Source organism: Dermacentor albipictus, chromosome 3 (genome assembly GCF_038994185.2).
Source record: "Dermacentor albipictus isolate Rhodes 1998 colony chromosome 3, USDA_Dalb.pri_finalv2, whole genome shotgun sequence".
NCBI classification, from domain to species: domain Eukaryota; kingdom Metazoa; phylum Arthropoda; class Arachnida; order Ixodida; family Ixodidae; genus Dermacentor; species Dermacentor albipictus.
The window spans coordinates 88,599,039-88,742,558 of NC_091823.1; the positions used below are offsets into that span (position 1 = coordinate 88,599,039).

The 143,520-nt window shown below is 47.4% G+C and overlaps 2 protein-coding genes, 1 non-coding gene and 1 pseudogene across 3 annotated transcripts in view; 2 read left to right on the forward strand and 2 right to left on the reverse strand.

The window, feature by feature from the left end:
* Positions 1-8,683: 8,683 nt before the first annotated feature.
* LOC139058318 (U2 spliceosomal RNA) lies at positions 8,684-8,863 on the reverse strand (annotated as a pseudogene).
* Positions 8,864-21,239: 12,376 nt separating this feature from the next.
* On the forward strand, positions 21,240-118,842 carry LOC139057456 (uncharacterized). Its single transcript, XM_070535772.1, has 3 exons — positions 21,240-21,387; positions 94,242-94,404; positions 118,151-118,842. The coding sequence occupies exons 2-3, from the start codon at positions 94,244-94,246 to the stop codon at positions 118,350-118,352; spliced, it is 363 nt and encodes a 120-aa protein (XP_070391873.1). The 5' UTR covers positions 21,240-21,387; positions 94,242-94,243; the 3' UTR covers positions 118,353-118,842.
* LOC139058336 (U2 spliceosomal RNA) lies at positions 116,786-116,968 on the reverse strand. Its single transcript, XR_011513322.1, has one exon. It is a non-coding gene; the product is annotated as a U2 spliceosomal RNA (small nuclear RNA).
* Positions 118,843-130,293: 11,451 nt separating the features above from the next.
* Positions 130,294-143,520, forward strand: part of LOC139057867 (uncharacterized) — a 30,901-nt gene continuing 17,674 nt past the window's right edge. The window contains exon 1 of the mRNA XM_070536632.1: positions 130,294-130,435. The gene's annotated coding sequence lies outside the window, so the exon portion shown is untranslated. The remainder of the gene's footprint in view (positions 130,436-143,520) is intronic.

The window sequence follows — 143,520 nt, forward strand, 5'->3', positions numbered from 1 at the left end:
GTCTGCAATTTCCTCCACATAACCTCATCTTTCTTACTGAGCGTTCTGTCCGCTCCCGGGTAGATTTGGCGATTTAGTCTGTAGTATGCTATGATTTCATGGTATGCGCGCATACCCTCTCTTCTGATTATAGTTTCGGTGGTTTGGGGGCTTCCGGGGGTCGACCGGTAAGTGAGACCTCGGGCGACCGAATGAGCCTCCTCGTTCCCTCTAAGTCCCTGGTGAGCTGGTGCCCAAACGAGCAGAACAAGCTGCCTGGGTCCTCCTTCCCTGTTTAATATACGGATGGCAGTCTCCGTCACCCTCCCCGATTCGTAATTTCTCACAGCGTCTTTGGAGTCGCTGATGACCACATTTACCCCCCTTTGGCTGAGGGCCAAGGCTATGGCTACTTCCTCAGCTTCAACCGTCTCGACGCCACTGACTGTGCAGCACGCCACCGGTGTTCCATCTTCTCTAACCGCCACGGCCGCGTGTGCCGCTTTGCTTGCATATTCCGCAGCGTCCGTATATAGGACGTCCTGTCGACAAGTGTATCTAGCTTGTAATGCCTCTGCCCTGTCTTTACGTCTGCCGTCGTGAAAGGCAGGGTTCATGTTTCTGGGTAGCGGAGGTATTTTTATCTTGTCCCTGATCTGTCTGGGTATGTCGCCTGAGCGCACTTGCTCATGTTTTGGCTCGTAGCCTAATTTTTCTAAAATTTTCCTACCTGTTTTAGATCCGAGTAGCCTTTGGTGCTGCGCGGTAACGGCAGCTTCAATCAGTTCCTCGAGAGTGTTCGACACACCCAGCTTCATAAGTTTGCCGGTGGGCGTGTTCGGGGGGAGTCCGAGCGCGACCTTGACACTTTTCCTAATAATGATTTCGAGCTTGTTCCGTTCTACAGAACTGAGCTTGAGGTAGGGTGCCACGTACACTATCCTACTGATTACAAAGGCTTGTGCTAGCCTCAGGAGATTCGCCTCCTTCATCCCAGCGTGCCTGTTCGCTATTCGCCTGATAAGACGACACGTTTGATTTGAACTGGCTTCTAACCTAGCAAGCGTTTCATAATTTTTCCGGTTTGCCTGAATCCTCAGCCCGAGGACGCGGATACTGTCGACCGCGGGGATCTCGGCGCCGTTAACGTACAGGTGGATGCCCACTTCGCGCCTTTGGTGAAGCCGCTGTTTTCCGGGGGGCATCAGGAACAGTACTTCCGACTTTTCGGCCGAACATTTAAGTCCTTTGGGTTTCAGGTACTCCTCGATAATGTCAATTGCATTTTGCAGGGAGCTTTCAATTTGCCCATCACTGCCCTTGTTTATCCATAGTGTTAAGTCATCCGCGTATATGGTAAAGTTTAGATTCTCAATTTCCCCCAACCGTTCGGGGAGTTTCAACATGGCAATGTTGAAGAGGGTAGGTGATAAGACCGAGCCCTGCGGCGTCCCCACGTTACCCAGGTCAATGCTCTTTATAGATTCTTCCCCTATCTTGAGAGTGGCTTTCCTGTTGGTAAGAAAGTCCTTGATGTAATCGTACACTCTCTTCCCGACATTGAGCGAGTTCAAATTCTCCAAGATGGACACGTGCCTCACGTTGTCGAATGCCTTTGCCACATCTAACCCCACGATCACTTTCGTGTCTCGCGTTTGCTTGTCTATAATTTGGTCTTTGAGCTGCAGCATCACGTCGCATGCCGATAACTTTGGTCGAAAACCGATCATGGTGTCCGGATACAGACCATTGTCCTCCATGTACCTATTGAGCCGCGTCAGAACGACGTGCTCCATAAGCTTACCCACGCAGGAGGTGAGCGATATAGGCCTGAGGTTCTCGAAGCCCAGTTTTTTGCCCGGCTTGGGAATGAAAATGAGGTTGGCGAGTTTCCACTCCTGCGGTATCGTCCCCGTCTCCCAGCACTCCTGCATGTACGTTGCGAGGTTGGCGATTGAGCTGTCGTCTAAATTACGGAGCATTTTGTTGCTCACTCTGTCCGGCCCTGCCGCTGACTTAGTCCGTAGCCGATTAATCTCCGCCCTGACCTCAGCCAGTGTGATGGGGGCGTCTAATTCCGAATTCTCTCCCCCTCCGTAGTCCGGGAGTGGTTCAGGTCCGGCGGGATTGATGTACCTATTCCTAACTTCTTCTAAGAGTTCCTCCTTAGTGCCATCAAACTGATGTGCCATTCTTTCCAGCTGTTGTTTTGACGCTGACTTTGTGCTATCCGGATCTAAGAGGTGGCGAAGAAGTCGCCACGTCCCCGCGGTACTCATATTCCTCTCCATCTGATCGCATACGTTTCCCCAATTTTGCTTCGTGAGCGTGATGGCGTGCTCTTCAATGTCCTTATTTAAAGCCGCTATCTGTTTCCTGATATTTCGATCCCATCTCCTCTGTCGAAGTCGCTCCTCCAGCCTTTTCTTTTTCCTCCAGAGATTAACTAATCTCCTGTCTACCGCTTCGTTGTCCCCCTCCGTTTCCACCACTTCGGTGGCCTCTTTAACAGTGCGCACTACGCCATCGCTCCACTCTGCAATATTAGAGATGGGAGCCGGGTCTCCCCTGAGTGCCCTGAAAGAGTCCCAATTTACAGCTTCCACCCTCCTTTTTCGGGAGGTTGTCGGGCCTCCTTCTACCACCACTTCTATGATTTTGTGATCGCTGCCTAAGTCTTCGTTTGTATTGCACCACGTGGCTTTAGTGCCGCTCCCCGTCAAGGTGAGATCCAGTGTCGTATCACACGCGACACTATTTCCCTTCCTCGTAGGCTGCATCGGGTCGGTTATTAAATCCAGATTATGAGTTTGTATGTCGTCCCACAATTTCCTACCTTTAATCGAAGTCTGCTTATATCCCCATGCCGTGTGGTGAGCGTTAAAGTCCCCCACGATCAACAGCGGGTTGTTCTTAATTTTACGTAGCGTCGTCGCGAAGAGATCCCCGAAGTCGCATTTTCTTTGTCTGGGAGAGCTGTACACATTTAATACAAACAAGCTACAATCTTTCTTTCTTCGTGGTACCAGTTCTACGAGGACGTGGTCGATTTGTGCATTCCCGGTGTCATGCTGCACCGCTGTGACGTTTCGCCTGATTAGGGCGGCCACCTGCGTGCTTTCACCTTCGCCTAGGTAGGATTTGTACCCCGACAATTTTGCCTTTCTACCGCATTCCTGTAGTGCTATTAGCTCCGGTCGATCCCCGTTCCTCAGGAATTCCTGTAGGACCGCACGCTTGCGCGTGAAGCCTCTACAGTTCCATTGCCAAACGGTGTTTTTATGCGAAGCATATTACGAGGGCTCAACCCAGCTCCTCAGGCGCGGCGGTGACCATGAAATCACGTGACACCGTGACGTCACGACAGAGGAGAAGTGGCTTTGGCTCAACTCTTGCAAGACGGGCTGGGTGGGAATCGAACCAGGGTCTCCGGAGTGTGGGACGGAGACGCTACCACTGAGCCACGAGTACAACGCTTCAAAGCGGTACAAAAGCGCCTCTAGTGAATGCGGTGTTGCCTTAGAAACGCGCTGTTTCTAAGGCGTGCGTCTCTTGCTCAGGCGCACATTTCGTTGCCGCGCCGAACGCTGCTTTGCTCGACGCTCACCGCGTCCAATGCGGGGCGCGTAGTCGCTGCCCTGTAGCCCATTGTCTTACACCCCTTGGCGGGTCGACGGGAACGCTGTCGCGTTCCACTCTTGAAGGCGAAGAAGTAATGCATGAGTTGTTTCTTCGTCTAGCCGAACCAAATATAGCCAAGCAACAGCAGTTCACCAGGCTAAACAGTGGTTCAACAACTAAAATAAAGGCTAGTATGCTTCGCATCCTGGGCTTAACCTTACCTAAGCCACAGCCATTTTTTTACTGGATCTGTGAGCCATGGCTGCCAACTAGCTGATTTCCTAATACTTGCTGGGTGAGCTGTTCATATGCCCGGTCCCTCTTCGCAAATTCTGCCTTAAGTTCTTCAGTGAGTTTATTATCCCTCTGATGCAGTCGCTCTGTGAGATTGTTATCTCGCTGATGCAACTGCTGTGTCAAATTTTGGAACATCCCCAACATGCGTTCCTCGAAGGCCTTGCGCCATTCATCGTCCTGACCAGACTTGGTCTCAAATTTTTCCTCCAGTTTCGCTATTTTCATGTCTATCACTGTCTCTATGTCCCTATCTATCATGGGCTTCTCCATTGCCTTCGCCCTCTTTTTAGCAGGAGGCGGAGACGCTATCTGCTCCTCTGATCCTTCGATATTTGGCTTTCGCGACACTTGCGGTTGTTTAACATGTGCTGTATTAGGCTTAAGGGCTAGTTTAAGCTCCTCCAATTGCCTATTCATCGCGGCTAGCTGTTCTTTAAGCATGCGATTCTCTTCCTTAATCTGAAACATTTCCTCATCGCGTTTATCCTGGGAGGCCCTGCTTGCCCAACCCACCTTTCTGTTCGGAGACGTGGATCTCGCTGGAATGTTGACGACAACGCTGCCGGAGGTCCCCGGATTCCCGCGCCCAGCCTTCGGTTGCGTCTCCCCTTCCTGCCGCTGCGGCAGTCGCGGAAAGGAATTCGACCTCCCTCTCGACATGCTCCGCTGTCTTAGATCTGCCTTGATTCTTTTCCCATCTGCTCCTTCCTACGTCGGTCTCCTTCGCCTTCCGCTCTTCCTCCTCCAAGCGCAGCTTGGCTTCCCATTGCCTCTTCTTTATCGTATAAGGGGTCCTGAAAGCTTCCTTGCATTTCCGGTCTGCCGTTAAATGACCTTTGCCGCACAACTTACACTTGGGCTTACATGCGTGATCCTCAGGTGGAGACGTCATTCCGCATCCCCGACATTGAACGTGTTCGCTGACACATACGTCCGATCTGTGTCCTAGCTCACCACACTGGTAGCACACCTCGTAGCGTTTCTTGTAGAGCACACACTTCAGAGGTACGCCATAACAGTACATCCACCTCGGCACTGTCTCGTTCTTGAAGGTGACGATTGCCGAGCTGGAGTTGCCCATCTTCCTAACTCCAAGTATCGGCGGGTTCCTCGCGTTACCGAAGGCCTCAGTCAGTTCCTCTATTGTCAATGTCGGGTCGATGCCGTGCACCACACCCCGCCCGTTGTCTTCGTGCGGCGCGAGGTACGCCGTGACTTCGTAGTCCTTGTTTTCGATCTTGATAGACTTAATCTTGGTCACCTTCCAGACAGTGTCCATATCTGGGGTGCTGAAAATCAGGGTGCCTTGCTTGTCGTTAACAATAAGCACGCCCTTTTCTTGTCCCTTAACCCATGGGATTTGCGCTGCCATGCGCACCGCCGCACTCAGCCTGGTAGTCGGAACTTTTGCGAGCGCCAGCCCGTTCTTCGGCCGAATGATGATCTTGTAGTCGTTCGGCGGTAATCGCGGGAGGTGCGACGCAATTGAACGCTCCGCGATCTTGTGCCCCAGCTGCTTATACGCGGCGTTCGCCGCTGCCGCCTTCTTGCCTTCCCCGAACGCGGTTCCGCGTTCCGTCCGCTCGCCGTTGTGTTGGCTTTCTCGCCGTTCGCCTCTCGCAAGGTCCTGCAGCTCCTTGACATGTTTTCCCACTTTCGTGATCCAATCCGCTGTTCTCAGTTCTTCGGGGGTAATTTCTCTACCTTCTACGGTCACCTCCATGGTCCTCGTGCCTCCACAGCGGGGTTCCGAAGCGGATGCCGGGGGCTTCGGCTGCCGCCGAGCCGCCGCGTTTGTTCAACGCTAGCTTTACCTTTAGCTAGGTGGGAGACGCGGTCGTCATAAAAGTGGCCGTAAAACATCCAAAAGTCCACTTACAGTCATAAAATTGTAATCCAGGTGATCCTTGGGTCTTCCGATAGGCGATCACATCACTTATTTCTATGAATCGGCACTGTTTCCACCAGACGAGGCAACTTTTCACGGAGCCGACTTGAACCACGTCCGCACTCCCTGGCCCCCTGGCGGCTCTCCATATAAGGAGAGAAAATAAAAATAATAGCCCGTCATTCACAGCCAGTCGTAGAGGTATCTCCACTGTCACAAGCGTTCATACAGTCCAGTGTCCTTCAAGAAACGCAGAAGGGCTTTTGTGGCCTTTTGCATGCAAGAAAGCATATATAGCGTATAGTCCAAGGATATTTTCTTCTGAGAGCGCTCTATTGTGTAGCAGGTTGAGGTCGGTTTGTAAAGTGCGTCGTTGAGTGTCAAAGAATGGGCAGTAGTGACCACAGTTGGCGCTCTAGAATTTCATTGCACCCGCGCAAATTGTATGCCGCACTGTTGGCCATTCTTACAGGAATGAGTAGGAATTTGTAAATGTGAGGCCCAACCACCTGCGACGCAGTAAAGTTGTTTCACGACGCGACAGTCCAGGTGGCAGGCGAAGTCGCAAGTTAGGGTCGAGAAAGTGCAAGCGTGAGATGGTGAAACGCGGTAAATTCCATCATAGGAGTGTGATGTGGCGAGCAAGTGATTGAAGTTGTCGCACAGCATCAGTTCTTGAAAGTGGTATAGGAACCCGCATAAGTTTTTTGTGAGGAGAGCGCGCAGCTTCATCTGCGCTGTCATTGACGACAATTCCGCAATGGCTTGGCACCCATTGAAATACAATGTCGTGGCCTTTCTCGAGTTTGTTTTCCACCTACAGTAAAGCGCTAGAAGCACGGAGTCGTTGTGATAACTCATGAACGACGCTCAAGGAGCAGTGAATCACGCTGCAGACACACCGAGGTTGTATGGGTGCTGAGACGGAGCAAAAGTTATGTGGGGAGCTGAATAGCATAACTCATCGCATTTAAGTATAAGATGACGGGCGAGGAGACAGAAATATATCGTACTTATGCAGAAAAAAAAACAACAACGAAGAAAACATTTTAGTGGCTGATTCTCGCAGCGAAGCTGCACGCCTTCGATCTCTCTCTCCATCTCTGCCTTCGTTTTCAACTCTGGCTTCACTGTTGGGTGAGGTACGTAATTGCAGTGTTTCAGTATATTGTACCAGGTCGTGTATTTTTCAACCCAAAAAGGCTCATGTGCGAAGAGCGGCGTATTATTTATTATAATGGGTGTGCGAATATTCAGTATTCGGATCATTTTTACCCGAAGTGGTGGTACACTGACTAGGACGCTGTGCTGCTGAACCCGAGGTGGCGGGTCCGATTACCGACCACGGCGTCGCTTACACTGACAATCGTCCTTAATGGTACCTGCACATTTTTTTTTTCATTGCTGTTGTTGCCGTGGGGCACCCCATAACTGAATGAAATATTTTATATCATTTACAAGCTCCTCCTTCGACCAGAAGTCTAGTTGGGAACGACATTACAGGGATGCATAAAATAACGTAAGCAAGTACTTTTTTACCGGGGGATTCCCCGCGAAATTTGTAATTACCTTTCATTAAAAAATGAGAAAATATTCCGTATCAGGTTCTACATCCGAAGGTTGTTTTTCTCGAATATTTGTATTTCATTTGATTCCCAATTTGCACTATTCGAACAGTCATAATTGTTAAAGGGTGCAAAGTGCGAACACACTGGCTAAAGACAATTCTTTTTTTTTTTATTTAGGTGGCATTTTTCGTTCTCGCTTAGCCATAACGCAGTTGATCCCATTTGTGGCTGAATTTCGTATGCGGCTGTTCGCTTCTATATTTAGTGACGTTTGGCAGTCGTAACGTACAGCAATAAAGGCCTGTCCTTCAAAGCTTTTGAAGGTCGCGAAGAGAGTATCGCACCACCGGTTTCGAATCAACGTTCAAAAAAGAAAAAAAGAAGATAGAAAAGAAAAAGAACAATTCCAGCCATTCCCGTGGTTCCTGTAGAATTAGGTACTGAGTGCAACAGCCGTGATTTAAAAAGCAAGCGACGCAGCCTAACTTACTTTACGGAAGCTGTTTTATACTTACAGTTCTGTTCTGTTGCGGCAGCAATTACACGGGCGCCCGAGACAAGTACACACAACGTCGCCGTCGGGCTGTTCAAGTATGGACGGCGCATGCGTCCATACTTGTGTTGTGTTGTGTTATACTACTACTACTATACTACTTGTGTTGTGTTGTTGTGTTGTGTTATCCATACTCGCATTGCGTTGTCGTCTCCCTTCCGTCCTTGTTTGCTGGCGCTAAATATGCTTTCAATTTACCAACACGCCCAACAAATGGCAAGGCGCATGCGTGCCCCGAGCATTTATGGTTTGAAAGACTCCAGAGAATGAGGCGCATTTAACAATGCCACTACGGCGCCCACTCCCCATATAGACAACTTGTCCGGAGGTGTTGTCTATATCACCTTTCTCTAGAATCAGCTTTCTGTAGAATTACTTCCCAGAGGTAGGTCAAGCAGGTTTATGTTGCTTATAGCCCCAGTTTGAACTGACGAGTACCCGGATGACCGGCGTCTATGCTGACGAGGGCAAGCGCAATTGGCGACGTGCCCAAAATGACATAATATGTACCTAATAGACCCTTTACTCCGTTCTGTGGCAGCAGTGTGTCCAGGACCCCAGCCAACTTCCTGTCTTGCATTTTTTGACAGTCAAGTTTGCCAAGAAAAAAGATGTATTTTGTTGCATAGTTTACTGTGGTCACATATTCTTGACGCCTTCAGATAAAAAGGAAAAGACGCCAAGCGCCATGCGTTTTACAGCGAAGCTGTATATGGCTTCGTTCTGGGGAAAAAAATGCGTGCATCTATAGAGCCGTGTGGATCGAGAATTTCTCCCCATACGTGGGCCGATCCAGAAGTTACAGCAATACCGGCTCGACCCGCGGCGGAGGTGAAGCAGTCTTTAAGCACTCTGCCAACTTCCAAAAATAAGTTTAATATGTTAGATCCAAATACAACCTGTATCAGATATTAAGCTGATAAGAACAGATACTACGCTTGGGCCCGCGTCGGCCATGTCTACGTTCGCACCGCCCTCTGTCGGCGTTCCAGGCGCTTGCGTATCTCCTTTCCTTCCGCTCTGCCATGGTGGCGGTCCCGCAATCGTGCTGCCCGCCAGGACCGCAATGCGGTAATAAATGCGAACTGTCCATGTAGCCCCGATCCCGCAAACTTGGAATCTTTCACTTGAGCAACGGTCAGGTCTCAGAGGGAGTTTGTGGGGAACCACTTTAGTGTGGCCTGTGCTGTGCGTGAGCACTTGTGGTTTTCGAGTGATTTCACAACCGTTACTGCAGTGCGGGAAGTCGACCAACGCACGATCGCCTTGGCTACGGTGAAGCAGTGTGTGCCCTCGGAGTGCGGTGAGGTGCGTGTCTGTTCTACGTGACGGGATTGGGTAAGAGGTGTTGTGCGGCGTTTTGCAACAATGCACGGGTATGTATACCCTCTTCCGAGGCCCAACATTGTGGAGGAGCGACTAGTCGCACCTCGCCTTTCATTTATGTGAATACGGCGTTTGACGCACGGCAATGGACAGTTCTACATTAAGGGGCCCACATACATAGTTTCGCTGGTGATCCACCTTCACAGAGTGGAATGGCACTGCACTGAATTTTTCGTAGCACTTCACAATAAAATTTACTTGTCGAACACTCCAACTCTACAGCAGAACTTGTGCCAGCTAGAGAGTTCTATAAACGTAAAGGTTTTGAACTCTGTTTGTAATTTATTTTTTTTAATTTTTCACAAATACTGCTATATTCATGCGAGACATAACAGGGGGTGGTTCAATACAAAGCTTTGAACATACAAGAACACATTTGCAGGATATAACAGGTGAAATGATAACACAAAAGAGGCAAACCAGGGGCGCTATAACGTAAAACTATTCCAAACTTTTCTATTCCATTTCTGCTATCAGCCCTCCACGATTGGTCAAAAACTTTTTTCGACCACGCCCACTTCACGTGTCTGTCACGCGACGTCACGAAAACCGCGATACCTCCCCATCTGATATGATGTGTACTCATTGATTATGTATGATTTGACAGAAAAAAGAAAAACAGTTATTTCTGATTCGACCCCTTTCGCCATTAGCCCTCGACTATTGGTAAAAAGCTTTCGGGCTGCACCCACTTCACCTGCCCGTCTCCCGACGTCACAAAACCGCACAAACTCAACGCGTCAAAGTGACGTGTACGCGGTAAAGTTGCATTAATATGATGAACAAAACTGCATTTTCTTCGGAATAGCCGCAGGCTGCCCCGTTCCGAAAGGAATAAAAGATGGCTGCAGCCGATCGCTGAGACGCTGGCTACTCGCACCTGCCGGAGAGCATGGGTGCACTTGCGTATAATAAAACTTCTTGCGTGGCCGTGTAACGTTTTCGAGCCTTTTCGGCACGTTTACCACCTCATTCTGCCAACTCTTCTTTGCTGAGGGCCAGTTTTAGCGTTATTCTTAAGCTTCCGTTGCATGCCGGCGTGATTTTCGACCAGCGACCACAAGCTAAGTAAGGGAAAGCCGACCAATCGCAGACGCCGGCACCACCCTCTTCATCCGGTTATCGATTTTCAGTGCACTGGCTCTGCCCCAGTGAATCCCTCTCCACTTGAGCGTTCTCCTCGCTTCTTGTCAGCCAATTAGATAACACAAGCCGCTCAGTGCAGGCAATGTTATTGGCTTTTCAAGCAAACAAAATGACCTCCTATTAACAGGCAGAGCGTTTGATTGGTCTGTTCAGACAACGCTGCGGGTGACCGCCCGGTGCTTGCGTCGGTGGTTACGCAAATTTGGCGTCAGGAGATTGGAATAGAAACATATTGGAATAGTTTTACGTTATAGGGCCCCAGGTCTACAGAATGCAGAACAAAGTTAAGAGTGCTAACAAATACTAACAGGATATATATTTTATCACTCCTGCAGAAAATTGTTCCGTGGGTGGTCGTCTAACGGATCCATCAAGCTCGTTCCACAATTTAATTGTTGTCGGAAGGAAAGAAAATTTAAAGAAGTTCAGTTGCGACCTAAGCGGGACAATGTTCATCGAATCAGTTCGTCTGGGGCTGCACACAGAGCTGGTGACGAAAGATATAGGCAAAGAGACATGAACAGAAGAACTGACAATTTTGGGAAGCATGATAAGACGATCACATGCGCATGTCTGATCCAGCGACTGTAGGGATAATAGCTGAGCATGCGAGTAGAGTGAGAATTGGCAATCGTACCTACAGTATAAAAATCGTATCGCTTTCTTTTGGTACATATTCAAGTTTATCTATGTGACACTCATGGCGAGGGGACCAAATTCTAGAGGCGTATTCAAGGATAGGTTGAACTAGCGTGTTGTAGGCCGTGAATTTCCACTCCTTAGTGAAACTTTTCAGCGTGCGTTTGACTTAACCAAGCCTCTGAAGCGCTTTTGAACAGATGAGGTCAACGTGCTTGTGCCATATTAAGTTAGTCGTGAAAGTGATTCCAGGATATTTAAATTCATTGACGCACTGGAGGTATCTGTTTCCGTAAACGTAAGAGAAATACAAATGCTCTTTTTTTACTAGAAAAATTCATCGGCACTGCTTTCTTAAATATAATCGACATTTGCCAGTAACGGCTCCAGTGGCAAAATGAAGCAATAACACAATTTAACTCGTTGGTCTTCAGTGCTAGTAACGTTTGTATAAAGCACACAATCGTCAGCATGCATACGAAGTTTGATCCGTGTGTTACTAATGACTTCGGCCGCATCGTTAATATATACAATGAATAGTAGTGGCCCGAAGACCGAGCATTGGAGAACACCTGAAGTAACGGTAGCTAACGACGAATGAGCGTTGTTAAAAGAAACAATCTGGGACCTCGAATCCTAATAGGTAGTTAGCCATTCAAGTACTTTGTCGTTTTTAAGAAGCGAGCGTAGTTCAACGAGGAGTTTTTTGTGACAGACTGTATCAAACGCTTTCGCATAATATATAAAAATGGCATCTGCCTGTACACGAAAGTTCAGTGCCAACGCGATGTCATGAGTGAATTCGATGAGCTGCGTGACCGTTGAGTGGCCAGTACGGAACCCATGTTGCCACTGAGAGATGATGCTATTATCATCTAAAAACCTTCTAATATGTTTATGAATAATATGCCCTAATAAATTACAGCATGTGTTAAATGAAGAAAGTGGTCTGTAGTTAGATTTAAATACTGGGATGACATTGGCAATATTTCAGAGACGAGGAACAGTGCATGAGTCAACCGATTTTGGGAAAATAATGGTAAGGTAACGTGAAACCCATTCCAAGTACCTTTTAAAAATTCATTTGGAACACCATCAGTTCCATTGATTTTAGTTGGGTCAATATTAAGCAGTAGGTTAAGAACGCCCGCTATGGATATTTGCATATCAGAAATGGGCTGCACCATCCCGTGTGCTCTGGAGCTTGGGTTAGTACCATCGTCAGAGACAGATGTAAAGTAGTTGCTAAATGCTTGAGATATAGAAGGATCAGAACATGGTTGGTCGTCAATAATAAATATATATGGAACTGGTGATACAGGGTTAATAGTTTTCAAAAATTTCGCCGGTCTATCTTTTATGAGCGTAACCAGTATATTGTCATAATAGAAGTCTTTTGCATCGCGTATTTTAGTTTTTAATGTTGATTTCAGTGAGCTTAGTAACAAAATGATGCGGAGTTCCGACGCTTGCGAAGCCGTTTAACTCGTCGCGTAAGTTGGATGATACATCTGTTGTACCAGGGACATTTCAAGTTGCGTTTTATACATTTCCTTGGAACGAATTTCAATCAATCGTAATAATGAAAAGGGTCCATAGATGTGCGGAAAGCAGGGTGCGTTGCAGGTATAGTCGTATTAAATGCTCTTTCGTAAGCAAGAGCATCCGGTACGGGCGGAAATGTTTCAGAGTACGACCACATATGGCGTCTGTTCTGCGTCATCAAAAGAAACATGCGGTGTAAAAAAAAAAGGAACAAGACGGAGGGCTAGGCGAGCGCCGTGAGAATTGCGCATCCTACGCTACAGTGAGTTTCAGGATACGACGTTTGCACGGGGAAAGCAATTTCCAAGAACGTTTCTAACGGCGAAGATAATTGCGGGCATAAACATGGGGTTACAGAGAGAGGAAACGCCGCTCCTTGCGCTCGTCGTGGTCTGGGTTATGCCCACGCGGGCTCACGTTACATGCAAACGCGCCGTTGTAGGACGCACGATTTGTGTGCATAGAAAAAAACGACGCGCAGCCGAGCCAATTTCAAAGCAGCACTGCCTAGCAATTGGCAATGCACTTTCGAGTTTCATAAACCGCGATTATTATCTCGTTCCTTATTGATCACGCGGCACACGAGGCTGCACGAGGCTGTGTTTGTAAAGCGCAGACTCAAAAGGAAACCGCCGACCTGATTTACCACGACGTAAATAGGCTATGCTGCACCGTCTGTGGCTAGGCGCATCATTTACAGACTCTTATTCCTTCCTTACTGGAATGACCAACAGCCCCACATGCGACACATGCAGCTGCGATGAAGGCGCTCTCACGCTTTGTCTGTGTCTGCCCACGCTTACAGTGTCGAGAGGCAAGTGATGTGCATAGTGCTGGACCAATTGGACAATCTTCCACTCTAAAAACTAAAAGCTCTAGGCCAGTGCTTCCGAAGAGCATACGCGCGGAAGGCCTTATAAGTGCTACTAAGATTCCTGCGGTCTAGGGGCCTTCATGATCGATTTTAAGAACTCCGCCCTTTACCGCTATGTAGCGTACGCGGTTTGTTTGTGCTCGTCTCCCTTTCTCTCTCTGTCTGCCTTTTAGCTCTATTTCTTTGTTTTAACCCCTGCTCCTTCCCCTCGTGCAGGGTGGCCAAGAAGCATTGCCTCTCGTTAACCTCTCTGCCTTTCTATGCTTCCTTTCTCTCTCCATCTCGTTTGTCTAACGTTCAAGGTAGACGCTGCGGGACGCCCCCACCACTGCCCGTAAACATTCTCATAACCTTGTATACAATTTCACTGCAACTTATTTTTGTTAGGCTCTCGTCACCCCTCTCTTTTCATTTCATTTTTCATTTCACGCATATGTCGCCACAGACAAAAGCCAATCAACACCAAGCTGCGTAGGAGTTGAAGCGCAGTTTCTATTGTATCGACCAAGCTGTTTGTCGATGATGCATTCGCGTAATTATTTTGCAATGCAGGAGGCCGTACTGTAGATCTCCAGTCACGCGCGTCGATTACATCAATCACTCGACGTCTCTTGATTATCAATTTATGGTAATACTGCCACTTTTTTTCTTCATTTCTTTTATTGCCGTTCTATCACGCCGCGGAACGTAACTCGCACCCACACCCACAGACCTGCTACCGTTTGGAATTCTTTCTTTCTACTTCCGTGAGTCACGCATAGAAACAAAATGGACGCGATCCTCTCCACTTCTTACAGTTTGAAACGAACAAATAGGAATGGCCTTTCTGTCCAGTTAGCTACCTATTAAAAGGTGTTCCGGACTCGGATGATTATGCAGAATCAGAAAACAAATTCTACCGAAGCTGAATTTGAGACCGTACGAGGCCGCGCTGCCCGGCTCATCGAGCGTTTTACCGGCGATTAGTTTTTTTTTCACGGTTCCCCGCAATCGTTTCTCCCCAGTCCTCGTGAACCGTCCTCATCCCCTTGGCGCCGCGTCGAGCGATAGTTGTTGCGCCGATGGCTTTGCACGCAGGTCCGCTTCAAATGAACACTTTCAAATGAACACTTCAGTGCTGAAAAATATCCTTCATACAACTGAGTACAAATGTAGAGGTTCTCGAGCATGCACGTGCAAAGCTGCATCGTTTACAGCAACAATTAAAAAAAATTTCGTAACTGCTCGTTGATTAGCGGTTTAAAGGCTCAGACGAGTCTATGGAAATTTGCTTCGGCATCGGCGACCGACCTAAACCTGCGAAATTTCTTGCAATTGCGCGTTTTACTTTTGCGAAATTGCTCCACCATACGCTCTAACTTTTTCAAAGGGAATAAGTTTTTGCCTCTATATAGTTGAACTCCGAGAAGAAATCTATTACGCGTATAACTGATAATTTATTACAGCGCCCACAAAGCACCTGCAACTTTGAAATTGCTCAGCATGTTTTCGGTGACGAACATTATATTCATTAGAAGCTGCAGTTTGATGTGGACGAATGTTTTGAATTGACGCTCTGTGGAAAACCCCATACAACTCTAACAGCGCAAGATATATAATTTGGTAATCTTCTTCCACACACCTATGTATACCACTCACTTATATATTTGCTAGCATAACATCTGACTTGCCTAACACGTCCTCTAAATTTCATTGCGCTAGCTATAATTGGTTTTAATAAATATTTGTCGAAATTTGGAACAAGCGTTGTTGTGCGAACGCTCTATAACGAATATAGTCGCTATATCGCATGCAGTCGAAATAACGGCCTCGCTGTATAGGATAGATCAGCGTAGAAATCGCGATGTGTGTTGTCAGCCGCTCTTTCCATGATGCCCAAGTATATGCTTACGCTGGAGCCATGCTAGCGTTAGACTGACACTGTTTAGTAATAAAAAATACAATAAATTATTACCGAGCCCGCCAAAGAAAGAGAGGAAGGCTGGGAAGTGCGTGGTTCGTGCACGAACCATCGATCTTGGGCAAATAACGTAACAGAACTGCAAAAACCAGAATCCTTCGTTCCGTAATCGACACGGGGGACTGATCGCTAAGTATTTTTTTTTTTCTACTCAGGAAAAGCGCTCACGTCACTCAAGCATTTTAGCAGGTTAGATGGTTGAACATACGTAGATATTGCACAGTGATTGAGCTGTTTCATTGCGTACGTCGACTGCACTCTAAAAACAGCTGCGCCCTTTGGAGTGTATATTTGCCACACAACGATAATCGTCATCTGTCTTGCCGGCATTTCCTTTAACGCTGCGAGCCCGGTACTTCCTAGTCAATAATGGCATGCGCGTTATCAGCATGACAGAGCACTCTCGACTGGAAAGTAACGAGCGCAGCGTTTTCAAGAAACGAAACGCAAGCAAGACAGATGACGATTATTGTTGTGTGGCAAATATAGACCCCAAAGGGTGCAACTGTTTTTACAGTGTGATGGCCACAGTAAGAAGATATAGATACAACACCCCGCACCTTAGAGGCCAAGTGCATAACGTTATTGGGAGAAGGCCGTGTTTTCAACCTGCAGCAACTGGTATAAACAATCCTAAACGTGCCATCTTAAGAACGCGTCTGCAGTTCTGGGGTTCTAATAGCATGTTTATTATTATTATTATTATTATTATTATTATTATTATTATTATTATTATTATTATTATTATTATTATTATTATTATTATTATTATTTGGTTTGAAGACGTTCATGCACTTATAGGTGAGAGAAAGGAAAGTAAGAAGCAGACTGCATGGCTACTCTAGTCGGACGGGGCACAGCTCCTGCCGTTCGTTCAGGAAGAAGAAATACAAACACGGAAATGGCAGATAGGAACAAGGAATGGAAATACGAATAACATAACAACATAACCAGATCACAATGACTCAATTAAAATAATAACAAAGAATGTACTACCAAAATAGGCGCAGAAAAAAATCATTGTAGGTGGCAATATTAAAAAGAATAATCATTGAGTAGGAGAACAGTAAAACTAGGGAGCAAAAAACGAGGGAAAAAATATGCTACAAACGGGAAGCCAAATCTGTATCTCTTCGGAAAATAAGGTGGGCTCGATGAGCCTGTTCGCGTCGAGATGCACACGCCCTCGGATGTCGGCATTCGTGGAGGCTCGTACACCGCAGGCAAAGAAGACGATAGTCCCTCAGTAGCGACACGTGCTGCAGAAGGAGGTCAGGACACTCCAATATGAGGCACTTGAGCACGTAGCCCGTACCTAATTGTACACTTTATTAGCTGCAGCGCAACTTATATGATGCCTTACAATCGTTGTGGAACACACCTAGTTTCCAGCACACACGTCTACATCAACTCGAGCCCTGCCTACAACTTCAGCCTCCACCTGACCTATCCCGACCCGAGACAACGATATTTTATCGATTGTGGCGTGGCGTCGCATTTACGAAGTCGTTTGCTTTTCCTATCGAACGGGCGGATAGTGTTGCGTGTGACCCTTGCGGCGACGAGGAAACTATCGAACAAGTTCTTTGTCACTGTCCCCTATACAGCGCACACAGGTATCATTCTTTTGTCATGAACTGCAATTAAATGTCACTCCGGGTGCATTGGTAACAAATGAGTGGTATATGTTTCTCAAGCATTCTTGGCGAAGTTGGAAGGTTGATAATTGTCTAATTTTCATATTAGCAGCCGTTCGACAGCCCTCTAAGCAGGCTACGCGTGTGACTGGTGGTTAGCGGATATGACTTCAGTGCCAGCATGTCGCCCCTGAAATTTTTCAGCGTCCCGCTGGCAGCCACGGGCTGCACCTAATTTCGGATGCCGTACCAGGAAGCCGCTCGTTCTGAGTCATGCGTCACTTCCACCGAGCGGTAATGGCGGCGTTTTAACGCGATAGCATTGAGGGCCCCGTGTCCCAAGAAATCCGGCGTCGGCGTCCCGCATCAGGCCTCGACGATCGTCTCGGCGAAAATGTGTCCTATCCATGTAAACCAAACCACGCAGACCCTCCGTCTAGAGCAAAGAAGTTACTGAACTAATTGAATTTTTTTCGAAGATACGTGAGAAAAATCGTAAAGTACGAACTACACACAACGTACCGACATGATAGCGTCGGATTCTAATTTGAATATGCAAGCAAACATAGTTCTGGTACGCGTAAAGTCAAACACAAAACTCTTTTCAAGCTTTTCTACCGTTCATACCACGGGCCACCAAAGGAAGTGTAACGTTAGAGGCTTCTGGTTTCGAGATTACTTACAAAAAATGCAAAATATCTGTAATTAATTGCCAAGGTAAAGTGCCGGGACTGTTAAAATTGCATTTCTACTTCTGTACCGGGGCATAAATTCTATTTCTTTGGCTAATAACGTAAAAATAGTTCAAGAATGATGCATATGGCAGTAAAGAAAACTCAGTCTAGCAACTGTGGCAGCATCTGAGTTTGGTTGGTCAGGCGTCGCTTTCTTTTTTGTATGCTTTTTGTTTAGTGTGTGCGTATTTGCCGAGAATACCCCATTCCTGTTTCGGAAGGCTTCTACGTCGTCTCAGCCGGGACTTTTCATGGGTATATGAGTACAATCGATGTACCCAGTAACCCCAGGGAATCCTACGATTGAATAGAACCTGGCCATGACCACCCTTGCTTCACTGGCGTTTGGCAGCCAAACGTACTTGGGATACAGACGTAGGCATATCAGCTGTGTCACCTCCCAAATACATCGGCACACAGAGGGCTGGGATACACACACAAGGTCACCTACAACAGTTTGCATGGCACTCGTTCCGTAAAAACGCAGTGCGATGAGGACCTTCAAGAGAGCAGGCAGCGGCTCTCCTCTGTTGTCAGTGCTACAATGCAGTTGCAGCCCTGCCAGTATGACTGTAACAGGTCGCTTGGAAAAACGTTACCGAGCTAGAAAGTCCACTTAGTTGTAGTATTTCAATGGATTCTGCCTGTCATTCAGATGCCGGGCTGGAGTCAAAGGCGGAGGCTTGTACAAAGTCCCGTAAAGAAGTTCATTTGCTCGTCGAAGAAACCGTGCATAGCTTTCGAAGCTATCGTCTTCGGATAAATAACGCAAGGCCGTCATTCTCGCCGCTCGCTTTTCACAAAGTCAAAGTAAAAAGATATGGCATAAAACGCGGTCCGCGGAACCAAACTGAACGTCAGTACACGGCGGCTGGCTACCGCGGCCTTGGCTGCGCACGGCACCTATTCTAGCCGAGCGTAACGCGTACAAAGTCGTGCGGAAAAGCATGTGTTCGGTTAGAGGAGCACGATTAGGAAGCATGAAGGCCCTAACCTAGGAAGCATGAAGGTCCTAACCTAACCAATGAGGCCCGAACTTAGTGCCCCTTAGTAAGGTACGTTCCATAATTGACGGCAGGTCGCCTTAAGGCCAGAATACATGGAGCGAATATGCGACGAATAGTCGGCGTTCGACGCCCGGCGGCGTACGCGCGACGCGCGGCGGCGGAGAAATCGTCGTTCGCCGCCGATCCAGCTGGCGCAGAAAAGTTCGTCGGGCGTCGGCGATACCGGAAGCGGCAAACGAGCGGCGCCCCAAAGCGAGCCAATCAGGTCTCACTATCCGCCCCGACTTCCGACCTGGCTTCCCCGCTTGTCCGTGTATGCCGATCCCGCTCTATCGTTCACGCTGGTCTCCCGCTTTTCGTGTTCGTGGTATTCAAAGAGGCGCGGCTGGAATTTAACGACAAATTAATTTCGGCTGTTCAGAAGCGTGCCATCCTGTGGGACATTTCTAAACAAAATTTTACGCGTTTTTAGAGTGTTCCGCAATTCAAAAGCAAGAATAGTTGTCGTTAAAGTTTTTTTTTTTTTGTCATGTGTTTCACTACAGCGCTTTTGCCTCATCTAGCCACACTGATAACAACGCAGCGGCTCGCCGGCGGCGGCCGCCGTGTCTTCGCTCCATGTAGCGCAGCCCGACGAACATTCGGTGTCGCGCCGCGGCTGATTTTCCGCCGCCCGAACATCGTCGTGAAAGTTCGCTCCATGTATTCTGGCCTTTATAGCGTGTGAGACATCCTTACTAAAGAAAGGAGTGTTTCAGAATCCGGGCCTAAACCTTTATCTACATACCGTTCATTTCGCAGCTATGTTCTAGGACATAAAAGAAGCTCTTAGGAACATTCGTGCGCCGCTCACGAAGACGAGATTTTTCGTTTTCTTTGCTATAACCGCATCGTCATCCGGGAAGAAAACCGTCCATGGCGTCGATAATCCACAAACGAACGAACAATCTGAAACCATCACATGCTCGACGAAATTCACTTTTGAGTTCAACAAAACGCAGGAAAACCAACGTGCGCAAGTTGAAGACTAAAACCACCACTGAAATGATACATCATAGCGCAACAATCGCATAGCGTCGTAACCGCTAAAAACGTTCGGTGTCAAATGGAAGCGATCGGTTTAAGTTTGCAACGCTTATCAATCAGGGCAATGCACTGCGCAGTTTTGTAATTGAAATGATACATCATAGCGCAACAATGGCATAGCGTCGTAACCGCTAAAAACAGTTCGGTGTCAAATGGAAGCGATCGGTTTAATTTTGCAACGCTTATCAATCAGGGCAATGCACTGCGCAGTTTTATAATTGAAATGAAACATCATAGCGCAACAATGGCACAGCGTCGTAACCGCTAAAAACAGTTCGGTGTCAAACGGAAGCGATCGGTTTAATTTTGCAGCGCTTATCAATCAGGGCAATGCCCTGCGCAGTTTTGTAATCAGACTGCCACGCAGCTTCCTTCTTGCCGTCTGTTATGCGGCTCGCTTCCACCACAAAGGAGCCGCTTCTTAAGCTCGCTGTTAACATTCAATTTCGACGTATTTGTGGTAGGAGTCCGGAAAAGAGTCGGAGGGACGAATCAGAAGCCAATGGCCGTTGTGGAGAGGGTGAGCAGCGTAAACAGAGATCACGGTGGCATGCTGCTCGCTCTGAGGGCGAGCGGGTTCGTAGCATCGTTGAGGGAACCGACCTCATGCATTGGCGAGTGACTTAAGTCGGCTCTACCGTGCGTCCCACTCCGAGCCCGACATTGAGTCCTGTACGAGCACATTTCTGACGCGGCTGCTCTGCCATCTGAGGTAACCAACAGGCTGCCAGATGGTAGTGCGATTGCAGTTTTTTTTCGTAGTCTTTGAGTTAATGAAATGAAAACGTCTCTGGAGACCAGCACCCCGACCCTCTCTATCACCTCCCCCCCCCTTTCCCTACCTTTTCTTTTGTTTGTTTTTTCTGATGTTGGAGCCTTTGCCTCCAATATTCTGAGCGCGAAAAACGATATGAGACGATTAAAGGTAAATGATGGTATTGGCTATATTGGCTGAGCATGCTCGGACACGTACTCAAAAACTGACTTATTGCTGGAATAACCTGAGTCACACTCACTTCAGTAAACTTATAAATCGACAGTTGCACGCACGTTCTTTTTAAAGATAAACTGCGGTGTTCAGAAACAGCTAAAGTACGACAATGTTTATTTTCTGATAGTACCGCACGATTTATTATCGACTGTAATTGAGCATTTTCGATATCACGCTTTGAATAGTTCTCTAGTTGTGATACCAAACTGAGGTCTCATATGTGTCGTCTAAAATACTCGACGGAAGCCACCTCATTCAAAGGTGCGCAGTCGCCTGCTCAATTTTCCAACTCACCGCGCAGAAAACACAACTGGTCACTTGGGGCATGTTCTGCGTGACCTCGCACTTTACACTGGAACGTGTGACCAGTAACGAGTGCTTTTCTATTCCGCTCTGTCGGAATGCGGCCGCCGCGAGCGGAATCGAACCTGCGACCTCAGCAGCCCAACTCCATAGTCATTGGACCACCCCGTCAGGTCAGTGCGTAAAGAAAAGATAGTACCTCTTTCACCTTTCCAGTGTGAAAGGGCCTGTGTATTTTCCTTTAGGTGCACGTTGAAGAATGTAAAGACGTCAAAACCAATTCAGATCCCGCAGCTACCACGTTTCTCGTACACGAACTGTAGCACCGCGATGAGAACATCTAACAATTATTCGGATACTGCAGACGTTGCTTCTTAGAGCGTAAGACCGATTGCCCCGCTAGCGTAACAGATATCTGCGCACTGTTGCTGTGCGGTTAGAAGCATCACTGGTGCTTTAAGTTTAGCTCATGGAAAACGCGATTCGTAACGTCGATAGCCCTGGTTTAATACGACGCCTCGGGACGTCGTGGAACAGCCACAACTGTAGAAAGGGCGATTCATTAATAATTCAGCGCGGAGCGGCTGCTGAGAGCGTGTCCACGTCCTTCTACGCGTTCCTAATGACCCTATCGGTTCATTTCCCAAAGTTTACCAGGGCACCCATGAGAAGCCTGCTCGCTCACGTGGAAGTCGTGGAACAAATGTGGAAATCGATAAACACTTTTATAACGTCGTTCAAGTTAGATTTTTTTTTGTGCCAACGGTGGGGGAGGCGTCAGTCAGGAGGCATATAGAAAACGAAAAGTGCAATAACTTTGCACTATTATTATCATAAACAAACATTGTGTAATTGAAAGAATTAAAGAACGTAGGAGCAACACAAGAAGGTTATGTTCTTTGGTTTAAAAACCTTCAAAAAATTTATTTTTTCATCGACTGTGTTATAGAATAACAATGGTATCGTGATGATGCGGCCGATGTGTGGATGAAAGTCGGGGCAGAGCCCGCTACGCCAGTGTAATCGATAGCAGGCTGCCACAGACAAATACAAATATCGAAGTGTGTCTGTAATTTCATATGGAAACTTGATATGTGCATTGAAGAGTTTGATATCAAGGATTTTGTCACGTGTTTAACGCCGCCAAATGTTGCCGCGACCTGGCGCGGCGCCTCTTGGAGGACACTTAGTCATCGAAAAGGGGAAGTTAATTTGCACTCGCATTCTAAAGAGTTGTGCCAGTTTTCCTACAATAGTTTTACAGGAGGCAGCACGAGAAGCGGCGAGTTCAACTAAATGCCACTAATATTTGCTGCTAATGACTGACAAGAATGTATTGCAGTGATAGGTGTCATCGGCTCAGTTACCTGAAGTCGTTTCGAAGTTCGCCGGTGTATGGTGTCCGAGATTGCGTTGCGAGAACTTTCTAAAGAAAGAGAAATCGCCACCAATCCACTCCTGTGAACGTCGTTGGTCAGCGATGCTGTAGATATATTGCGCCTAATGCTAAGGTAACTTCTCAAACACTGATCCCATGTTGTAATACCATTACGCACATTGTTCTTCAAAGTGACATACGACGCAAACACACGTTTCAATTCACTCTGCAATACCTTTGTTTTATTTATTACTTTGAAATTACGGCTATAACTATTATGTGGTCGCCATGATACATACGGATCTCTTCCGTTCTTGCTTGAGAAATGTTTTTGGCCAACTTTAAATCTATGCATGAGCCATGTACGGTCGCTGATTAAATCGGATCGTTGAATTAACCGAGACCAAACTGTTTTACGATATTAGGTGATTCACTGCTTTGTTTCCGGTTTTGAGATGTCTACCCTAAGGTCTCCTACAACGACCACCGGTGAACGTTTGGCGGCAACATACATTGATCGACGCGAAAGTGCGCGCGCCTCGTATACGATCATGTGGTTTTATGACTTTTCTTTTTCTTTATTTGTGCGTTTCGTATTGAAACTAAAGCTGCGCTGTATGGTCGCTTCACGCACCTGCCTTACAGGGGGTATGAGCTGTTGCTCTTGACCCTGCAATGCCGCCGGGATCGGCCCACTAGGTTTTCTGTCGACGTGACAGAGGCGAAACAATCCCGGGATCCTAGCCATAGACAGATTCGCTGTAAAACATTATGCAGATCAACTTTAGAGATCATGTGAAGCGGAGCCTCTGGGAGGTGGTTAACGAAACGCTCTAAATAGGCTCATTTCATTCCTGCGTATTTGGCGTATAAAGAAAACTTGTACAAGCGTATTCTCTCGTGCAGCTGTGCTTTGCAGTGTGACAAGCATTTTATTGGTCTGTATTTCTTCATAATCCGACTTACTTTAAATGTGCCGGCCGCTTCTTGGCTGATCCCCCGGTTTGGTTGGTATACGCTGTAATCTAGAAACCAGTGGTGGTTGGCGGTGGCACGATGTGTACCGCCCGCTTCTAGGGCCAAATTCTCCATTTGTGGGTATGTGCCATCGCATAGAAGTCATAACCATCATCAAAACGCGACCCTCCTCTCGGTAGAGCTACGTATATAGTTAGTGTAGGCACCAGCGGTCATGGCCGCGAGCAAGTCGCTAATCTACCTTTACCACAGGACAGCATATGCGGATCAATCTAAAAGCTGCAGCAAAAAAAGGCTGTCACCTCTGCACGTGCGGTGCCCAGCTGACCGTTTCGTCACGACAGTGACTGGTCTGCTGCGTCTGCCCTCTACCAGCCAAGTTCCAACGTATAAACAAGCATCGTTGGCGCAGTCGCTCACTTTTGGCAGCAGCGGTTGCGGTCGCGAGCAATTCGCTAGTCTACTTTTACCACAGGTTGGTATTTTTTTTTTCATTTGCTTTCCAACCATATTTTTCTCTGTGTATACCGCAGCCGCTGCTGCCAAATTGCGCGCTGTTTACACAATGCCGACCAGTGCTGAGTTGGCAAAAGAAATGGACGCTTTACGTGCTGAGGTTGCTGTGATGCGTGACAGCCTTACCGTGTTCAATGAACTTTTCGAGACGGTTAAGAAGCAGAATACCGATCTTGACGTTGAAAACAGGGTTCTGAAAGATGAAAATTGCCACTTGGCACGCAGGGTTTCTGAACTGCAACAGTACTCCCGACTAAATAACGTAGAAATAAAAGGCGTCCCTGCAACCAAAGGTGAAAGCTGTCTTGCGGTTGGGTGATGCTATAAGATGCAAAATCGCTCCTGAGGATGTCGATACTGCACATCGTGTACCAGCCAAAAAAGAAAGATATTTTTGCACGCTTTTGCTCCCGAGAAAAAGAAACTGAGTTCGTGAAAAAGGCACGCAAGGCTCGCTTGACCGCTGCGACCCTTGGGTTTCCACGAAAGGATCAGAACATCTCACGCAAGAAATAAAGCGGTTGTTCGCACAAGCTCTCGAACTGAAAAAAGCAAGAGGCTGGAAGCACCTCTGCACAGACCACTGCGTATCAAGGCGCGAAAAATAGATGACAGCCGTGTCTACCGTATCTCTAGTGCGGGTGATCTTGCTGTTTCCCCTCGCTCACTAGTGTTTGCGGCTGCGTATCTTAAACCTGAGCAAGAATGTGTTCTTGTCAGGATCCTGAAAAAATATTTCAGTGATGAAACTCCCAAGTTATCGCTGATACATCTTAATATTTGTAGTCTACGAAAAAAAAAACTATGACGGCCTCGTAGAATTTCTTTATATTATTAATAACAACTTATTTTTTATCTGCCTATCTGAGACATGGTTGTCACTGGACGATAGAAATTTATATGCGCTACCAGAGTGCAATGCAGAGTACTGCTATCGTGCTACGCCACGTGGCGGCGGATCTGCCATATTTATCAAATCGTAATTGCCATACAAACGCCGCAATGATCTTGCCTTTTCTAATTTGCTCTGCGTGTCTATATGGTTAGAATTTGATCAGAGTGTTTTTTCAATTGATGGCCGGAACACAGTGTTAGCGTGCATTTACCGTTCACCATCGTCGTCATAGTCTGAGTTTTATCTACAGTTTGAAAAATTGTTGCACACTGTTGCGAACGAAAACAAAAATGTCATTATCTGCGGAGACACAAACATTATCGACCCTAATATTCCATCATGTTCTGATTACCTCGAGTGTTTTCATAGCTATGGCCTTGCTTGTTTAATTACTTCTCCAACTAGATGTGACTTGGCAGAATCTAATACGTTAATTGATCACTTTACTACAGAAAATATAGGAGGAGTCATCGAGCACAGTGTAACCGACCACTAACCTATATTTTTTACTTTAGGTACAGAAAATTCTAAATCGACTGAAAAGAAAGAGAAAGTACATTTTGACCCTAAAAAATTTATCTCTATGATACAGTCAAATAACTGGACCGCAGTACTCTGTGAATCTTCCGCTGAAAAGGCTTATCAGTTGTTCTTGGCTGAAGTTAGACGCTGAATTCATTAATCCACTACTACATCTATCATTACTCGTTTTTTAAGTTCCCCTCGAACACCTTGGGTCACGAGAGCGCTACTTCGATGTATCTTGAAGGAAAATCGGCTCCACAAGAGGGTATTTTGTGAGCAATTTAACAGCGAGCTTAAATCTCGTTTCAAAAAATATTCTGATTCATTTGCAGCAGCACCTAAATGTGCCAAACGAGATTACTTTCAGAACAAGATTTTGAGTAATGGCAATATTACGAGGCGCAACTGAAGCTCATCAACGAATTCTTAGGTAATAAATGTCGTGAGCATCGAACAAAAATAAAAACTGAGACACGAACATACCGCCACCCAGCTGATATCGCGAATACCTTCAGTGAGTATTTTAGTAGTACTTGCGGTTCTCAAACAGATCCCCCATTACCGACATTGCCTCGTCACCTTCATTCTTTCTACTTGCGACCTAAAAATGCAAAGGAAGTTATTCCCGTTATATCTTCGCTTAGGTCTACTGGACCTGGCCTAGACTCTGTTCACCCATCTCGTATCAAGTTAGTTTCTAGTGAACTGTCTCCTATCATAGCAGATATTTTCAACAAAATGCTTAAAGCAGGCATGTTTTCCAGTTCTCTGAAAGTTGGTAAAATAGCACCTGTTTACAAAAAAGGCAGTCGTAAACTTCGGAATAACTACAGGCCTGTTTGTATTCTTTCATTTTTCAGCAATATATTTGAACGACTAGTTTATGCACGTTTATCATCCTACCTAGCAAAATTTAATCCACTATGACCTAAACAGTATGGCTTTTGGCAGGGTTGCTCAACTGAGCTTGCGCTTCTAACTTTCACCGATAAAGTCAAGAAGGCAATCGACCAAAGCTTGTTGGTTAGAAGTGTATTTATAGATTTAACAGAAGCTTTTGGCACCATTATTCACAAAATTCTAATACATTAACTTGAATCTTACGGCATAACTGGCCCGCCACTTCAGTTTATTTCTAGCTACCTAACCAATCGTACTCAAGTTGTTCAGATTGAAAGCATACTCTCATCTGCTAAGAACATATATCAAGGCGTTCCTCAGGGCTTGATCCTTAGCCCGCTGCTGTTTCTACTATTTATTAACGACCTACCTAATGTTCTGACCACTACCGACTGTATATTATATGCAGACGACACGACTATTTTTACTTGCGCTAATAATGTCGACGAGCTACAGCGAAATGTTAACGTTGATCTGCATAATGTAACTTCCTGGTGTCGAAATAACGTGTTGCGCGTCAATCCGTTAAAAACGTTTTTTATGGTTTTTCATTCCTTCCCGACACTAATTTCGAAATCTATATCTGTGTGTCTTGGCAACAACTTAATACCAATATCAGATAGCACAAAGTTTCTTGGCGTAGTTTTAGGCAGGCATCTGAAATTCAATCTCCATGCGCAGTCACTTGTCCGTAGGATTTCTTTTGGAATACGTGCCATAATCAAAACCCGCTCATATTTTCAGCCGCACATTATCCATTCCCTTTATCATGCACACAATCACAGCCATTTATCTTACTGAGTATCAGCCTGGGGTAACACATACCTCTCTCACTACAGCCAACTTCAACGCCTGCAGAATCAGGCGCTTCGTCTCATGACTTTCAGCCATTTCCTATCCAATGCAACGGCACTTTATTGCAGTTTAAACATTCGTCCTCTTCATCAGCTCTTTCAGTTCAAGTTACCAGTCGTGATCTGTAAGTTATTTCGTAATAGTGCTGATATAGATGGCTTTGTTATCAAAACTTTTGTAAATACTAACACTATATACTAGGTTCTCTGAACTCGATAATCGTCTTTCATTGAAAGTGCGCACCAACTACGGTAAGCTCACTATCACATTTGCGGGAATAAAACTCGGGAATTCTATTCCACATACCATTAAATCACCCCCCACAGAGCATATATTCAAGAATCAAGTTAAGAAATGCTTTATGCACCAACTCTCTTCATCCTAACCACTGACTTTTGTGATTGTAATCATAATTGACTTAGCTATTACACTACATGTTCTATTACTCGTATTTGTATTGTATTGTAAATTTGCATTGGTAGTTCAATACAGAAGCTATCTTCGCAATTTTTTGTCTTACTAAGCAGTTTTATATTCTTGTTTTTTCACACTGTTTCTTATTCTATCAAATTGTCTGTAAAGCCACCGTAACCAGTGCTTGATCTCTATCTCGTTTCTTTTTCATCTTGTTCATGTATGAAAATCCTTCTGACAGTTTCTAACTTTGGGGCTCCCTGTGTAGTGCTAATTCTGTATATAATTTTTTTGTTAAACTGACATCGTTGATGAATAAAACTTGAAGAAAAAAAGCTTGGCACGAGGGCAGTACATGCGCGACTCCAGCCTTTGCAATTCTCGGCTGCTGCACTAGCCGCGAAGAATGCAGGACGATACAGCCTAGCTCCCTGTCAAGGAGCCATCAACATATCAGAAGAGGCGCAGCTTGTAACGTGGCACCGACATAGCGAAATGGCGAGTGCTCTTCCCTTTCAGTTTGGTACCCTGCATGTCCGTGGCTTACGCAGTAAGCGACGAAAGAGTGAGCCGCTACATTTATAACGTGGCAGTGACGTAGATGAAGTAAAATTTATGAAGATACAGAAGCAGCCTTGATAGCTTTTTTTTGGAGGGGTATAAAGTATGCGTAAGCCATGTGATTGGCTCATTCGGCGGGCGTAAGCTGTTTATGAGGAAGCAACTATAGCGCGACGCGTCACACCTGTGTATTAACATCACTTAAAACGGGTAGCACGTTAAGTCAATTTGGCGACTTTATTTCTGTGTATGCTTGAAGTGACCGATCGTCGCTGTTGGAGCGGCATGATGTTAGTGCCGATGTGTCACGAAGTCTTGCGCGTGATATTCAAATAGCGCATATTGGTGAGGACGAGAAGTGTTCTTATCGCTATCCGCATTTCCAAGGAGCCTCAAACGCGAGGCTTGATCGTATTTATTGTGTGTCAGCAAATGCTCTGCCGTACGTCTATGGGTACACTATGGACGTCCTGTATTTTCCAGTGAGCACTTCCTGGTTTCTGCTCGTGTTGGTAAACGTCGGTCTAAATGTTTACATATGCGTTGGAAATTGTAGGAGCTTAATAATTTGTTGCTTTCACACAAAACTTTCTTCAAGCACGTTCCCATACTATTAGCCGATATGTCAAAACGCACCACTAGCGTGGCGCTCTTTGGCCATACCTGGCCCTTGCGCCATTAAACATCAAACATCAATCAATCAAAACGCAAGTACTTGCTGATATATTCGCAGTGGGAAATGTTTAAGCAAGAGCTTAAAATGATAGCAATTGAAGAGACGCCTGTGAAATCGTTTCAAGAGAAGAAAAATACAAAGTATTGTGTAAATTGTTACATGAGCTACACGAGCTTGAATGTGTATCCAGGCCAGTATATGGAGGATATTCATGTCGTAACGGCACTATTTCAGGCACTGGGCTCTGAAAAGTACAGAGGTACTCAGATAAGAGGATGCGTCGGTTTTTGAAGGATCAGCCGTGCAGTCGCCCGCTTGGACATAAAATACGGTATGCCTCGTCGAAGCGAATCCTGGGCATAGAATATAAAGGTGCTATTGTAAGCGATCCAGCTTTGATAACCAAAGGATTTGCTGTGCACTACACAAACCTATTTCAAGGGCATAAGCCAAATGTTAGTGATGCTTATTATTAAGCAGCTTATTTCTATCATGTCTTAGCTAAGCCAAGAAGACGTTAATTGCAGAGACAAGAACAATGACGTTATTCATTTCGTCGCTAATCATTTCGATTTTAAGCATAATTTCGTCGCTAGCGAAAGGAAAGAACTCCAGGGCCTCGTGGCCTTACCGCTGAGTATTACCACTAATTCAGTTCGATATTAGCATCGTATCTTGTAAAGATATTTTGACAAGCATACAAAATAGGTTATCTACCTCAGACACTCTATGAAGGACACACTGTTCTCATACCAAAGAATAATGATAAGGTTAAACTCCAAAAAAGTGGAAGGATATTGATCCAATTTCACTTTGCAATGTGGATTACAATATTTTCAAGACAATGTTCGCTAACCGTCTGCAAGTAATTGGATTAATGCTAGGTCACCCTCAGACGTCTCACTATTCAGACTAATGAACACGACATGGTCTATGCTAGAGGGAGCGAGAGAGAGAGAAAGGCAAAGGAAAGACAGGTAGGTTAACCAGAGATTATCTCCGTTCGGCTACCTTGTACTAGAGGAGGGGCCATTGTATGCGATAGGTGATAGAGAGAAAATGATAAAAACAACTTTTTGGGCAAGTAGCAATGTTTCAGGTTGACTTGCCAAAAGCGTTTGACATAGCTAGTCACCCATTCTTGTTTTATGTTCTGATTCAAGCAAATTTTGAATCGCATCTCCCGAATGATGTCGGAATTTGCTATGCAAATGGCTCGACGAAGTTACTAGTCGACGGTTCTTTCTGAGAGTCGTTTCGTCTTCGGTCATCAATGAGACAAGGGTGGCCATTATCCCCACTTTTGTTTTGTTTGTAATTGAAACTGCTTTGGCGGCCGTACCCTTCAGGAGCGCAGTGCGTGTTCTTGCCTATACAGATGATCTGAAATATTTTTACACTGATAAAAAAAAAAACGTGGAGACTGCTTTTGTAATTACGCAGCAGTTTTGTACCGTGCATGGCGCTAGCATTAATTTTGAGTGAAGGTCATGGTCTTGAATTGGACAATGGCGTACGACGCCATCTAAGCAGGCTGGGATTCAATAAAACGATGACATGCTGTGTTTGGGAGTACCGCTCTCATAGTGCTTACGCAGCAGCCCCCATTGGTCGACAGAAGTTACAGAAGTACAACGGAAAGCAAATGCCCGACATGGGGGGAAGATGTCGATATTTAAACGCACCGATCTCTGTGACCTGTTCCTTGTTGCCCGTTCGATGTATAGTCTGCAAGTACTACACTATTCTCGGGTTCGCTTGAAAGCATTTCACCGTGTTTTTGCTACACATATTTGGAGTTCACAACCTCTTTGTTTCCCTCGAGAGGGGAGGCCTTGGTGTAGCTCACCTTTTCGTCAAACAGCTTGCTTCCCGATTATCTTTACTCCGGAAGGCTACTCATCCGCTCATTTTTGAAATACTGCCGCTACGACTTGTAAATTAAGTTCCAAACATATTTGCATCATCCACCTTCAATGTAGTATCGGAAATGCCGTCGGGTTTCTTCAAGGAACTCGTACAAACTCTCATTTTCCTAGCCATACGTTTCAGCATGGCGTATATATACAGGGCTTCCAGTAAGGCACTTTCTGCTGCACTGATAGACTGCCTGTTTCCAGTTCCTTTATATCGGGCCGCTTATATTGTATGTAATAACCAATATGTGCTAAGACGTATACACCGAATGTCCGTTCCTCCTGGTGTAAAAACATTCCACTTAAAATTGCACTCCGCAACCTTTCCTGTTATAGCGTAGTTGGAGCATAGAGGCCATTTGGTACTATGGCCAACCAACTGTCGTCTATGTCCTAAATCTAAAGCCATCGACCTGCAAGGTCGATAGGTCGACTGCAAGGTCGCGGTGTTCTTTTGAGGCATTCTACAAAGGACGCCGAAAAGGAGATATAGTCACTACGCCATACTCAATATGTTTTCTACCATTTGAAGATGCTAGTGGCCCTTTGATTCTGTTGGGACTACATAGTCTTTGGCGAAGTAGGATGTGTGATAGGCTCACCGAAACTCCTAAGTCCACGAGGTCTTTTCTTGTGAAACTGCATCGCATTCGCGTAGTATGCGGTGCATGGCAGCTATACGCGTCTTGCCTCTGTCTCTCGTCCCTTCTCGTGCGCTAAAAACCTCAGTTAATAACTTTCCTTGGCTCTCTCGCCCATTTTTGTGGCCGGTGGTGGTCAGAATTTCGCCGCCGATACAAAGGCGTCGATGGAAAGAGCGCATGCTCCCGCGCAACCACGTTGCAGAACGCGATCGCCACGCGCCACCTAAGCTTGAGACGTACTTGCCGCTACAACATACTTTTGGAGAATGTAAAGACTTACAGGTCGTAAAGACTTACAGGCCGACAACAACAAAAAAGACGTTTGGTACAACGTCCTACCTAAGAAAACCCGAGGACTCCCGGGTATTTCTTAGGAGTTGTGAATGCGAAAGCATTAATGTCCAATTGAACGCCGTTGAGTGGTCCTTTGAGCTTTTCGCTGTGAAGGATGTTTTCGAGGTTTGCTGCGGGGTATGTTATGGAGCTTAGCGATTAAATTGGTGCGAATTTCTACATTACCGTGTTGCCTATGGACCGGAATCGTTCGGACTATATTGCTGAGAAATCAAGCACGCGGCATGCCACCGACGTCTTATGCGACGAGAGACCGAAGAAGAAGCAGCAGCGGCTACCAAGGCCGGTGATGCCCTCTTCCCTCACGCAACACCTGGCGCGCCATCGCCGCAGCAGGCGCTCCTGTTCGCCCGCTTGGCTCCGTCGAGGCGCGTTCGTGACGTAGCGTCGCAGCCAATGGGAATTTAGGAGCCGTTTTGCTGCTACAGACGCCGGCTTTTTCGATCAATGGGCCATTTGATGCTTTCGCCTCAATAACACCTCCGTCTAGCCTGTCGCACAGACATTGTTCGGTGTGTTTCGGGGCTGCTGGACGCTCATATCGTCATCAATATGCAGTGCGTAACGCTCACTAATGACCGCGCAGCGAGCGTAAGAGAGAAAAAGTGAACGTTGAGAGGCGGGCAGAAAGCGATGGGGATTTCATAGAACTGGTGTAGCTGATATGTGTTCGAAGTTGAGAGGAAGAAGTTTAGTTAAGGAAGTCATGAATGAGGCGGTATATCAGAATGACAGAGTAGGTGCCGTAGGAAAGGAAAGTTGGGAGAGGACCGCAGAGGATTGGGTGGTTTGGTGAGGTAAAAATATCTGCAGGCGCAGGATGGGGCGCCTTTATTTGGTTATTGACCCCGCGATCACCATCCACCAGGGCAAGGACTCCAATACGACTCATAGTGAATCCCTTAGCGTAAACTATCACTTGCGAAGACAAAAAAAAAAAACGTTCATACACAAAGTTCGATTCTCAATGCAACAATTTGAGAGGTTATAAATCGAGCCTGCTACCCGAATCTTTTAGAAAGAATGAGAGATATGGACAGAAGCGGTAAATCAAGTAACAAACAAGGGTATGCCCCTGAGGAAACAGCCTATGCTATAACTTCTGAGAAAGAAAACAAAAGAAAAAAAGGAAGAACAAGAAAAAATAAGAAAAAATAAACATGAGGGCGGTTTCGCTGGCAGGGTGAGCCAACGAATGGGTCCGAAGCGACAGAACCTAAATTTTGCACCATGACTTTCCACGTTGGTTGACCTTTCACGGTGGGCTCTGTTTGACTTATCTGCAAGAACGGGAGTATTCTTGTCCCTGATGCAAAGGAATGGGCTTCAACAATGGATGCCACCGCGTCCCTGTTCACGGAGCGAGAAAAAAAAGCGAAGGAACTCGAGGAGGAAATTATTTGAGTTTATGGTTCCGCAAGACTCGTTAATGCTCTTCAGGACAGTATATTTTCTCTTCCTTTGCATCTGAGCGTATACATTTTGTACGGTGTCAATCTTATAGAGAGCAAACACACCGGTACCGAGAGATATCCACGGATGAGAAAGAGTAGCCACTCTCGTAACTTGCAATACGCGCGCGAGAGTACTTGTGGGCGGAGACGAGAATATACGAAACGGGATGCTACCTTCGGTTAGAATTAGTCTCTTGAAAAAATGAACAAAAAAAAACAAGTAGCAGCCGACTGGAAGAACTAATCTGCATAACTCGTAACAACTTGCTTCTTCGATGCCACTTTCTTCCTGTGAACATCGTGATTGATTGATAATTTTTTTTAACCTTCACGTTGGGTTTAAGATTAGATAGTCCCTCTTATAAGCTAGATGACCCCGCTGAGAGGTTTAGAATATGGTCAAGAAAATGAATCAAAAAGTTTTTTGTCGAAGAAAAATCGGACGCCGACCAAAAACATTCAAAGAAAAGGAAAAAAGACGTTTCGGCTCCCAAACGGGGCTCTTGTTCGCAGGGAAAGCAAACGAAAGCGGCAGATGATTATGTGCGTGTGTATAGAAGACGCAAACATCGGGCATAAAAGGAAGGAAGGCTGCCGTCACTGCGGTTTAGCGTGGTATACGTAGTCCAGTTTAGTAATAACTCGAGATGCAAACGCGAGGTTAGATTACATTCCGTGGCTAAGATTTGCGCCCTACCCCAGTCAATATCATGACCTCTTGTCACAGAATGCTCGGCAAGAGCTTTAGAAGAGGCTTCTGGTTCCTTGACGTCATCACAACGTTCCTTGATGCACTCTTAAATGTTACCCGTCTCGCCGATGTAGACGTAACTACAGCCTGCATAAGAAATATTGTACACAACACCTGGGTACCTTTCTTTCAGGAGCTTGACTTTGACATTTGCAAGCACGTTTTTTTTAGTTTTTTTTTTCCGCTGGCACATGTGCAACGTGCACGTCAAAAGAACGAAGTACACGGGCTAAGACCTCGCTAGTACCGGGAGCATAAGGCATCGCAGTACGTTTACGAGGGACAAACGTGGCGGAGGAAGCACTAGGCGGGCGGGATAAGTGGCCCTGCACTGAAGCCGCAAATGAAGTAGGATAGTTGTTACGTTAAAGGTCATGATGAACGGCTTCCAAGCATTTAGGAGGACTGCAGGTTTGTTGTGAACGTTGTATGAGCGATGTGGCAACGGAACGTTTTTGGCAAGCAGGATGAATTGACATGAAGTTCAAGTAGCGTACCGTGTGCATTGATTCTCTGAACACATTGAAACAAAGTCCTGTTTCATCACGTTTCACCGTAACATCAAGAAAACGCAAGCGACCATCCTCCTCCAATTCAACCGTAAAATGTATGGCGTGCTCTATTGAGTTTAAATGCGACGAAAAAGCATCCAGGGCATTCTTCTTTATCCCGCTGGAAATTAAATTAAATTGGAAATAAAGTGGATGAAAAAACCCACCTGCGGCAAGTTGTTTTTCATTCCACTTTACTTTCCAATAGTTTATCGTTTCTTTATTTCATTTATTAAGCACAAGTAATTCCCCCTATGTTGTCCTTGGTGTCATTGTTTGTTGGCTTCTTATGATATGACTAATAAAAATCGGGCCCCTCGGTTAACCCCCTTTCTTCTCGTTATATATATATATATATATATATATATATATATATATATATATATATATATATATATATATATATATATATATATATATATATATATATTCGATGGCTTGTTCTCTTTCAATATTGCTTTTCTTGTGGTCTTGCTGTAGTGGTCATGAAGGCGCGCTTGGATCGACGAAGTTTTATTTCGGTGGGAGACATCTGTAAAGCTAAATTTCCGATAACAGAGAGAGAGAGAGATAGAAAAATGATACGAAGAAGGCAAACAGGTTAATCAGACCAAGCCCGGTTTGCTACACAGGCAGGAGGAAATAGGGAAAAAAAAGGTGAGAATAAAGGAGCGCAGAAAAGTTCATTGCAAGCGCGCACACACGTGAACAAGCGTTCCTTGTCACAGAGGCTCGTATAAAGGGTTGCGTTTCAAGAAGCACAGCTGCACTTTTGTGGCCCCGCACATCGTGGACGCGTGCAGTCACGGCCACTGGTTTTTCTGTTCTTTAATGAGCGTGTCAGTCACTTAGTTTTTTATAAAGCAACCGGAGGGGCATGCCTCTGATCTTCATACGACGGGAAGTCATACAAAGATGCTTTTGAGTTTCTTCTGTACCACATGCGCAACAAGTGATGCTGTTCGCTATTCCACTTAGGAATGAAAATGCGTCCTTAAGTTTCATCGCCAGAGATCATTCGATCAGTGCGTGTATTGCCACTCACATGAGGAGAATACTTCTTCGACAACTCTCACGGCTGCAGGCTGAACGCCTCGCTTGACTTTCGGAAACAGACAAGATGCGACATTTTTTAGAATGATCGCTTCCTACCGTTCATATCTTCAATCTGGTTTTGCGCCTACAGCAAGGCCACTATCTGCTTTGCGGTGTCTCCGGCAGCCACAAGCGCGTTTCGATATTCCAAAAGTTAAAAATACATTTTACGCGCCCACATTTGCCCCGAAGCCAGCCACTCTGCATATGTTGCATGATGAGTACTCCGACTCAATTCGCATTTACACAGATGGCTCATCCACTTAGATCTAACTCCGCTGATGCGGTCCTTACTCCATCGACATCTGTAGTACTACACTTGCAAGAAGTTCAAGATCCCTCACGTTAAAGCATTGACAGGTTCCTAAGTAGTCGCCCTCCGTAGCGCAGTCTCTCATATTAATCAACAATCACCAGATAGCACAGAAAGATTTTCATGGTTAGAGCTCGTACTAAAATGAGTCTTATGATCGAACGTAAGTACAAAAGTGTTCGTGTTATCGTGCCTATATTGTTTTGCTTTTTGACGGTGACATTTATTCACCGAATTTGTCGTGTTATTTACTTGTCGCTCGACGCAAAATGCGCCTGTTGCATCCGAAATTTCTTGAATGTTGTCGCGGAATCTATAGCGAAAGGGTCTTGTCTAATCAGGTTACGCGCGCGGCGCGAACGCTCTGGTATATATATTCTAGAATGTAAGTGAGCGCGATCTACTATTTGGGAATATAGTGTGACGCACGTTACTTAACTGATGGATTTGACCCGTCAGATAAGTTTTCGACGACCGACGACAGTGCTATTCGCTGTCGTTGTGCTTTGAGTGCTCTTCCTTGTTTTTGTGGCCACACGTTTACTCAATAAAAAGATAGATTTTTAACACTCGATTTTGGCACTGTCTGGTTTTTCACCGTCACTACAACGCAACATCTGGCGGAGTTGCTTCTTTGTTTATGTTAATGTGTCATCGCACAGTCTTACCAGCCGCTGCCCTCTCGCTGGTTATTATTAATGCTCTTTCCCCAGCTCCCCAGCCCTGTTACGCGAAAAGTATCTGCACAAAAATACGCAATTTGCAAATACATTTAATTGTTTTGACAGTGTACATGTAGATGATTGCTAGCCCTTAAGCGTAAGGAACAATTTAAAGGATAAAAAATAAAGTAAAAAGAAAATACCCCTAGATATCCGTAGGGCTCCTGAGAAAATGCATGGGCAAGCTTATAGTAGGGGCGGGCCAACTTGAAATTTGGACATGGGCCAAGTTGAAATTTGGACGTGGGCCAACTTACCTTTGGGGTGGGTCAACTTGAAATTAGGGGGGGGGGGGGGGGCAACTTAAGTTTGGGGGTTGGCCAATTTAAAATTTGGGTGTGGGCCAACATAAACTTGGGCGTTGGCCAAGTTGACATTTGGGGGTGGCCCAACGTCCAAATGAGCGTTACTGAGTGTTCTTCGTGTTATGAACACCTCGCGGGCAAGCAAGCGCGTTGAGACGCATAGCGCGTTTTCATTGGGCCTTAGCGGGGCGCAGTCAAAACGCAGGCGGGAGCTTGCGTGGACAAGTGAGTGAGTGAAGAAACATTTATTGTAGGTCCGGCGAGGACGCGAACTCGTCGCGCACCCGGCTAGTCCCACGTCGGGACCGGCAGGTCTAGCCCACCGGCCCGGTCGCGGGCACGCCGGACAGCCAGGATTTGCTGTTCCAGAGCGGGGCTACGCAGAAGCGAGTCCCACTCCTCCTTGATGAACTTAGGGTATGTCGAACCGCACTCCCACAGCATGTGCGCTAGAGTAGAGGTCTGCCCGCAAGAGGGGCAGGCGTCGTCGCGATACACGTCCGGGTAAGCCTCGTGGAGAACGGACAGACACGGATACGTACTAGTCTGCAGAAGCCTAAGAGAAACGGCTTGCGCCCTATTCAACCTGGGGTGAGGAGGTGGAAAGACCCTTCTAGACATGTAGAAGAATTTAATAATTTAATAATAATAAGATTGCGTGGACAAGGAACGAGCGCATCCCAAAGGCTTGCTAGAACGGCAGCGAGGGTGACGCGGCATCGCAGCGATGCAATGGTCGATGTCCATACGTCTATTGTTATGACTTTGCACCGCTGCACCACTATTACGACTTTGTGGTCCCGTAGCGCTCGTCACCCGTTTCGTGACAGAGCGTTGGTAGCGAAGACTCCTAGCCAGGCGTCGATGAGAATAACAAAAGGGACTTTATACACTATATACAGGTCATTAAACAGGACATGAACGGGCCGGCACGGGGGCCGAGGTCTCACAGCAAACGCGACTGTTCCCGCACGGCGACGTCCGGCGAAAACGCGTGACACATCTCACCCCAGTCGAGAGCGGCACACTGCTCCCGGTGGGTCGGCGGATCCGGTTTTTCAGGCGGCGCGTCACGGCTTTTATAATCCCCGAGGAACCATTGTCACTCAAACGGCCCAATACAAAGTCGGCACTCGGCGGTCGTCCGAGAGGTCCAACCAGCGACCGCGCTGGCCACCCGGTTCAAAGTTCGCGCGCGCGGTGACCCCCAGGAAAAGGGAGGTTTGGCGCCGGGCTGTCTGGCACTTGCTGACACGTCTGAACACGTTGCCCGCCGATGCTTCTCCGCAGGACACCGCTGCCTGACAGCTCAGCATCCTGACTTGTCACGGGAGAATTTGGGCGCTCGCAGGATAAATTCTGCATCTTGCAGATTCGGAATCCGGGCTGGTGGTAATGGCACAACACTATGCGTCGCGTCCACACGAAAAAATTTTCGACTCCAGTTTCTCGGAAACGCTCTGTGGCTCTCAATCAAATGCAGGTATCCTGAAAAAAAAATACATAAGTCGGCGGCTAAGACACCTGTATGATTTCATCGGATTTCATTTACTTCTCATAATTAGTTAGTTCAAAGTTATTCCTCTTTCTCTCTCACACAGAGAAGCTGTGAACATTACAGAATTCCCGTCTGCTGTCAATACATGGCCGTCTACGGAGGGAGTATGGTTGCAGAAAACGGCTATAACTCTTGTTTTATCAACTATCCCGAAACAAATTATGTGACAATTAGCCGCTAAAATGGCTCTAGCATTACGCCGAGTCCCATTTACTTTTCATAGTTAGTTAGTTCACAGTGAAGTTGTAAATATTGTGCAATTCCCGTCTGCCATGCGGCGGTACTTGTAAACGTCACTACTTCATAAAAGAATAAGAATAAATCACTCAACAGACAAAAGATGCATTCGTTGTCTGTGTCCTTCAATAATAAGGAATAATTTCATTTAAAGGGGTTGGGATGAAAGATTATGAACTCGATGGGTGGGGCGCCAAGTCCAGGGCTCCACTGGCTGCCGCCGCCTGCCTGACGTGATCCAAAAGGGCAAGCTGCACCTCCGAGTCAGAGCTGGTGAGTTGTGCCTCCTATTGCTCCAAAGTGTTCTTCAATAATAATTATATAGATGCGTCGATCGAGGTAACACATACCACAGCTTCGCTACTCATCCTTCTTCACAGAGTGGAAAGGTTGGTGATTTTTTTTCCCCATTCAGCTTCGTCACTGACGTAATCTCGTTTGAATCACGCTTCTCTGAAATAGCCACCATCAAACCATACCCGCAATTTTCAGAACTCTGTGAACAGCGCCAATCTCCCTCGCCCCACTCTGTCTCCTCTGCCAAAGACAATGACGACCGAAGCGCAACATTTTCGTTCCGCTCTCCAGAAGCAACAGGAGACGACCCCGCGAGCGTGGGACGACTGGGTCCACGAAAAAGGGCGTGGCCTCCGGGAAAGATAAATGAAAGAAAGAGATCAATTTTGCGAAGTCGCCAAAGACAAGCCGTGCCGTGTACGGAGACACGCGCGTGCATATAGCTCCATAGATTATACGGCTTCTTCCCCCCCAAAAAAAAGCACGGTCGCTGCCAGGTAATGGTCAACGGCTCGTCGTTGTAGCCTGCGTGATGGTGCTAGACAGCAGCTGCCGGCCTCTGCTGGACAATGACTCGCCTGACGGCTCCGCTGAATTATGAAACGCCGACGCGACGCCATGCTCTCGATGGGGGCGTGCGGAGCCCCTTATTAATTGCGAATTATTCACGTGACTTTTGGTCCGAGTTTCACGTCTCTTGTTGTGCTTGCAGTGGTGGTTGCTTCGTCGGTCAGTAGAGGGGGCTGCGCTCTGACCTGCGCAACATCGCGGCGAGCCGGGGCCGGGCCGTCAAGCCGCCAAGTCCGCCTGTTGCGCCCCTTCGTGTAAACAGCTTGCCGAAAGTTCTTGCCTCTTGTATGCTGTGGCTCATATCTCTCTGCGACATCTGTCTAGGACACGAACGCATGAACAAGCAGGATTTTTTTTTTCGCGGACAGCGTTGTCCTGATCGCGACGTCAGCTTTCGTAGTTATATGTGAGTTCGGACTTCGGTAGCAATTCCAACTGTTAAAGAGAAACAGAAAGAGAGAAAGGGAGAGCGAGAAAGATAGAAAACAGGCGTGCGCACACATATATGCCCACACACACTAACACATGCACGCTCGATGCAGTTTACGAAATATGTTTAAGTCCTGTCTTCCCCATTAATATCCGTAACACCTTTGTAACGCCTGATGCACGACGGTACTCCCTGTTTCAAGAGCGCAGCATGGCAGACTATAGCTGTCATAATCTATGTTTAAAGTGCATGACGAAAGCGATCGTGTGACAACTCTCCCTGGTGGAGCTGTGGCTTTGATTTCTTTTTTTCTTTTCATTTGCCTAACCGCTAGTGGAATATACCAGAACCTGGTGATACAAGCGCAGAACGCGCGATACTCTACGCAGTTATGTGGCGTCTCTATAACGCATGAAAGCTTTCTTTCTTTCCTTGGTCGCTTTCTAACTTCTTTGGAAAATCCTTGGAAAAGAAGTTAAGTCAACCATCGCCGCGCACATTTTAATCTTCATGCTGCTTCGCGTTGGCTCAATGGGGCTACCAAGACATATGCTGATTTACGAAGACATATTCTGGTACAGCTTATCAACGGTGTTGTTTGTGCGTTCACCTGATTTAGTTCCGAAGTAATAATTTTTATGGCATTTTTTGGCGGTGCGGCTAGGAAAGTACCCGTTTTCTTCCTGCATGGCCCTGCCCGCGGCAAGGTCTTCCTTTGGTGACAAAACTCTCGGCGTAACGGCCCAGATGTCTCCCCAAAACACTGTGGAGTACAGCATATAACACGATGTAGGGCGAGTATAACATAGAAGAAAAGGGATGGTCGACGACCTGCAAAAGAATGGTATTTCGCACAGGACATTTGAGGACGTCGTTCTCGCCGGAGGACCCGCGGCAAGAAAAAATAAGAGTGAAACGACTGCTCATTGCCTTCGTGCGAGACACGGGGCTCTTCGACACCTGGCGACACCCACAGTGACACTCATATGAGGCTCAGACGGAACAGTTGCCGGCTATGTATGCCAGGCTAACTCCGCCTGCTGCAGCACCACCACTACATAGGGGCGCTTAGCGCTCTTTTCTTTTTTTTTTCAGCGATCGACGTCATTCATATCGTCATCAGACACGCCGGCGTCTTGTCTCATAGTAGTATGAATGACAACAAATTATCCATCATGAGAGCCATGAAAAATTGGCGTAATTTTAACGCATCCAAGCGCGGACCCCTGAAAAGCTCAATTGGCTTGCAGTAGCGGATACTGGAGGCGATCGCCGGGCGAAATGCGCCCGTCAGTGCGGAACTTGTGAGGCTCACTTAATGGTCAGTAGATGAGACCCTGCTCGACATAGCAGTGTTTGGTGGAAATGCTTGTGTGGTGCATTGCAATGGTCATTGTAGTCGGTAGAGCGCTGGCCTTAAATTCTAGAGATACGATGTTTGATTTCCTGCTCACGCAGTAACCAAGCCTTTGTTTCGTCCTACTTTCCCTTGCTACATTATAGTATGTAGGAGCAACTGACTAGAACTCAGATGAACATGTTCGAGGCGGCGTGCACTGGGCTACTAATCTTATGGTGTGACTCAACGCTGTGAAAATCGGAATACACGCACAGTCGTGAATATTTACAAAAAAATGCTAATTAACAATAAGTGCAATGTAACTTCTGCATTTCTACTGTGTAAAAGAAAAAGTGACGGAAAATATACGTTGCGCAGATATATAAAAACAAATATAGTTTTCGATAGGCTTTCGTATCAAATTTAAGGTGCTGTGAGCGCTTTAATACCCTTCGGCTGCTTCCTCCAAAGTGAAAGGCTCTTTGTAAAAAAAATTTCAAGGAAGACGCACCAGCACGCGAAAACACCAAGAGAAATATTTGAAGAAAAAAAAAGCGTAATAATTATAGAGCTGAAATGACAGCACGGAATCACTCTACATACACGCGTCATGAGTACTTCAAACACGGGTTCATATTCTCTTCCGCAGAAAGGAAAGTCACCTTTGAAAGCCGGCAACAGGCCGTAGGCAAAGTGAAGCCTCTAACGACAATGGCTCATTTACCAGTGCTGTAAATTTGCAGCGTATACCGCCTGCTCATCTATCGCGCCGCAAGCGCACAATGCAAACTCCGTATGGTAATTATTTTGTATAAAACGTGTTTAAGATATATTTCACATTACTCATGGGAAGATATGTAGAAATATCACAATGAGCAATAAAAGCGCGCTAGCAATTGTCTCACAACGAAGACACCACGCCCCCCCCCCCCCCCTCGCTTGCGCAGGAGTGAAATAGAAAGAGGAGTTGAAGGGACCAAAACAGCAGATGAAGAAAGAACGTATCGTACATCCACATGCTGAGTACCGGAGGTACAGACGAAGGTCTAGTCCCGTGGTAGACATGCGGGAGAGAGAGAGAGGGAGAAAGAGAGATGTAAGTCATAATGAAAAGGTAGAGAGGTTAACCAGGCTGAGCCCGGTAGGCTACCCTGCTCTGGGGAAGCGGGGATTGAAAGAGAAGGAAGAAAGAAGTTCAGAGTATCCACTGCGATACTTTGCCTATTGCACATGTGTAGGCACGCTTCTGTTATCAGTCTGCTTTCCTTTTCTTTGTCTCTTTTTTGCGATACTTTCTCAATCTTCATGGGCCCAATTCTCAGCCCCCGTCTATTTCACACGGCTTGGCACCTATTGTGTACCTGCCCTCGCTACGATGTCCAACGCCTCTCTCTGCGGGCAACTTTACGCCGACTGGACTCGAGACCGTTCACCGAGTCGAAGATACTCGGATCGTGGCTACACCCGTCACTGGCTGGAAAAGCGATTCGTGCACTAGTGCAGTACTTGAAGTGCACGGGCTAAAGAGACCTTTTATAGTGTCCTTGTGAATGGTGTCCCTCCCACACGTACTGAGTGCTTACTCTCTCCCTTTCTTCTCTTTATATTCCCCTTTCTCCCACCCCTAGTGTAGGGTAGCAAAGCGGATGCTGTTCTGGTTGACCTCACCGCCTTTCCTACCCTTGTTTTCTCTCTCTCTCTCTCTTGGCACGACAAGGACCGGCGGCGGCGGCCGGCGCACGTGCATAAGGCCCTCGTTAACGGCGAGTATAAACGCGCCGGTTCTCCATCAACGCAGAGCGCATATAATCGTGCACCAGCCAGCAGAGCCATTGAGAGAACGGCAAAATGACGGCCAGTCACAAATCCGCGTGTACGCCTTCGCTGCCCACGCTCCAGAGCCGTCACACACACGGAGGCGAACACCCACAATTTACTTGTAACACAAAGCTCTTGCGAGTGAACGGCTTCTTTATTAGTGCGATTAGCATTCATGGCCTACTTCAGGCCCGTTTAGAGCCTATCTGTCTCTCCTACCTATCTATCTAGCCTCTTACGCCGACGCATTGAACCAAGTTGTCTAACAGCTTGGACCACTAGGTATGTGCTCATGGTCGTGATGCCATTTCGGTCGTTCCATCACCGTCATTCCAGCTTTGTCATCTGATTCCCGTCATTCCGTCGTCGTCATGCCTTCTGTGCCGACGCTTCGACCACTAGCTATGTGCTCTTGATGCCGTCATGGCCGTTCTGTCGTTGCCATTTCAGTGTTGTCACCGGTGTATCGCGATGCCATCGTCGTCACTTCTTCTTCGCTGACCCAATCGGCCAAGTTGTCCAAAAGCTTGGACTACTAGGTGTGTGTTCGTGGTGGTGACGCCGTCGCGGACATTGCAACATCGCCATTGCAGCTTCGTCAATCGCCTCTCGTCATGCCGTCGTCGTCGGGCCATAGCCAGAATGCAGGTCTTGCGATACAGTCATCGTTATGCCATTGTTGTCACGCACTCGTCCTCATACGATGGTCCTCATACCGTCGTCATACCGTGGTCATCATTGTGTCGTCATCATACCATGGTCGTGATGCCATCGCAGTCGTTCTGTTGTCGTGATTCTAAATTGGTCAGTAAACTCTCGTCGTGCCGTCGTCGTCACAGAGTCGTCGTCGTTATTTGTTATTTTACTATTGTCATCACTTTAGTAACGTGATCCCATTGTCAATCTGCCGTCGTTATCATATTGACGTTGTCATTCCATCGACGTCAATCCTTCATCATAGTATCGCAATTATGCTGTCATTCAATCGTGATTACGCCGTCGTCGTCATGACGTAGTCTTCAGACAGTCGCTATCATGCATCCGTTGTCATGCAGTTGTCATGACAACGGATGCATGATATGAATGAACGGCTGGAATGACGAAGCTGGAATGACAACGGATGCATGATGCATCGTTGTCATTCCAGCTTCGTCATCCGGTTGTCGTCATACTGTCGTCGTCACGCCATCGTCGTCGTACACTCGTCGTCATCCGGTTGTCCTCGTGTCGGTGACGTCACGCTGTCGTCGTTATATGAACATCATAATTTAATAATGGTCAACTCATTGTAAACATGCCGTTGTTGTCGTATCGCCTTTGTACTTTTACCAACGTCATTGCATCTTAGTCCTTTCATAGTCGTTAGTGCGTCGGCGTCATACAGTCGTCGTCACGCCGCCATGCTAAAGCGTTACTGCGACTAGCGAATGCCACAGCAACATGGGAGGATACCGAATCATGCTCCATATAACCATAGCAGCGGAAGTGTTAGAATGACAACTACAGATGCGCGACAAACTTGACTTCTGAAATGCGGTGTCGCTTCATTGCTCCAATGCTAATCGCATTACCATCGACAGCCATCGTCAGATGAGTTCTGCTATGAGTTTTTACGCTACAACCAGGCAAAAGCACAATAGCTTAGAAATGTACATCATGCCGTTGCCTACGGACTACGGGTATATCCAGGCTTTCCACCATCCCAGCTGGTGAGGCTGAAATGTAAACCAGTGGAACTGAATGGCCTCACCATGTAGCTTCAGCTACGCTTGAATATCCGTTCGTGCACAACCGCCACATAACATGACACTCACGGCGCCGCCGCATGAAAGCGCAACCGTCCCCAACTTCTCCGCGCTCGGTGCCTATAGTCGCACGCAAGAAGGCAAAGACAGTCACAAACAGATGCCTTGGACAAGTGCGTGGGCATTTCACGTATTTGTTTCTTTAATTTAACGTTTTATGGCCTGCCAGGAAACTGCCACGAGCTACCTTACGTGTTGGTAAAACATCATAGGCCGATCAATGGCGTATTGCACTGTTACGTCACACCGATGCGGAGGAGTGGCGTTCTTCGTTTCGCAGTCGGATGGGTAGAATGGGAAACTCACCAATGAATCCGGTAAGTGCTACTGGCGCAAACGAAAGAATAAATTATTCTGCTGAGTAATCATAGCTTTAACATTAGAGTATCCACTATCGCAAAGCGAACATTTTTACGTCTACGCTGACTGTGCAAACATTTGCAAAAAAAAAAAACAAAAATGAATCCTAGAGTATATGACAGGCAGTGATCAGAGCTTCGTTGAAGTCGATGAAAAACGTTACACGAGTTGCGAAACGTTTCTAAACATTTATCTGTTATAACACCTGCGCCCACGCCAGATAGCCTTCTTCAATCCGCCGAGATACACAAATGTATATATAATAAGTGAAATATTATACATTTCGATAATATATATAGATATAGAAGGATCTCTTCCTTAGAAACAGCAGAAAGCTGACAGAGACATACGAGTTTCGTACCTCCGACGTTACAAAACCCGGCACCGCGGTCCAATCACCGAATGCAACTAACAGCTAATTCTCTTTCTTTTTGTTCTGTAAAATTGTGGTATTGCCTCCTCGCGGTTCTAGTTTGTGCTTTGTATCACAGCGTCGAAAACGTAGACGTCAGGCGTTGATGGGCTAGGAGACACGAGCGTGCAAATCCAATCTGTGGGAACGTTTGGTGCCGTTTATGCTCAGCTCCCGTTCTCGACCCGTAGCACAGGGAGACTGCGGTTAGCGACTCAGCCTTTTTACTTGCGGTTATTTCGAGAAATGCTGCGACAGCCTTATCTTCACTGATAAGCGTTTTGCTATTCCTCGTCGACGGCGTGGTAACCTAGTAATCTGATATCAGCGGCTGGTGAAACCAAAATGGCTAGATTAAAATGCTAACGTTGTAGGATGTCGCTGTGGGGTCACAGAAGACCGAGGATGTTTTCAGGAATCCGGCGACTGTGCTTTAAAAAGCCTGCGCGAGACGTTACAATTGCTTTCGTACACTTCCTTGCGCTTGTGCTCCATTCTTCGTCTCCTTCTTTCTTCTTTTCCTTCTCAAAACTTCCCCTCTTCTTCGCCCACCAGCCTGTCTCGACCGCTCACTGTCCCAACGCATCGGCGATGAACGCTTCTTTCGACAATTCGTTCTATGTCTTCTATATAAAGTTTGCGTACAATCTCCGCTTTCATGCGACCCAACGGTTGCTTTCCTCGGCATAAAGCGTAATGTCCGGCTGTGTTCACGGTCACCACCGGCTACGATCTTCACACTCGCGATGGTGGCGAGCACACCGGTCGTCAATTGCATTTGTCCGGCTTCGCGGTCGTATGCATAAGCGCGTTCCGCACGAAGCTTTAGTGCCGAATGCCCGTAGGGAGGCCAACACTATACCTGAACCTGCACCGCGAACGCTGCGGATGAGAAAACAATTCCGACCCGGACCTTTTCTGTTTTCTTCCGCAACATGCTCCCCGACTCACTCCATTGGAACCTCACCGTTCGCGGCATGCTTGCCCCGCTTGGCAAAACTTTGGCGATCCCATTTAATGAAGGCGCGAGCAAACGGTGGTTTACCTGGTGCTGCGCATCCCGCAAACAAAAGAAAGAAGACACGAAAAAAAAAAAACTGTCCCAGCTGCCCACCCCGTGGCTAGGTAAACATATTGCCTGCCGCGAGACGATCGGAAATAATATGCATCAGACAGGCGCAGGCCAGAAATGCCGGGTCTCGAAACCCCTGGCACATAGGTGTCCCGGAAAATGAAGGCCATCGTCCTACGTAGAATACGCCAACCCGAACGCTAATAAACTATGCTTTTTTTTATTTCTTTAGTTTTGTGTTTTCCCTTGCAGGCAGTTCCTTGGAGAGTTTAGACTGAAAGCTACCGAACGACAGCTGGACGACTCGTCCTTGCAGCGAAGAAAAGGAACGAAATGCGCCCGTTCCCAGCTTGTAACCAATCGACATCAGGGATGCGCGTAGGGTTCGTAATTAACATTACTAGTACCGGCTAAGGGCGCCACATCATCGCCGTCTGTGATGACATTCTCAACACTTACAGCGACTTGACCCATGTAGAAGTAAACAGAGTAACAGCTAGCAATTCCATCTGATCAGCCATCTAAATGTAATCTGCCCAAAAAACTACAAGGCGGGTCGTCAACCAAACAGTAAGCGCGAAATGTCAGGTACGTTGTTTCGTTTCACAAGTGGACTTTGCATCACAAAAGGCAGCTTACAAGAACGTTGTTCTTGTACTGCATGTGAGCCGCACAAATATCTGTGCATTTATTTTATTTTATTTTCTCTCTCTGTCTCTTTTTCTATGCGACCAGTTGTCCAGAGGAAGTTTTAGCACGAGAACTCGTATCTAAGGACATGGAAACTGAGAAATCGTTTTTCCCCGCAACCACAGCACCGTACTTTATGAAATTTGTTGTATTTAAAAGGAAAATTTGTAATCTAGTGACAGTTGGAAGAAGATTTTCGATTGGGGCTGGCAATATTTTTATTGATATTATTCAGTATTGTACATGTTCAGATAACGAAACTATGAAGTTTAGAACTCTGTATTTCAGTAATGAATGTAGTATCGAAATTATGCAAACTGTAATAATAGTACATCTAAAGCGGATAAAATTGATGTATTATACATCACTCAGAAGTATACCATCATTATGTGAGCAGGACTTTTGCAAAAGCTTTCTAAACATTAGAACAAATTCATGTGAGCTAGAAATTTATATAATATATTTGTGCGCTTTAGACGCCCTATTGGATTCAATTTACATAACGCATTGTCTGTTTCTGCTGCAGAGTTACGGCTTTGTGAGCTTCCCGCTTCTGTTTCCTTTTATCTTACCGATTTTAAGGATCTTTTCTGAACGCGTGCATACCCAAGAGTCACTGGCATGTAACTTTCTCTTTCAAATGCAACAAAGTTTCTTCAGATCGGTTCGGGGGTTGTCTCATAAAAGCGTTTCTGTGTTTTACACGTATTTGAAATGTATTTGAATATGAGGTTTTTGGAGTTGGCCCCGAGCTGAAGCTTTTTCTTAAGCGCACCACCGTTAAAAGAACGCCGGCTTTCCAATTTTTGCCGATCCACGAAAGGAACTATGATGGGTTAACTGTCGCCTTAAATACTTTTGCAATTTCAGGCCTATGAAGTGGCTGCCAGGCTTGTCCTAAAAACATTTATTTTATTGAAGTGTTCATTCTTGCTTGATCAACCAAATTTTAAGTGGCTTTGTCGCCCAATAACCTCTACTACCAATTATAACCTACATCGCTGAGTCACAGCCAACGTGGCGCAACTGAAAAAAAAATGTATATAACTGCATGACTCCCAACTGCCTACGTTGGCGCTGCCAATGTGAATGCTTATGCAGTTATAATAAAAGGGATAGACATAATGTGAATGCTTATGCAGTCGTAATAAAAGGGACAGATAATTTATTTAAAGACGTTGTTTGTTTACTATTTAGTTTCTGTCCGTCTCATTAAACTCTCCATTTTATAACTAAGTCAACACCTTCTATTGCACCATAAACGCTATCGATAAACCTTTCTAAACGCAACCAGCAGGTCTTTAACTCGTTGTATTTGCTTATTAGGGTTTTATAGGAGGATGTGCGTATAAGTCCGCAGGCGCTTATCCAGCAAGCAGGTCCCGTACAATTGGCTGACATAAAGTGCCCTTGCCATGCGCTGGCGCAGCCAGTGCAAAGCACTTGTGCCCAATACGTCCTTCCACGGATTCGCCGCGCTAGGGGCTGGCTTAGTTCGCGGCTGCTCGTCTCTGGAATCAGTTGTTCGCCGTTGCGCTGATAAATGTCCGCTTCCCAAGCGCGAACTGTCCCTGGGCTAGATGCCCTTGTGGGTGCGGTTAGGAATGGAGTCTTAAGCCTTACGCCGTGTTTACAAACGTCCGCTCAGAACAGGATGCGCCGACCGCCTAAACTGTCCGCGCAACTGCTCCCACCAAATCGATCGTGCGGCCAGTGAACGGATCTGAGCGTGTCGGCGGTAAGCTGAGCGCCCGTAACACGAGCGGCGAGCATTACTTCCTAAATAGTGTGTGATACTCGGGCGACTGAACAATAAAGCCTGAGCAAAATGAGCGCAATCAGGGTCGCAGTATGAAGCGTGGCGGCTTTCGGTGCACTCCAAATTCTTAGTATCCTTTAAAATGCAGACTTATGCCCAGTACTCGCCCCAGTTCCTCAGATGGAAGTGGCAATGCGCTGCTGAGAGCTAGGTCGTGGGTGAGGCACCCAGCTCCGTTCAGTTCGGTATCAAAGGTTCGGTATCAAAGAGGTTCGGTACCAAACACTGCTTGTGTACCAGGTTTAGCTAAACCTTGAAAATCCCCAAGTGGTCAAAAACAATCTGCAGCCCTTTATACATGCACTGCGTATCTGATAGCCCTAGCGTCGCGTTGAGACGTTAAGCCCCATGAACAAATGAACTGTAGTAATCAAATTTTACCACAGGTGAGTATCGCCTGTTCTGACTAATTATAACCATAATTTACCTAATACTTTCTCAGGTTCATATAACTTCGTTTTAGCGTTGAGCCTAACAATTCATTTCCTACAATAGCAGGAAGCCCGCGATACGTCACTTTTGCTTGGTTGAAATGAGCAAGAAAATGATGAGCTCACGCCACTTGCCTAACGTCTTCAACGGGTTTAGCGTCCTTAGAAACTGAATGATTACGTGAGACGCCTTAATGGAAGACTCCTGAATAATTTTGACAAGCTGTACTTCTTCAGCATGCACCTGGTACGCGATGCAGGAGCTTTTCTGCATTCCTGCCCTCGTATGAACGCGATCGCCGTGCGCATCTCAAGAGCATCGGGAATCATTTCGAGGTATGTGGTATCCCGTGCCCTCTGAACGTCTCGAGCAAAGCAGCAGATAATCGCTTAGGCGATTTTTGATACTGACCACACGTAGCAAAATCAACAACATTTTCTATTGCCGTACGGTGTCGTCGGAAACTAGCCATCAAGTTCAAATAAATGCTGCGGTTTTCTAGATACCGCTACAAGTGGCCAAGGATCACCCTTTCCATTATCTTTTCTGCACAACTGGCCAATGCTTGCGGGCGCTTTCAATAAGATAACTCCGAATGCGGACTTGCCGTACTTCAGGAGCGGAACCAAGCGGCTGCACCGTTCTTGATATGTGACAAACTCGCTTCTGGGAGTCTAATGAATAGCAAAGTGTTGCCCAAGGTTGAGAAGCTAATTTATCCATGCAACGCTGAATTTTATTTTGCATTCGCCGAGCGGTCCTAAGGCTTACTTTGTGAAATGCACAATGCACTGTGTGGAGCAACGACGCTACCCTGTCTTTTGCTGCGACGGAAGTTCACCCTTTATTGATGACATATATAAATACCCAAAATACTGCTTACTTTCTATCTAAATGTGCCAAAAAAACATCGTGAATAAGCGTACTCAACAAAAAAAAATATTTAGCGGGAAAAGTTTCAGTAATACAAGGGAAACACCAGGCAGAAAACTGGAAGTAGGCTTTACCCCAAGCCATCTATGCGTTCGTTTGAAAGTTGCACGGACTTATCTCGTCATGTTTTGGCCATGAGTGTACACTTAATTAGTTTTACATCCTGTGTGTGACACCACTGCGGCCGGAGGTATTATATCGGTCTCTTACTTTCAAAAGGAAGTGTGTCGCGTTCCACTACTTCCTCCTCGTCCTGTGTGTCTGTTATAAACAAGCGGCACTTGCTGCCTGTCATTCAGCGTTTTTCGAAGATACTTAGCCAGAAATTTCATACCTAATATCGAATCTGGGCGTGAAAAAAAATTTTGTTGATGTGAAAGCGTCATATTGCTCACTGATTGAGAAAGCCGGCGGCCGGCGTCGGTAACAGCCTGAATTCCCATTGGCTGCAACGCCGCGGCCACGAGTGCACCTCGACGTGCCACACAGCGGGTGAAACCGGACACCAGCGCGCCAGGTCTTGCGCGAGGGAAGACGGCATCGCTGAGACACTACGTCGCCACTCTCGCTCTTGGAAGCCCGTGCTATCGGTGCGTTCCTCGTCCACGCAAGCTCTCGCCTGCTTTCTATACTAAGTGCGCCTCGGTAAGGCCAAATCAAAACGCGCCAAGCGTTTGAACGCGCTCTCGTGCCCGCGAGGAGTTTATAACCCGCAGGACCGCTCAGTGACGTTCAATTGAACATCCCTGCTTTCGCACTCACAACTCATAAGTGCTTAGGTACCCTCGGATTTTTTTTTTTGTAACATTTTGGGGTCTCAAGAGCTCTTGGTAACAAGAGAACGGCAGAAGACAGTAGTGCAAATAAGCAGAAGATTAAGTCAGTCAGTCAAGAACTTCAGTGAGGTCCTGAGGAGTTTTAAGCCGTTAGAGATCCCATGCGGGGAGCTCCTCGGGCCGAAACCGTAGGCGACGCCCAAGTCGGGACGGGAACGTGGTGACGCTCCGCCAGTTCTTGGGTCCTCTGGACGGCCTTGAGCTGGAGTTTGAGGTCCGGGCTTTTGAGAGCTTCTTCCCATTCGGGCTCACTGGAGAGAGGGCCCTTTGGTAACGCGGTACATTGCCATAGCATGTGCGAGAGTGAGTAATAGAGTTCTTGGCAGTCTGGGCGATTTGCCGGGATGTCTGAGTTATAGTGACTCAGTAGGCCTCGTGACGGATACGAGTCCGTTTGTAGCCTTCGAAACGCGGCCGCCTGCGCGTGTTCGAGTTTGGAGTGCGGGAGCGGGTATTTCATTCTGCCTTTTCGATAGTATGAGGTGATTTCGTGATAAGTGAGTAGCGGGTCATTAAACTGAATGTTCAGCCCCTCGGAGGCCGTGGGACCATCGCGGCGGGCAAGTTCTCGCGCACGGTCGTGAGCCGTTTCATTGATGTTTGGTTTTCGCGGGTGAATGTAGTAGTAGTAGTAGTAGTAGTAGTATAAGACTTTTATTCGGCCAAAAATTACAGGCCGAGCATATCGTCCGCCTGGGCGGCCAGTCGACGCTGTTCTTCTTCACCTTCAGCGCCAAGCCAGTCGAGCCAGGTGGTGATGGAAAGCGAAGGGGGAGGGTAGGAACTTGATTGCTGAGCAGTCGGACAGTAGAATAGGCAATGGGATAGGTCTGCATAAGTAGACGGGCAGTTGGGACAGGAGGGGTCGGAGCGATAGCGATAGAGAAAGAGGCGGGAAGGGGTAACCAGTGCATTCATTTGGATGTGCCGCAGAAGGCGAGCCTCCGGCACAGTGAGTGATGGATGAGGGGGAGGGTAGAGGCGCTTGTCGAGACGGAGCTGGAGGTAAACTTCCTTGATAGTGCGGCGCAGGGAGAGTCCCCCAGAATCCTGCGAGGGCCCCGACCAGGGGATCAACGGTGCCCGGTTAAAATCATCACGGGCGAGCTGATCGGCCAGCTCATTGCCGTCAATCCCCGAATGCCCAGGGACCCAGCGGAGGAAAACGGTGGAAGGTTGCAGTGCGGAGACCGCTCGTTCGACCTCTTGTTGGAGTGAATGGGGTAGGGTGCGGTTCTGTATGTGGCGAATGGCGGCTTGGGAGTCGGTGTATATCGTGTACTCTGGGAGCGAGGGCAGGGAGGGAAATGATTGTAGGGCATGTACAATGGCAAGGACCTCGAGAGAGAGTGCATCCGGAGGGTGTAGGTACGGCCCACTCGTGTGAGTTTCAGGTGCTGGGAGGTGGGGATGGTAGATAGCGTAGCCACAGGAACCTCGAGGGGCTATGAAAGAGGCATCCGTGTAGGCTACTCCCTGGGTAGTAAAGAGGGGGGAATGATGCTGCGCGGCCGCGTGACGACGGCCGGCATGCAGGACAGGGGACATATTAGACGGGAGGGGGAGAATGCGAAGATTGGGCGCCGGGGTGGATTTTGGAGAGGTAAAGGAGGAAACGGGAATGGGAGAGATACCCGCCTGGGCCAGTAACCACTGACCCTGACGGGTAAGAGAAAGCCGGGCAAGCTGGGAGTCACGGTGGAGAGAGAGAAGAGAACGAAGAGGATGGAAGAGGCCTGTGGCAAAGAGCTTAGCAGTGGAGGTGGTGATAGGGAGGTTGAGAGCTGCCTTGTAGAGGCCAACAAGGGCGGTCTCGAGGGTGTTAAGCTGAGTGTGGGTGAAGGAAACGTAAGGCACAAAGTACAAGAACTTGTTGAGGGCGAGCGCATGGGCAACTCGGCACGCATGAGCCTCGTGGAGGCCCGAGCGCCGAGTGACCACGCGCCGCAGGAGGTGAGTTACCGAGTGACAAGTCCTGACCGGGTGGTGTAGGGCTTGCACATTCTTGGCTGCATGTAACGGGAAGCCAAGAACTTTGCATTGGGGGACAACAGGAATGGGAGAGCCGGAAAGATGTAGGGAGATTAGGGCGTTGTGGGAGCGCTGGTATGAGGAGTAGTTAAGAAGGAGAAGCTCGGATTTCTCCGGAGCAGGTGACAAGCCAGCAGTGGGGAGAAAGGAGTTGATGAGATCGAGGCCACGTTGCAGGGTGTCCTGTACGTGACCGGGAGAACCAGACGAACACCAGAGGGTGATGTCGTCGGCATAAAAGATGTGGTGGAGGTCAGGAATCTGGGCTAGTTGGGAGGCGAGAGGGGTCATAGCAAGATTAAAAAGGATAGGAGAGAGAACAGCACCTTGAGGAGTGCCACGGGTGAGCGGGTGGGGATCGGACAGATGTGTGTCCACTCGGAAACGAGCCACTCGGTTAAAGAGAAAGGAGCGGAGATAAGAGTACATGCGGTGTCCGCAGTCTAGGGAGGAGATCTGAGACAGGATATGGTCGTGGCACACACCATCGAAGGCCTTGCGGACATCAACAGTCACAAGAGCGTGGATCAGGCTGGGATTGGGTGAGAGAAAGGTGTGCTGGAGGATCAGGAACATGTCCTGTGCACAGACGCGCCGTCGAAAGCCGATAAGAGAGTGGGGGAAGAAATCTTTCGCTTCAATAAGATCATAGAGGCGAGTCAAAGCCATTCGCTCAAGGGTCTTGCCAACACACGACGTCAAGGAGATAGGGCGAAGGTTAGAAAGGGAGGGAGGTTTGCCCGGCTTCGGAATCATAGAAATAAGAGAGGATGTCCAAGCGCTCGGCAAGCAGCCGCTGTCCCAGGCATTGTTGAAAGTCTGAAGGAGGAATTCCTTGGAGTGGTCGGGGAGGTTGCGGAGTGTAGTGTATGTGATGGTATCCTCACGGGGAGCCGAGCGAGAAGCATTAGCAGCCAGGGCAGCTTCGAGCTCCCGGAGAGTGAAAGGGCGGTCGAGGTCTGGGTTAGGATCGCCAGAGTAGGCTGGGTAGGAAGGTGTGAGAGGGGGTGGGAGATACAAAGAAGTGAGCTTGTCAAAGACCTCGGAGGGAGTCCCCTGAGTGAGGGCTTTTGCTAGAGTGGGAGCAAGTGCAGGCTTCGTACCTAAGAAAGATTTAAAAAGGGACCACGTGGATCGCGAGTGTAATGCAGAATCGAGGCCGTCACAAAACGCACTCCAACGAGAATGCTCGAGGGACGTGCCATGGGCGACTATCTCGGCCCGCAGAGCAGCAATCCGAGAGGAAAGTTGGGCATTCTGGGGTTGGGAGCGCAAAGAACGTTGGAGACGTTTCATCCGACGCCATAAACGGAGAAAGTGAGGATCCGGGTCTGGGATAGGATGCCGTGAGCGAACGCGACGGCTACTGGTCGAAAGCGCAGCGGAGATGCGCGACGTCCAGTCATCGTAAGATTCAAAGGAGGCGGAAAGGAGATTAGTGCGAAATGCGTGCCAGTCAGTGTGAGTGGTTGAGTGCGATCGAGGGATGTGGGAAAGTGAAGCGGTAATATGAATGAGGAAATGGTCGCTGAGGAGCGTTTCAGCTGTGACCTGCCAGTGAAAGGAAAGGGAGCCCCGAGAGAAAGAGAGGTCGGGTGTCGTGGAGCTCTGTGAGACAGTGCCCGCTCGAGTAGGGGAGCCAGGGGTATTAAGAAGGGTGAGGTGGCGTTCCTGGGCAAGACAGTGGAGAAGGCGGCCGGGCTTGAGGGTCTGGGGGTAGCCCCAGAGCGTGTGAGGGGCGTTAAAATCGCCCCCAAGGAGGAGATGGGTGGTGGCGGGAATAGAATGAAGGAACTTGCCCAAGGCAGTGAACAAAGAGGATGTGGCAGGGGGATTATAGAAAGACATAAAGGCGAGTGAGATGCGCGATGAAGGTCGGTAATACACAACACCAACTAAATATTTACGGAGGCTGGAGGGGATATCAAGTGGCTCGACGAGGACGTCGCTACGTACATAAATGGACGCAAGCGGCGTGCCCGTCGTGGCATGGTAGGCGCGGTAACCTGGGACGGTGCGGGCCATCCGAGTCTCCTGGATAAGGAGAAAATGGGGCAGGGAAGGGCGGGTGAGGAGATACTGGTGGAGGGGGGTCTTATTGTGGCGAAGGTTTCGACAGTTCCACTGCACAATCTCGAGGTCCTCTCCAGGCGCCATGTTTACGATAGATTAGAGGTAGACGAGTTTGCGGGGACACGTTCCTTCTTTTTGGCAGGGGGCAGTGACTCCTGGAGGGAGCCCAGCATAGAAGCGAATGATTCCAATTGCTTGGATTGGGTTTGGAGGGTGGTGAGGATCTGGACAATCGAAGTTTCGAGCTGAAGCAAGCGAGTGTGGTGTGCAGTGGTGGTGGTTTCTACCAGGTCAGCCAATGGGGCGACCTGGGCGTTAGGGGACGGGGTGATGAGCGTGGCAAGGTGCTCATTTAGCTTGGTAAGCTGGGATGTAAGAGAGGAGGTTGTTGTCTTTAGGGTTTGTGTCAATGCGTGGATTTGCTGTTGTAAATCTTGGGAGATGCGCTGTTGTTCGCGCTGGTGACGCTCAAGCATTGTGAGCCGGAGATCGAAGGAGTGGTTCTCGTCAGTCAGGGATGGCGAGGGTATAGTAGAGGAAGAAAGGGATGCTTGCACCGAGGGCCCTTTGACTATAGCGGCGTAGGAGCCTGGAGGTGATGGAGCCTGACTTGACGGAGATGCATGATTAGCGAAGGAGGCGGAAGAAGGGGTGTGCTTCGTGGCCCTGCGCAAAGCTGTGCGACGGAGAAACGCGGCTCTGGCACACTCGCGTTGTTTAGCGAGGAGGAAGGGGCAGGTGGGGTCGAGAGAGGGATGTGTGTTTACCTGGCAATGAATGCACCATGGTTGGGCACACGCGTGAGCGGTAGGATCTGCGGGTAGGGGTGCAGCACAGCGGCGGCACTTGGCCGGAACGTCGTGCTGAGGGCATTGGTGAGCACGGTGTCCCAGAGCAAGACAACGGGTGCATGTGGGAGGCTTAGGCTTATGAGGGCGGCATCGGAAAGCGACGCGTTTAAAATATACGAAGTGGGGTATGACGGTGCCAGCGAAGGTTATGAGCACTGATTCTGTGCTGCCCATCGTACGAGCAGCGAGAATATCAGTCGTGTATGATTCAAGGTCATGCATGAGCTCAGTAGGAGTAAAGTGACCACCAACGTTATGAATGACGCCGAGGCAGGAAATGGGAGGATTGGGGGCATATGTTTTGACGGTGATTGGCTTACCGTGGAGCTGAAGATGCGTGAGAGAAAGTAGGAGTTGGGCGGTGAGAGGGGAGTGTGTTTTCAGAAATACAAGGCTCTGAGCTGGCTTGGCCTGAAGGGTGATCTCTGCGCTGGTTTTGGAGGAGAGATGTGCGGCGGAGACGATGGCGGCAAGCAAGTCGTAAAGAGGCAGCTTGGGAGTGAGGGTACCGGGCGGGAGCTGTATCCCAACTGAGATGAGCTCGGTGCGAGGGCGGGCGGCGGAGGCAGGTTTGCGGCTGGTACTGACGGTGCTCCAGCCGCTTTCTAATGATGGCGTATTATGGTCGTTGTCTGGGGACGACGTGAAATCCATCTCCGCCGACGAGTCGTCAGCCGGATACACAGTGGTAAAGGAGGTAGGGGCGACAGAAACACATCTCGAAACATTGGGAATGACGTTGGCGGGCGTAGAGTTTGCACTGTCCAGCACGGCAGAAGTGGTGGATCCGGTGGGAGCGGCTGCAACAAGCGCGTTCAGCTGCGATTCTGATGTCTGATTGCAGCACTTTACAACAGGCGCCAATGTGGCCGGAATAGACGCGGCGGCATCCGTGGCGGCGACGGTGAACGCTGCAGGCTGCGACACGTTTAGTGGTCCGAGACTCTTGGCGTCGCTGACAGCGTGGAACTTGGTCGTAGGAGACATTGAGGCGACGAACGCCGACTGCGACGCGGCGGTCGAGTCAGAGCTCTCAGCGTTGCTCACAGCGTTGAACGTGGCCGGAATATGCACGGTGGCGTGTGCGGAGTGCAGGAACGCAGCCGGTTGAGGCAGGGCTGCCGGCTTAGAATTAGGCACGTCGCTGGTAACATTCAGCGTTGACAGAGTAGGCTCAGTGGCACCGGCGGCGGTAGAAGAGGAGGCCAGCGGGGCATTGGTGGCTGTCGGCTGGCGGGTCTTCGTGAGACGCTGCATTTCAGAGGTGCAGGCGCGGCGAGTTAGGGTTAGCGCGGCGCCGCGCCGCTTCGTAGATTTGGAGGGGCCTGGAGGGCCAGCCTGGCGTCGGACCGGGAGTCGTATGGTGTCCACTTGTGGCGGAAGTCTTCGTGAAAAGATGAAGAGTAGACCCAGGGGCGGGCAAGGCCCTGGACCGGGCCAAGGACGGGTGAAAACGGAGCACGATATGCAGCCAGATAACCAGAGTGGCGCCACCTATCGATCTCCTCCGGGTGAATGTCTTTCCCCATGTGAGCGGACAACCAGGAGAGGCGTCGTTTGCTTTCCTTTGAGCTCGCTAGTAGTATGTGCGCCACTTCTTTACATACGTTGCCGCTTTCGTAGGCCCGAATTGCGGCACGCGAGTCCGTGAGGACATGGGTAAATGTGGGGTCTGCCATGGCGATGGCTACGGCTATCTGTTCTGCTTTAGCGCTGGTGGTCGTTTTAACTGATGCGGATGATCGTAAGGTTCCGTTACCGTCCACGACTGCTATCGCGAAAGTGGATGTGTTGCCGTACTGGGCCGCGTCCACAAATGCGGTGGCTTCACGATCCGCGTCGGTGCGATCGAGAATCGCACGGGCGCGGGCCCGGCGCCTGCCCACGTTTTGTTGTGGGTGGACGTTTCTGGGAAATGGTGAGACTTTGTAGTTGTCTCTAATTTCGCTCGGTAGCATAATCGCGTGTTCGAGATGGGGAGATGGGGAGATATTAGCTTCGTTTAGGATTAGTCTACCGGCTTTGGACGAGGATAGGCGTAGTATTTGCGCCATAGTCTGAGCCTCGATCACTTCGTCGATGTTGTTGTGCATCGTCAGCTGGTCAACCTTTGATGTACTTGCTCTTTGTGGAATGCCCAAGACCTGTTTGATGCTCTTGCGAATGAGTGTGTTTAGTTTCGTCTTTTCTATTTTCGTCCAGTTGCGGGCAGAGGCGACGTAATTAATGTGGCTCATAAGGAATGCGTGGTATACGCGCAAAAGGTTATCTTCGCAGAGACCCTTCCTGCGCCCCGAGACTCTGTGGATGAGTCTGATCATGTTTTCGCTTTTGGCGGTTATATGTGTGATCGTGTGTCCATGGCATCCAGTGGCTTCGATTAGGAGCCCAAGAATGCGTATGTGGTCGACTCGCGGAATCTGTTGTCCGTCTCTTGTGTGTAGGGCGACCGGAACTTCGTCTAGAGGTGTTAGGTAGCGGACTCTTTGGCAAGACTTGCGAAATAGTAAGAGTTCTGATTTCTTGGAGGATAGTTTCATTCCTGTGTCTAGTAGGTAGTCTTCCGTGGCATCTAGGGCAGACTGTAATGCCTGCTCCATGTCTGCCAAGGAGCCTCCCGGGCTCCATAAGCAGAAGCATAAGCAGAAGAATATTAATTTTTATTGCGCTTCCCATATGATAAGCTCTCGGCCATTCCGATATGAGAGGAGTAGACGTTCTTGAACGCCACTCCCAGCCACAAGCGGCAAAGCAAAGTTGTTTCGCCGCGGGAAAGGCTAGATGGCAGTTGTAGCCGCAGCCTGGGGTCTAGTCTATGCAATCGGCAATTGAAGGCACTTGAACTCTATAAATCCTGCGACTTTTTGCGTGCAATCAGGCGAAGTTCCCTGGCAGCGTCCGCCCTCGCCAAAGGTATTGGACGCGTCTGGGTGTCTTTGGGGGCAGACTGGGCAGCCCCATCAGCAAAGTTGTTGCCGACGATGCCACAGGGGGCAGGAATCCATTGAAAGATAATGCTGTGCCCTGTTTTCAGAGCATGGTGGTGTGCTTCTCTGATGTCGGATATCATCTGCTCGTAAAGTCTGTGATGTAATGCAGGCTTGATGCTGTGAAGCGCTGCATTAGAGTCCCAAAATGCAACCCATTTCTCTGTCGGCTCTTCGGTGAGGTACTTCACGGCAGCATGGAAAGCTGCAAGTTCTGGCTGCGTAGAGAGAGAGAGAGAGAGAAAGGCGAAGGAAAGACAGGGAGGTTAACCAGAGATTATCTCCGGTTGGCTACCCTGTACTGGGGGAGGGGAAAGGGGATGCGATAGGTGAGAGGGAGAAGGATTAAAAAAAAGAAACTACACACACACGTACGTACACACAAACTGTTTCTGTGGGCACTGTCACGCAGCCCGCAAAGGCGTTCCTACTGTCCTACAATCCTGAGTCACACAGTGAAGTCACAATCTGTCAGAAAGTCCAGTGTCTTTTAAATACCGCAGCAGCGCCTTCGTAACCGATCGCGCTGATGTTCGCGTAGGCCAGTGTCCAAGGATCTTGCTTTCTGTCAGTGGGCGCTTGCCCAGTTTGTCTAGGGTGGCTGAGAGGACTGCTCTTTGCGGGTTGAAACGAGAGCACTCACAAAGAAGGTGCGCGATTGTTTCATTGCACCCGCAGAAGTCACAAAGTGGGTTGTTGGACATTCCGATAAGAAAGGAGTACGCATTTGAAAATTCTACTCCTAGCCATAGACGAACTAGAAGGGTACAGTCGCGTCGTGGAAGCTCGGGCGGAATACGGAGTTGTAAAGTAGGGTCCAGGGTATGAATTCGTGCACTTGTGAAATCGGATGAATTCCACTGAGCTAATGTCAGGTCGTTTGCCAGTACGGCAAGTTTTTTCGCTGCGTCGGCTCTCGAAAGAGGAATGACAACGCACCTGACGCCGTCATGGGCAGATCGGGCAGCTGCGTCTGCTCGATCATTGCCGTGTATGCCACAGTGACTAGGCAACCACTGATATATGATGTCGTGTCCTTCGTCAACTATGCGATGGTGTACTACTCTGATCTCTTCGACGAGCTGTTCATGTGATCCATGGCGCAGTGCTGAGAGTACACTCTGTAGGGCTGCCTTGGAATCGCAGAAGACTGACCATGCATGCGGTGGTTCCTCCTGAATGAAATGGAGAGCCGCACGCAAGGCTACCAGTTCAGCAGCTGTCGTTGATGATACATGTGACGTTTTTAGCTGTATTTCGATGGATCTTGTTGGTATCACCACAGCAGCAGCTGAACTTGCAGATGTGACTGAGCCATCGATGTAAACGTGTACGCGGCCGCTGTGCACCTCATGTATAAGTTGTAATGTGGCCTGCTTCAGGGCAAACGACGGCATGTTAGCCTTTTTAGTGATTCCTGGGATGGTTAGGCGTACTTCAGCTCTGTGCAGGCACCATAAAGGTGTGGATGGTCTTGCTGCAGGCATGTAGTTCATTGGCAATGAGGTGCGATTGGCAACAATCATACGACTGATAGCTGCGTGTGGCCTTTCTGCGGGTAGAGCGGCAAGGTGGTGAGAAGGTAGTCGGGCAACGTGGCGAATATGCGCTCTGAGAGCGTCGGTTACCAAGTACGTTGTTATTGGGTGATCTCGAGCTATGACAATCGTTGCCGCTGTAGACGCACACCTCGGAAGGCCGAGACACGTCCTTAGGGCTTGAGCTTGTAGTCCCTGGAGTACACGCAGGTTTGTTTTGCAGGTGTTACCAAGCACAGGGAGGCTGTATCTTGCGAAGCCGAGGAACAAGGCGTTATAAAGCTGCAGCATTGATCGCACTGATGTGCCCCATGACTTTCCGCCGAGAAACTTGAGGAGATGTATTATTATCAGCAACCTCTTCTTTAGGTACGAAACGTGCGGGCTCCATGATAGGTCGCGGTCGATAATTACCCCTAAAAAGCGGTGTTTACGTGCATTTGCAACTGCTTGTCCGTTGACACTTACAGAATAACGCTTCATCGCCTTCCCAGTGAAAGTAACAAGGCAGCATTTCTCTGAAGACAGCTCTAAGTTCTGTTTTCGCAAGTACAGTGATGTCAAGGTAGCTGCCTTTTGTAGTCGTGCTCGTACCTGCAGTCGTGTTACAGCAGACGCCCAAATGCAGATGTCGTCGGCATAGATTGATACTTGAACTGTGTTGGGCAAGCATCTGACTAGGCCAACGAGCACTAGGTTGAATAGCGTCGGGCTCAACACTCCGCCTTGCGGTACTCCACAGAACGTTTGGTGTTGAGTCGTGGCGCCTTCCTCGGTCATCACGAAGAAATGCCTGTCAGTCAAATAACTGCACAGCCACTGAAAAGTGCTCAAGACTTGCCAGCTCGCAGCCTCAACGTGCCCTTACACCATGTGCCACTCCTGTGCCACGGGACTCCCGCATGGATGTAATGTTTTCGGTGGAGGAGCTTCAAGCGGCACTAGCGACTTGCAGGCGCTCTTCGTCACCTGGGCCGGACGGCGTTACCTATGCGGCGCTCGCCAATCTTGGGCATAAAGCACGACTCATGCTGCTAAACCTTTACAACGAGTCTTGGTGCAACGGTTTGGGTCCACGTGAATGGAAATGCAGCCGCTTGGTTCCACTTCTCAAACCTGGTAAATCACCGTTAAACTTGTCATCGTACCGCCCCATCGCTCTTGCCAGCTGCATAGGGAAAATAATGGAACGAATGATTTTGACGCGCCTGGAATGGTACCTGGAAAGTTACAACGTGTACCCAGATGCTATGGCTGGCTTCCGGCGTGGGCGCTCATCCATAGATAATGTCATCGATTTGGTCGCGTATGTTCAACATCAAAAACGGATGAAACGACTCACTGCAGCATTATTCCTTGACATAAAAGGCGCCTATGACAATGTAGCACATTATGCCATTATAGAGGCTCTGATTAAAGCAGGAATCGGTGGCCTGCGTAGATGTATCATGTGTGGCAATGTGCTACTCCTGTAGGTGCGAGGAAACCATCGAGCACCTATTGTGTACCTGCCCTCGCTACGACGTACAATGCGTCTCTCTGAGGACAAATTTAAACAGATTGGACTCAAGACTGTATTCCGAGTCAAAGATACTCGGGCCGTGGCCACACCCGGCACTGGCACGAAAAGCGACTCGCGCACTAGTACACTATTTGAAGTGCACCGGCTTAAGAGACTATTTACAGTGTCCCTCTGCATCCTCCCACACACTCAGTGCTCCCTCTCTCCCTCTTTTGCTCTTTCTATTGCCGTTCCCCCCCCCCCCAGCCCAGTGTAGGATAGCTAACTGGGTGCTCGTCTGGTTGACCTCCCTGCCTTTCCTTTCCTTGCTCTCCCTCTCCATATGATAAGCCAGCTTGCCGAAATTAAAGGAATCGGCAGGTGCTCTGAGTGACAGCAATCCCGTGGATTGCACTGACGAGCGTAGGGTCGGGCTCGCGCGCGAGGCCATCCCTACGCCGAAGAAGAGGATGTAAGTTCTTGCACCCGACTGTGGACTCCGTCTAGTGAAGCTAGCCTTAAAACGCTCGCGCCATCTGTCGTTGTACTGCATACCTACGACACTAAGGTCCTCCTCCTAATGTGTGCTATGCGGGGAAGCTAAACGCCAACAAAAGCAAGGGCCACGCGGGAAAAACATCAAAGAACGCGTGAGACTCGAGCGTCTCCAGTGTTCAGCAGTTTCATACAAGAGGTACATCACGTAAGCTGTTGCAACACATCAGGTGTTACATACGAACTCAGGCAAAACGCGTGAAGGGTCGCCAGATAAGCGCCTAAACTGAAACTGTCAACCACCGCCACTAGGGCTATAGCTGATAGCTCATGCGACTGCAGGAGTGTATACTTGAGTATCGTATGTGCTGATCGCTACGCCTATGTGCGCGACAATAGCACTTGGTAATTTGTGCAAGGTTTCGTGGTCCACACAAACTCTGAGAGCGGGGGCGTCCGTTCACGTAGTTTGGAGGCTCCCAAGTGACAAAAATATAGCTGACATGGATGAAGCTGTGCGCATCGAACATAAATTGTTATTAGGAAAACGGCGGTGCGTTGTGTATTGTTGTGGCGATTCTTCGTCGTCATATTTGTGAAAACAGCATTGATGGCACAACCGATGCGTACAGGAGAACGGTGATAAAGAGCCTTAAAGATGGCCTATAACCAGAATGGAGGGTAAGCCATTAATCAGATGGTTGGCGGGCAACAACGTCGAAGTATTGAAGGCATCACTGCCCACAACAACGTTATGAAAATGCCATGACATTTTTTTTTATGCAGTAGCTCACGCCTACCAGCCCACGACTCTGCTCTCCATTATCAGCCACTACGGATGTTTGAAGTACAAGCAAGCAAGCAAACAAGACGGTGACATCCACTGTGAGAAAATGCTGCTATGGCAGTAAGCCAGTGCATTGTCGAAGGAATCGCTGAAGTCAGCCGTCTTTCCTTTCTTTTTTTCTTTGTATCAGTGCATGTACTTCGCCATGTAATGCTACGCTCACCCCACCTCCTTGCCATTTCACCCTTTGAGACACGTACACACTCCTTATTACACTTAGTCCTATCAAGAATAATGCCTTTTACGGAAGCGGCTTCCCTAGCGTAACCTTCTTGATCCTAAAGACGGCACGAGAAAAAATACGGGCTTTGCAGTATTTGGCTTGTTAAGGTGCTTCCTGCAGGCGGGGTTCACCGGGCCATTCGATCAAGCAATTTCGTCGCCTAAGCCTATCCTTCCTTTACAAAAGCCCCGAAAATTGCGTGCGTTGGTTAATACGGAAAGAAAAAGGCGTGTTACCGGGTTCATCAGTCAGGGCCTTGTAGAACTGCAAGAAGAAAGCACAAGACCTTGCTGCTCTCCGAAAGGTTTCAAGGTATATATAGCGTTCTTCTATAGTGTGCGTAAAGTGTTTGCAACCCACGTCATTTTTATTGTTTTCTCATACGAAAAGCATCTGGGCGCATGTCTCACAAGGTAACTGGCATTTCCATTGCCTGTTTTTTGTCCCTTATAAGGTACGAGAGTGAAAAACGACCCGTTCTGAACTGTGGTGCTAAATTTGACGTCTTAAAAACAAACGAACACTACGCCTTCTGTCTACATTAAGACATTCTTTGAAAACTTTAAAAAGGGCAGCTTCTTGGCTAATTTTTTGTAGCGGATGTAATTATTTAAGAGCAAGAACACGATATTGACGGAAGGATATGGGCTTTCACACGGAAGTGAAGTGGGCACAAAATGTGCTTGCCTCGTGTTATGAAAAAAAAAGCGCTGGCAGAAAACTTTGCACATATATTTGCACACCAACACATACCATACGTTTGGAAAGGGCTCAACTTGGATTGGAAAGGGCCCTGGATTCCGTCACCGGGTACCATGAGGACTATCCCGAAGAGGCGCGACCTTCTTAAATATGCAGACCATGGTTCGCTGTGGCGTTCACCAATGCCTACGCCTTCCGCTTACGAATGGCCGACACCGCAGCCCGTGACCACTGCGGTGAAGAGGAAACCATCAGCCATATTCTGTGCCATTGTCTGCAGTATCGTGCACGGAGGAGTCAATTACTGCAGTGTTCAACAAGTTCGGCGACTGGCCTTCGTCGGAAGAGACAATTCTCCAACGTAGAAGTGACTCTATGTCACATCGGAATACTGTTAAAGCATTGTTGTGCTTTTCGCGATCTACAGGACTCAGTCAACGCCTTAAATGCTTCTTGTCTTTTTTATCTGTCTCTCTGCTTCTTTCTCTACTCCCTTCTTTGTAACCCTCTTTTTCCCCCAACTGACGTGCTGGGTATGAAACCGGAGATTTGCTTCTGGTTAACTTTCCTGCTTTTGCTCTCTTTCTAGTTCTCTCCAGCAGAACCCATATGACGATGACTGTCGACGTTAGCGAGATTAGCACTGAAGCAATGCAGCCACACACCTCATTGCCAATGGTGAAACGGGGCATGTCAGGCGTGTATGCAACCGGGCGCCTCTCTCGCGCTTCGACGTTGATGATGATTATATTCTTGTCATGCAGGTATGTCGTGAAGGATGTCATCCTTCTCACGTCATGTCAGTCATCTCATGTCATTCATGTCCAGCATGTTACTACGTGACTGATATTACATACATGTCATCACTACCATGTTATGTAATTCATGTCATGTCATGCCATGTCATTCGTGCCATGTATATAATTTTATATATCCAGTTAAAGAAACGTCCATGACGGCGTAAGATGGACGGACGGACGGACGGACGGACGGACGGACGGACGGACGGACGGATGGATGGATGGATGGATGGATGGATGGAGGGATGGACGGACGGACGGACGGACGGACGGACGGACGGATGGATGGATGGATGGATTTAAGGGCCTAAAATAGCAAAAAATGTTAATCGCATTATAAACGAGGAAGTGCATAGGCTGCATGCTCTCTTCTGGTCCGCCACTAAAGGAGGTGGCGTCAGTATTTCTAGCCTCTGTTTTCTTTCCTCTGCCTATCCCGGATAACTGAAACAGTGTGGTGTCCGATGCGCCATTATAGGTGACAATATTCTAGAGATTTCGCAATCTTAGACCTAGTCTTCACAGTTGTCTTAGTCTTGCTGTTACGCCGTTGATACCACTGGTCTTCCCTGCTGAAGCACTTACGTGCGCATTCCAAAATGACGCCATATTTTCACATTGAGAACATTTACTGATTCAATATCGATCGCGAATAATTCGTGTATTATTTCCATAATAATATCACAAAGGAGACAGCTTTTTATTTGAGCGCGTGCGCAAATATTTCGGAAAGACTAAGAAAATTTCCTTAGAGTCGTGCGCTAGAATCACATCGCCCCTTTCTTGCTCATGCCACTTCATCCTAAACAAAACAAGGAAAAAAAGAAAATTAACGAACAGTCAGGCAATGGCGCATTCCTTTCTTTCTACCGGCACGGGCGCAAAGGGTCACCGTTCCTCCCCCGCGGCTTTTCTCTCCAGACGCGGAGTCTCGATGTGAGAGTTCGCAGGGACGTCTGTAGGACTCAAAGCACCGGCGCATGCAGGCTGTCATGCCAGTCGGACTCCTCCCTTGTCTCTCTGTGCGAGCGCGAACAAACGACCACCGGCGACCACCGCGCGCCCGTCGTAGCGGGATGCCGTAAAATCCGCAGGCGCTCTCTTCTTCCGTAATTAAAGCCGACGCTACGCAAGAGCAGGCCAGATCCCTCCGACGAAGAGTGCGGCCCACACTCTTCCATCCTCATCCGTATCTATCACCCCCGCATACCCACCTCCTCAAGCTAACTCTCCCTCCCTCCCTTTTCCCTAAGTTCCACGCTCCCCTCTCGCAGTCATACTCTCGGACGAAACACTGATCTAGCTGGTATAGTCCTGCTGCTGCTGGCAGCCGTCTCGTAGTCTGCTCGGGGCGCAAGAGGCCGCGGTGGCGGTGAGTACGATTCCCGGTAGCCCCCTTTCTCGGCCTCAGCGATATGCCTCTTTCCAATCATCCTCGTGTCCTGGCATAGCGGAAAGGGCGACACCTGTCGTGAGCTCAGATCAGCGGACCCCTTTTATGCGAACGCAGCCCTTGTTCCTTTCCGTTCATTTCTGCCTATCACAAAACAGCGACCTGGTGCTATGTAGGAAAAAGAGGCTACGCTTCCCTCCCTTCTTATTCAGCGCTGAGCAGGCTGCGAATTCAGGGGACGACCTTGGTCGTCACATCTTTCCTCTTTGTGGTTTTGCGATGACTGCCGCCTTGCCATTTCTCTGTTCTTCAATAGGGCCCCAAAGTTCTTAGAGGTGAGATACGAGCGCCAGGTGCGTTAAGTGGTTGCACAAGAGAGAGAGAGAAAGAAGTTTAATGACACGAAATGCCGAGAGGTCGGCCTGAGGTATATTCCTCTAGCCAGCTACTCGGCATTGGGGGAAGGGGAAGTGGGAAAGAAAGAGGGAAGAAAGAGGTGCATGATGGGTGACGATGACGATAGAAGGAAGATGTAGAAAATATGGCAAGCAATTGGGCATGCTCAAAGTCTGCAGTCCAGGCCTGTAATTTTTAAAAAGTTCAGTAATGCCTTGATGGCCTTAAAACTCGACTGAGCGTCTGGCCAAGAGCCTAAAATAATATCCTCCGACAACGGTGCACTGTCGAGACGCGTAAGGTCCTTGACCAACCTATCACGCTCTTCCACGAACTTAGGGCAGTCACAAAGCACATGACCTATAGTTTCAGTCACATTGCACACCTCACAGTGTGGAGACTCGGTGCGTCGCATGAGGTGCACGTATCCGCGCGTAAACGCTACCCCCAGCCTTAGTCTGTGCAGAAGACTGGCATCGCTTCGTTGAATTTTCGGTGGTAGCCTAAAATTCATGGTGGGGTCCAATCTCTGGAGTCGTCTGTGGCGATTATCTGGATTGTCCCAGTGCTTTGCTGTCAATTTGCGGATGACACTGGAGAGGAGACAGTTGGCGTCCGCTCTTGAAAAGGGAATTGAAAGCAGGGACTCTCGTTCTCTGAAGTGGTTGCACAAATTATCTTAGAGTTGAGGCACTAGAAACTACGCGGAATGTGCTGAATATGTGACACATATAGAATGCAGTTTCAATAAAAGACTGCCGTTCTCATTATTTCTCGAAATAGAGCAGGAACGCCGACTACAAGAAAACCTAAGCTACAACAACAAAACACATGAAGCCATCACCATTGACGCTGATTATAGGCGCGGGGGGGGGGGGGGCATATTTATGTTCGTCGTACAACAGTCTGTGACAAACAGAAATGATCGGTCATGACATGAATATCATTGCATGTGTCATGTAGATCATGAAACAGCCGCCTACGTCTTTGCGCTGTCATTGTCATTTCGTTACCTAGGTATGTATCAAAATTGACATATTATGACAAGAGTGTATGACGAACATAAATGATCGGTCATGAGATGTGTGTCGTGTAGGTCATGAAACAGCCGCCTATGTCTTGGTGCTCTCATGGTCGTTTCGTTAGCTTGGTAGGCTCCCCGCACACTGGTTCGCATAACACCGATTCCCACAGGGTGTTGGATCTGCCGGTTTGAGTTGCTCCGCAGTCCCCCACTACGTATATCGCGAGTTCTCTGAAGTTCGCCATCGTAGCTTCAAAAACCACTGCCGCTTGACGTTCAATGTTTAACCCTATCACACTCAAACACGTCTCTAGTGCACGGATTTTCTTAATCCATGCATTACTATCTCCGCTTAGGAAAGCTCGCATGGTAACTTACCGTTTAGTTTGTCAACGTGTTGTCGGCATGTTTCATGCATATGTAGGTATCATCTTACGAAGTGCATTCTTGCTATTTTTCTTGCTTAAAAGTTTGTTCCACGACAAAAAAACAACAACAATCATTTAAAGGATGTACGGGTTCGCCTACTCTTAAGGCAAACAAAGTATTAGTGTTCCAGCTTACTCGTGAGCCTAAATTGAGCATAAAACGTGCAGATTACGTGCTCTCTGAACAACGTAAGTTTACTTGGCGATGACGTAGTGTGTTTCTGGAATTAGACGAAGCATAAGAAGCGTCTAGGTAGAGGCTCGGCCACTTTTGAGTTGAGATAGAAGCACTAGGGTTATGAGGCGAGTGGGAAAACGCGAATAAATGAGTTCACACAACTACGCAGGCATACACAAGCTCCGACTAAGAATTTAGTGAGCGTTTTATTTCGAAAGCGCGAACGGATACGTTGCAGCACAACGAAGCGAATAAATTGAGTAGATGAGATCCAGGGCAAAAAGAAAAGAAATACAAGAAAACTAAACATTTGGCATTGCACGGTTAGGGTTGCTCGACAGTTGCGTTCACAGAGGCTAGTTTCCGTGTCCAGATGACATGTTACGCATCCCTGTCGTGTCCTTGGAACTACGATCTGGACAACGAGCAGTGACGAGTAAGAGAGCGGTTCTATTGCTCCTCTTTGATTTCTTTCCTTCCATTTTCCTTGCTTGCTTGTGGATGCTCAACAGAATGTCAAAGGCTCTCGTAGTCGGTCTCTGCCTTTCTCTCTCTTTTTTTTATTTTCCCATACTTTCTACCCACACAAATGGATTAACTTCAACTTCCGACTCCGCGCAGTATTCGCGACGTTCTCCGGAGGCTGCTGGCTCGAGACAATTTACTTACTCCAGGCACGGCGCCGCCAAATGGACAACGCACGTGGCAGTATATTCGCGCTCATCGCTCTGCGACGAAGACGGTCACTTAGGTGAATGCTAAGAAACCACGCGGCGATCATGTGCGTCTTTTACGCATCCTGACGCCGGACGCCTCAGCAAGGAACCACTGTAGATTTTACGCACTTCACATATTGTAGGAATGCTTCCTAAGGGTACCTCAGTGCTAGCGCCTTCGCGCGCAGGGAAGACTCTATTTGAACTGGACTACGTGGTCTCTAGCCATACCGTGCCATAAAAAAATTTGCAATGAGGTGCCCTCGCTGAAACCTAGTTCATGAAATGTCGGCTAGTACAAAAGCTTAAAATTACAGGCAATAAATTCGCACCGCCTCAACTCCTATTTGCGAAACGTGTGTTTCAGTCTGACCGAATGCGCAAAGCGCTCCGGGAAATTTCCACGCGCAGCTTCCCGAACGCACGCTCCTGCGTCTCCACAGTGTCGCACATCATATAAGCGGAAGCGCAGTTTTGCTTCAGTTATAGTACCTAGTACAACACTTGCGGCTGTCTCTCCAATGTTCGTGGATGTGCTATCTATTGCGAAAGCGTGTCTGTTTCACCGCAGTTGCATATACCCGTGTTACCGTCATTCACTCCAAACTAGGGGACATTTTGTCGAAACTGGAATGTCCTATACGTCTTAACGTTACCAGCTCTAGAACCCATTTCTGAAAGATATCTCGCGCCTATGTGCAGACACACAGGTCGCGTACATCGATAGAGCAATGCAATAGCTTGTAATGAGTATGTGCTAGGGGTTTGCACGGTTATTCTATAGCTGCAAACATTTTCTTCTGTTCATGTGGGGCACGCTGTATAACCCATGATTGTAAAGCGAGCTAGTGCACGTCTGTCTCATGCAGAACAGATTTCGAACTGGGCACATCGACGACATTTGTCACAGACTAACCTAATAAGCGGTCCAATTTCTTTCATTTTCTCCGTCTTTGTCATTGTCGTAATCGAGGGGTTGGGCAATAGGTCAAAGTCATGCTATTACATCTGACACGGTGATCCCTTGTTATCATTGAAATCTCGCGGTCTCTTACAGGATGCATGTTCAGTGTGACCATATAACACTGCTATGATTCAACTCAGTGAACCTTATTACGCTATCTGTACTGGCACTGTACGGGAACAACCACCTGCCGTGGGACCTAAGTCGGCTCCGCAGTGCGGAGGGTCGTCGAGTCTCACCGTGGATACCCAACTTCTTAATTTGCTGCTGCATAGTTTACGCAAATACAAGGCTGAGCTCTCCGTAAGCACTTTATTGTTGTCAGTCTTCCATTCATGGAGGGAGTTTTTTTTATCGATTTAAACATCTTTTAATAAAAAACTTATGAGCGTAGCGAACGTAACGTTTTTCGGAGGGGCTCCTTGACATGCAAAGAGACAGACTTTGCGGAAAATATTATAAATTTATGGAGACTGATTACCAACCATTTTAACTAACTTTTTCAATAGAACCTTGGGCGCAGTTATTTATCTGGCGATTTTTGAGACAGTTATATTTTAATGTGTTTCCACTTTAGAAATCTCGAAAATTCCGTCTAAGTCTATCTATTCATACCCGAATTTCAAGGCATACTCTAGACAATAAAGAAACCTTGCGCTATTAATCCTTGATTATGAAACTATACCAATCCTCCAAACTTGTCGCACTTGTCAGTCTGATTCCTTGCACTCAATCATATTATTTTCTCATTACCAATTGTTCGCGGCCTGCCCATAACGGTGTTAATGTTGGCGGAGCGCCGATCGAACCAACAACGAAGCGGGGGAAAAATAGCATTGCAATAGAATTGGTACGTTACACGAGCACTTGTCGTGCCTTCCACACATTTCTTTTAGGAAGGCTGTAAAGCTATTTTTTTATGACGGCAGTAAAGACGTTACAGGAAAACACAAAGGAAGCGATTTGGAAGACCGGACATCCAGAAAGACAGGCGATTCCTTGCGTTGCGCCTGTGAAGGTCGGAAGAACTATTTTTCTAATGATCTCTTTACATAGGTTAGTTTATGTTACCATGACAGAGCAAAAAAAAAAAGATACTTTCGCAGGCGTATCTAAATCCGAGTAGCTCATAGATCAACCTTTTCGTAATATCGCAAAGGAACACGGACAAGTGGAAGAAACCCCTCTTTATTTTATTTGTCCGTGTCCCTTCGCGCTGCTACCACAAGTACGATGAATGCTCACCAACTCGCCCTTGCTATCTTGCTCAGACATCAAAGACAAACGAAGCTACATAAGCAAGTGTTTAGAAAAAGTTTATTTCAACAAGCGACGATACGAACACTGAGTCACAGTCACGGTAAATTCCAACAGGACGATAACATATACATAAAACGAAGCATTGTTTACACAGCATATTTTCAAAGTAGTGACCGAGTCTTCACTCACTAAGATATAACCACATAGACCCACGGAAAGGCACACACACATAAACTCAATGTGTAATAAACTCACAAACACAATGATTACGTACAATGATGATGTGACAGAGGCACTTTACATAATTTTGTAGTAATGCTATGAGATGTGCATTTACAACAATGATAATGTCTACGAGAGCACATACACAAAGAAATCACGGGCAACAGCACTCTATGAACAGTGAATGAGTACTTTTGATGGTCTGGTTACAAGAACCAAGCTGGTCGAAAATACTGGTCGAAAAAGCTGGTCGAACCTAGTAACCCGTAATTAACGTGATGAACCGTAATGAATCGTGCTTAGGCATCAGCACAATACGACCGTCACGAAACTAGATGGGAATTCAAAGTTCTCAAAGCAGCGGCTGATAACAGACATGAAAGTGGCACGAATACCTTCCCAGAATGTTGGACAAAGCTGAATGGGTAACCCGTCTGGCCCTGGGGCCAAGCCACACTTCATGGAAGATAATGCTGCCTTCATCTCTTCAGCTGACGGTCGTGCGCAAGGACTTTCAGCGACCACAGGGTGGAACCCGAGGCAGCCCACTGAGCATTTCGACGCTACCATGATCCATTGGCATGGCTGTACGCGCCATGTTTTCAAAATGCGATACCAAGAGTGAATAATCACGTGCGGAAGGCGACATAACAGGAACTGCTCTTGACGCCGCTGAACCGAATGCATTCGGCTGTCTAAAAAGTGAGTTTCTTGCAAAGCGCAGAACTTCAGGGTGTGCACACAAATTACGTCCGGATCGCCAAGCAGCAGCTGTCGAAGGCAACGCTGCAATGGCACGTGTGAAACGCCTCCGTAGCTCATGCTGTCATGACCGCATCAGCGGGGTCAGTTGATTGACCTCAAGGGCAATACGGAGCTTCGAGTCAGTATCCACCTGTTCTTCTGACGTGCGTCGTCGGAGTGCACGACCTCCAACAGAACAATGCAGACGCTACTGCACCTTGAGCGCCCGATGACTATGAAGCAGATGTAAAAAGAGAGGCGCGCAAGCCTCTTGACAAACAAGAGCGCGTGTGCTTATCTTGTAGAACGTGGACGTAGAGGCGCCAAGGAAACAAACCTTAAGCATAACTGGAAATATAAACAGGAGATGAAAGTAAAGTTATCACATGAGATTGGGAGACATACTGAGCTAATTTGCTTAGCCCATAGGCATGGTCTAACCAGCTTGACGACGCGCCGCGCGTCGTCAAGCAGGTTAGACAAATGAAGAACCTTGAAAAAGTCTACATGCATCCAGCAACGAAAACTGCTGCACGAGGCGACGCAGCTCGCACGCGTTTCAATCAGGGCGACACCAGCCCGGGCCCTGTACGCCTGTTCGCGTGTCTAAAACGCAGTTAAAATCCCCAACAAGCACCACGTGACGACCATCCAGAAAATACACGTCCAGGTCACGAAAAAAAGTAATTGCACCACCTGCGCGGGTCCATAGATGCACAATATACGTAACCTAAATGAAGATGGTAGACAATCAAATGCCAATATGCGTCCTGTCCCATCATAAAAAAAATACATGAGGATCTCGCAGTAAAACTCTATTGAACATAATAATACCGACTCCACTAGAGCTTGATGTCGCGAAAGAGAAAAAGTAATCTAGGTTGAAAGTGCGCTTGAAGGCAAGGACATGTCCAATGGTGACTTCTAATTCCAGCGTTGCAGAGCAAGTTGCTATTGCTCTTGCATTGACGGACAGTGTACATGACACGATTTATTCGGATTCTAAGGCCGCTGTCAGGGCTTTTCAGATGGGAATTGTGGCTCCCCAGGCCCTACGTATCATCCAAAGTGCCAAAGACATGAGACATCACTCTTTGGCCTGGTTCCCTGCGCACCTGGAGACCATTGAGGGTGCCTTGATCAACCCCAACGAGGAGGCGCACTCGGTTGCACGAGGTTTGACTGACCGTGCGCTGGGCAACGCGTCCTCTCCTGGGCGACCCGAGCCTCTCTGCTCGTACAACGAAATCTGCAAATACAATTATCTGTCAAGAAGAGTCCTACCTTCGCCGCACTCCTCGCTGTGCAGGGCCCAGGCGGTCACTCTCAGACTACTGCAAACAAGCGCTTACCCGAGCCCCGCAGCGCTACACACAATGTACCCCGACCGGTTCCCAAGCCCGGATTGCCCTCTGTGTGGTGACTATGCGGACTTCGAACATGTCCTGTGGGGCTGCGCCTCTGCCGGTCCTCCTTTCACTCAAGAGGAAATGAAGAAGCTGATTAGGGCCCAGGATCAGACCTCTCAAACCCTGGCAGTCCAGAGGGCTCGCGACAGGGCCGTCAGGTTCCACCTGATGGTCCCCGAGTGGGCCTAACCAGGTGGCGTGGCGTTTGCTTACGTCTCTAGTGGACAAAATAAAGTTGTTTCACTCACTCACTCACTCTTGCAAACACAGAATATCACAATTTTTATCGAGGGCCACGCTGATATATTTGACTTGCTTTATAGGGCTACGGAGCCCCTGTGCGTTTAATGAAATAATATTCAGCGTGTCAGCCATGTTTAAATAAATGTGTCACCGAACTGACCTAGTCGTGTTGTTCAAGTCAGTGCCCCGGGAACAAGTCTACGGGAGATGCAGTACACACGTCACTTCTTCAACCCTCGCAAAGAAAGCCGAGGTTTTTTTGGCTGCTGTAACTCGGCGCGGCTATCCGGGGCGCTGTCCGAGCCAGAGGCTGACGCGTGGGGACGCTTTACGTCTCGTGGGACCGCCATTTCTACGTCGAGTCCATCGAAACCCGGTGAGAGTATAACGCTACTATCAACACCGAGGCTGAAGCCATAGAGCTTCTTAGTGAGAAAGTCTATGGCTGAAGCTATATTCAAATGATGATGATGATGTCGGTAGCGGTTGGATGCGGGATCAATGTCATCGCCGCTGACAACTTCGGCAGCCGGGGGCTCATTCAGATGCAACGGCGCCGTGGCTTTTGCAGAAAAACCACAAATCGGATGTGGCGTTGTAAGCGACGCAACTCAGGCGGATGAAGGCACCGCAGGTTTCGTGGGTGTATCGAGAGTATTTTAGACAATCATGTCACATGATTAATTGCCTTTTGCGCCCACCTCCTCGTTTTCTTTCTTTCTTATTTATTGTTCTAGCTGACATTCTTTTGTCTGCCGCAGTTCTTTTTTTTTGTACATTGTGTCTTATCTATTACACTTTAAATGCACCAGTACAAAGGTTTCTTAGTTGTTCCTGGTCACTACAATAAACGTTTGTTTTATTGTTACCAGACGCATTTCTGGTTAACACCCCTGCCTTTTATCTTCCTTTCATCCTCCTCCTCCTGATTTATTTTTGTAGGTATTATTATTATTATTATTTTCATCATCATCAAAATTCTGTGCAATTTTGACATCTACTAAAACGCTCATGGACTTCGCACCAAAACACATGAATTTTTCGCCAACGTCATTTCATCCTCTTTTCCTATTTTTCTTACTTCAGAAACTTGGCTCTGCTGTGAAATTTCCTCTTCAGATTTTTTGCCACCATGCTAGAATGTCTTCCGCAGTGACCGGGACTTACTAGATTTAAACAAAAAAGTGGTGGGGTACTCATTGCTGTAGACAGTTAACTCAGGCGTGTTAGGCGCAGCGATATCGAAAGCGAACAGGAGTCGATTTGGCCTGTTAGTGAGCCTAGTGCACTGTGAAAAATTGTTAATGAGAACTATCTATGTGCCGTCGAATATTTCTCCTGTCTTGTTCAATGATTTTATTTCTTCTGTTGAAAATGTCTTATCTTCCTATGCAAGCAGATACCAATCCTTCTTGATGATTTTAATACACCTGGAATTCATCGGAACACACTTAGATATTATCGTCACAATCATCGCATAGAGAACAAATTCAGCCTGTTAGACTTTCTGTCCTTCTGTTCGCCTCAACAACATAACTTGATCGCTAATTCATGGGCAACATCTTAGACATTTGCCTCTTGAATGTTCTAGCTATAGATATCTCTCGTTTTTACATTTCGCTTGAGCGTAAGTTTCCCTCGTGACTAAAGATAACTGCCTCTCTGTCAACCCTGAGGCAGAGCTCCTCCAGTGGTAATAATGAATTTTCTCGATTTGCTTTCAAGCGTGATGATTATGCTGGTTTATATGACTTCCTGTCCACCTCCGATTGCTCACTGTTCACCGACAAAACCAATGTTAATAACCAAGTGGATCAACTTACGATGCTTGTTTTGAGCAGTATGCTCAAATACATTCCCCAGTGCAGACCTAAACGCTCTAAATACTCTCACTGGTTCTCGTCTGAACTTGTAAATGCCGCATGAAAATTGCGCGCACCGAAAATCTATAATTCCTGTGCCTATTAAGTGGTGAGAGAAATTCCGATTTTTTTCGGGCTTTCTGTAAACGCCTCTATAAGCGGGATCACGACTCATATATTGCACTATTGGAAAAAAGCGCCTCCGACGGGCCTGCGGATTTTTTGAAGTTTATGCGTAAGCGCTCTAGTAAACGTGGATAGTGTTTTTGCCTGCTCGACTCTTGAAGAGTACAAGTCCAAGCAGTCGCGGATTGTTTCGCTACCTCTTTCTCATCCTTATATATAGCTGCACGTTTTTACGCTGGTGTCAGTCAGCAGCGCAGGACGGTTCCTACATCTAGTACGGTGTTTGACGAAAAGCTCATCCGCGAATGCCTTAAGCGCTGGAAGCCTTCTCTATCCTGCGGCCCCTACGGCATACCCTCTCCAATTCTAAAAGCTTCCGGCAGTATAGTGGCTCCAGTACAGACGTCTACATTTATTAATTTTTCGAAAACTTCCACTTTCTCTCACATCTGGAGAAGTGCTTCTGTTTTTCCTGTATTTAAGCCTGGCTGCAAAACCGATGTCTCGAATTATCTCCCAATTTAGCTACTCTGTGCCACGTCTAAGATTTTTGAGCGTGCTCTTTACAACATATTGTCCTTCACTGTGAAGAACACTCATTCATTCCGAATCAACATGGATTTCTCACCAGCCGCTCCACTATTGGAGATCTCGCTAGTTTCATGACACAGGTCACCGCGCCGGTAATTCAAAGGGGGCAAGTTGGTACCGTTTACTGTGACCTCAGCAAAGCTTTAGCTGTAGTCAGCCACTCACTGCAACTGATCAAGCTTACGTACTTTATGTTGACTCGTCAGCTGTCCATATCTTGCGCGCTCATCTTCTTCATAGATCACGTTACGTTAATGGGAATGGCCGTACGTTGTCATTTTACATGGCGACTATCGGCGTCCGGATCAGTATTAGAACCACTCCTTCAAAAAAAAATTGTTATTGATGTTTTTCCTGCTATTTGCAACTCTTCTTTCCTTGTATATGCCGACGACACGAATATTTTAAAGAAAATTCACACTGTTGATGCCTGTCGAACCCTGCTGCTTTCTATTTATAAATGGTTCAAAGGTCATAAGCTCACCTCAAATGGTGCTAAAACCAAGGTCATGAATTTCACACGCAAAACAGCAAGCATTTATTTTTTTCTTATTTTGTAGATTCTGTACCGTTGTGTAAGGTCTGCGAGACCAGCGATCTCGGTGTACTTTCTTATACAACCTTACACTTTTCTGCTCACACTAAAACCTTTGCAATGCGGGGTATGTTCTCTCTTGACTCTGCAGAATATCGAGGGAATTTGATCAGATATCCTACGCCGTTCTTCAATTAGTAAACCGATATCTGTTTTCCTCAACTCGAATATGCGTCGGTCGTCAGGAATAGCTTTCCTAGATCCCACAGCGATGTTATATATAGGGCACCTAAAATTCTTTTGAGCATATATCATCACCGCTTTGCTAACACGGACACTGGACCCTGTTCTAGCGCTGTTGTATTATTGTGATCGGCCTTACTTCGTTGCCGACGTGATTACACAGACCTTCTGTTTCATCTGCCCCGAACTCCTCAGTTGTATTATGTTTAGTACTCTGCTCAAGATCACCAGAGAACATGCACATTTCCATGTCCCTGCCTGTCATCACCAACGCTTAACCGTTCACAGAATACAGAGTCATTAGAACGTTTATTTTCATGACCTTGTTATTTTTCATAACTCGCTGTCATCGTTCTTTTTTGAGCTCTGTCCTGTGGTCTCATAGTCTCATTTATTGTTCAATTGCCTCTCTCCTCCTCTTTTCTTTGCATTTACCTTGTCCTTTGTTGTAGGTACACTCTTCACAGTTGGTCATTTTAGAACGCAGCTCTTAGGCGCCCGTTTCTGGGTTGAGCGTCGCCGTCCCTCGGCGTAACCGCGCAAACGTGCTCTTGATGATGATGATGATGATGATGATGCCTTATTCAATGACAGAAATCCACTGTGGGGGAAGGGGATAGGCCACGAACCTGGTGGAAGCAAGAAAACCGATTAGCTAAAAATAAACGAATCAGTAAAACAAGAGGTACACAAAGCGATGTAAGGTAACGCGCTCGTGCCACTGCTCGTGCGGATACACACGAGCGCCGGCAACGTGTCCCTACGGCGTCCGCAAAAGACGTCTACTACAGAGTCCGCCATTCCCGTGCCCAACGCCGTAGAAGACGCCGCGGTTGTCTCCACACTGTACGGAGCGGCGGGCGAGGAGGACCTCGAGGCAACCTAACTGCTCGCGTCATCGTCTTCTTCAACAGCCGACTCCGATGCCGCTCATCACACCAGCGTTCCCATAATGCCCCTCCCTCTGCGAAGCGTTGACAGCACTGGCCCACTGCCAGTCGGTGCGGCGATTTCGGTCTCAAATTCTTTGCCTCAATATATCGCGAAGGGGAAACACGTATACAGCTGCGCTCAAATTTCACATTAGGAAGTATTCTAATCGTCGGACATTTTTTTATACATTGCGTGTTTTATTTTTATTATATCTCCCAGCAGTTTTCTTGGCTTTCGGTATTTAATATATGCGTGCTTCAGTATTCAGACCTTAGGCTGCTCCCTCTCGCGATGTGAGTTTTGGGTGCGCCACGCATGCCTGTGACTTTTTCCTTTTAGGTTGATCACAACTTTTGCAATAACAACTGTACCTTATTCAGGCTTCTGAGTACATTTAATATTTTGCTGAGAAATGTCGATATCATTAAAAAGAAACTATTCTTGGTTTAACTAAATTTAATAAGCATTAATTTAGGTTACTCCAGTCTGTGAAGGAAGAGGAAAAGGCACATTGCATATACACATGCAATATTGTGTTCTGTAATGCGCGCCTTGCAATTCCTCAAATCTGTGTGCATTCTTTATTGTATTCTTATGCCACTTGCTCTTTTTTTTATAACTGGCATACTTTCGCAGTCATTTTTTCATACCATGTTCAAAAGCATCGGGGCCCGTATCCAGAAAAATGTTCTTATGCTAGATAGCTGATTGGGCAAATTGGCGATTGGAAATCGTTAAGTGTACAGCGCAAAAGTTAAACGTGTACGAGACAAGCGACAAGGACAAGCGCCCAGTACCAACTGAAGCTTTATTATCAATGCACCGAATGTATGCGAAGAAGGGAAGGAGCTGTCTGAAAAAAAGAATAAACAAGAAGTAGTGAAGGTGGAAGTAAGAAAAACGAGTAGCAAAAAGAAGTAAACAAAACAGTAGAACAAGAGATACCTAATGCGATGTAAGGTAGCATGACAACCGCGTATACCGTACGCGCGCCTTCAAGAGGAGTTCTTTATCTGATGTGGCAATGGATGACTGGCTGACGCATGCACCCTGTTCTCGTCGAAGCCAATTGTGATTTCATATACACTAGTAGCGAAGGCGGTCTGCCAATGGAAAAGAGCAGTTACGAAAAAATATGTATCTGCATTCGGCCTCAATACAGTGCGCCCTTCGTTTACCGTTGCGGCACACGTGGTCATTATGGTGACGAGTGTCGCTGACTAACATTTCCCGACACAAGTGTTTAGTACGAGCAAACAATTAGCCAAGATAGTTGACGAACGGATAGCGCCGCTGCTGTAGCTCAATTCGGAGGGTATCGCGCGCGTAATGTGGACGACGTGTGTTCGTTTCCAACCGGCGGAAAGTTGCCTTTTCTTCCACCTTCATCTCCCTTTTCCTTTTCTTATTTTTACATTTAATTTATAACCAGAGTTAAAAACCCCTGTACTTTCTTCGGCTTCATTCTCTGTTGACTTCTTTGGCTCTGCCCAACAAAAATCAAGCCCCTAGATTACCCTTCTTCTGGGACCAAAAGTATCTCTTCAAGTAGCTTCTCGCTGGGACCGGGGACCGAATTCAGAAAGCTTTTCATTTTTATGTTCTTTTTGCCATTGGCCTGCCGCGTTCGCTTATATGTCCTCCATCGTGGCTGGCTGAAATTCGCTCTTACGAGAAATTCTAGCGCAAGGTGTTTTTTTGTGTGTGTGTGAATAGGGACCCAGTGGTTGTATTCACCTTAGGATAGAATTCGTTAAAGGGGCCCTGAACCACTATTTATCGAAGTGGAGAAAGGCATTTGAAGTGAAAATATGTTATTTCAGAAATACTTTTCCGCAGAAAAGCACGTCAATGCGTTCAGCAAAAGCGGAGTTATTGGCAATCAAACACGGCCTACGCTGTGCTCCCGTTTCATCTTCAATGCCTTGCACTGCGAAAGCTACGTCGCAGTTGGACGTACCCACAACGCTCCGCCTTCTAAATATCACCGTTTCTCGCAGTTAGAATTTCATTTCGGATGCTAACGTAGACGCCACCACTTTCGCCTTTGGTGCTTACAACGCGCTAAACATAAGCCAAACGCGGTTTTGCTCAACGAGCCGCACTGCGCTTAGCCGGAAAACCAGTGGCGGCACCCCGCGGCGTACGCGGTATCTACGCCATGTAGCCGACCGCAGCTTGATGTCGGCTTTCGGCCAATAGCAGCCGTCTAAGACAATGAAGAAATCAAGCGTCCGATGACGAAATAAAGCGTCCAGAAGAGAGTGAGAACAGGGCCTTCTCTGGAAAAGAGAGCGTTTGAGAGAAAGATGACTTCGCGATCCGCTTGCGAGAGCCACGAACCGCGTAGGACACCAAAACATGGCTGAGAATTTCACAGCAGCACATGCTACCCGCGTATTATGTTATTTCACCAAGCTCTAAGGGTGGTTCAGGGCCCCTTTAACGTTCCTGCATTTCCCTTAATGCCGCTGTCGCTTGTGGTGCTAATCCCCTTAATTAAATTTGTGAGAGCTTGACCGCAGTATACTTTGATAGCCCTTGACTCAAATTCTGTCCATGCTTTGGCCATAACGTAGTCTATCCGTATTAGTGCCTACAAGTTACTCGTCTGCATGCCCAGTTATGTCCCTGCCTCACACTGACGAGGAAGCTGCACTATCCCTTGCGAGAGAACCGTTCCTCGCCTCGTTGAAATGCGGTCACGCATGTTTTCCTTGGGTTTCCACTTTATCTTCCTTGCTCGGCACCATTATGCCCGTACTTATTCACTGGAATGTAAAACTGACTATACCAAACCAGCTTGTGCCAGCCTTCACGCTACGATACCCTGTCCATTGATACCGTCTATCCTGCTTCTGGCCGCAAAAAATAAGCCGCGCTCCTTCGCAATTCAAGATGCATCGGCAACGGGATCATTTATTTTTTTGGTATTCTTTCGTTGGGCATAAATGGAAACAAATCTTGTGGAAAGTATACGGAAACGCACTCAACACCATACGATCGCTTGCCGGTGCCGATCAATCTTCTGCGAACAAAACAAGGTTTCCCAGTGCGGTCGCTTGAAGTGCTTGTACCTAAGCAAAATCCAATCGATATCGCTGTAGTATATGCAATATGCACAACGCAATATATTGGGGAATCAAAATATAAGGCGAAATAGAAGAAACCCAGAGCAGGGGCCTCAAGAACCTCTTTCAGGCAGAGCAGTACCCAGGCCACCGTGTGTTGGAAAATGCTATTTCGATAAATGTTAATGTAACATTCATTTACACTTACGTAAGGAAATCAGATAAAAAGAAGAGGCCCAGAAGGACTACGGGTGTTCGGAATTTCCATATAATACTGTTTCACGTACGAAAAAGATGAAAAAATAGATGCATTCTGCGCAGGTACAAAACTACAGAATCCATGCTCTGCACTTACGGGGATTGCATGGGAGATTCAATTGTGCGAGCTGTGAAAAATGGGGCGCGGTGAAAAGATAAGCTAGAAGATTATCGCTTTCCTGAGTAGTCAGCACGGTAAGTGATACAGAAGTTGGGCACTGAAAGATACGGAGATTTCGATGTTTCCAAACGTCAAATTGCAACGTGCTGTGCGGCCATTGCTCTGATTACTTTAGTCATGACGACTACGTAGGAAACAGCTAAAGAAGCAAACGTTGGAGCGTGCAGAACACAAACGTAACTTTATGAAGAGACGAAAATGTATATACCTCGTTGTTTGTATTGTACAGACAAAAGTGGAGTAAAAGCCCTCTCCTGTGGCGCCCGAAGCACGGGGGTCAGGCGACAAAAGAGGGGGGTTCTTCTCCGGCGGCTGCCAGGGCGTCTCGATGTCCTCCTCGCCCGCCGCTCCATACAAAGTGGAGACAGTGCGGCGTCTACTAAGGCGTTGGCCACGCGAATCGTGGACGCCGTAGTAGATGACTTTAGGTTGTTTCACGTGGCGCGATTGGGGCGAAAGAAATCGTTCTGCCGCGCACGTCGCAGAGCAATTTTATGCGAAGCATATTACGAGAGCTCAGCCCAGCTCCTCAGGCGCGGCGGTGTCGCCTTGAATACCACGTGACACCGTGACGTCACGACAGAGGAGAAGTGGCTTTGGCTCAACTCTTGCAAGATGGGCTGGGTGGGAATCGAACCAGGGTCTCCGGAGTGTGAGACGGAGACGCTACCACTGAGCCACGAGTATTTTTTTTTCTTTATTGTCACTGAGCCACGAGTACGATGCTTCAAAGCGGTACAAAAGCGCCTCTAGTGAATGCGGTGTTGCCTTAGAAACGAGCTGTTTCTAAGGCTCAGGCGTGCGTCGCTTGCTCAGGCGCACATTTCGTTGCCGCGCCGAACGCTGCGTTGCTCGACGCTCACCGCGTCCAATGCGGGGCGTCCAAGGCGAAGCAGAGTAACGCATGAGTTGTTTCTTCGTCTAGCCGAACCAAATATAGCCAAGCAACAGCAGTTCACCAAGCTAAACAGTGGTTCAACAACTAAAATAAAGGGTAGTATACTTCGCATCCTGGGCTTAACCTTACCTAAGCCACAGCCATTTTTGCTGACAGCTGTCTCATGCTTTTGCGGCAGCGCGATTTCCGTCTCAGGGATGCGCAAGATTGCCCCCTGCTCGCGAAGTATCCATGCCTGCATCGTTAAATAAAAACAACATGGAAACTAGTCAAATATTCGAATGTACCTATTATTATTTAATAATAGAATAAGTACATTGTTTTTTAACGTTTAAAAGCATTGAGACTTTATGACAGCTTGCACATGCGGCGAGTGAGACGCTGCACAACACCGCAAGTATGAGCGTGCAGCTTGTGGAGTATGAGCATGCAGCCTCGGTGGGCGGGTTCCCTTTAGTGCAGTCTAGTTTTGTTGTTACTATGGGATACATAACTGTTTCCTGGAGGAGTATTTGCTTTTGCAGAAGAACAAGCTACTATTGCGTGTGCATGTATAAGCAGCTGGCTAAATTTGTAGCGATGAAGAGGCTGACTACGGTGGCGATCCAGTGGGTACGTGCCTTATAGTGAGGCAGCGTCTGCTCCCGGCCTGGATGGCGTGCAGCTTGTCTTTTTAAACGAATTGTGTAAGCGGAAGAAAAAAAAAATGTTTATGAAGCTCCTAAGCCGCAGGCGCTGGTGGGTACGCCCTATTACAACAAAACAACTGGCGCACGGCATTGCTCCACAGAGCTACCAACACGTGGTAATACAGGAAAGCGCCTATTTTGACGGCGCTTTGTTTCGTCACACATTGCCCCTCCCACATCGCGCCGATCGCTGCGACTGAGTGACGGCGCGACCTTGTTGGCATCAAGTCGCAGAGAGCCCACGACGTCGCGGTGGTCGCTGAGCGACGGGATTCGCTGTGTCTCTGAGTAAAAATCGCGCCATGTGAAACGGCCTTTAGGCGGACGCCGTGAGGACGCGTTCATAGCGCTCGTGTGTCTTCAAACCAATCTGCGACGTGGCCAAAGATCGTGCCCGTGCGGGCCTCATCTTCAAAGCGATCTGCTATGTTTGCAGTGTGCGCGTAGTGCCGGTAGCTCTGTATGCGCTATGCTTTCGACGTTTCCTTCGCACTGAAGCGAGACATGCATTAAGGTCAATTCGCTGGCTGCTGCCGCGATTATTAACTCCTGAATTTTCACAGAGAGTTTCCGCGCTCATCGAGCGAGACGTGTTCGTGTTTACCTCTGCGCGCGTGAAACCGTGCTGGTTAATTTAGTTAGAACACGTTGACTGGCTAGTTGGTTTGATCCCACGATAGAATGTGTAAGCGCAACTGAACAAGGACGTAGAAAGAAGCAGACACACAAGGACAGCGCTGTCTCTGTGTGTCTGTCTCTTTCTACGTTCTCGTTAAGTCACATATCCTATCATTGTTAATTTAGTTAGTACGCGAATTTTACAAGTTTATTCAGCTGATATATCTACTATCTTTACTTCGTACAGCCATCTACTAATTTGGCAATCGGTGCTTCGCCTTTCTCGCAAAACTGCGCATTTTTGTTCAGTATTCCTTTCAAATTGCTTACAAAACTTTAGACGTTTCTTATAACTGCGCGAAAAAACGAGGTCACACAAAAGGAACACACACCCCGAGCGCGGTTCTGCTCATGGGGTGGTGTGTGTTTCATTCGTGTGTCCTCGTTTTTCCGCGCAGTTAAAGGAAACGTCCGAAGATATAAACCAGCTAGACCTCCAGAACGTCCTACTGCTTACAAAACGTTTCTAAAAAGACTAGTTATGTCAGCCTTGTCAAAACCTTCTTAAGGCCATGTTTTTTTAGGGCAAGCTTGATTTTCTTTATTTTTTTTCTTTTCGAGGCGGAGTCATGCCTTCTCCGCGCCGTTAGAGTGTCGCAGTCGACGAAGCAGTTGCAGAGCGAGAGGCCGACCTTCCCGAGCGCTGCCCGCCATATTGCGAATTGCGTCAAGTGGACAAAGGAACTTGGCATAACGTGTGGATTCTCCGCTTTCAGTGAACCTTTTGGCCGGTACGTGGTGAATTCGTTGTTGCTAGTTGTTGCTAACCGAAAGAGGAATTTGGGAGCAGTCGTGAGAGATGTAGTTCCTCCGGTTTATAGCCGCAAATGAGGAAAAGTGGCGGAAACGGTCGCATTCATCTCCTACCAGTGGCACACCCCAGTACGTGCAACATCGATGTTCGTATTAAGCATGAAACGCTTTTAGCTCCCGTTCTCGGCAACCTTCAAGTGAACTTCAGCCAAATGCCAGGGCCATTATCTGGGCGCTCGAACGAGAACACCCGGGCGTTGCGATAACAATACGAGATCATCTGCGCAACCAGTCAGAACTTTAAAAAATGCCGTCTCAGGCCCCCGAACTTTGTATATAACACCATTACATACGCTAATTGCTGCCCAAAGAGGTTACAAAAAATATTGCTTCCAAATTTTTCTTAATGTTTGTTCACAATATCACCCAAGGTGTAACTTCTAGTACCGTGGAGTCTTATTTGCCATTTCTAATAGACACGTTCAAAAGGCTGATAAAGGGCACCGTATACTTCATTGTCATCAGTTGGCGTTGAGACAGGATTGCCTGTGCTCTTTTGAACGCCAGTGGTCCGTGAGTTCCGCGGCGCGGGTTCTGCCTCGCCTCGAGAGATGGCGCCGCGCTGTATGGCGCCTCCTTCAGGCGCTTTTGTTCTTTTTGCTGGGCAGTGCGCACTGTCTCCCTGACGTCTTTTGCTGCCTGTTGTGCGGCCTTCAGCCGTTTTTCTTCTGCAAATGGGCAGCGTCCATATGGACCAGTGTAGAGTATGGCGTGGTGTGGAGGGGTGTGGAGTAGTGTGGTGTGGTGTGCCGTTGCGAACATGCACTACACCCCTTTTAAGATTCTGGCTAGTACAATATCCAACCAACCTGCTTTGCCAGTTGCAATTTCATGCTTACATCTATTGTCGATTACGGGAGAGTCAGCAATTTTTAAAACCGGATTTAGGCCGTCTATAATAGTGCTACGGCACAATATGTGCGATCACGAAAGGCCAGCAGTGTGAAGACGACGACGACGATTTAGAAGCTAGCGCGGGCTTGCCTCTTGGCCAAGCGCAGCGTATTTTCCTTGTAAATATATTTGTACATAGCTTGTCGTCTGCGTCTTTCTACGTAACATATTTGGTGGAGGTGGACGTTCCCTGTACCTCGTCACGGAGCTTCGCAGTGGACGGTACGTCGAGCCTACCTTCATGGCTCCCGGCGACGCCAACCCGACTCCACCGGCTCCGACACCTGCTGCCACTTCGACGACCTACATCACCCTCTCCGCTCCCCGTGATCCTGGCGTATTCTCGGCAAAAGATGGGGAAGACGTCGAGGACTGGATCAGCCTTTACGAACACGTCAGCCGCAATAACCGGTGGGACCCAACTATCATGCTTGCCAACGTCGTCTTTTACCTCGGTGGCACACCTCGAGTTTGGTATCGGACGCACGAAGATGAGCTGACCAGTTGGGATTCGCTTAAGCAAAAGCTTCGAGACTTGTTCGGCAACCCCTACGGTCACCAACTTGCCGCGCAGAAGGCGCTTTCCGGTCGTGTGCAGACGTCAACGGAGCCCTACGTCACGTACATTCAGGACGTCTTGGCTCTGTGCCGCAAAGTTGACACCCACATGACTGAGTCAGACAAGGTTTCCCACATCCTCAAAGGCATTGCCGATGACTCCTTCAACTTGCTCGTTTGCAACAACGTAGCCACGGTGGATGCTGTTATCAAAGAGTGCCGCCGCCTGGAACTCGCCAAAAGTCGACGTATTGACCAGCAGTTTGCCCGTCTGCCCAACACCCCAGCGACATCTTCCTGTGCCGACGCTCCTCGTCCCAACAACACTGCCGATGTTACCAGGATCGTCCGGCGTGAGATCGAGGCCGCCTATCCGGCTGCCTTCGACTCCAGTCCCACCACCGCATCTGCAGTCACGGTCTCACTGATCCAGGCTGTTGTCCGCCAGGAGTTTGAAAACATGGGTCTTCACACCATCTGCTCGGCCCATCGCCCTGATACCCGCCCGGCTTCTTCGATTTCGCCCCGTCCCGCATCTTCTTACCCACCACGTTTCCGCAACCCATCTGAATGGCGCACTGCTGATGACAGGCCTATTTGTTTCCACTGCCATCGCATCGGACACATTTCTCGGCACTGTCGTAGTCGCTGGAGTTCCCCGATCCGGTCTCCCTATACTGCCTACTCTCGCCCCTCAGGTGGCCCTTCTCGTCCCTATGCCGCACGCTCCGATAATGCCGCCACTGATTCTCCTGCAACGAACCGCCCCTATTCTCGTTCGCCTTCGCCCCAACGACGACAATCTCGCTCTCCCCAGCCCCGTCGCTCCTATTCGCCGACTCCCTTCGGACGCCGCTCCCAGCCGGAAAACTAGACGATGCAGCGCCTCGAGGTGACGCTGCATTGCCCCCTACGCCGCCAAATCCTCTACTGACTTGGCCCACTCATCTGAACCTTCTTGACGTGCAAGTCGACGGTGTTTCTGTGTCTGCTCTCATAGACACTGGGGCGCATTTGTCCGTCATGAGCGCTGACCTTCGTAACCGGCTCAGGAAAATTATCACGCCCGCCACGACGCCTGTTGTCCGTGTCGCCGATGGCGGAACAGCCTCCGTCATTGGTATGTGTACCGCCCGCGTCTCCTTCGCTGATCGCTCAACAATCGTGCTATTCACAGTCATCGCCCACTGTACCCACGACATCATCCTCGGCTTAGACTTCCTCTCCGCACATTCTGCTCTCATCGATTGTTCCGCCAGTACTCTCCGCCTTGACCTGCCTGTTCTGGATCCTGCTGAACCACACCCCAGTCGCCTTCGTTCGCTTGCCACCCTCGGCACTGACCTACGTTGACCTAGTGTCATCCCCACCAGTCCCCGACGGTCACTACATCGCGGCTCCTATGCCAGACGTCCTCCTTACACACGGGATCACAGTACCCCATACAGTTTTATCTATTACGGCGAATTGCGTCTGCCTGCCAGTGGTCAACTTTGGCTTGACGACACAAGTGCTGCCACGTGGGATGTCTTTGGCCCAGCTTTGTTCATTCGAGGATCACTCAGTAGCATCCATTGCAGTAGACGCCACTTCATCCGATCCTCCTCTCCCATCGCAGTCGACAAATTGTACCATCGCTGACTTACGGAAAATGATTGCCCCCGACTTGCCCTCCGAGCACGCTCGTGACCTCTACCGCGTTCTGTTTTCCTACCACGATATTTTTTACTTTAACGATCGTCCTTTAGCCCAAACTACAGCTGTCAAACATCGCATTAATACCGGCGATGCCCCTCCCATTCATCGCCGCCCGTATCGAGTGTCACCAGCTGAGCGTCAAGTTATTCACGCAGAAGTTCGCCAAATGCTTGCCAAGAACATTATTGAACCGTCATGTAGTCCTTGGGCGTCACCGGTGGTGCTGGTAAAAAAGAAGGATGGCTCATGGCGCTTTTGCGTGGATTATCGGCACCTTAACAGGGTTACCAAAAAGGATGTGTATCCCCTACCTCGGATTGATGACGCCCTTGACTGCCTCCACGGTGCTCGCTATTTCTCCTCTATTGACCTTCGCTCCGGCTATTGGCAGATTGCCGTAGACGATCTCGACCGCGAGAAGACTGCCTTTGTAACACCCGACGGTCTTTATCAATTCAAGGTGATGCCGTTCGGGCTATGTAACGCTCCTGCCACTTTTGAACGCATGATGGACTCCCTTCTTCACGGTTTCAAATGGTCCACGTGCTTGTGCTACTTGGACGACGTTATCGTATTCTCCCCAACGTTCGCTACGCACCTCGAGCGCCTCTCAGCAGTCCTGGACGTTTTTCGGCGAGCCGGTCTGCAACTCAACGCATCGAAGTGCCAATTCGGCCGTCGCCAGATTACCGTCCTTGGACATCTCGTTGACGCGAACGGAGTGCAACCGGACCCAGGCAAGATCCATGCTGTTACGCACTTCCCTGTTCCGAAGTGTGTCAAGGATGTGCGCAGCTTCATCGGCCTTTGTTCGTACTTCCGCCGTTTCGTGAGGAATTTCGCCGCCATAGCACAACCACTAACCGACCTTTTGAAAAAAGACGCTCCTTTCCAGTGGGGCGATAACGAGGCCTCTGCATTCTCTCATCTAATCGACATTCTCACAACGCCTCCCGTTCTGGCCCATTTCGATCCTTCTGCGCCTACCGAAGTCCGTACTGATGCCAGCGGTCACGGAATTGGAGCAGTACTGGCACAACGCCAGCGTGGCCACGACCGTGTTATCGCTTACGCCAGCAGGCTCCTCTCACCTGCGGAGCGCAACTATTCCATCACTGAGCGTGAGTGTCTGGCCCTAGTTTGGGCGGTTGCGAAATTCCGCCCATACTTATATGGCCGATCCTTTTCCGTTGTCACAGACCATCACGCGCTTTGTTGGTTATGCTCATTGAAAGACCCTTCAGGAAGACTTGGTCGCTGGGCCTTACGCCTCCAAGAATATTCGTTCTCTGTCACCTACAAATCTGGCCGACTCCACAAGGACGCTGACTGCCTGTCTCGCTACCCGGTAGACGAGCCTGACGACGCCGACAGTAGTACCGCCGACGGCATTTTCTCTGTGTCTGCCTTCGCTAACATCGCCGATGAGCAGTACCGAGACCTATCACTGCGAGTACTCATCGAGCGTCTGCGCTCTACACCTACCGACGCATCCGTTCGCCGATATGTCCTCCAGGGCGGCATTCTGTACCGAAGGAGCTTCCTCCCTGATGGCCCTGATCTTCTTCTTGTCGTGCCACAACATCTACGACAGACTGTGCTCTTTGAGATGCATGACGCACCCACTGCAGGACATCTTGGGGTAACCCGCACGTACGACCGCGTCCGCCGCCGCTTCTATTGGCCTGGTCTCGCTCGCTCCGTTCGACGCTATGTTGCTGCCTGTGATCCCTGCCAGCGTCGGAAGACACCTCAGGTGCTACCTGCCGGTCATCTGCAGCCGATCACCGTCCCTGTGGAACCGTTCTTTCGTGTTGGATTAGACCTGCTCGGTCCCTTTCCCACGTCATCCTCTGGGAACAAATGGGTAGCCGTCGCGACTGATTACGCCACCCGATACGCTATCACTCGGGCTCTCCCTACCAGCTGCGCCACTGACGTCGCGGACTTTCTCTTGCGTGACATTATCTTGCTTCATGGCGCCCCGCGACAACTGCTTACTGACCGTGGTCGAAACTTCCTCTCGAAAGTTATCGCTGACATTGTGCGTTCCTGCTCCATTCAACACAAACTGACTACTTCATACCATCCTCAAACCAATGGCCTGACAGAGCGGTTAAACCGTACTCTTACCGATATGCTGGCCAAGTACGTCTCCAAGGACCACCTCGACTGGGACATTGCCCTTCCTTACGTAACATTTGCGTACAATTCTTCCCGGCACGACACCGCCGGATTTTCTCCCTTTTATCTACTGTACGGTCGCGAACCTACCTTGCCCCTAGACACGGCACTTCCTCCTGCTGCGGTCTCACCAAGCGAGTATGCGCGCGACGCCATCGCCCTCGCCGACCATGCACGCCAGCTTGCCCGTGCTCGACTTACGGCCTCACAGACCACTCAGCAGTGTCAGTACAACGCCCGCCATCGTGACGTACAGTTTTCACCTGGTGCGCTCGTGCTCCTGTGGTCGCCCTCTCGTCACGTCGGACTTTCAGAGAAGCTTCTTTCGCGATACACAGGGCCCTACCGCGTGCTGCGCCAGGTGACGCCTGTGACTTACGAAATTGCTCCTGTGGGCTCAAGCTCGTCCTCTCCTGTGGCATCTAGTGATGTCGTACACGTCAGTAGGCTCAAGGCCTACTACACTGCTTCCGAGTTCGATCTTTAGTCGCTCCGGGACGGCGCTTTTGCAGCCGGGGGTAGTGCTACGGCACAATATGTGCGATCACGAAAGGCCAGCAGTGTGAAGACGACGACGACGATTTAGAAGCTAGCGCGGGCTTGCCTCTTGGCCAAGCGCAGCGTATTTTCCTTGTAAATATATTTGTACATAGCTTGTCGTCTGCGTCTTTCTACGTAACAATATGTATTCAAGTAGTACATTAGACTAAATAGATATACAACGTTTTCTAGAGTATGAGCTTGTATTCCGCATCTTCTTTGGACGTTTTTATTGTTTCAGATAAACGCTTAAAAACTTAATCTATCACTTTTGTCTTACCTGGGATTAGATGTAGAGATGGGAACTTCAGTGTAAGGCGCATTTGGAATTTGCGTGGCAGCGTATACCGCCGTAGTTACTCTTTCAGATACGTAGCAGCACAGTTTCCTTTTTTTTCTAACTTCTCTACATATTTTACTTTCATTCTTCATTCAGTTCACAGTTCACTCTGAACTTCATTCAGTTCACAGTTGACTATACAGAAGACAACACGGATGCTCGGATGGAAGGCCGTGTATTCGAGGGTGTCGGAATCAGATGCAGCGATGATAATTTAATTACATAGTGGTTAAAGCAAAGGTGTGCAACTGAAGTTCATAGAAAAAATGCGCAGTTCCGCCCGAAAGGCGAAGCACCGATTGTGATGGCAAATTAGTATGTAGGTGTACAACGTAAGGATAGTAGTTTTATCGGCCGAATAAACTTGTAAAATTCGCGTACTAACTAAATTACCAATCATATATGTAAGCGTAACTCAACGAGGACGTAGAAAGAAAGAGACACAAAGACAGCATTGTCCTTGTGTGTCTGCTTCTTTTTACGTCCTTGTTCAGTTGGACTTAGACATTCTATGATGGATTCAAACCAACCAACCCGTCTACGTGCTTTAACTAAATTAACCAGCACGATGTTACGCGCGCGCAGGTAAACATGAACACATCTCACTTGATGAGCGCCGAAACTCGCTGTGCAAATTCTGGAGTCGGGAATCGCTGCAACAGCAAGCGAATTGACCTTCATACACGTATCGCTTCAGCGCGAACGAAACGTCCAAAGCACAGTGCATACGAAGCTACCGGCACTACGCGCACTCTGCAAACATCGTAGATCGCATTGAAGATGAGGCCCGCGCGGGCGTGCACTTTAGCCACATCGCAGATCGCTTTCGAGACACACGAGTGCCGACAACGCGTGCCATCGACGTCCGCCAAAGCGTCTACTCCGGCGTCCGCGATTCGCTTTGCCAACGCCGGAGTAGACGCCGTGGTTGTCTCCTCTGGACGGAGCTGCGGGCGAGAAGGACAACGAGGCACCGCAGCGGCCACCGGAGCCCCTCCTCCGTCGCCTCACCCCCATGCCTCGCGCGCCACGGGAGACAGCACGCATCCGGGCCGCGCTCCTCGCTCACGCACGCGAGATTGAGCCGCGTTCACCGGCTCACCTTCACAAGCTTTTACTCATGCGGAACCTCAAGGCGACGGCAACGGCAGAAATGCGCTTGGGGTGTCCATATAATTGCTATTGCAATAAAAAGTACTCGTCCTATGCAGGAGGCCTCATTTGGCTTATACTACAGAGCGACGATGATGTTTAGTATGGTCCCGTTCCCGCTGTTGAAAACTGAACATGTGCCTCCTTGCTGTTTCTTTCTTTGCTTCTTTCTTCATTTGTCCCATTATCCTTTCCTTCTTTTCCTTGCCGTTTCCTGTATTTATTTCTTCATCCTTTACATTGCTAATGCTGGCCCTTTCAAGGTAACCTGACCCTTTGTCCTGTCCACTCCTAGCACGTGCACATCCCACCACACACCCTTGCGCGCGTAAGATGACGCGCAGCATCCCGCTTTCGTCCCTTGCGAGTGGAAGACACCGCCCTGTCAAGCCACCATCCTTCTCCTCACTCCTTCGCAAGCTTTTATGCGAAGCATACTAGCTGCACAACCACGCTCTTCCTTGCTGCGCCGCGCGCGGCCGCGTAGCTACCATATGACGTCATAACAGCTGCAATAGCGGAGGCTCAACTCGTGCGCTCGCTTGCGGCCGCGTAGCTACATAGCCGGGTCTCAGCTCGTGCGCTCGCCTGCGGTCACACAGATGGTACTGCGGCCTAACTCCCGCTCCTCCCGCTAGGGCACTGACGTCACAACAGCTGCAAGCCGGGCTCAACTCTTGCAAGATGGGCTGGGTGGGAATCGAACCAGGGTCTCCGGAGTGTGAGACGGGGACGCTACCACTGAGCCACGAGTACGATGCTTCAATTCGGTACAAAAGCACCTCTAGTGAATGCGGTGTTGCCTTAGAAACGAGCTGTTTCTAAGGCTCAGGCGTGCGTCGCTTGCTCAGGCGCACATTTCGTTGCCGCGCCGAACGCTGCGTTGCTCGACGCTCACCGCGTCCAATGCGGGGTGCGTAGTCGCTGCGCCGTAGCCCATTGTCTTACACCCCTTGGCGGGTCGACGGGAACGCTGTCGCGTTCCACTCTTGAATTCAGGCGAAGCAGAGTAACGCATGAGTTGTTTCTTCGTCTAGCCGAACCAAATATAGCCAAGCAACAGCAGTTCACCAGGCTAAACAGTGGTTCAACAACTAAAATAAAGGCTAGTATGCTTCGCATCCTGGGCTTAACCTTAGCTAAACCACAGCCATTTTTTTCTCACCTAGAGCCTATGGCGCGCGGCCGCATTGTTATCGCACTTGTACGTTATATGGAACATCACGATGACGTCGACGGTTACGTTAACGGCGACAGCGCAATTTCGCCCGAAGTGTCCATATAATTGCTATCGCAATCAAGCTGTGCGAATGAATTACCTCTTCCGGTCCCTGCTTCTCCGCACAGTGATGCTGCCCCCGCGCTGGCTGTTCCTCCTGGTCGTGTTCCTGGTGCAGTGCCGAGCGCAGCAGCACCAGAGGGGGGTATCGCCCCAGCGGTCGGCGTTCTTCGGCCCCATCAAGCAGGACGCCGCCGTGCCTGCAGAACAGAGGAACTACGCCTACTTCAGGTATACACACTCCTCTAATGTACGCACATCCTGGTTTCTTTCGAATGGTCTCCGGAGCAGGTGAAATGTGAAAAAGTGGCAGGCGAGCCTAAACTTTGACTTAGGTATCCTTTAGTGAGACCCGCATCTCGGCGTTGGTGTCTTTAACCTGCAACCTGCAACCTTTAACCTGCAAGGTGAATGCAACACACGAAGCACCCGCCGTGGTTGCTCAGTGGCTATGGTGTTAGGCTGCTGAGCACGAGGTCGCGGGATCGAATCCCGGCCACGGCGGCCGCATTTCGATGGGGGCGAAATGCGAAAACACCCGTGTACTTAGATTTAAGTGCACGTTAAAGAGCCCCAGGTGGTCAAAATTTCCGGAGTCCCCCACTACGGCGTGCCTCATAATCAGAAAGTGGTTTTGGCACGTAAAACCCCAAATATTATTATTATTAACACACGAAGTGCACTCGGAGACAACAGTTTTCATTTAATTAGCCGGTTAAATATTACGTCATATTCTTGTGTGTGACGTAATTAGTGACGTCATTACTTCCGCTTTCTACTTCCGTGTTTCCGGAAATTTTCCCGAAGTCGTGCTCACGTAGCGGGTCTCTAAAATATACGATTCTGTGCTTTTGTTTGCGGTAATCAGTGATATATAGTTATTTCTTATTATTCCAGATATTCAGTACCTTAACTTGTAACTAAACATATCTGTTATCATATCTATTACGAAATCCATGAAGTTTGTACTGTATTATGTTTTTCTATTTTTGCTGATTTAGTTTGAATTTCGTCCCCAGTCGTCTCAGTGATTTCTAATGTATACTAATTATTCCAGATAGTTCAGTAGCTCATCTTGTAACTAAACTTATGCTCTGATTTCTTATCCATAATGAAATTCATGAATTTTGTACTGTAACACCGTTTTTCAATTTTCTTCTTATTTTGAATTTTCTCCCGGGTGAATTGGAAGTGCTGCGCAAGAAACAAGAGTGTCAGCCGATGCTCGTGCCACTAAACAAAATTTGCCATGGTTGAACGCGGTTAAACCAGGTTTGTCGAGCGATAGCACGGCTTTGCTTGCTTTGGGAAAGGACACAGGCGCTGTTCGGCACCGTCAGCAGCTACCGCCCCTACAATTGCACCACAAGACAACACGCCGTAGCTACTCGGCGCGGCAGCAGTAGCGAGCGAATTGACCTTCATGCCGCATCTCACTTCAACGTGAACTGAGCGTCGAAAGCAAAGCGCATACAAAGATACCAACACTAGGCACATTTTGTCCACATCGCAGATCGCTTTCAAGATATGCGCGGTCACGTGGTGTACGCAGCAGCCGCTAGTAGTGGCAAGCTAAGTCCCAGTTTGACCTTGGCTGAGCTTTAAGTTCAGATTTACGGAACCAGGCACTTTCTGGGTTTGTACCTGGAGTAGTAGAGTTATCGCTCTAAAAATCAGTTTCGCCATGAATGCGAAACAGTGGATGTAATAACATTTTAGAGAGAAAGAGAGAGAGAGAGAGAACGGTAAAGGAAAGAAAGGGAGGTTAACCAGGTGATAACTCCGGTTGAATACTCTGTACTCTGTTAAAAATGCCGCCAGAACGGATCCTCAGCAAAGAAGAGTTGGTAAAGCGATGTCGCATACGTGCTGAAAGGTCTCGATAACGTTATCGTGCCACAGAAAAATATTTATTATACGCAAATACATCTATGCTCCGTGGCTGCTCTCGGTAGCTAGTGCCAGCGCATTCGGTGGACTGCCATCGTCTGTTCTTTCGGAACGGGGCTGCCTCCGGCTAGTTAGGAAAAAGATCAGTTTTGTTCGGCATCATTTTGCGCTTTTAACGCGCACACGTAACTTTGACGCTCTGACTTTTAGCTGTTTTGTGACGTCTCGTGACCTCTCGTGACCGACGGGCGAATTGGGCGCAGCCCGAAAACGTTTGATCAATGACAGAGTATTATGACGAAAAAGGCGTCGGATGAGAAATGATTGTTTCTCTTTCGTTTGATCTAATCATGTATAATCAGTGTGCAGACATCATATCAGCAGGGGCGTTGTCGCGGTTTACGTGACGTCGCATGATGGACAGCTGAAGCGAGGGCGGTCTAAGCATTTTTTGACCCATCATAGTGGGCTGATAGCGGAATTGGAATAGAAAAGTTTAAAATAGCTTCACACCCGCCGTGGTTGATCAGTGGCTATGGCGTTGGGCTGCTGAGCACAAGGTCGCGGGATCGAATCCCTGCCACGGCGGCCGCATTTCGATGGTGGCGAAAACACCCCTGTACATAAATTTAGGTGCACATTAAAGAACCCCCGGTGGTCGAAATTTCCGGAGCCCTCCACTACGGCGTGCCTCATAATCAGAAAGTCGGGCTCCGCAGACCGCTGTGCAGAGAGCAGGACAAGCCGCAGCTAGCCGTCGACGCCGGACGGGCAGTTCAGATCGTTCTCGTGAAAACGAAGTGAAGAGGCTTCGCCGCGAAGACCCTGTAGTGCATGGTGCCGAAAATGGAGCTCCTATTGAGCCGCTCCTCCAGCTTACGCTGTGACTGTGCTGCGTGGGCCGCCTGTGAGTGCTTTTTCTCGCATATTCGCGCAGCACGAGCGAGAGTAGGTGCACGCGGTGCACGCAAGCCTGTTTCCATTCGGCCGGATTTACAACTGTCTGTCAGGTGCATCGCATCCCGTAGCGTCAAGTTACTTATGAGAGCGTGACAGCTTATCCCGTTCTTCCCTCGTGCCAGCTTAGCGCTATGAGACGGTCCACAATCCCCAGTCCTTTACCTGTAGCAGCTAACCTTACGTAGACGCCGTTCGACATTGTGCCGTTTTGAGTGGCGTGCCAGGTCGTTATCGATTAGGTTATAACGTTGCTATTCTGGAATACAAAAAGAAAATATCAGTCGTCAAGTCGTCATCGTCGTCGTCATACTATTGTCATCGCAATCGCCATTGTCTCGCTGCAGATGATATAGCAAGGGAAATTAACTGTTCTACCTCCCTGTATGTGAGGTTCGAAATAGGGATATATAATTCGACCAGGGAGGTATTAACCGCTTTACATTGAGGAGGTGAAGAATGAAAATGGGATTCGAATTGTAGCTTCTTGCTACAATTCGGGTGGATACCAATTTTTCCCTTTCATGTACTTTCCTCCATCTTGGGGGCTTGCGCAGAACTGATTTGCTATACAGGAGACACTTCACACATCGGTTCTTTTTGCCTATACATTTCAACCATATGCATTCACATACAGCGATATACAATTATACAAGGTTTGTATCGCACTCTTTGCAAATGACATTTATCTGTGTCGTTTTTTTCTTCGCATATGTTTTTCTGTGTTTGTTATTGCTTCTATCTTGCTCAACATTGTATCACTGGCATTTGAAGTTTACCTTCCCTTAGTTTGAAAAAAAAAACGTGTATGCCATTGTCTTAAAAAGGACGCTTCCTGGTCTTTCTCCAATTCGTTTGACTATAGCAAACTTCTATATTTTTCATTTGTGGGGAACACTACTATTCTTGGCTTTTTACTTACCGTTACCACATTCCTGGTTTTCCAAATGACAGACATTGTGACTGGAATAAGGAATCGCTCGGAACCAGGAACCATTGTTGAAAGCAGCGCTTGTATGCGTCTCGACCTTCTGTCTGTCTTATCCTAAGTTTATGTGCGAAGCACTAGAAATATGATAAAAGGGCGCGTAGTTTGAGGGGAATGAGCCCTGCGTGTATTGTAATGGGAAAGAAGGCAAGGGAACAAGAAACGAAGGAACAGGAGGCGCGATGAGTAGAAAATGTCGATGTTGTAAGTGTCTTAATGAGTGCGAGTGAAAACCCGAGGCATTTTCGTTTCAATATTTATTTTCACATATCATGGCAGGCGAGTACATTCTGCTCTTGCGAAGCAGCAAAGCAGTCCTGTATGCGCAACGTTTACGTGTGATTGATTCCTTAAAGCGTGCATGTTCATGCGTGTTTTGTACAGATGCTGTCTCATTTTCTTCCTATTGTTACTCTGCGGTAATGCTGCTTGTGCTTTAATGTAGGAGATACTATAAGTAGCGACGTCTCTGAGTGCCCTTCTACTTTCTTCTCCTCTGTGCCTTCCTCTGCGAACGTGCGAAACCTAGCAAACTTTGGTGCTCTAAGACTGTATTTAATGTTTTTTCAGTGCTTCTTGTGCTTGTATATATTATTTGTTCATCGACAACGAGTAGCCAGCGCCACTAAATACGCCAACATTTCCCTGAACTTTATATTAATAAAAGAAGTCGCAGATTTGCCCGAAAAGCGAAGCCTCACAGCACGTTGCCTTGAAGTCCAGCGTAAAGCAGCAGAGCTGAGTCATTCTCCAGCAGCTTTTATATTCAACTTTCAAGCAATTGAATTTCCTTTTTCATTCCTTCTCTTAGCCCACATGGGACAGACATGGTCTGGTCAGTATGGTCTAAAATCTATGTATTTAAAGAATAAAAATCTTGCGTTATCAAGTTTACCCTACTGAAGCCACTCTTCCACTGTCGGCCTTAACCTATTAGTTCTTTCTTTATTCATTTATTCAAGACATTCCTTACAGAAATGCCTTGGGGGACGCGACAAAAGGCACTGAACGTGCCTGACTGGGCCTCGCCACCGTTGGCAGCTACGGCAGTTTCCTTGCCGCAGTAAATGCAGAAGTCAGATATAAGTAAAACACGATGCGCATTCCGACGCATGCTCACATTGCGCACATACATTGCCCCCCCCCCCCTCCGCCTCGTTTCTGTCGTTCCATTCATTTACCTGCGTACACACCGAGAAGGGTGGCAAACCGCGCCTGCATTTTGTTGACACCTGTAGTCCTTTAACTTTGCAATTTTTCAATATCGTCTGTTTCAGACCAAATTCTAGAAGCCTTGAGTAAAGCGCCGGCATACGGAGCCACTATTGTAACCTTTATGTTAATATCCTAGAGCGAAACAGTGATGATTCTGCTTTCCCGCGCACAACGCCGAACGCTCGCGTCTAATTTGCACAACGTGGGAGCGATTCGAAACGCCAGAACGTTGCCGCTGTGATATGTACCGCGAGCGAACTCTGCGAAAAGTTTTCGTGGCGCGGCTTGCGTGATGTGAGCAAATATTATTCCTGCTCAGTTACGCTGACAGGGAGGAGCCAGGCGGGTCTCATCGTAATTAGGTTTGACCCGTAAGGCCAACTTATGAAAGAAGGTTGAAAGAAGTGGGTATACCATTTATTTTACTTTTTAGGCAGTGGTGGCATGTCGTACGTTGTAGATAAAATCCGCTTTGTCGTCCCCTTTACCGAAGTTGCTTTTCTCTCTTTACAACGCGTTAAGCATGCAGTTGGACAGCGACAGCGCGTAATGCTCGCGCTTTTCTCGACATATTTTGCGCAAGCTTGACAGCCGCATTGCAAACGCTGCTCTACACTTTACAGAAGGGTTGAAATAAAACTTGGTAGTTGGTACATAGTTGAAGAGAAAAATGGCCAGGCTTGGCTTGGTTAAGCCAAGAATGCGTAGCATATTGCGCGAGTTGGGGCCCAGCTTTTCCTCCGGCTGTCATGACGTCACGTCACGTGGTTGCGCTAAAGGTCAATGGTGGCTGCGCGGCCGCGCCCAAGGGCTGAACTGAGTGATTGCAATATGCAACGCATAAAAATAGAAGCAACTTAATAACAAACATAGCAAACTTAAAAGAGAATAGACCCACATATGAGACGCGCAGTAATGAACAATGGCTCATACCCTCAATGGTGGCTGCGCGGCCGCGCCCAAGGGCTGAACTGAGTGATTGCAATATGCAACGCATAAAAACCAGTCACAATATACAAAAGACAGGAAGAGAGAGGTTAACACCACAACGACTGGGCTATCAACTGAGCTTGATTAGAAACGGCGTAGTCCCGGCGAAGCGAGCAGAGCATGCGCAACAACAGCTTCACTCATCACAGAGCATGAGCAGGCAAGATTATCACATCTATCCTTACCGACCTAAGAAAGCAAATTATTTTTTTTCCTTTTTCGTCGTTGTGGTGTCAACCTCTCTTCTTGTCTCTTGTAGCTGGTTTTTTCCTTCAACTACAATTCACATAAGCGCGCTACACTGGACAGCTACTTTCATGACGTCTCTAAAAGCAAATTTTCAAAATAACCCATATCAACAGCATTACATTTCAGTTGCGCTGATAATAAATGAGAGGATATTTCTATTGTGATTGTTTTGATATCTCATTTATACCGGCGTTGAATGATAGCGATAGCACTTATTCTATTGCTCTTCTATCACTATTCATTCTGATATGTCCTTGACTATCATCACGCTACTAAAATGGTTTTGAGGTTTGAAATAATACAAGTGGACTGATAGGTTGCATGAACTTTCACGTAAAGTTTAGAGATTATGCTAAAATGTTCCTAACTGTCATTATGTAAAACGTACACTTCGCCTTTCTGCTCGACGATCATGATATGCAGTGCGAAACACGCGGAAGAGATTCTTGTGTTTGTTGGCTTAATATGTGGACATAGCGTGGCAATTTAGTGGTCACATTTCGGGGCTTTAATTTATGGAATGTTAACTGCACAGAAAATACGGCTTTCAGTTTATTGCATGTTCGTCATGTTCTTTGAAAGCTGCGAGTGGCTTCATGTCTGAGTGCTCGTGTCTCAAAATACAAACAAAAGTTGGCGACGCTTCTAAACGCTATCCATGAACGCTGACGTCTGGGAGAGACTGTGGTCAATCGGCGTGCAAGAAAAACGTTATGTTCATTATAACGGCATATCTGATGCCATGGTCTGGCGGCCAAAGACGGTTTTATTTATGTGATCGATTATTAGTTATAATAATTGATATGTTGAGAATATATATGTCTCCAGTCTCTCCTCAACGTTTAATTGCTGCATGAATGCAAGGATGAAGTGAGTTGAAATTAACATTTACAGCGATGAAGCAGTCAGCTACCATACGCGGAGCAGTCATTAGCAAGGTTAGGAAGGAAACTATATAGCTCCTTCAGCATGGCTTGAGACAGGGCAACACAAACACTCTCTCTTTCTCTGTCTTTCTCTCTTCTTCCCCCTCTCTCGCGGATCTTTCGACGCAGTTAGAACAATATCTGCCGTTTGCAATAAAGCGGAAAGAATACAACGAAATACTTCGAAAGAATAAACCTAAATCTCGCTGTACAAGGAATGCTGCTAAACTCTTCAGAGGAATTATCTGCGCTGATGTGTTGTGCTATCCGAGTAACCACAGTGGCACCCAGTGAATATCCTTTGAAAATCCACTGCAAGGATATGAATATCCCTGGGATGTGCCGAATTTGCCCTGTGGACATCATGGGGATAAGCTGAGTACATTGCACGGACATGTAGGGATCTTTTGCATAGTGTCTGCTATTTTAAATAGTCCGTTCGTATCAGACGCTGTGTGAGAGACGCCACGGGCGAAACACCCACGCAGCAATATCAGATGCACAAGCGTGCACACGTGTGCTCACACTTTCTCGCACATAAGTGCAGGGTACTCCTCATCCTTCTACATATAGCATATTGAGGTAACTGAAGTTCTCAACGTAAACTGCGATAGGAAGTACGCAATGTACAGTCACAAAGCAAGAAGGTTAGCATAAGTGACTGGTTGGTGGCCGAAATGGCAAAATCGACACAAGCGGCACTGTCTTTCCCAGGTGCACCGGCAATGAGAGTGTCAGGCTCATTTCATTCTCCAAAACAGGAGTGGCCGCCAGAAATTGACCCATCTTAGAGCTCGCTCTAAGAAAGCTGTAGCTTTTCAGCCGAGCTATGCGCCAACGAGGAGGCGCACGTGAGCCCTTTTATTTATTTTTTTTACACGCGGGCGTTATTAGCGACGGTAGCTACGGCCCTGTGACGCAGGCAATGCCACACGTGGCCTTTGACAGTGCATCGCCCAGCAAACTGTTGGCTTTAAAGAAAACTGCGTTGTAAGCAACTCTGCTCGTAACGCCAGTGCAAAAAAAAGAAAAAAAGAAAAGAAACGGGTGCATGTGCGCACCTACGGTAGCGCATGATTCTGCTGTAAGGTAACGCACAAGATTTCATTTACCAGTCGGGATTGATTATAGGTTCCTTTGTGCCGGCCACCCGTCCTTTGGAAAATGGAACGTGCCTGGCACTCTCGCTATTGGCTCGCTCGGGAACCACATCACCGCGTGTCGCAATTTTGGCGCTTTACCCACTAGTTAATTATGCAATTTTTTTTCCGATGAAAATGTACAATTTACACCTAACTGTAGACACGATAGCTTCGCATTCTAATTTGAACATATGAAAAATCATAATTCGGCTGCAAGGAAACTGGAAGACAAACCTCTGAGTTGACAACTATAGCTGTGAAAGCCATGATTGGTCCAGATGTAAATTAAGTCATCTTAATCTTGATCCAGATGTCTTCATATGGATTCAATCCTTCTCAACCGCTGGCAGTTTGTTTTCACTAATGGCACGGATCCTTGTGGTACACCAGATAGCACTAACGTGCTATCTGGTCTACCACAAGGGTCCGTCTTCGGACCACTTCTATATTAAATTTACATTAATGACGTTCCGTCCACCCTATCTTCTGCCAGCTACGTTTTTGCTGACGACTGTACAATTTTCCGAGAAATACGTAACCTCAACGACACTAATACTTTCCAGACCGATATTAATTTGGTCTCTAACTGTTGCAAAACATTAAAAATGGAATTAAATATTAACAAATGTAAGTTCATGCGCGCTTCTCGCTGCTCTAACACTCCCCCTTCTTATTGTTTTACTGGCATTCCTCTTGATTCCGTCACATCATATAAATACCTAGGCGTACCAATATCACGAAACATATCATGGAATGACCATACTGAATACGTTACCAATAACGCTAATCGCATGTTTGGGTATTTACGTCGCAACTTCTCTGCTGCTCCATCGTCCATAGTCCTTAACGCTCCTACTTTATAAATCACTAATACGACCTGAACTTGAAGACGCCTCGTCTATATCGGACCCTGGGCATGAAAATCTTGTATCTTCTCTCGAACTTATACAAAATAACTCCGTTCGCTTCATCTTTTCAAATTACAGCCGTACCGCAATAAACGGGAAGAAAGGGGGTTAACCGAGGGGCCCGATTTTTATTAGTCATATCATAAGAAGCCAACAAACATTGACAACAAGGCAACACAAGGGAAATTACCTGTGCTTAATAAATGAAATAAAGAAATTGTAAATTCATGGCAGATACAGTGAATGAAAAAACAACTTGCTGCAGGTGGGATCTGAACCCACAACCTTCGCATTTCGCGTGCGATGCTCTACCAATTGAGCTACCGCGGCGCCGTTTTCCCATCAACTTTCTTGGGTATTCATAAGAATAAGCGAAGTGAAAAAATTGCCAATTTGGACCAAATTTACATGCAAAATTAACTGTAAATGCAAAAATTGCATATCAATTTATTTTGTTCTAGTTTGTTGCACACATCTCTGTGTGAGGAATGGTGCGCAAAATTGCATATCATAATGTTGAAGCAAGACTGCGAGTCGGCCTAGTTGGAACAAATTCATCTTGAAACTTATTGTGCGCAACAAACAGGGACGAAGAATAGAAGAAACACAAGGACGAGCGCTTCCTTGTGTTTCTTCTATTCTTCATCCCTGTTTGTTGCGCACAATAAGTTTCAAGATCATAATGTTCATTTAAAAAATGCAAGTTATAAATGTTTGCGTTACATGAGGTGGAGCAAAAGCTTCTTTTGTGAAAAACGTAAAGAAATCTTCAAGCCATGTGAAAGATGTCAAAAACTACACAGAGACCTAAAATGCACCAGATTCATAGCTGGATCCTCCAGGAGATGCAATAGAGTTTCCTTTTGTTCGTGTGGCTGCTGGGCAGCAACATAAGATAAAGAAAATAATTTCCATAATATTTATATAAAAGAAACACTACTGATTCGTGGCTTCGCAATAAGAGGGCATGGGTTGAAAAACTAGCTGTAACTCCCTAACTAATAATGATAGGAAGATAATTTTGCAACATCTTGCTGAATGCTTGCGCATACATGAAATGGAAAAAACAAAACAAAAATCAATTCTATGAAAAGAAAATTTGACTTTCGAATGTGGCCTACCGCTTTAAGCATCCTGCTATGTATGCAGCTTCGTCAAGAATAGAAAGAGACACCTTCCCACGCGTGAGGACATTGAAGCATCTGCTCAAGCCCGAGGAAACTGCACAGCCATGAAGTCTTGCCTCCTTGCTTGCTTCAAACTTTGACCTAAGCCAATTACGGAGTCCGCAGTTAAAAGCTGCAGGTGAGCATTCCTCACAACCTCGGACAAAGCGTCGTCTGATTGAAGCTGGCCTGAAAAGCAGCTGCGTAGCGGTATTCCTGCTGCTTTGCCATTGTATGAAATCAGACAGGCTAGTATGAAGGTAACAGTACAGGCGGCTTTCCTGCTTATGTCAGGGATCGTACTAAGAAGCCCCTTACAATTTCGAAACAGCTGAACGCCGTGACGCTGATCCACGGCTCAAAGCCTCTGCCAAACTAATCAAGCTTTGGGTGCTTTGGGGGCTAACATGTTAGTATCGCCCACGCCACGTACACTCTTTTGTATCTCAGTGCTTTGCGCACTTCATTACGAATTATATCTTACGCCGCTGGGATAGACTGCAACGCAAGCAATTAAGCACGACAGAGCCCCAAAATGAAAGCCGGATCACGGGACTTTTGTTCGAAAAATGCCGGGAATGTTATCGTTGAAGATCTATACATAGGAGACCAACAAAATTTGTAAATGGTCTTAGTCGCAAACGAAGTGGAAGGTAAATAGAGTGTTGCCGCGTGGCCATGATTGTGGCTTGGTTCGCAAGGTGTGTGACAGTGACAGTGACAAGAACTTGGGGAGCCCCCAATCAAGTTCCCAAGGTGTGTCGCACAGAGATTTATTGATCCTGGAAAAAGGAAAATGAGTGGTGGAAGAAAGTAATGGCAGATGTGGAGAATGCCATTTGTCGTGAACGAGGAAAAGTTCTCAGTCATGGTAGTTTCTTTCTTTGTTTTCTTAGCCACACTTACACTCTCCTAAACCTTCTTGGTGTTCACGTGGTTGCCGCGAAACACGGGTGTCTTTCATTTGGCAATGGGCTGACATTAGTGAAGAAAATGAGTTAAAAATAGAAAATACGAGCACGTGGCGCTTTAATTCAATTTTCTTGGGAAAATTTAATTAAAACTACGACACAAACTACTTCTACTTCTTGTAAAGCTCCTTCGCTGAGGTGTCATTTCTGGCACAAAGGGAGATTCATTTTCGTGCTCGCCGGAAAAATTAAACTGGCGCATACGCAAAAGCAATCGCTTTGCGAATTCACTCCTGCCGGCCTTCGGAATGGTATTCGTTACGTGTGCACAGGCATTTTTCTGTTTACCTATCGTGAGAGAAGAGTTGATAATCATAGCCGGGCTACGCTCCTTACTAGAGTCGTTAGAATCAGGCATGTTACCTTGCTTTGCATCTCCCTAGAGACACAGTTCATGGCGAAGATAGACTGAACTCCTAAGCTCGTGATTTTTAGTTGAATACTCAGAAAAGGCGGCATGAGAACTCATGGCTGGAAACTTGAGGCCAGTGAATTGATCTGCCTTGAGTTTATCAGCAATAAAAACACAAAAAGCGTGAAAATGTTTTTTTTTTCGCGTGTGCGGTTTTGTGCCACGAAAAAAAAAACCATATCCGTACTGCAATCAAACTGGTTTACCCAGCTTCAACCTCATTCGCGATGAGTCTTTTTAGAGCTTACGTGTGCACAAGATAAAGAAGGTTCTCGTTTAAGCACAAGTGTGCATATTTTGTATAGATACTTTTTATCATGCGGATCGTATAGATGTAGTGTAGTGTACTTAATGTCACTGTGTAGCCATGGCGCGAGTAAACAGAGCCAGGCCGACCTCACCACCTTTCATTTAAGCGTTCACTTCCTCCTTCGAAGAGGCATAATATCTGTCGTGAGACTGGCGCAGAAAAACCACGGCACAAGTGCATTTTGCCGACGCAAAGCTGAGTTCTTTGTCATATGTGGAATTTATTTATTTATTTATTTATTTATTTATTTATTTATTTATTTATTTATTTATTTATTTATTTATGTGGAGTGTCGTCAAGACGTACGAACTGGCGCGAGTACCGGAGGAGAAGAAGAGCAGAACAAAGAACTTCAGTAAGATAGAGGAACGGCTTTATCCGGCTCACTCGAGTTATTGACATTTTGGCGCAGTCGCAGAGGATTAAAACTAATGCACTTTGAGAAGACTCGCTGAATGGGAAGATGGATACGCTGGGGACCTACCGTCTAAATGACAAGAGCAACGCTGACTCCGGCGGGTCTTCTACATCGACTGAGCTGCTCATCGGCGTCACCAGCGAGGCAAGCCCACCCGAGTGTCCCTTGACAGTGAGAGCTGTGTCTGTATTTCATTCTTTGATGCACCATGCATGGCAAGTTCCACCGTCACACACCGTTAAATGAGTCGCCTTCAGGACAGAATACTATATCTGCTATGATTAACTTACTGCAGATGCACTCGAAGCAGGTTGAGCAGCAGTCACAGCTCTTGCACATCTTGAGCCAAGCGGGATTACACAGAGCCCTTCCAAAAAGGGGTGTCGTAAAGCCGGACAATTTTGATGGTATGTCAATGGCTGCAGCTACATCGATTGGTTTTTATGAATACGCCTGCCGACAAAATTGATGGGATTCGAAAAATGGCAAGATAAGAAACCTCAGGCCATTTTTGTCAGAAATCGCAGAAAGGCGGCTCGACATGAGAATCTTTGACCGCCTTGGTTACACTTGGGGCCAATAGAAACAGAGCTTCATGACATCGGTTGAAATGAACCGTTTGGAACGGTGGAAGTATGTTTTTTGTTTAGACACAAAGTCGGAAGCCTTCAAGAGTACTTTTATGAAAAGCGAAGGATACACCTACTCGCGGGTGCAAGCCTTCCGGACACAACAGTTGTGCCGCTGATTATGCTATGCATGAAGAAAGACTGTCAGAAACAGCTGCTGACCAAATCTCCTAAGACCATCGAGGATCTCTTGCACGCCTTTCCCCGCAGGGGCGTCTGCGTAAGCAGGCGTTTGGTGTGTTGCGACACCACGTACCCGAGCACACGGGGGTTGGACCCTCCCGCGTCTAACCGTGTGCGGCTTAGCCGTGTCCGGAGAAAGGGGGATCCTGGAGGTTGAGCCGATGCTGGGTGTTCGGACCTTTAAGGCCCCCCGGCGGAGGCAACACACCTCTTTGGCCTCTGCTTCACGTAGACGGCACCCCTGGACTGACCCACCTGGGGAAAATCGGTAGTTGCCTTTTCCTGTCTCTCTCTCCCTACAACCTTCGTCTTTCCCTTACTCTACACCTTTCCTGTCTCCTTCTCTCTTCTATTTACTTCCTTCTTCTTGGCGGCAAGGGTTAACCCTGTGTGGCTATCCAACCTTGGGTACACCACATTTGGTTATAGTGGCGGCGTACGACTGGCGTCGTGCAGACTTGCATGCAAGCTCTGCCGCGTCCCCTCATTGGGCTCCGTGGTGGGCGGTCGGCGCTGTTGCCGAATTTTTGCATATTTTCATGGAAACTTCTTTCCCAAACTTCCTGATCACTCTCAGAAACGAGGGCGCACCGAAGATGTATTTCAGTTTTTCGGACACCAAATCCAGAATTTTCCCCGGTTCCATGTTATTCACTCTGAAAATCCAAGCAAAGCAGTGCGAAACATTTCACCATTCCTTGTGTCAAAGTCCCTGACTGATGTTTTTGGTCCAGGTTACAAGGTGTCCAGGATGGCAAGCGGTGACCTACTCTTGGAGCTCCGCGATTTGAAACAATATGAAAAACTACCGAAACTAGTGTCATTTGGGGAGAACCACATAACAGTACCGTACAATGAACACCACCCGCGCTGTTAGGTCGGATGATGATTTGCTTGAGCTCACTGAAGCGGAACTCCTGGAGGGCTTCAGCGAACAAAATGTGATCAATGTCAGAAGAATTAAGATGAGGCGGGATGGTAAAGAGATTCAGACGAAACACCTAATTATTACTTCTGGACCAAGTATCTTGCCCGAGTCAATCGAGGCCGGGTACATCAAGCTCCGTGTTAGGCCGTACGTGCCAAATCCACTCCGATGTTTCAAATGCCAGCGCTTCGGTCACAGCTCGCAGAGCTGTCGAGGCCGCCAAACATGTGCAAAATGCAGTGCCCACGAACACACATCTGAAGCTTGCGAGAACGCTCTCCACTGTGTAAACTGTGATGGGGAGCACACCGCGTACTCGCGGTCGTGCCCATCCTGGAAAAAAGAAAAGCAAATTGTAACAGTTAAAGTAAAGGAAAATATAAGTTTCAAGGAGGCACGCAGGCGGGTATCGTACCTGCCCAAGAAAACCTTTACCGATGTGGCGCGTCATGGGGCAGCGTCACAACAGCCTCCGGCGGCTGTCCGACCCACAAGTAGTGAGCCGGCAGCTACGCCATCTGCCCCCGTGGCGGTTACAGCTAGGGCTGCTCCGCCAACCCAGCAGACGGGGCTATCGACCCCGAAGGTGGGCACAGCCGAGGCTGCCCCAACCTCCGAGGCCCCTTCCAGCGCTGGCAACGGCCAGCGCAGCCAAATCCCTCAGGGAGCCCCATCGACCTCCGGGCTGGTGGGCGCAGGGGTCTTGCCTTCCGAGGCAGGACTCTCTCGGAAAACCTCGCGCTCGCAAGAGCGCTTGTCCGGCGTCTCACAGGAGGCAATGGACACTACACCCGTTCTCAAGGCACACCAAACACCTAAGGAGCGCCGAGACTCGCTCGAACGCTCCAGAAAGGGCAGAACCCCCGTTACAGGGCCTTGAAAGAGCTCTGTAACCTAAGGCATCACTTCCGTTTCCGTAAACACAGCACCAATTTTCTTTAAATATGGATACACAAATCATCCAATGGAATGTCAGAGGTCTTCTCAAGAATATTGATGATGTGCAAGAACTCATTCATAAACACAATCCAAAAGTGCTGTGTTTACAAGAAACACACTTAAAACCAAAACACACAAATTTTCTTCGACAGTACGTTACTTTTCGCAAAGATCGCGATGATGCTATCGTATCGTCGGGTGGTGTTGCAATTGTAATTAAAAAAAGCATAGCGTGTCAACGTTTACAGCAACGAACGGCCCTCGAAGCAGTGGTGGTTCGAGTTGTCCTGCTAAACAAACTCATCACTATTTGTTCGCTTTACATACCCCCACGTTACAAATTAAACAAACCTGAATTTCAGTCCTTCATAGATGAATTGCCAGAACCTTGTGTTGTTCTTGGCGGTTTCAATGCACACAGCACCTTGTGGGGAGACTCTCGTATCGATGCGCGAGGTCGTCTCGTTGAACAGTTCCTTTTTTCTTCTGGAGCGTGCCTTCTAAATAAGAAAGAACCCACATATTACTCTCTTGCAAACAGATCCTTTTCGTCAATAGATCTTAGTACAGTTTCCGCATCTACACTGCCCGAACTCAAATGGGAAGTTACGAGCAATCCTTACGGGAGCGATCACTTCCGCGTACTGCTAAGAACATCTAAAGAAAATGAATTTCCCCCACAAGCTCCTAGGTGGAAGATAGATACAGCTGACTGGGAGAAATTTCAAACTCCATCTAGCATCTCATGGGCTGATATGTCTTCTCTAGAAATTGATGCCGCTGTGGAGTATTTTACAGCGTTCATAATAGATGTCGCATCTAAATGCATATCTGAAGGAAGTGGCTTCGCATGCAGATGGCGTGTCCCGTGGTGGAACGATGAATGTAGGATTGCTCGAAAGAAACAGAACAAAGCGTGGGGGCTGCTACGCGCTTCCCCCACTGCAGAGAATCTTATCAACTTTAAGAAAGTAAAATCTCAAGGCAGGAGAACCCGCAGGCAGGCCAGAAGAGAAAGTTGGCAGAACTTTTTATGGAATATTACCTTGTTTACAGATGAGGCCAAAGTCTGGAACAGGGTAAACAGAATTAAAGGTCGACCAACGTACTCACTCCCTCTGGTAAATACACAGGGCGATACACTGCAAGATCAGGCAGACTCACTTGAAGAGCACTTTGAGAGCGTGTCAAGTCCAACAAATTATTCAGGATCCTTTCTTAAATACAAACAAATAGAAGAATGTAAGCCACTCATAAGAAAATGTCGAAAGAATGAACCATACAACTGCCCTTTTAGTATTGCCGATTTCAGAGCTGCCTTGAGATCATGCAAGAGCTCCGCACCGGGTTCTGACAAAATCAGGTATGAAATGATCAAAAACCTACAAAATGACACCCAAGTTACACTACTCACAATTTTCAACACTATTTGGGCTGCCGGATACTTTCCAACTGCATGGAAAGAAGCAATTGTGGTCCCTGTTTTGAAGCAGGGGAAAGACCCATCCATGGCGGCAAGCTATCGCCCGATAGCTCTTACAAGCTGCCTGTGTAAGGCTTTTGAAAAAATGATTAATCGCAGATTCATACATTTCCTTGAACTTAACAATATACTTGATCCCTATCAGTGTGGCTTCAGAGAAGGCCGGTCGACAACAGATCACCTTGTACGCATTGAAGGATATATTCGGGACGCATTTGTACATAAGCAGTTTTTCATGTCAATATTCCTTGACGTGGAGAGGGCGTATGACACAACATGGCGCCACGGCATTTTGCGAGACTTGTCGGAAATGGGCATCTGTGGCAATATGCTGAAAATAATTGAAAGCTATTTCTCGAATCGCATCTTCCGAGTGAAAATCGACAACGCATTGTCGCGATCTTTCACCCAAGAAACAGGTGTACCACGGGGAGGCGTGCTGAGTTGTACGCTCTTCATCGTGAAGATGAACACGCTTCGTGCTTCGCTATCACCTGCCATTCTTTATTCTGTCTACTTTGACGACATTCAAATCGGCTTCAAATCCTGTAACCTCTCAGTATGCGAGAGTCAGGTGCAGCAGGGCTTGAACAAGATCTCCAAGTGGGCAGACAAAAACGGATTTAAAATCAACCCCCACAAAAGCTCTTGTGTTCTTTTTACAAGATAGAGATGCCTGTTTCCGGATCATTCCTTAGAACTGTGTGGAAACGAAATATCTGTCAACAAAGAGCACAAATTCCTGGGTATTATACTTGACTACAGACTCACTTTCATTCCACACATCAAATATCTGAAAGAAGAATGTATAAAAACAATGAACTTAATGAAACTTCTATCCCAGACTACATGGGGTAGTGACAGGAAGCGTTTAATGAACCTATACAAGAGCCTAATTCGGTCTCGATTGGAATTTGGTGCTGTAGTATATACCTCTGCCGCCCCGAGCGCGCTAAAGATGCTAGATCCTGTTCACCATGTAGGTATCCGGTTAGCCACTGGCGCTATCAGAACAAGCCCGATTGAAAACTTATACGCGGAATCAAATGAATGGTCTCTCCATCTACAGAGAACTTACATCAGCCTTACATATTTATTAAAAATACAATCCAATCATCAACATCCATGTTTTAACACTGTTAACGATATGACCTGCATTACACTTTTCCATAATCGCCCCTCTGTAAGAAAGCCTTTCTCGCTTCGAGTGAGGGAGCTTGGTGATGAAATGCGTGTCCCACTCCTCGAGCTTCGCCTAATGCATCCAACCAAGTTGTTACCGTCTTGGGAGTGACAGGTCATAGAATGTGACATACCCTTTTTAGAAGTAACAAAACACGCACCAGAGATCGAAATGCGAACTCATTTCCTAGAACTCCAGCACAAGCACTCCTGCGCAGAGTTCTACACAGATGCTTCGAAGTCTAATGCCGGGGTGTCGTATGCTGCCGTTGGCCCATACTTCTCAGAATCCGATGTACTACATCCGGAAACAAGTATATTTACGGCCGAGGCCTACACATTACTGTCTGCTGTGAAGCGTATAAGAAAATCAAAACTCCAAAAGTCAGTGATATATACAGACTCCCTAAGTGTCGTGAAGGCCCTGATGTCACTCTATACACACAAAAATCCAGTACTTAATGAACTATATTCCGTCTTGTGTATAGCATACAGATCTAACCAGCGTATCATTATATGCTGGGTGCCTGGTCATAGGAGCATTGAGGGTAACGTTCTGGCGGACGAGATGGCCACGTCAATCGCATCGCAAGCTGTTAACCCTACCGCTCAGGTGCCTGTCACAGATCTGAGGCCTTTCTTGCGAAGGAGGCTGCGAGATCACTGGCAACACATGTGGGACGCGGAAACGGATAATAAGCTCCGCCTGATAAAACCACAGTTAGGATTCTGGCCCTCGAATACAAAAACACGCCGTACAGATGTACTATTCTGTCGTCTCAAAATAGGACACACGTTTGGCACCCATAATTTTCTACTCAGCGGAAGTGAGCCTCCAACCTGTGGTAGATGCGGGGAGAGGCTGACCATACTCCATGTCCTCCCGGAGCATCGGGAAGCCGAATCTGAGAGAAAGAGACATTGTTTATTAGCATACCGACAGCACATTCCTCTACATCCTGCAATGCTTCTTGGTCCAGAACCACTTTTTAATACAGACGCAGTATTAGGTTCCCTCAGAGATGGGTCTTACATGTTATTATTCCCATGCATTCGTAGCGCCTCCTCTCTCCAGAGGATGCCACTGCGATAATTGTTTTGCATAGCACATGCCTCCAGGCCCTTGTGTTTCAAGCGCTCTAAGGAGGCAGTAATTCTCTGGCATTTCTTGTAATTTGATATATTTTACCTATCGTATCCTTCTTTTAAATGCATCTCAATGCTCATAGTACAAGTCATACGTAATCTCCATAATCTAATTATACAGATTTTACGCACTTTAGAGCGTATATTTTAAGGCCCATTTACAGCCACGTCACACCAACTTCATAGTAATCACAAGTACACTGCAAACCCATTACCACAGACATGGCGCTCTTTGGCTATACCAGGCCCTTGCGCCATAAAACCCCATACATCATCATGCATGCCCTTAACAACGTTTTTGTACACTCTTTTGCGCGTGCCGACCGGCAAATAACTATGTGCAAAAAAGGTGAAAATGTCGGTCAAGTGGACGCCCATAGCACAGTAACCCAAGAGCAGATGAAAGCAGAAGAGGAAGAGAAATCACTTGGCAGTGAAGGGATGGATCGAAAACCAGGAAAACAGTAAATACAATGCATTTGTGTCACACAATGACAGAGCCGTTGTATATTCATTGAAGACTAGCGTTCTTCCTGCCGAAATGGAAATTAATTGTTGAAGCACGCATGTGCTTGTGGACACAGGAGTGGCTGTGAGTCGCATAAATGACGTCCTGGCAGACAAAAAGGAAATCCGGCGAGATAAAGCAGTAGAGGTGGAAAGTTGCGATGGCACCAGAAGATTTCTGCATTACTGGACAACAGTCATTGCAAAATATGAAAATCTTGCAACCGAGGTTAAGACAGTTGTAATGGATGATGTGAATTTTTTTTTCGCACTGTCAAGACCGGCCATGAGGCCCCTAAGTTTAAATATATCTTTGAAAGATGAATCACATCTCAACTCAACGTAAGGAGAAAGCTGCTTGGCACAAGAAACGCAGGTCAAGACGCGGTGAGAAACGCAGAAGAGATACTGACAACGTATGCTGACCTCATTTGCGTTGGAGCCTACCCTCTTGCCTAGTCTTTCCTGGAAGTTCCCTTAAAGCGGCGAGGCACAAATGTACTCCGCAAGAAGCCCTACCCACTGCCTCACGCGAAGTATGACTGAAAAACGAACTAGAACAGATTCTGGATGCTAAAATCATCAGGCCCTCCACATCCTCGTTTGCATCCCCTATGACAAATGTGCCTAAGGTGGACGGTACCTTCAAGTTGTGTAGACTACCGAGTGATAAACCGGCAAACAGACCTGTTTCCATTTCCTATGCCACGAATTGATTACATAATTAATGGAAAAGGAGGATGTGACTGGTTTTTGCAAACCGATATATGCAAATGTTAGTGGCAAGTTCCTCTCCAAGAAGAATGCGAGAAGTCTACAGCTTTCGTTAAACCTTTTGATGTGTATGAATACAACAGGTTCCCATTTGGCTGAAAGAACATGAGCGCCTGGTTTCAATAAGAGATTAGCAATATTCAATCTGCTTTTACTGTTCTTACTGGCCAATTTTGCCAGGCCTACGTAGACAGTATTATCGTGTACTAGAAAACAAATGAGCGGCAACCAGCACACAAATAATTTATCATAGGTTTTGGAAGCACTGAGTAAAGCCAAGTTGAAGTTAAATGTCAGAAATAGCGAATTCTTCAAGTGGCCTGTCATATTTGCGGGCAGAGTGTTTCGCGGCGACACAAAAAGTTCCAAAGCACAGTCGAGTCTGTTGAGAGGATAAGGACATTGCCTAAGCCGCACGATTTGCATTCATTGCGAGCTTTTCTAGGTCTGTCTGGACACTTGCGAGCCTTCGTACCACATTACGCCCCCATGACGAAGTGCTTGATATCTCTAACGCAGAAAGGCCTACCGTTTGTTTGGAGTGAACATTGCGAACAAACATGTCAAGAACTTGACAGAAACATACCTTCAGATTCATCTTAATACTTCCAGACTTCGAAAATCCTTTCGAGCTCTGCACGGGCGCGTCAGTTTACGGAAGGGGGGTGGTCCTATAGCAACGGAATGACTCGCAGCCACCAGCCTGCCAGCTCAAGACTGTGGGTTATCACTCGTGCACATTTATGAAAGCGCAAGAAAACTACGCTACTACGGAAAAGGAAGCGCTTGCAGTGGTAATGGCTGTAGGGTATTTCTGAACATACCTTGAAGGCGGACAGTTCAAGCTGCTTACGGACAACAACGTACCTATTTATCTTCTTACTCTGTCACAACCCAAAGGAAGAATTGCGAGGTGGATCAACGGATGGAAGCAATTCACATTTCAAGCGACCCACTGACCCGGGGACAAGGAGCCAGAAGTTGATGAATTATCAGGGCTACATATTCCATCAGCAGCAAGTACGCAAGAAGTGTGTGCCGTCGACGTCTGGGGAGCACAGCGAAAATTCGACCACAGGGCGAAAAGTTTTACGTGCCGAACCCATGCCGGCCTAGAATCATGCGACTTTACCACGACAGCGCCGAATCACGGGACATGACGGATTCTCAAAGTTGTTCAGGAAGAACTAGCGTTTTACCTGGGAAAGTATGACAGAAGATGTGCATGAATATCTCCGCACTTGCCACCTATGTCAAATGACCAAAGCCAAATAGAAGACTTGGAGGAACCGAAATAGACATTTTCACGTATACGAGTGTACTCTTTGAAGTGGTTCGTCTAGACTTAAGTCAAAAAGAAAAGAGAAGGGGTGCAGAAGACGCAAACTTTCCTTGTCTAAATTGACGAATGTACAAGAATGGCAGCAGCTAAATGTGGAAAAGAAGATACCAACTCTGCTATTGTCCTGACGGAACGAGGCATATTCAGGGCAACTAAGCTATTTCTCTTCGATAATGCACCTGCGTTCGGTAGCAAAATCTCCGAAAATGGGCAAAACAGAGAGTCACTACTCTACGTTTTTCGACGTCGTACCACCCGTAGGTAACGCACTCGCAAAAAGGTCAATTCGCGACTCAAGAAGTACTAGGATTTACACCCTACGCTCTATAATCGGTGGAAATGTGCCTTCGTGGCTGCAGTGACTCACCACAATAACAACATCATGGAGGCGTTGGGCTGCAGTCCGTACTTCTCCGCAAATGCAACAAGGCCTTGGCTCTCTGCAGCTCATCAGTTAGGAATCGCCGGCAACGTTACGGTACTCTTCTAGAGACCCCCAAAACAGCCGAACAGCTTATGAAATGTAATTTTAGAATGAAGATAAACTTCGACAATATGCTCTATTGTAAGTGGCCAGAATAGGCACTTTCGCAAGTTGCCTGCGATTTAACCTGAAAGTTTCATACTCGTGAAGAAAGGACTGAGCCAACTCAAGTGCCAATTTAGCGGTTCATACATGGCCACCAAAAGGACCAGCCAGCAAGGAATCCCTAAAGTCGGTGTACTAAGAGGCTTCGGCGAAGACAATCGAAGCTACCTCCGTTTGGGAACATCATCCCGTATCATCCCAGGAGAGGTAGAGTCAGAGGCCCCGGATAATGTGGAGTGCCGTCAAGACGAGGACCACGTGGCGCGAGTACCGCAGGCAAAATATAGGAACAAGGAACTTCAATAAAAAGGAGGAACGGCTTTATACATCTTCGTTGAGTTTTTCACATTCTTTTTTCCGTGTTCAAAAAACTGTGGGCCGATCCCAGAGATCCCAGAAACTGGCTCTACCCGCGGCGGAGGGGAGGCATGCTTTAAGCATTTCGCCAACTTCCAAAATACGTTTAATATCTTGGGTCCAAATAGAACCCAGAAGAGATATTAAGCTGATAAAAAAAGATATTACAATTTGACCAGCGTCGGCGAAGTTTACATTCGCACCGCCCTCTCTTTGTCGGCGTTCCAATCGCTTGCGTATCTACTTTCCTTCCGCTCTCCCGTGGTAGCGGTCCGGTCGAAACGTCACGCGTGTCTAGTTGCCTCCTTTTCCTCAGGGCGGCGGCAGCGTCGTCCATGCGAATGTATATAAAAATCACCGTAAATGAGTTCATACTTTTGTTCAAGATTCTGTGCCAACTCTGTGTCGTGTGCTAAACAGCTTCGCTGGTCATCCACCTTCACAGAGTGGAATGGCTCACTATTTATTTATTTATATATATATTTATTTATTTAATTATTTATTTATTCATTTATTGCCCCCAAATGCCCTGACGACAGGGCATTTCATGAGGAGTTCGTTGTTACACTTCATATATGATGTCTTCGATGCCTGTCTTTGTGATTACTCACTGAGCCATAGATTGAAGCCGATAACTATAGCAAAGAAATGTTTGCATAAGCGTAATTTTCGCTGCTATTACACTGTCCTTTGATGTCTGTGCGAAGGAAACAAATAGTGAAAGAGAGGAATGCAGATGCGCAATAGTACCTGCCGAAAGTGGGTAGACCGCTTTATGAATGGCTGATCGTGTAATCGAGCAGCGAGAGTAGAACTTAAATATCTCCAGTGGGGCTGACTTTACTATGCAATTCTAGTGATGCAAACTAGGTTTATAGATACAAAAGACATTATCACTTAAAACCCTCAGCGTGAGGGCCCGGCATGTACTCTCTCTCTCTCTCCTTCTCTCTTGGCCCACCGTGAGCCTCGCCCACTCAAAATGTTCCTCTTTCTTGAAGGAGTGAAGCAGTATCTAGGTATTAAGATAACACACAACATGACCCTCTCGTACATGAAGTTTAGTGGCTCGGACGAATCTCTTTTATCTTGAATGAGCAGACTCTTCTGGCTAACTACTGAGCTAACTGCCTTTTACTTATTTCTGTGTTCAATAGCGTAATATGTTTTGTATGATGGTCTCCGCATTTATAGTTCTCACAGTTTGACCGCATTTTCTTTCTCTCCTTCTTTGTCCCTCTTTCTACCCCAACGCCATTTCCCCTTCCCCCCCAATTTTATATCCTGTTCGCATGGCTGCAACGCTGCGACACTGAAAAATCCATCCGGCCCTCCTCCCGGCGACCATCTCACCTCTGCAATGATGGATGAACAAGAAACGCTCTGCTAAGTGGCCGGGTGCCATACCGGAGTTCGGCGATGTTCTACAGCGAGCCTGAGCGTCGTGGTCGTTCGGGTCGGCACCGGATGGCCTTCTACGACATGGGTCTGGAAAAGCGGTTCCCCGAGGTTGACCAGCGGGGTTTCCATGAGGACATCTTTGAGGAGAGCTTCGGAGACTTCAGCCCCGTCAAATAGGCGGGCAGGGCGGGAAGAAAATGACACGCGAAACCCAACCTGCTCCTCGCCCACCAGCCACCATGATGACGATGCCGTACAGTCAATGTCGTTTGTTCGTTCTTAAACCAAAATATTCTTATCTTGTCGGTGATGTAGGAACCTTGGGCTGACGTCACTGGGGGGAAGGGAGAATACGTCAAATTTGTTTTAATACCGACGCCAATGCCGTTCATGCAATTGGATAAGCCCAGGCATGCCTCTTTGGCAACTTTCGATCATGACTGTTATCGTGTGAGAAAGGCAAATATGCGTGTGACCAAATTTCGGTGCTCGTAGTGAAACACAGATGGAGACAACGCTTTCGCGCACTTTCACAGGACAAATTACATGACATAGGTGCTGTCCTAATGACAGAGAAAACGCAGCGCACCTATTGTACTTGGCGGTGCTATAGACCATGGGTGTGATGGAATTTCTAGATGAATAAACCAGGTCTGTCTCTTTCAAAGCGTGACTCAAGCCAGAAGCTAAACTAAGGCGTTGACTATTTCGTCAAGTATGACCTAAGTGGCTGAGAAAGCGAGGAAGAGGGAACAGTTCGTCCACTGGCATATCAATGGGGCATGCACCTTTCAATACCTTGCGGTTTCGTCTTTCGTTGAAAAAGTGGTTTAGTAAAGCATAAGCGGCTTAGGCTTTAACCCGCCGTTAACTTTTAAAACTTGAGATTGATGTGCTTGCTTAAACAATACATAAATCCACACTCGCATGTCCCCAATCTCTCCAAACTCGGACCTCTGTAGTGTGAGCGACCCACCGTGGCTGTTGCAAACGGGGCTTTTGTGGACGTTCTCTGCTGAAAGAGAGGAAACAGCAGCTGGGGAATTGATTCTTTCCGGATGATCGAATTACCGTTCAAAAGGTGCATTAATTGCAAAGTATATGAGTGTAATTTTGCCCATACTGTTACGGATCCTGTTCCGAGTAACCTGCAGAAGCGGTGGAGTGCGATTTAGTAAAACGAAGCCTTTATTAAAACACGAAGGTTGTTTCTCACGTCATGTTTCTCTCATGTTCTTGCAGCCTTCCCGTTACAACGGAAAACTTGATTTTAGGGCGCTAAAAATGCACACGCAAAGGAGAAACACACACAGACACACAGAGCGCCAACTGCCAGCTGATTTATTGCATGCACAAAATTAGCCACAACCTTAAGAAGGTGGCAGCTGTATACGTTGTCCGTGTCATTTTTTTTTCCGCCCCCAACGAACTAGTCGAGTGATGTCGTCATGCCTCGAGTACTGAGAGATAAGGGTGTACGCAGAAGCGCGCTAAGCGCTTTGTTGCTGTGAAAAGTCGTATGTAGGCCAAAGGGGTTGATTCCAGAATGATCGACTGGGGGAGCATTCCCACAACTTAAATAATTGGGTGGCGGACACCTTAGCACGCATTGCAATACCTACACGTGTGAGCTATACTTCATACGAGAGTTGCCATACGAGGCAGCAGCGGTAATAAAACTGTTTGTGAACTCTCGCAGGCAGGCTACATCAAGAAGAAATGCACCACGTGTGTTAGTGATACCTGAGCCACGTTGTATGACACTCATATGCACTTGTTTGAAGCACAGATGTAACGGCAGATAATCCTTTAATGCCAGGTCATATCTCTTGTGTTGCGCGTGCACGGGAATCAGCCTATGCCCCATCTTCTATTTCAATAGTCCAGTTGGCAGTTGACGCTCTGTGTGTCTTTATGCGTTCCTTCCTGTGTGCGTCTCTTTAGCGCCGTGAAATCATATTTTTGGAATCGCAACAACTTGCACAGCAAGTTTTATTAAGGTCTTCACAGCGGGATAACCCTGTCTATAGTATATCAAGTACAGGGATTCTCAGGTGCTTCTTCACTTCTATTTCTGGTGTCATTTGACGGTGTTTCTTGAATTCCTGTGTCGAAGAAGCAGCCTATGGTTTCATAAAGCGGCAGAAGTATAAGGTGCCCTCCTCCACACTATATACGTCAGTAGCAGTCAACATTCATCTGCCAGAACATTGCAACTGACTTTCGTTAGCTTGGCTGTTATCTTACGTTGATCGACAGTAAAACAAGTGCGCCTTTTCAAGTCATCACCACTTGTCTAACGTAAGTTACAAAGTTTTGTTATCGCAATGTCACGCAAACAGGAGCGCTTTTTTTGAGGCAAAGCATCGAGACACGAGTGCACGAACGCTCCTAAAACTGCAGCTGGCTTTCTGTTGCTTAACGGAAAGAGAGCGCGTGTGACTTCACACGTATACGACGTTCTATGTATGAACACAAGACGTCACGTTCGCGTGGGACGTCTACTGACAGTGCAATGAAATTGTTCGGAGGCGCAGGAAAGCCTTCTCCTGTCCATGTGGTAGTTTGCCACTGCTGGAAGGTGTGACAGCAGCCATTATCATTGACGTTGATGTGATGCATTATAGTATAATACCTGTCGCGTTAGGAAATATCTTCAACACAGATGCTGCTGAAAGCCTGGGTGTTCTCGACACCGGTCATCTGGTGACACCATGCACAAGGTTCCCGTATCACTGAACTGGAGGCGGCATTTAATTAACAACGTGATCAAAACCATTTCCTTAAGACAGGGCAAGAGCAGTGAACAAAACAAAAACAAGTGAAAACGGGGACGAGCCACCAAGAATATGACAGCAACTCGAGCTCCATATGTGTGAACTGTAAATAGCTTGCCGGAATCCTCGTGATTTACATTGTTCGAATTATTCTTCAAGTACTATTCCCTTGCCGCCAGCACCAAACGTTATTTTGCCATTACGAAATTTCTCTATAGAGAACCTTGTCTAAGTTAATGAAAAGTGATAACGTTGTCATCTGTTCCGTGTGAATAAACGTACCGTATGGTGTCACACTATAACGCAGAACAGGGAAGTGCTTTTTGCTTGTGCACCAGTGAGGGGTGCACCAGGCTGATGGTGATAATGATATAGAGAACTTTGTCTAAGTTAATGAAAAGTGATAACGTTGTCATCTGTTCCGCGTGAATAAACGTACCGTACCGTGTCACACTATAACGCAGAACGGGGAAATGCTTTTTGCTTGTGCACCCGTGAGGGGTGCACAAGCAAAAAGTGCACTTTTCGACGTGAATATGGATGCGTTTTATACGTTTTTCTTTTAAAATGAGAAAGGCCAAATTCGGCTATGTTTTTTGCTAGCTTAGTTCTTTTCCTTGTCAATTGCCCTACGCGTCGAAATGTAGTGACATTCTGACTGAAAAAGCGCCTGTTTAAAACAAATGTGTAAATACTTTTGCTTGGCGTACCCATGTTGTTGCTAACTCCTTGGTCGTAAGTATATCCTCGAGCATCAGAATTCTCTGTTCACTTGCCACTAGTCACAACTAGTCAAACTGTTCCGCTCAGTGATATACAACACAGCAACACAACTCCGCTATCTCTAACTGTATTTATTCGACAAAACATACGAGAAAAAAAGTACTTTCAATTGATCCGTAGATGTCTACTAGAATATTGAAAAAAAAATGGCTATAGATAATTTGTGGGCTCCTTTATCAGTAGCTTTTTTTCGTGGATTGTTGCACAACGCAGCAAGAAGGTAAACTTGCTGCTATTACGGCGCCTGCGAAATACTGTATCATCTAATTAGAGGGAAAACGGCAATGTTTAAAGTGCGTGTTTCCCAATGCACAAGATGTCAGTGCATTGGTCCGTTTGACTGAGTGCCATGATTATTTACGTTATTGCGGGTAGTTTGCTGTCGTATAACCGATTCCTTGTCAAAGTTTTATTGTAAACGAGCAGCTGTTTGCGCTCCTGCATTTCAGAATATGATGAATGATTGTTGCACTGTGTGGAATGTCAGCGTACCCCCGTTCCTGGCAGTGTGCTGACTGATGAACAATAAAAGCTAATGGACGTATTGTTCTTCGGGGATTTGATTAGCTCAGGGCGCAAAAGCTCTGTCTGCCAGCCGGTGTGCTCAATGCGTTGACCTTACCCGCTGTAGACAATTGGAAGCAAGATGGTACATCGAGTTGTTTGGTCAAACTTCTTGCTCATTCTCTTCATTTTGATCGCTGGAAGGCTTACACATTACGTCACCCAGCTTCCATATGCCTATAAGAAGGTGAAAACTTTCCTGCCGAATTTATCGCATGCTTCATACAAAGTACAATACTGAAGTTCTGCGGGACAACAGTGCGAAAACTCCTCCGCGAACCTACGAATGGCGTACTAGTAAGACTCCGGCACACTAAAAAAGAAGCTTTCTGTATTTGAAAGAGTGTGCATGTACTCCTGCGGTTCGAGGTTGGGCACCTCGTGCGCTCTCCAGCTTCCAGCTGGTTTTCATAAAAAATTATGGAACGTACTGTTGGGCTGGCTGGTTTCACATAGTGCTACCTTTCAGCGCAAGGACTAGACAACAGTACAGACAAAATCAGACAAAACGACGACCATCAACTGTCTGATTATGCAAAATGGATAAAACGTAGTCACATAGAAAAAGAAGGACAAATGAAAGGACACGATTTTCGCATCGAGCCTTGAGCAGACATGATACGTGACTAAGAAATAAATTCACGTTTCTATTGTGACAACGTAACGGGCGATTTTCAAAGGCCTTTGGGCTTATACGGACACGTTTCGTCCTCAACTTTCGCTAATGTTTAGTGCTGACCTACGAAGCAGCTACCAGAGTATTAAATCAAGATAATGGCTATCGAAACACACATTTCGCTCATTTTAAACAATAAATCTGCAAAATAGCTCTCAAATACACAAATTGATCACGATACCCGCCGCTCAATGAACGATCTCAGAACGTACCTTGAAGCTTGTTCATGCCGCAACACCAAAACCTCTGCCCCTGGAAGGTGGTTGTCCTGAGATCGATATCCAGACCAGGGGAAGCTTGCACGAACATTTAATAACGAAAATAATAATGAATTTAAGAACGCGTTCTAGTGCGGACTCGAAGTTGTCTGCGGAACACTTAAAAATGCGTTCTTAAATGTGTTATTAACTTCTTTATTAAATATTCGTGCAAGCCGCCCCAGGACGAATTTCCTTTCAACTGCGACTCTTGTTTTTCCAAGCCCACCTAAATGGATTTATTTCGTGCCACACCCACACAGTGTGGTTGATGCGATATTTACTTTTTTTGGCAGAGCAACGTATTGTTGCAGACATACACGCGAACAGTGGGCAAAGCCGACTATAGCACGTTGTGACTGTGGTCCTTGGGCACGGTGACAGAAAGAACGGCCGTGCTCGTGTTAATTGCCTCATTCCAAGTCCCTGCTGCTTTGATTGTTCACATGGGATTTGGTACATTTTGCGACACTCTTTGCTAAGCATTCCTTCTTGGTGCCTTTCGTGCCAGGAAACAAATGCTAGAATTAATGTTCACCGGTATGCCTAAGAAGAGAAGCATAAGTTGTTTTCAGAAAAGCCCCTGAACCGGGCGTTCAGACAGTTGTGGAGGAACATAAAGTCAGAAAGGGGAAAAAATGCAATCTAAGCGGTATTCATAATATATGAATGGCCACTGCGGACATACTTCCCTTTTTCGTTTTTCAGCCGCAATGCCAGCTATTTACGAAAGCAGAGAGGCAGTTTCTCGAGCTGCTAAAACGGATTAGGCTGTCTTCAACGAGCTCAAGTGCCAGTCTCTGTTTACAACTGGGAAAAAATTGAACGTTATTGTGTTGTCATTTTTTTCCTTTCGGAGATTGTTGTAAACGAATTCGGCACTTGTCCACTCAGTCAAAGCGAAGAGCCCAAGAACGCACGTCCTCCTTAGCAATGCTGTGCAGACATTGGACTTGTCCAGGGAGCAATCTTACACGACAAATAGTGAATTTGTTTCACGCCGGAAGACATGCTCTTTTTTTCTATTTTTTAAAATCCATTGTTACTGCGTTGGCGTCAAGCGAGTTGAAAAAGTTTTTACTTGTACGCCAAGTTCATCTACACGTGGAGTTGAAGAAATGGACTCTCTCTTTAGCATTTGAGAATAGCATGCGGCCAGACAAAATAACACCAACCAAATAACCGACCGACCGACCGACCGACCAACAAACAAACTTGGTTAAGCACGTTGGCGGGCCAGTTGGTTAGAATCCATGATAGACTGATAGACATGATAGAATCCATGATAGACAAAAAAACAAACGATCAAGCGATCAATGCATTAAACAAACAAAGAAAAACTTACGCATTCATGCAAGTAAGAACCTGAGCCTTACAGCTACTGACGATAGTATTGCAGGTCTTGGCACCCATAGTGCAAAGTGAAGCATTCACCTGCCTAATCCTGACCTAACCCTCTGAAACGCTAAGGAGTTTGCCGCAAGCAATTTACTATAACTATACGGTGTTATTATTTAGTCACACAGGGGTCGTATAATATGATCAAGGGTGGACGAACGAGGTGAGCATCAACCTGGAGCAAGCATTATGACGATGGGACTTCCCTTCATCGTCGCCTTGTCTTCCCATGCGCAGAGAAGCCACCTTGTCTAAACGTTGGCTCAAAAATTACGCTTACCTTGTTCGTCCACTCTTTATTCTTTCCAAATGTCTCTATCTTCCTGTGAAATCTTTGTCTTGTTTACAGCTCTGCTATTATATTTTACTGAATTTTAAATTTACATGCGCGCTTATATATAGAATCAGCTTCTCACCAACCGCAAGGTGACCTCCCCTCCTGTTCTAAATATGTTTCGCTAGGTTCAAACCTTCATAGGTTTAAACAATCCCTCACTGTTAACTGGCTGGAATGAGCCTTGTGGTTAGAATACGGAGAAGAAGCATATCTGGTATTAGAGTATTCTTTCTTGGCATTTCATGAAAAAACTGATAAAACAAGTATAAAACTCAGACAGGAACACAGATTGCGATAAACGTTCAATTGCTTTTCTTTATTTAGGTGTACCTTGCATCATTTATAAGGGGTTAAAAGTGTCTGGTCATATCAGGCACACATCACACGTATCATTCATGGCAAGAGTTTGTCACGTGGCATGTCCCGTGTTTGCCAAACACGCATATATCTGAATTACCGGCTCAGTAAGCATCGCAACAGCGTTGAAGAGAAATACGGCAACTTTCTAGATCTTTAGTGCAGAGTGCACTGTTGTCAACTTAATATTGGCGTCGTAATTCCGGGATAAGCTGTTGCCTACTAATCGGACAGATTATTAAAGGATTGATAGCTATACACATGGTATGTGTCTAAGTACTCGATGGCGCTATCACAAAAGAAAAGCTAGAAAAATTTTAAGAAAATGCTGTATGCACTTAGTATGCACTAAATGCAGCACGACTCACGTAAAAAAAAGTGCAGTTAAAATTTGGAGCTATGTGTGTTTCTCTCGCTCGTTTGCTCTTTCGTTTCTTTTGCGTGCTCTACTAAATATAAATGAATTCATTAACCAGTTACTTTAACACACACTCTTCACAATTCGAAGAGGAAGATCATGACAGCGCAGTCAATGTTGCATCTGAATGAACTGCAGCATGAAAACGTAACAAACGGATAGGCCAAACACACAGCTAAAGGGGGGGGGGGGGGGGGGTTAAGTTCTTTCAAAGCATGGAAACGGCCACTAGTCAATACATTCGCCAAACGCCAAGAAAATATCGTTTACACATTGCTGCTTTCGTTCCGTTGCTTTCGGCCGCTATATATGGTAACTGCGTGTTTTTCCTGCAGTACGTTATTTTCCGCTTGGTATTTCACTCGGGTTGCTTTCAGTACGACCAGGGGACCTACATACTTCTGGAGGAAAACACTTCCGGTCCGACGCAAGCACACGCATGGATGTCACCTCACCAGAAGCGTCGCTTGGAGCCATTCCTGTGGTGCTCTAGTAATACTGCGCACGCCTGGAATGCGGATTGCGATCTGAGCAGCTGTCCGAGGATTTCTCTCCCCTCCACCTTCTTACACTAGGCCTTCGAACTCTGTGCATGCTTTCACTCCTATTCGTCCTTTTTGTCTGAGACGGCTGTAGGAGCTTTGCCATTTTTTATTATTACATCATATTTAGGAAATACTGGTGCATTTCAGAGGCGTCGGCTACTGCTTTGGACATATAACTAATATATACGAAGAATGAAATAACCATCTGGCACTGAAAGAAAGATAGGTAACGAGAATGAAAAATTTAGACTTGAAGTCAGGTCACATTACTGCACTAAAGAAAGCTCACAATGGAGATAACATAAAAACACTGAAACGTAAAGTCATCTCGCACAAATGCTGAAAAATACGACTGGCAAAAAAGCCACATACAAAACATTCGGCAGCACCTTTCTTGTGCGCCTTCGTTCTCCCGTCTGCTTCCTTCGTTGTGGTCGTGGGTGATGTCACGTCCCCATTGCGAGTAATCGCATTCCTTGCTCCCTTAAGCGATGTGACGCAATACGACCCGCTTCTTTCGGCGCACAGCCGTCGCTCTTCGGGCCACGTCACTGTAGCGTTTGAAATCTCGAGCCCTGTGGGACAATTCTGCGATCGCACGTTTTAAAAATGACCATTCTATACGCGGCTGAGGAGCGTTCTGGCGTTCGTCCTCCCGGGGCTCTTCAGTTGCCGCTGCTGTCTTTTGCCCCAGGCATGCGCATGAAAGGAGCCCCGTTAAAATAAGGGACTTTCTTTCTTTCTTCTTTTTCTTTCTTTTCGCTGTCCCTCTTTCTTTCTCTTTAAGTAAAGTCATTTGCTTCATTTATCAATCGAGCAGCTTACACACATCGCGCCTGACGTACTCTCCAGTGGCGCCTTCCTTTATTGCACACCTGTGTTGATTTGTTGTTGTGGCGTTGGCTGCTACATTCAGAGTAGTATTCAGTTGAGCAGGTCTTCCTTTTTTTTTCTGTTCTCTCGGGGAAGAAGAGCATTAACGTGAAATTGTTTTCACCAGCGGGGTTCAAAAGACTATATGGCGGTCAGAGTAACGTCGAGTTTCGTTACATGACCGTCAGAGTCAGAGTTTTTGTTTTTCGGTCGCTTGGACGCCTCTGGCGTGAATCAATAGGGAGTTATAGTTTGTCCGGCGACTTCTCACCGTTTGCAGATTGCCGGGCTACCGGAGACGTAAACGTGGACAGCCGGTTGTGGCGCCAATTGATCGCGCAGAACTCACCCACAGCAATACGGAGCTATTATTGCAGCAACCAAGCGCATTTTACTTCGCTGCGGGTGTAAATTTTCGGCAGTGGCATAATCGAGAACACGCTGCCTTTTCACATGTTTCGGGGGAGAAGAACACTCATGTAAAACGAAAATGTGCCTAAGGCATTGTAGTTGCACGAAGCCTCACCAGATGTCACTACCGGCATGTTGTTGCCGTAAACTTCCCCGCGAGGGTCTCTAAAATAATAACGAACGAGAGCAGCATGACGGCAGAATCTGTTACAACCAGATCTACGCAATAAAAGACTGCCGAAGAATCATCTGATGAATATTCCCCAAGAAGGACTTGCATAAAAATGCTTGGCAGTTGTGCAACGACAACTTCTTTTGATTACTGTTACAAATAAAGAATCGGCAACAGGTATAGGTACATTCTTGGGTCAGGTTACACATTTTCTTCGGTTAGACAATAAAGAATGCCAACACGGGAAAAATCAACATGAAAGTGGTAGATATCGTTCTTGTTCGTTACTCGCCGCCGTAATTTCATCGGCTTCGAGCTCTTAACGGTTTAGTTTTACTAGAGTAAACCCTATCGAAAACCCTATCGCAAGCCTCATCGCGGTTTACCTATCTGAGTTTGGTTGGCTGGTTTTAGGCACTTCACTTCACTTCACTTCACTTCAGGTTTTAGGCTCGTCACATCACGGCATGTGAGGAGTCCGTTCCAATGGCGCCGAGAGGGTTAATAGGCGAACGCACTTTTCACTATCTTATAAGGTGACTAAAGAGAAGCGCTTGGTTGTTTTATCCTGGAAGATTAGTGTATCAAAACGGTACATGTAAGGTGCAGACAAAAAACAAATCCGCCTATTGTCGGTGAAAATCAAGTTCAAGGAACCATTCCTCTTATTTCACGCCTATAACACTCTATAACACTCTATAGCTATGGAATCGATGACGTCGCTATAATGTCATGGTGCTTTCATGAATTGAAATACGTTTTGTGCTAGTAACCTTCACAACAATGGCCCCGTTGAGATCTAGTTTGTTTGTTTGTTTTATTTCAGCAGGAAATTGACAATTTTTTTTTATTGGTAAGGCAGCGCTCCACACCACATACACTGCGAAGTTAGTCACATCACATAAGGACTGTTAAACGTATTTCAATGTTGCTTTACTCCCATCCTTTGCCTTCGTTTTATTTGTTGCACACGAAACCAGAAATAATTTTTATTTATTTATTTTTATTTATTTATTTACTTTATTACCCACAGCGCCTTAACAGGCATTACAGTGGGGGAGGATATACACAAAAAGGATAAAGAAATACATGCAGTGTCAGTCACACAACTAACAAAAATAACCACTAATCACAATCAGTCACAGAATACAGATGTCATTGGCACAAACTTAAACTCGGTTATGCTAACATAGAAAATAAAACGTCATTAGACATAACAGAGGCAATGTTTGACGGCAATTGGTTCCATTCGCGGATTGTCCTAGGAAAGAAAGACAATCGAAGTAAATCAGTCTTGCATGCGATTTCCCGTACCTTGAACATGTGATCAACTCTGTCTGAGACATAGTCAGGTACAAGCAAATGTTTTGTATTTTCAATCCCGACACGACCATGATGAACAGCATGAAATAATTGCAATCGCAACTTACGACGACGGTCATATAAATGCTCCCAATTCAGTGTTTCTTTTATACTTTCCTCCCCAATAGTCCTCTGGTAATTGCCGTACACAAACCGGGCAGCCAAATTTTGAATCCTTTCCAATTTATCATTTTCTCGCTTTGCTGGAGGGTCCCAGACTGTGCAGGCATATTCAAGAAGGGGTCTAACATTGGTTTTGTACAATAATTCTTTAGTAGGCACAGGAAACGTTCTGGCATTCCGACGCAAGAAGCCCAACACTTTCCCAGCTTTGGCTGCACCGTAATACCGTACCGCAACGTAATAACCGAATCATGGTAAAAATAACCTATTTCCAATACGTGAACTGTTACATGCCAGTCAGGCTTCATCAATCAATCTTTTTTTGTTGCGCCTTTCAATTTACAGCGGAAAGCATAAACAAGTCACAGCACTCGATGACGCCACGGCCAGTTTGAAAGTTCCTTGATTTGAGAAGCGAAATGCAATCGCCAGCGATTCGTATAGCGCGCGCCGGTCGTATTTTTGTTGGGTTGATGACGCGTAGAAAAACCACTGCCGTGGCGTTGCCGCCGGCTATAGATAAAGCGCAGGTTGCAAGGTTTGGACGGACGTGGCCGTGTGTCTGTCGACGAAAACTGTGCCTTTGTTAGGTCATGCCCGTTCGCGGCGCTGATTAAAGACACTCGCAGATATTTAAGAAAATTAGCCGAAAAGTACAGCTGCTTGTTTGATGGTTTTTTGTCTTCATTGGTGCTGCTTTCTTTATTTTTTCCGATATCATCGACAAAGCTAATTGCTGAAGACATGATCGAGAGATTGAAGTGGGGAAGACGACGGCATGAACCCGTACGCTAAGCTGCTCTGAACGTACGACAGCGCACCTTTTGTTCGTAAATCTGAACCGTGTTTATACCGTTACGGTCTCAAAAAATCATGAGTCATTGCACTCTGTAAGGTGGTTAACCAGCGAAGCTGTTTAGCCCACGACACGGAGGTGACACATAGTTTTGAAGAAAGGTACGAACTCATTTATTGTCTTGATCGGTGGTCATTTTTTCACTCGCAACTGCAATCAGATTCTTTGATAATGTCATATCTATGCACGTACGCCGCTGGGTGGCCGGTTTGGCCGGATTGGTGTGGCATCGCAAGGGATATATGTCTGCAACACGGAACGCATAAACCGCGCCCTTTTAGATACCGACACATCTACATTGAAAGCGCCGACAACGACAAGGGTAGTGCCATCGCAGCTAATTCACGCAAAGTGAGTAGCCATGAACCTTACGGGATCATGAATAATTGCATATTTTGCTGGCTTACGGGGGTGAGGGGCGGGAGCCATTGCTCACGGGGGTATCAGCCATTGATGATGACAGCTTTCGATATGCTGTTCTGTATGTTGTATGCGTGATTACAAAGAACTTAAGCACTTTTCGCTGCACTTTGCAGAGTGCATGAAGCCTCTGCCTTACGGGGCTATGAGCCATTGCATTTTTTGCTTGCTTGAGGTAGTATGAATGCTTATGGGGGTACGAGTCATTGATGATGATGTTTTTGTTCACGGAGAACAAGAACGCACGGAAACCTAGCCATATACAGCTTCGCTATAAAATCTCGGAGATTTCCTGGGTGGCCATTGTATGACTCCGCTCAGTTCGCATGAAACGCTCCGGTGGTCTCAAACCAGTGGTGCCCAGTGGCTGACCGGAGCCTTCCTAAAGCACTCTGGTCTCATCCCTCAACTGGCCTTAATGGACAAGCGAAGTGTTAGCGCAGTGGTGATTGATTGATTGATTGATTGATTGATTGATTGATTGATTGATTGATTGATTGATTGATTGATTGATTGATTGATTGATTGATTGATTGAAACTATTGGAAACGAGTACAGTATGTTGTTGGCTTCTCCACAACGTTAAATTGTGTGAAGCCACGATGATAGATCAAGGGATTAATCCTTTCAGCTTCTGGGAACGTGGGCGCGAGACACCATATGAATGAAACCTGCAGCATAGCCATGGCGTGCTCGCAGTAACGCCAGACCAGTGAAGCATCAGCGTAGTCATTAGAGCAAAATGAACGTTTATTCAAAGGTGTACAGCGTATTCATAGGTAGCCGAGGGGCAGGAAAATAGGAAGGAGCACGTGTTATAATGATAGTGGTGATAGTCCGAACTCTGAAGCATCGCCAGATAATGCGATAAAAGGTGCGCGCACTTCGAAAACACACGTGAAGTTGCAACAAAACCATAACACTATAACATGTAGAAGCATTAGGCAAGAACCTTGACAACACGTAGAACAACTCAAATAGACATGCAAAGAAGGAAACAGCCTAACAGTTCAGCGAACCCTCCGGTATGTCATCCCTGAAGACGAGCAGCCGATACTGGAGCTCGGCGGCCGTGCATAGCCAAATGGCGTTATTAGCTGTCCTCCAAGGATTAAAAAAAGGTAAGTCCTCTTTTTTTTCTGAAGTGGAGTTATTTTGGCACCAAAAAATAAACACAAGAGAAACTGCAAATATTTATTCTGCTTTTTTAAACTAACCTAATATACCTTTTTGTTTCCCTTTAAATATCACCAAGCCCGGCATGACGCCTGAGGGCCGCGTGAGATCGCGGGTAAATGTCTGAGACGAATCACCTACGTTGTCCAACAGAAATGCTCCTGTGTTGAAGAAATACCTAATCTCGGAACGCTTCACAACTCGTGGTCACGGCGGCCGCATTTCGATGGGGGCGAAATGCGAAAACGCTCGTGTACTTGGACTTAGGGGCAAGTTAAAGAAACCCGCGTGGTCCAAATTTCCAGAGTCCCCCACTGTGGCGTGCCTCATAATCAGATGGTGGTTTTGGTACGAAAAACCCCATAATTCCATTGTTAACGCTTCAAAACTAATATTTTCCCACTGCGGTAAGTGAAGTCAACCTCCCGTCGCCAGCTACAGGATTCTGCTCTATAGAGGGCGCGAAGGGAATGTACAATTCTTGCGGTTCCATCGAGCATTACCGATAGTATCACTGCCGCTGTGAACAGCGTTTGTTGGCCAAGAACTGGCATCTCCTTCTAGCATCACTCTGAAACACTCATGCAATTGTGCCCAGTCAGCGACGAACATGCGCAGCTCACCACTGCCAGAAGTGGCAGTGGAAACAGTAAATGTTAGCTCTACATTAAACAGAGCACCTGATCAGCTACTGCCAGTTGCTGTCAAATACGTGCAAGCCTTCAAAGATCAGGCGCACCAGATATCTGCGATTACGCACCATAATGCGATGAGCATTCTTCCCTAACTTCACGCACTTTCAGGGGGCTATCTGTCTGCCTCTAACCACTTCCCCGCCAACTTGGGTCGCTGGGTAGTCCATGGTCCAATGGACACAGCTTCAGGCTGCGGAGGGAACAGGGTTCAAAACCAAACGTCGGACCAACTTAGGTCACCGGGTATGTGTCACTAGATATCTGTCGCGCTTCAATGAACTTCGTCCGCGTGCGTCACTCCGTATGTGCTATTGGGTGTGTGCCGTGCTTCAACGACAAAAAGAATCCTTTAAATTTTATCCGGTGCGGGGCGCAGTGGAACCCTTGGCATATATATATTCAGACAATCTTGTCTGATTAAATGGTCCCACATGTGCCACGCGCGGACTTCGTGGCGGCGCCTCTAGATGGCGCAGCGTGTTCCGTCGAAACTTGGTATCGAGGCGCCCGAAGTGGGGAAGCACGAGAGAGAGATCCGGCTGCGCACACGCTTCATACATGACGGGCCTCGGCGATGGCGATACGGTGTGTCGCTAAAATGCTTCAATACTAATAGCGTTAAAGGGACACTAAAAGCAAATATTAAGTCAAGCTAAAGTGATAGATTAGTGCTCGAGAATCTCTAAAACATCAATATTATTGCGAACAGAGCCTTAATAACCGAGAAATTGAGGTAAACGCATGGCATGATTAGAGACTCCCTTGAGACATCCAAGTACTTGCCCGATGACGAAAGCACTCTTCAGGTAAATTCTGCCACCAGTATTCAACCACTCGTTGCAAAAACAAAAACAACCGCGTATTGTATTATAAGATGAAATAAAACGCTGCTAAAAACGCGGGGGGTCGAAAGGTTTCGTTTTCGCTCGACTCAGCGCCACCTTCGCTTTCGCGTTTCAGTAGTTTCGTTATCGCGTAGTGCTGCGCTGGTTTTGCTGGCTCTCGAAACTCGCTCTAACTGCAAGTGGCAGAGAATTCAACTTCCATGTGGCCATGGGATGCCCGCTCTACGCCACTCGACCAAAAAGCAGCTGCAGCCACGAATCCACCGCTCTGTCTTTGCTGTCTGTCGGGCGCCGTTTTACTCACCGATAACAACAAAAGGTGATGATGGCGTATGCAACGTCATCACTCCCCCAGTTTGGTGGCTTGGAGCTTTGAATTTTGACAAAAGTATTTGGACCCTTCCGACGCAATTTTCGTGTAGACTAAGTGGTTTCTTGGCACGAAACAAGCATTATAAGGTTTCTAGACAGGCGTTTAAACACTTCACGTCAACTTAGTATTTGCCTTTAGTGTCCCTCTAACGTCGACATTCATCGTAACGTAGGTTTTGCCAGAATATTTTTTACCTACAAGCGTTGCTTCTTCGTTTCTCTCTCTCTCTCGGATCCCTTTCCTAAAAACATGCAGCACTAAAATATGCAGCAAATCGTGACGATGTGATATTGGTTGTGCTGGAGTCATCATCACTCCCAAGTGTATATACTGTGGTGCTCAGAACACTACGTGTAGTTGCTCTCAGTGCATTTTGCAATCCACGTCCATGTGGCTTAATGACTTGAGGTCTGCTTAAACCGGCCGAGCGTTCTATAAACTGGCTAAGAACGATGTCACGTTCATTTTGTTCCTAGGTGGTAAAACCCAGGTGGTCAAGATTAATCCGAAGCCTTCCATTACGCTGTCTCTCATAACATGTACATTCTTGACATGCTAAATCCTACTTTATTGTTATTATTATTCGTAGAATGCTAGTAGTGCAGTACTGGGGGCTAGCTTGAGGAACATCGTGGCTAGACGTGCTGTTTCGTAGCATGAGGGAGGACATGTGAGCTATAACGTGAACCATGTGATACGCACACTGAAAGCCCCTCTATTTTCCGTTATAGCATGTCGCTTGCGTACATATTTCAAAAAAGCCAGAAGAAAGCTTTAGTGAAGCAAAACCCAACACGGCTAATGAAGCGACACAAATAAAAACTTGAACAGCCACTACTCTCTTTTACACGTCGGCTAAAGACGTTTACAATTTGTCTTTCTTTCTTTCTTTCTTTCTTTCTTTCTTTCTTTCTTTCTTTCTTTCTTTCTTTCTTTCTTTCTTTCTTTCTTTCTTTCTTTCTTTCTTTCTTTCTTTCTTTCTTTCTTTCTTTCTTTCTTTCTTTCGTTTATTCTTTTTGAGCAGCTGCGTTCTTCAGAAATTGAATGATGGCCTGCTTCCGCATACGTATGTCAGTGCGGCGCATTTCGAACGCATCACTGATTTGCCTTTTCGTCTCATCAAAAGAGCGCGTGATGACAACGTGTGTCCCAGTAAAGCCAATATTAGTCCCGATAGAGCGTTGCCTTATAGCCCCTTCGCATTAAAACAGGCTCGTCCAGATCCTTCAGCCCGAGCTGACGTCCCCAATTCCCGTGATGGCCGCATGGACCTTCCTTTTACAATGGAGGAGCTCGAAGCGGCTCTAGCTCTCTGCAGGCGCTCATCATCTCCGGGTCCGGATGGTATATCATACCGGGCCTTGTGCTATCTCGGAGAGTCCGCACGGATAGAGTTGTTGAGCCTTTACAACTCCTCATGGCAGGAGGGAAATGTTCCTGACGAATGGAAAGTAAGCCGCCTGGTGCCACTCTTAAAGCAGGACAAATCCCCATTAGAACTCACCTCTTACCGCCCAATAGCGCTGGCCTGCTGTGTAGGAAAGATAATGGAACAGATGATCCTTGGCCGCCTGGAATGGTACCTTGAATACTACAAGATCTATCCGAGTTCCATGGCTGGTTTCCGACGTGACCGCTCTTCTATCGACAATGTAGTTGATCTCGTTTCATATGTCCAGCACGAAAAGTCCCGTAAGCGTTTATCTGCAGCTTTATTCCTAGATGTGAAAGGGGCATACGATAACGTATTACATGAGGCCATTCTCGACGCCCTTGCGACGGTTGGCCTAGGTGGTCGAGTTTTTTTGTGGATTGCAAGCTACCTATCTGCAAGATCATTCTTTGTGTTAACTGACGATGGCCCCACTACGCGACGCTATACCAGCACGAGCGTTCCTCAAGGCGGTGCTCTCAGCCCGACGCTATTCAACCTCGCTCTTGTTGGACTTGCTGAGTACTTGCAAACTACCATCAAAATTTCAATATACGCTGACGACATCTGTGTCTGGACTTCGGCAGTCACACGTCCTCAGATACGTGCGCGACTTCAAAGAGCGGCCACTTTGACAGCGAACTACTTGTGTAAACAGGGTCTCAGCATATCACCAGAAAAATGCGCACTAGTAGCATTTACTCGAAAACCGATGACGCCTTATATCATCTCTATCAATGGGCGGACAATTTTTTATGTCCGAACCCACAGATTCCTTGGCGTAATTATTGACCGAGACCTCTGTTGGAGCCCGCACGTGGCCTACATGAAACGGCGCCTGACAGCAACTTCCCAGTTGTTTCAATACTTGGCAGGAAAGACGTGGGGGATGTCAGTAGACGCAATGCTTAAACTCTACAGAGCTCTCTTTCTCGGTTTTCTAAGATATAGTCTACCTGTACTGACCAACACCTGCAAGACAAATATTCGTGTTCTGCAGGCAGCACAAGCTCAAGCACTCAGAGTCTGCCTTGGTTTGCCCAGATGCACCTCAACAGAGGCAACTCTTGCGATTGCTCGGGACCATCCAATGCAAACTCACATTACGGTGGAAGCCCTGAGAACGCACATCAGACGTTTTGCACGTGCCACCTATCACCATCTTGCAGCACTACCTTCAGACAGGCACCAATCATCATTCGCTAAAACTATCATCAAATACAACGACAAACTTCCATCGGGCTTCACCGCTGCATCTAAACCATCGATACCCCCTTGGTGTCTTATCAGCCCTACAGTCCATCTCAGTGTACCAGGAATCGGAAAAAAGTCTGAACTGTCGTCGCCTGTGCTGAAACAACTGTCTCTGCTTCTTCTGCACGAGAGGTACGCGGACAGGGAACACATTTATACCGATGGTTCCACAAACATCCAGTGTTCGTCCGGTGCCGTGGTTGTCCCAGCAAAAGCTATTACCATCAGCTTTAGGACTGACCACCCAACAACATCGACATCTGCTGAACTAGCTGCTCTTCGCGCTGCACTTCGTGTCGTCAATCAAGAGCCACCTCGACAATGGTCAATCTTCAGCGATTCAAAGGCAGCCCTACAATCTGTACTATCAGCTCTGCGTCGCGGGCCATTCGAACAGCTCGTATTCGATATTAGATGCCTACTCCATGCATCACAGGAGAAAGGGCACCACGTGACGTTTCAGTGGCTGCCAAGTCACTGCGGCGTCAGTGGAAATGAAGACGCCGATAATGCCGCTCGGGCAGCTCTTGAAGACGCACAAGAAGAGGCCATACCGCTTTCACGATCCGACGCAGCTAGCAGACTTCGAGTGCTTGCACAGGAGATCACGCTATCTCTATGGTGCACACCAAACAGCCAGACCACCCAGAGCAACCGTCAATACCACCTGCCCTCTTTGATGCATCTCTATATGCCAACTGGACTGCGTCGAAGAGAGGCGACTCTGCTTTATCGCTTATGGCTGGGGGTGGCTTTCACTAAATCTTACTCCTTCCGCATTGGAATGGCCGACAACGATCTCTGTAATGCCTGTCTTTGCGAGGAGACGCTGGAACATGTTCTGTGCGACTGTCCTGAATATAATGTTCAGCGACAGTCCCTGGCATCTGTTCTAGCGCGCCTTGACAGTAGACCATTGTCCCTCGACACGATTTTCACATGCCGTCGACAGAAGATATCGCAGGTGAAGGCGACAAAGGGACTACTTCGGTTTTTGAAAGAGACGGGATTGGACAAGCGGCTGTGAGAGTGACGTCGCGTACCATGCCAGATTGACGGACTCCAACGGACGATGTGTGTGTGCTGTGCTATGTGCTCTCTCTCCCTCTCCCCCTTTCCCATCTTTAATCTCCCCCCTCCCTCTCCCACGTGTAGGGTAGCAAACCGGTTAATCCAAACTGGTTAACCTCCCTACCTTTCCTTCTCCACCTTTTCCTTCCTTCCTTCCTCTGAAAAAGGGGCCACTGTTATCGTTAGTGGCGTATCTGTAGAAATGCAGGAAAACAATGTCATTTGCATTAACACCAAATGCAAAGCAGAAAATGACGTCCCTCTGATGCGATTAAGGAATTCGCTGAAATCGGACATATTTCACAAACACGATGTTAAGTCGCCGAACCTAAGAATAGCAAACAGTAAGGAATAAGTTGTCATGTTATCTCAAAAAATATATATATATATATATATATATATCATAAGAAGCCAACAAACACTGACACCAAGAACAACATAGGGGAAATTACTTGTGCTTAATAAATAAAATAAAGAAACGATAAATTCTTGGAAATTAAAGTGGATGAAAAAACAACTTGCCGCAGGTGGGAACCGAACCCAGTTGTGGGTTCGGTTCTCACCTGCGGTTCCCACCCAGTTGTGGTTCGGTTCCGCACACACGCCGATGCACACACAAACACACACACACGACACATATGACAGACACAACAGACACACATAATCATGCACGCACCTTAGTACATAAACGTACTAAGACTGTTGCAAAATTTTGTTTGCTTACTTTGGCCGCTTACCATGTCAATGACCCTTTAAAATAAGGTATTGCTCTCTTTAGAAGGGCTCGAGTGCTCCTAATATAATTGATATTGGTGAAATAGCAAAACACAGAGCTTGTACCCGAAATTTATATCACTAGTAAGGGGACGCACAAAAAAAATGTCATGCTTGGTTAGGAATAATAAAGCCGTATTTGTAGGCAAAGTCCAGAAGAATTCTAGGCGTCGTTCATATTTTATTTGTGAAAGCTGAGTGACTGGTATAACTCACACAGCTATAATAGCGCGCCAATTTTTTTAGGGCAGCAAAATTACTTGGTTGCAAAATCCCGTTACCTATCGGAAGGTCTTGCATATCTTCCAAAACTGGCGCTTTAGTTATCAGCGCGAACAAGCGGTGGCAAAGAGTGTTGCGCGCACAGTAGTATTGTCTCAATTCATAAATTTTAGGACATGTCAGTTTCGCAAGTGGAGCCACCATTACACATTCAAGACCGCGCACGAATAAAACCAGTAATTTCTTACACGTCGTATTCTATTAAAAAAGACTCTTTTTTGGCATGTTATAACGGCACACTCCAACATACAATTGTCCTAAACACCCTTTCGGAAATCTGGCATTTCAGAGTTTTCTTTCGCCCTACTATGTTGAATGCGACACCCTGTTTGAAATTAGGCGAAAAAAAATTACCGACGATTACGTTACTTCCTAATGCGAAATTTGAGCGCAGCAAATGCGAGCCTTTGTTTGCGTTTGGCCTCGGCCTCGGCCGCGCGAACGGTAGAGTCTTCTCTGCGACGGCGATGAGCTTCTGCTTCAGCCTCGCTTACTGCTAGTTGCTCTCGACGGCGGCGATGAGCCTCCGCTTCGGCGGTGCGAACGGCAGGGTCTTCTCGGCGGCGGCGATGAGCTTCTGCTTCAGCCTCACTTACTGCTGGTTGCTCTCGACGGCAGCGATGAGCCTCCGCTTCGGCGGCGCGAACTGCAGGGTCTTCTCGGCGGCGGCGATGAGCTTCTGCTTCAGCCTCGCTTACTGCTGGTTGCTCTCGACGGCGGCGATGAGCCTCCGCTTCGGCGGCGCGAACGGCAGGGTCTTCTCGGCGGCGGCGCTTAGCCTCTGCTTCGGCGACGCGTACTCCTGGATCATCTCGACGGCGGCGACGGTAAGCTTCTGCTTCGGCGGCACGCACCTCTGGATTCTGACGGCGACGGCGCTGGGCCTCTGCTCTGGCAGCTCGTTTAGCAGCAGCAGCAGCAGCAGCAGCAGCAGACGGAGGACTTCCATCGGTCGTCTCGCTCATGGCTCAGAAAGAACTGGCAGATAATTTCGCAGTGGCGAACGGCAGCGGCAATTTCGGCTCGGGCGGTGCACATATACAGATCCGCCTCCACCGATCTGGCTCTCTGATTGCCACCGCACAGGGCGAACGGCAGCGGCAATTTCGGCTCGGGCGGTGCACATATACAGATCCGCCGCCACCGATCTGGCTCTCTGATTGCCACCGCACAGGGGTTGCATTGGAGGAGGAGCGAAGAAAGGAATTAAGTTCGAGCCGGCGCTTTGACAACCGGAGACTCGCAGGAAGAGGGGGGAGGGGGCGGCGTCTACACCCAGCGGCAAACGATGGGGGCAGAAGCGCGCGCAGCAAGCGGACAACACGATAAAGGGAGGAGGGAAGAGATAGCAGCGACTGACTGATGCCGCTGACGCCGATAGTGAGTCAACCCCAGCTGCGGAGTTGGTTTCAGGGACAACGCCGCCGATGCCGACACAAACAATATGATACCCTCGCTTCCGCAGCGCTAAGAACCAGGTCTAGCCGTGGGAAGGTGGTCACGTATTCGTCGACGTGCCGGGGCCTACGTGAAATAACCGGCGCGTCGGCAACTGAAGAGCACCCTATCCGCCACACAAGAACAGGGGGGGGGGGGGACCCTTTCCTCCTCTTTCTGCATGGCGGCGACGGTGTTCTATGCAGTCACGTTATCTTGACTCTCTAGCGGCGTCAGCGGCATCCAGCGGTATCAGTCGGTCGCTGCTAGCGCTGGGGGGATGAAAGGGGGGCGGAGCTGGTTACGAGGCCGACGACAACGCCGACGACGACGCGAAACCCAGGAACGGATGCCAAAGAGCTGCGCTCTAAAAAACGGTAATTTTAATTTTCAAAGATGCAGTTTGTTATGGTGCGGCGTCCAAGTGCGGACAAGGCATAGCCGAGAGAGGCTTACGCTATTCATCTTCATAACACATTCGTAAACCGACGCATAGGTACACATGATGAAGTCCTGGGAGCACTACCCGCTTACCTTACAAACCTTGTTCAGGACCGAAAATGAGCCTACTGCGACGCCACCTGCAGAACAGCCATCACAGTGTTCACTTCGCCAAAGCAGTGCCGTCTGTCATGTTCGATCATTAAGGCACGGTGGGGCTTGCTCTCAAAGCTTCCCACACAATGCTACAAAGTGCACAAGTATTTATCCACTCGAACAGGATGAAAACAAAAACGATAAAACAATTTCCTTAAGGAGAGAGCTTTATGGTTGTTTGTCAGGAAGATGTTTGCCACGTGCTAGCGAAAAATGATTACGCCACGTCTCGTAGCACCACGTCGGCTGATAAGAATACCTTGCTAGCAAGCGTAAGCGTGGAAGGAAGCAAGACGCTTTCTAATTCCACTGATCCCTGCGATTCCAACCCTTCTTAACAAACTATTTGTACGCGATAGAAATTCAACTGATGGCTAGGTTCAGAATGTTTTTTAAACGCTTCATCCATTTTTTTTAGGCTCTCTTTTACGAAACAGAGTGACAAAGTTTACGAAATTCGCCAAAAGCCGTAAGTAAATACTCACTTCATTTCGCAAAACACACTTGAACTCAAAGAAGGTGTTAAGCCCGTTGTCTCAACATCTCACTGCGTATGATGCTATCTTCAGTGGTAAAAAAACTGACATCCATGCTTCCTTCCATGTTTCATGGAGTTTGTAGCTATCAAACTATCAGCCTTATCACCCTCACAACTTACCAGTCGCGTACCTTTCTTGACCTTGCAACACCAACAATCGGACCTTGTTGCCTAACCCACGTTGAAGATACACCGAGCGCCATTTTCCGACACGCAGCAGTCATTTCCACAAAACTCTGCTAAGAGATAGATAAAAAAGGGAAATAAAGACGGGAAGATTAGCCAGTGTAAGCGTACCGGACGGCTACCCTGTGGTGGGGAAAGGGCTAAAGGGAATAAAAGGTGATAGAAGAAACAAATAAAAAAAATGAAGCATCACGTGTGAAACTCCACCAAACTGAGCACCGCAAGCAATGCCGTGTTCGACTCTAAGAGGCTGGCGAATCCCCTATGCACCTCCCAAACCAACATCCTCCTACCCATTTTCGGGTTGCAAAAGCCTTCGACTGACTCAGGCCCTCACATTCCCTAGGGAGGTAATCGCCTGGGCGTAGATCAGGCCATCCCATCTTGTGTCTGCTGGCGCCACCTCAACGTTACACACTCTGGGGTTCCCCCGAACCCTCATTTCACCCCCTGTTATATCAGCCGAGGCAGCCCATTGGCTATGGCGTTGCATTGTTGAGCTCGGGGTCGCTGTTTTGAACCAAGCCACGGCGGCCGCATTTCGATGGGGGCGAAGTAATAACAAAAAAAGCTGCATTCATTCCACCCAGTGAAAGTGGATGTACAGCGAAGCTATTGCCGAGGTTAGACAAGCACAAGTGAGATTAGACAAGTATCACCACCCCAACTGGCTTTAGACGACGTCAGACAAGCACCACCGCCATAAGCGACACATACGTCACGCGCACACGTGTGCAGAAGCGCAGCATACATCCATCTTCTTCTAGGCCCTGCACCACGTGCAAGTACCTTATTGAACTTTTTTTTTTCGTGTGAATTGCGCCAAAAAATTTGTAAAGAACGACTTGCACACGAGCTGCACATACGATAGCTTCGGATGGCAATTCGAATCTATGAGAAAACACAATTCTGTTACGAGGAAGCTCAAAGACAAAGTCCTTTTCCAGCTGACGTTTGAGGTCTGTCTGAGTGGCCGCGGCTGCTAGATGGCGGTACTGTTTTGGTGTGAGCACGAGTCCACGAAAGATACCGCCCAATAGAGGCTAACAGCTTTGCAGTAAAATAACGCTCGTGAGTTAGTTGCACATTAAAGAACTCCAGGTGGTCAAAATTAATCTCCAATTCTCCAGTATGACGCGAATCATAATCATATCGGGTTTTTGGCAGGTTAAGCTCCAAAATTTAACATAATTTGAATCCCACATTATCACGTGCCTCCAACCCTTCCAACCTAGCTGGTGTGCTAGGGGTAAAATGGCTCGGACGGGAGCCATCACTCAATAAAGGTTTCTTACTCAACTACTAGTGATACTACTAGAAGTAGTATGTATTTGCCAGTCAGGGAGGTAAGAATCCACCCCCCCCCCCCCCCCCCCACTCTAAAAAAACAGACCTCCGATCATACAATCGAAACTTACAGGAAAGCATGTGCTCACTAATGGATGCTGAGCGAATAAAATAGTCGGTGGTTGCACGCCTTAGAGTTCCCGAAGAAAGATTCCCCGCTCCTGCGGCTTTTCTTTTTTATATGCTTGACGTTGCCAACTGTTTCTGGTGTACATTGTGTTTGGCAACGATGTTGTCATTTTTCTCGTCATGTGGACGCGCAATGATTGTAGCACCTGCACACAGCAGAAGTCTGAATTCGACCGCGAGTCAGCCGAAAGTCCGCGCCCGGGTCGCATACCGCCCGTGCGTGTTTTGTGCTCGCGCCTCATAGATGGCGTGGGAATGCTGGGGTGGTTAGTGTTCCTGCTTATGCTCCCGCACATACACAACGACACTAGTGGTGGTTTTCGGTTTATTATGGCGTGGTGCTGGAGAGGGGGGAAAGGGGGGGGGGTATGAGGGGATTGTTTGGGTCGAGGGTCAATTATCACTAGCATTAGCATAGAGCAGTTAGTATTTCGGCGAGTAGTGGAACAGTGTCGATACATAGCAAAAGGCGGCATGGAGCACGATTACACACTTGTTCGCATGTACAAAGCGGGTCGGAATCGACAAGCATTGATGAGGCAGCAGTTTAATCATACCGAGTTGTTTGCAGACACACACACAAAAAAGTACTTTAAAGAACACTTCGTAGACGACGAGTTCCGTTTGATGCGTACTGTGTACGCTACACTCTGGTTAAGTCAGTCTATGTGGTTGAAGCGAGGCTTTTGCCGATAAAATCTAGTGTCTTCTTCAAGTGTTTTACGTGAGTCTCTAAACAAGAACAGCGTTCCTCGCAAACACCAACAATAGCTTCACTTAAACCGATTCCTACGATGCGTGGTATGAGAATGATTTGTGGCATTCCGCCTCCACCAGATAATGCAATTTTTCGCCCCGTCGGAGGCCAGTTGTGTATTCT

Excerpts from the sequence above, each read along its gene's own strand:
- LOC139057456 (XM_070535772.1), top strand. The coding sequence starts at position 94,244 with ATGCTGCCCCCGCGCTGGCTGTTCCTCCTGGTCGTGTTCCTGGTGCAG. Across the intron at positions 94,405-118,150 it reads AGGAACTACGCCTACTTCAG|AAACGCTCTGCTAAGTGGCC; the intron begins GTATACACACTC and ends TGGATGAACAAG.